Raw genomic sequence first — 142782 nt, 5'->3', positions numbered from 1 at the left:
AGGCCCTGGCCACAACCGGGCGAGGAGCGGGAGGGAAGGAAGGCGCCGGCAGCGTGGGGCTGAATCCCGCAGCCCGCAGCAGAGGACGGGATGCGAGGGCCGCGGAGCCCAGCGCGACGCCGGCTGCTAAACCCCGCTCCTCCTCATTAGGCGCAGAGTTTGCACTGAACCTGTGCACGCGGGCGCGCCTTGCACGCCCGCGTATATACATATATACATATATATTACCTACATACACGTGTATATACATACGTACATGCACGCCACGCCCATCCCTGTCGCCACGGGCTCCAGCCCGGCCGAGCGGCTGGCAAGGCGCCCGGTGAGACACCAGTTATTCCAATAAACCTTTCGGTGTTGAAAACTCAATGTCACTTCGGGAGCTGCCAGAACCTCGCAGAAAACCTCAGAGCACAGAAATGCTTATAGTCCTTCAAAGGGCGGCTGGGGGCAGGGAGGGGGAAATAACTTTTTAAAATCCATTCTTGTTTTTAGCTAATGGTTTTGTTCCTGTTAAAGCCTCCGTGCTGGTGGCTCATGGCAGGAGTCAGAGACCTCTGAATTATGAGTTGGGAGCAGGAGCCAAGGCTCGCCCGGAGCAAGGCAGCTCCCACGCAGGGACCTTCTGCACCCACCAGGCAAAATGGGGAGGGAATGGGGCATTTAGAGGCAAACCAGCATGCCACAGCACACGACCAGCCCAGCACCATCACCGTCCCTGCAGCAGGACCCCCCCAGGGCACAGCAACCTACTGTTTATTTTTGAAAGGTCCAAAATCAAAGAGATTTTTTGGAGGAAAGGGGCAACTCACTCCCAGCCCTGCAAAACCTGTCTGGGGCTGGGCCCAACTCAGTCCCCTGGCCTCCTGCTTCCAGCCCCTTGTTTGGGCTCTCACACGTATTTTCTGGTCCTCCCTTCCATTTGAACCCTTCCTCCTGCCTCCTCCTTATTTAAGCGGCCCAGGAGTCACTGGTTACTTTATCATTCTCCTCTAAGGCATCAGCTGCCACAAATCACCGCAGAGAGAGACTGGAAACCAGCACAGCTGAGAGAGGAGCCGCCGCCACATTTCACATCTTACAATCTCAGTGCTCCTAAAATGAGGAAACTGGCATAGCAGAGTCTTTCTTCGGAAAGACACCCCCTCCACACACAAGCATGCGGAAAAGAAACAGAAAAGCAAGTGGAAAAGCCCTCCTCTACTCCTACGTGGCCACCCACATCCTCGGGGTGCACAGCTGGGAGGACTGGGAGGACGCGCACATCTGGGCACTGCCCCAGCTGGGAGGGGGGAGCCGTTCACGGCTGATGGCACTACAAGGGCTACGCACAGGCTGGGGAAGGCACGAGACGATGCCCAACCTGGCAGGCTTTGGGAGGGGACAACGCGGGAGATGCTCAAGCTACTGCTGGAGTTAATTTTCCTAAAAACTTGCTCTGCGGCCAAATCAACAACTGAGAAAAGATGCTTTCATTCCTCCCCTCCACGCTTTCTCGCCTCTTCCCATCCAGCTTTGCACGGGGAATCTCTCCAAAGCCCCAGAGAGCTGCAAGACGCGTGCCCGTGCAGCAGTGCCTGCTGGGGGGAGCAGCTGTGCCCCACCACCCGCCATCTGCCTCCGGCCGCCCTCGGCGCGGCCACGCGCTCAGCACCGCTGCCCGGCACGGGGCCAGGAGCTGCAACACACCGCACGGACATGGCCTCACCTACCCTGGCAGCATCAGCCCTCTGGGTTTCACCGGGGTTTTACCCACGGCCACTGCTCTGGTAATAGACAGCTGATGGTATCTGCGATTTTTTTTTCTTTTTTTTTGGAGATGGGCTTTCCCAAAAAAAATGCAGCCCACGTTCAGCTCTGTCCCACCACGCCCTAGCCTACAAGGGAGGCACAAGATCAGCCATCCTCCAGCAAGACAAGGCTTTTTTTCTTCCAAGCTTCAACTAAGCAGGTGCTCCCAGAGAGCTGAGGAGATTGGAAAGGCTCAATCATGATTTATCACCAGAAAAAGGTGGGCTCCAAGCCCAAAAGCCAAGTCTCCTTGAGCTCACATCCCCTCTCCAGGCAGAGAGCAATACAGCAAGCACGTGGAAGCAGCAGGCGTACGATGAATTGAGACTTTGGTCGATTCTGATTACCAGTTTAATTGCCTTCACATTTTTTTTTGTGTGTGGTCATCTCACACTTTTAATTACTGCAAGAGAAAGCGCTGCCCTGCCTCCTCTCGCCCTCCTGCTTCCAGCCTTCCTCGCTTCCGAAACTGTAACGGATTTAAGAGCTGGGATTACAATTTAACACCAGCTGAGCGAACAGAGGTTAAGCTTGAGTGAATAAAAAAATTGTATTATAGAACTTCAGACTATTAAATGGGAAAAAACCGGAATGAAGAAAATTAGGGAAGACGCTAAGAAAAGCAGCATTTAAAAGATTAAGCTGGGAGGGGTTTTTTTAATGCAAGCTCAAAAGATTAAGTCCACATTTTTCCAAAAGATGGTGATTTTGTGTGGCCTTGATACATGCTGTGCCCAACTCATTAAATCATGAAGAGGCTTGGTTTCTGCCACTCCCGAACAGCTAGGGCCCTTCGTGTAGTCCCAACAGGACCAAAAAAACCAGGCCCATCAAAACCCATGAGTTGAAACTCTCTCTTGGGAGCGGATCAGAGAAAGCGGCCCTTGGAGCCAGGTTGGCATCAGCCTTCTTCAAATGTGTGGTCTGCCCTTTACAGCATCCTCATCCTCCACAGCCAGGAGGGACCCAAGAAATGGGCAGACGCACGCACACATACTCTCACTCTACACCATCTGCCTTTCAGCATCACCATCCAATAAATTCAGGAGGACCATCTTCTCCAACCTAAAAGATCCAAAACGATGCAGCCCAGAAGGCCAACCGCATCCTGGGCTGCATCAGGAGGAGCGTGGCCAGCAGGTCAAGGGAGGGGATTCTGCCCCTCTACTCTGCCCTGGTGAGACCCCACCTGGAGTACTGTGTCCAGCTCTGGAGCCCCCAACATCAGAAGGACATGGACCAGTTGGAGAGGGTCCAGAGGAGGCCACAAAGATGATGAGAAGGCTGGAGCAGCTCTGCTGTGAGGCCAGGCTGAGAGAGCTGGGGCTGTTCAGCCTGGAGAAGAGGAGGCTCCGGGGAGACCTTAGAGTAGCCTTCCAGTGCCTAAAGGGGGCTGCAGGAAAGATGGGGAGAGGCTGTTTAGCAGGGCCTGGTGTGATAGGACGAGGGGTAATGGTTTTAAAATAGAGGGAGGTAGATTTAGATTAGATATTAGGAAAAATTTTTTACACTGAGGGTGGTGGAATGCTGACCCAGGCTGCCCAGAGAGGTGGTGGATGCCCCATCCCTGGAAACATTCCAGGCCAGGTTGGACGGGGCTCTGACCTGGTTGGGGATGTCCCTGCTCCTTGCAGGGGGGTTGGACTAGATGACCTTTGAAGGTCCCTTCCAACTCTAACCATTCTATGATTCTATGATTCTATGATTCAATTTGGAGGCTGACATCTCTACAATGGGTATTTGGAGCTGCCCTGTGCACAGGGGCTCTGCTCCCTGTCCTGAAGGAAAACCAGGTCAGCGTTTTGGGTCACCATCCCTGCGCTGCACACCCCAAGGGAGCGTAGCCCAAACCTCACACCTCCACAGGTGCTAAGTCCCATCCCACCGTCAAATGCAGTGCAATGAACATTTACAGGGATTTCATTTCATATATCTATAACTGTGTATGTATGTAAGTGTATAGATATATTTAAAAATACGCATTTGGCCTCTCAAATTCCTAACACAAAGCAGCTCTGCTGTCTTGTAGCCCCCATCAGGGTCATAAAGCCCTAAATCCACCAACACCCTGAGAGGACAAAGTGTCACTGTGTCTGCACAGGTTAATTCATGATGCAACAGAGCCAAAACAACTGGGTTTGGGTTTTTTTTCCATTTTCTCATTTAAATTGCTCTAAGAACAAAGCCAAGGTCTCCATGGGACACCATCGAGATCGCAACCATCACGAAAACAAAGCTCCTTGACTGCATCGCAAACGGCGCTCCAGCTAATTAAAAGCAAAGACATTGAAATATCTAATTGACTTTTCTGCGCAGAGAGCTTGCTCCAAAAAACTCAAGCCTTTCTAGAAGGCACAGTTGGGCTCTGGATCAGGCCCTGCTGCTCCGAACCTTGGGCAGCCTCAGAGGGGAACCACTGCGCTTGGGTGAGGACGGCTCCCGGCATCTTTTGCTCTCAGGCTCCTCGGTGCCCTGTGGGTTAGACTGGAATTTAAGCAACAACAAAAGAAACATGAACAATCAATCCTGGGTCTTGCAAAAGAGATGTAGCAGCCAACCTGCCCTGGGGCTGACCGACGGAGAGCCACGGCTCTGCCTCACCTTCCTCACCTGCTGGGTGCCAGTGGCCTGGCAGGGACCCCTGCCCGACCGCGCAAGGGGATATCAAACTGCCTCTGCTCTGCAGTTCTTTTGTTAGGCTGCGTCTCACACCTCGTTGAGCTTTGTGAGATGTTATCCCAGCTGGAGGAACTGGGGAGAGGATTTAGCTTCTCCATTTCCAACTCCTCTCCCTGCCAACTCCCCACCACGCAATGTCCCGCTCCATTTTAAAATCAGTGCCGGCGGTCGTGCTGCGCAAGCTGAGTTTTATTGGTCACAGTGAAAACCCAGCAAAAGCAAGGTCCCAACTCCAGCAAACCCCTCAGCGGCCGGCGACAAGCGGTTTCGGTAGATTTAAGGTCTCTGGCTGTTTACAGCAATGCGGTGAAGCGAGGTCGTGGCAGGAGGGGAGCAGCATGAGATACCCCAAAAAAACCAAACCTGCTCCACAAACTCTCCAAAGAGTTGATTGAAAGAGATCATTTCCAGCGTACTGGCCATGTTTATATCTACTTTTTTTTTCTCCACTCTAAGAGCAAACCCCAGGGCATCAGGTATTCCAGCCCCTTGTGCTTTTTTCAAGGTTCGAAGCGTATTTGAGAGTCGCGTTCTCTCTTCAAACAGAAGCAGGGAGCAAGGTAATTCCTGCAAAGCAACCAACCCCATTCAAAAAGAAAATAAAAAATAACAAGGAGAGGGAAAGAAACTTCCCTCCTTTCCAAAGGGAAAAAAAAAAAAAAGGAAGATAAATCCAAACCAACCCCCCTGCGCCCAGGGCTGGTAGAAGGTGTCCGGATCCCAGAGTCTGTTGTGTTGGTGGGAAAAGCCCAGTGACCTCCAGCTGCCATCAGCTGCCTGACCACTCCATCCCGCGCTCGCCAGGACGTTCCCTGGGCATGGGATCCTCAGCATTGGCTCCTTGTCCCGTTCCTGTTGCAGAAAGGCCAGCGGTACTCGGTCTGAACTTGGCGATGCTCTGGCCGCTTGATTTTTCATCATGCCGAAGATATGTTTTCTCCTTTAGCTGCTGCGGAATTTGCTTTTTAAATTCACAGTCTGATCCAAAAAAGAGGGGGGGGGGAGAAAGAGAGAAACTGGATGAAGTAGAGGAGGAGGGAGAGTTTGGAGTGGGGAGGGAGAGAGCGCGAGGCACACCAGGCTCTCCTTCTAAGCGTAAAACTCCTCCTGCTTGTCGGGCTTCTGGTACGTGACATTGGCTTGCTTGGGCTCCTCCAGCGTGTAACTGCCCTCGTCCTTCTTCTTCATGCGGTAGATGAGCAGCATGACGAGGAAGGCAGCAAAGAGGGCTCCCACGACACCACCCACGATCACCGCTGCAACACAGAGAAGTGGCACGGCCGTCAGCACTGCACCACAGCCCCAGCCTGGCTTTTGGCACAAATAACTGGGGGGGGAGCATTCTGGATTTCAGCTTGGTTTCGTGCTTTGCAAGTTTGCGAGCAACTTCTCCCCTGAAATCTCTGGTTGGGAAAACTGGAAATGAGGGTGAGGGGCTAACGCAATCCCAGGATTCAAGGAGCTTCAACAAGTTCCCGAGGGACACTGGCACCTCTGCGCCATCTCTGATGTCCCCTGGCTGGGACAAGCAGCCCTCCCAGGGCATCTCCTCTCCTCCCCTGCAGTCAGAGGTGGCCTGGTGGCATTCAGCCAGCACATCTTTCTACTAACATCCTATTTTTGTCCTGGAATCCCATCTTAGCAAAAGCCAATTGTGCACAGCCCTGCATTCCCCTGGCAAAGACACAAAGACCCCTGGGAACACTCCACAGGCCCTGGAGCTATTTTGGCAGGTGAGTGTGGGTTATCCCAGGCTGGACACTTCCCCAATGCCCTGCCAAAGACCAGCTCCTCTCCTGGGGCACAGACAGCTCAGTCTGTCCCCACTCCAAACATACCAGCTCTTCCCCAACAAGCCCACGGCCTCTGGTCTCACCTATCAACACTTCTTTCCTCTCCAGGATGTTTTTCTGGGGGAGCTGAGCAGCTGAGTTGCCAGAGTCTATCGTGTTGTCGATCAGCCCTGGCTCCACGTTCTTGCCCAGCCCAGGTCCCGACGGCGGAGTCACCACAGCCATCACCTCGTTACCGAGCTCAGGACGAGTCGTCTCTTCCTCCTCTCGGATCTCAAAGTCCCCACTGGGGCCGCTGCTGATCGGGACCTCCAGCTGGTTGTCAAGGACTGTCGTCACCTCCCCTGGCTCCATCTGGGAGAAAGGACAAGATGGAGCAGGGGACAAGGACCAAAGGCTGGGCCCTGCCTCCAGCAGCTCCGAGTGTGCAGAGGAAGGACATCACAGCAGCCACAGGGTGGCCTTCTCAGCAGGGAACATGGTGGAATAACACTGGGGTTTCCCTCCCCTGTGTCACTGAAGTGGGTGGTTATACTGCAGCCAGCATTACAACCTCACATCCTGATGGTCACCACTGTGGCTGAGCTGGACCATCCTTGTTTGTCACCATCCCAGGTGCCCACGAGATGCGCAAACTCTCACCTGTTCCCTGCAGCTTCCCCTAAAGAGAGCCCCACATCCCAGACCCTCATTTGAGTGGCCAGCCTAGACCAACGGCTGGCTGCAGCATATCACAGATGCCTCCTTGCTAGACATGAAGTGATGCAACCATTTGTGCTACAGCAACAGAGTAATTGTAAGGATCGGCTGCCACTGGATGAGCCCCGGGAGGTCCTTTCCCTCTACATTTTTTCCCTTCAATCTGCTCTGATGGTTACGGCCTTGCAGCACAGGGCAGGAAAGGGAAGATGGGTTCTTCCCACCACATGAGTCCAGTCCAGCTCCCTGCTGTGGTCCCTGACCAAGTACCCTTGGCAAGGAGGCAAACCCAGCCTGGACAGCAAACATGGGCAATTCTATGCCACTCCAGGCCAACTCATTGCCTCCTGTCCATCCCCACACCTGCAGCTCCCTCAGGGCCAACGCCCCCCTGACCTTCCCTGCTACACGTCCATGTGCTGAGCTGGTCCACACCAAGCATCCCTGAGCAAAACCTCCCGGGATCCCTCCTTTGCAGGACAAACGGCTCCCCTGGGACATTACAAATCGGGATGAGGAAAGAGCTCGACGGGCCGAAGCCAGGGTGGATGAGGAGGAGCCCTTTCCATGACACACTGCCCCCGGCGCGAGCGCATTGCTCGCTGTTTCCCACAAGCAGGCATTTTAGTGACAGAGATTAATTGAAGGTCAGGGAGAGCCCAGAGCGCCACACATACACGGCAAAGAGGGACTAGTTGAGACAAATCACTCCACCTTTCAGTCAAAGCGGTTTGCAAAGGGCCCCTGAGGGGCTTTGAGCAAGAGATGGATCAGTGGATTAAACTCCCTGCTCAGGACACCCAATGGACTGGAAATGCACCATCAAGCTGTAATTGCGGAGCATTTGGGCCTCCCACTGACGGGCTGCGAGCTGGGAAACAGTACAATGAGCCCAGGCCCCAAACCCAGAGGAGAGCCGCTCTTTCCCCGTGGGGCAGTGGTACCTCAGCCCTGCTCCCCTCCTGCCTGGGGAAGCTCCTCTGGAGCAGCTGGGCATGGCCGAGTCTGGGGCACTGGAGACGCGAGGCATACCCCTGTGTGTCCCCCATCGGCTCTCGCGCCAGCCCCATGACCACGCTCTGCCCATGCTAAACCCCCTACCCTTTAATCTCCCCTCTCCAGCTCCCCAGATGTTCCACTCTCTGCAGAGCTGGGAAGAGCCCAGTCTGGCTTGACCTCCCTCTGAGCAACCAGGTCAGGGCAGATCCACCCCAAAGGCTTCCCGTCACCATTGCATGACTTCAAACATGGCCCGTGAGCCCTTTAGCAGGTGAGAAGGGCTCTTGCCTCCTACCTGGGGGGCTTCTGTGGGAGGCAGCGTGGTAGGACTGGGTGGCAAGGCAGTGCTTTTTTCTGTGAGGTCTGCAGTCCTGGAGGTGCTTGGTTTTGGCAGGGACCTGGGCTTGGCTGTGCTGGTGGGGACAAGTCGTGATGTGGCCACCTCTGTCGGAGTGCTGCTTTCGAGGATGGAGGTGGTGGGTGTCTCCAGGGTGGTGGCCCGAGTGGTGGCTGCCTTGGTGACAAAGTGGGGCAGGAACCTCCGGACGGTGGTGGGCTTGGCAGTGGCCATGGTGGTGCTGGTGGTGGTTGTGGCTGCAGTGGTGGTGGTGGTGGTGGTCTGCGTCGTGGTAGGGGAGTCGCTGGTAGTGGTACTGGTGGTGGTGGCTTTCCAACTGGGGATCGCTGGTGTCTCTGTCATCCTGGGGATATATAAGACGCTGGTCGTCTGCTCGGGGGTGGTGTCCTCAGCAGGGAATGGTTCAAAGGGGGTTGCCACAGGCTGCACCGAGGTGATGGGCAGCACAGCCGCCGTGGTGGGGAGTGTGACGGACATGTCTGTGGTGAGGCTCACCACTGTCTCAAGCCCCGACTCCTGCTCAAAATCTGAAAGAGGGGTAGAAGAGCAAAGGGTGAAGCTGCTGCTGCCCCAGTGTTTCCCAGGGCTGACATGCCTCTGGCCTCACCCCCCCAAAAAAATGAGAGCATGGACTGGTTCCAGGCTCAGCATAAACCAAGGGCTGCAAGCTCCCATGTGGTGGCCAAAACCCCTCTCTGGGGTCAATGAAATCTCTATAACATGGCACGTGCTATTATACTGGGGAAGGGATAATCCTGCCCAGGAGGGCCAGAGACTGAAATGGGACATGGAGTCACCTGAGGCCAACCTTTGGGACAGGTGCCTTTGCTTTTGTCTAGGAGAAGTCAAGAGGGCAGCTCCAGACATGGAAAAGGGGTGATCCCCTCCCTCACATCCCATGGCAGATCATTCTCCAGTTCCACCAATACCCACAGCCAGGCTCCCCAGGGACCCCTCCCCAGGAGCCCCACAGTTACTTACACCCTGAGCCAGAGCCTGAGTAGACATCGTCCAGTTCATCATCCCCAAAGGGGTCATCGTCCCCGGAGCCCTCCAAGTCCACGGGTCTCTCGTAGTTCTCATTGCGCCAGCGCTGAGCCTGCAGCCGAGCAGGGAGAGACGCGTGAGCAGACCCAGCCTGACTGAACCGAGCCTGGTCCCTGCCCCGACGCCGCTGGGCAGCCCTCACAGGGCAACGCACAGGCTACATGGGCCAGGAGAAACAAGAGCAAGGGAGAGGAGCACAGGCAGCGCTCTCCAGCTGAACCACTCAGAACCGTATTTTTATTTTTTTTTTCTTCAAAACATTTTGCTGTTGCAAATCTTTCAGACAGGCTGACATTTTGTGGAGAGCTCAGATTGCCTCCAATAACATTTCCCATGGAAATGAGTCCTCTGGAAAAAAAGGAGCTGGGGGGGGAACCAACAACTGCTTTTGGAAACTGTTAGAAAAAAATATCAGTTTGGTCCTCCAGCTCGCTGTTGTTTCATTTTGGATGATTTCATGCAATTCCTGGCACAGGTGTGACAGTAACACAGCCTATCAGCTGCCATCACTTGCAAAGTGATATCAAACAGCATCAGGCTTCAAATATTCCACCGCTCTGCAGCGCTGCTAAAACTTGAAGAGCCCTTGCTAGTAGGGCTCTGAAACATCTCATTTGGCAGATCAAAGCATTGCCTGTTTGTGTTGCAAGGAAACGGTTTGACACTTCATTACAACCCAAACACGGAGGCTTTGATCTGCAAGATAGCATCAGATGTTCCAAGATGTAACAAGCCAGGTTAGCACTTAAATTTAAAATAAAGGGGGAGAAGGGTCCCCTCCACCTTGTAGAGCATTTTACCACTTGAGGACGGCCTCAAGTTTCTTTGTTTTCATCCTAGATTGGAACAAGGAGTTTTGAAAAGTCAGGAGGTCCCATGACATAGAAATGTGGGCCTTAACTTGCATTCTGTCCCTGCATCTCTTCTCCTGGCGCCCGTGGGCTGGCAGGGCAGAAAACTTGGCAGTGTCCAGCCGCAGCGAGATGCTCAGGGCCCGGAGGTGGGAGGGCTGCGCAAGGATCGCTGCTGCGGGGCCCAAGCCGAGGAGATATCTGCTGAGCAAACCCTGCCTGTGCAGTCACTTGGGCCCCACAGATGTGCCTCTTGTGTCACACGCTCAGGGTGACAGCGTGAGCACGTTCCTGGGGACATAAATCTCTCAGGAAGGTCAAGGGGAGTTGGGCTTTTAAGTGTCTGCCTCTCCTGAAAGTGCTGCTGAGCCTTTCCAAGCTGGATCGATTCCTTTATCTCCAGCGGCAGCAGCGCTCTCCCCTCTCACTGCAGCTGCTGGTTGTGTGCCCTGCCAGTCTCCAACCCACCGTGCGCTTTCCAAAGCACCAGGAATCATAGAATCATAGAATCACAGACTGGTTTGGGTGGGAAGGGACCTTTAAAGTCCACCCAGTCCAACCCCCCTGCAAGGAGCAGGGACATCTCCAACCAGATCAGGTTGCTCAGAGCCCCATCCAACCTGGCCTGGAATGTTTCCAGGGATGGGGCATCCACCACCTCTCTGGGCAACCTGGGCCAGTGTCCCACCACCCTCAGCGTAAAGAATTTCTTCCTAATATCCAATCTGAATCTCCTTCCCTCTATTTTTAAAACCATTACCCCTCGGCCTGTCACACCAGGCCCTGCTGAAGAGTTTCCCCCCATGTTTCCTGCAGGCCCCATTTAGGCACTGGAAGGCCCAAAGGGGGCCGACAGGAAAGATGGGCTACAGGAAAGATGGAAGATTCAGTCTTTGCCCCAGAGTTAATGTACCATCCTGGAGCTTCAAATTTGCTGTCGCCGGCAGCTCACTGATGAAGTTGGTCATTCCCCAGAATTAATCCGGAGGGAACCGGGAATGGCATGGCCCCTTGCCGAGGCACAGAGGCCAAACCCCACCGCAGCACGAGGCTGAGGATGGAGGGATGTGCTCTGAACGTAGGAGTGGGCACTGATTAACCCTGCAGAGATGCTGGCAAGCCCAGCAATGGCCACGGTGCTGGGAAGACAGCCTGGAGAGAGGAGGGAGCAGGAGAGATGGGATGAGAGAGGAGCCCAGGCTGGAGCAGGTTTGCCGGCAGGACTTGTGACCCCACAGGGGACCCGCGCTGGAGCAGCCTGTTCCTGTGGGACTGCACGCCATGGGAAGGACTCACGCCGGAGAAGTGTGTGGAGGACTGTCTCCTGTGGGAGGGACGCCTGGCCGGAGCAGGGGAAGAGTGTGAGGAGGAAGGAGCGGTAGGGACAGTGTGGGATGAACCCACCACAACCCCCATCACCCATCCCCGTGAGCCGCTGGAGGGGAGGAGGGATAGAAATTGGGAGTAAAATAGAGCCTGGGAATAAGGGAGAGATGAGGGGAAGGTGTTTTAAGATTTAGTTTTTTATTTTCTTGTTACCCTACTCTGATTTTGATTGGTAATAAATTAAACTGATTTGCTCATGAGGGTAATTGCTGAGCAATTTCCCTGTCCCTATCTCAGCCCCTCTCATTTTATTTCCTCTCCCCTGTCCAGCTGAGGAGGGGAGCGACAGAGCAGCTTTGGTGGGCACCAGTGGGTGACAAGTAAGATGAGCTCTGTGTCGTCAAATGATTTTAAATAATCCTTTGCTCTGATCTAGGGAGGAACACGCATCACCTTCTGGAGACGAGGTGGTAAAAAGTAGGGAAAAACTGAAACACCAAGGACCAGTGCAAGAGATTTTTGCTAAATAAGTGACATCTCGCCTATAAACTGCTGTGCAACAACAAAATAAATAAAATGCAGTAACAAAAGATAGTCCAGGGGGAAGGCAGTGGAGAGACATAAAAGACCCGAAGAATCACCTTTGGATTCACCGTGCAGGTTTTCCATGACTCCCCAGTACCAACTCCAAAACCTCTGGGGCAAAGTCCCTCCTGGGTCAGCAGGACAAAGCTGTGGAGCTACGGGGCTCACTCACTTTGAGATGGGCTCTCCAGGATTTTTCTGTCCCTGTGACCAGTGCAGGGAAGCCAAGTACCAGGAGATCCCGGGGGACAGGCAGGGGCTGGTTCAGTGCCTTTTGAAGGCTGATGGGATGCACTACTCTTGGGAGCCCTTAAATTACGAAACAGGCCACCAAAAGTGACGGGAGGGCAGGGAAAAACAGTAAGGTTTGAGGGGTGGGAAGAAGAAACATCTGGAGTTGCTTTTCTTTTCCTTTGGATTTTTTTACACCAACAATATTAAGGGTCACCAAGAAATGAGGAGACCACAGGGCTGGCACTCCCCAGACCACCCCCACCCCTGCCAGCTAACCCCTGCGAGATCCCTGCAGACCAGATTCCCTCTGCGTGACCCGCAAAGCCTCCCCGTAATGGGAGCCACATGGCCTAACTCCGTCAAGCCCGTTTCTCCCTTAAATTGGAACCAGATGAGACAGCTCCAGCCACCGACTCCCCAGCTCCCCATCCTCAGACCAGGAAACGAAAACGGAAGTGTGTGGCCCCAGCATGCCCCACCAGCCCCCATCCATCCATCTCACGGAGCCAGCGCAAGGCCTGGATCCGCTTTGCCCAGGAGAAGGGCCTGGAGCGATGCAGTGAGGGCAAATGGGTAGACGCCGGTGAGAATTGCCCGGTCCCAAATCCAAAAGCAGACCTTCCCATGAGAATAACACCCTCATGTTTTGCTCAGACGGCAACCGAGCCCAGGACCCCCCTGCTCAGCACATGGCCAGGGAGGAGACCCCAGGCACCACCACCCAGCTCCAACATCTTTCCAGGGTCACCAGCCGGTGCTGTGCTCCAACCCACAGCATACAGCTCCCCGACACGATGTTGGAGCGTGAGTCTTTCCTCTGGTTCTGCCTCCTCCCCAAATCCGCACCCGCTGCGCTGTCCCTACACCATCGCTCCCTCCAGGTTGAGGGAGCAGGATCCGTGCCACGGCCCCACGGGGACCCGTCTCCCAGAGCCACTGACTGCAGCAGGAACAACTTCACAGCAATAAAACACCTCGCAGGGCCAAAACGCGCTCTTCAGAGACAGCTCCGCTGACGTGAGAGACGTCTCTCCCACGCTGGCCCCTCACATGCCAGCCTGCAGCAGAGCAGAGATGTTCTCAGCCTGGTTTTGCCCTCAGTGGGTTCCAGAGGATCGGCAACCACCAGTTGAGTTTATACCGAGGAGGAACTGCAGCAGCACAGCCCCAGCTGCCGCCTGGCCAGCTCGGTGCATGTAATACCAGCTCCTGCAGAGCCCGGCACCATGCTGCACTGCAATATTCACCAAGCAGCAACGTTCTTGCTGCACAGGGGAGGTGAAACCGGGACCTAAAGCGGGATGGCAGAGTTGCCCTTGTCTTCCTTGTCCGCAAGTCTCCAGAGGCTGCTCCTGAGCCGCTCCCGCATGCAAGGGGAGCTGGCGATACAAAACTACGGCAAGCAGTGTTGGATGCTGGACGATCCTTTGCTCCTCTCCAGCGTCCTTCATGCTAGGATTGCATTCGCCCGATGTAAAACCCTAAGTAACCCCACAGCCAGGACCAGCATGGGGGGGACCCCTGACTGCCATAAGCACAGCCCTGGCCCGCCAAGCTTCACAAAGATTTATTTAAAAGACTTGTCAAACCTCTTCAGGTGTTCCCGGTGCGGGGGGCGGGGGGTGTTTGGGACACGGCTGTTCCCAAAAATAAAAGTCCCTGTGCTGCTCTGCTCCTGAGGCATTGACGTAAGCCTCCCCCCAGGCAGGCTGCCCCATCTGCAGCCCCGATGGTATTAGGCCAGGCTCATGCAATAAATCTGGGGAACAGTCGGTGTTTATTTGGATTTACTGCTGCTTAGCTCGTTAATGCTCCACATGCACCAAACCCCGCCGTCGTGCACAACCCCGAGCCTCCCCCCAGCATCCAGGGGGCTGCTCCCCCCTTGCACGGCTGGGATGAAGCAGAGAGGAACGGTGATTTTTGCCAGCCTGGAAAATCCCAAATCACACAGGACGGCAGCTCCCACCTCCCCACCTGCCGCTGCCTCCCCCTTCCTCACAGCCTGCATCACAGCAAAGGCACAACTGGCTGGATTTGTCCCAAAATAGAAACCTCACTCGCGGTGGCACGGGCTGTCCCCACCTCGCTGAGGAGGGACAGGGCTGTCACCCCGGCGCTGGGCTGCGAAGCCCGAGCAGCCACCGAGGATGGCCAGCCCCGAGAGAGGGTTTCCCACGGGGAATTTTGTGCCTTCCTGGGGCTGGGAGTCACGCAAGCTGCATCCTCACCCTGGATGAACCTCCTCCCATGGTCGGGGTGCGGCGACCAGCCCATGGGGCTCCCAGGTCCTCTGTGCGGCTGTCTCCAGATGTCCAACGCAAAGCTGGGCCAGGTGAGCAGGGAGGAAACCCCCGCATGATGCTCGGCCTGGCGCCGCTGCCCCCGTGTCCCCCGCCAGCCCCTGCTCCACCAAGGGCAGGATGCTGCGGACCACCGATTAGCCCGCTCCAGCCAAGGGACAGCAACTCCCATCCCTGCAATTACAACTCCCCAGCTAATGGCTCTTGGCAGGGGGTTTCATTAGCCAGCTCAGCCCTGCTTCCCCCCCGCCGGGCTTCATTAGGGAAATTAAATCAGGGGTCAAGGTAAAGCTGCTGGAGGCACCGGGGCCCAGATGCCGGCTGGGCCTGGGGAGCTGCATCCCCTTTGGTGATGTCCAAGTCCATGGGAGATGAAAAGGAGCAGGAACGTTTAAATGCACCCCGCGAGGTGCTGGCTCTCCGCCAGGCCATGCTTGGGACCGTCCTGCAGAAAGGGGACCAATCCTGCCACGTCCCTGTGGCTCTGCCCATGAGCTGGTCACTGTCACACCAGCCATGGGGGCAGCCCTGGCCAGGATCCCGCTCTGGATGATCCAGACCCCAACCACCTGCCCTATTTCTAGTCCTGCAATGTCCAAAAAAGTCACGGATCTGCTGCTGTAAAAGCAAGCCCCAGTGTGAAGCAGTCTCCATAGGGCAGGGCCAGAAAGTCAAATTTCAATAAACATTCCTCCAGTGCTCTAAATGACCCCAAATCAGTGCCAGACCCAAAGGATTTGGATGTCAGCAGCTCTGGAGGTGACACAGCCACTACATCAAGCTCAGAGAAGAAAAACATCCCCCGGCTTGATCCCAGAGGGCTCTTTTGCTGCCGCAGGGATGTCACCCGCCCGGCCGCTCGCTGGCCCCTCTGATGCCTCCATTCCATGGCTTGGCTGGACCAGCTGGGAACGGCAGCCAAGGGACTGCAGCAGCGCAAATCACACCCAAATCCTGTGCTAAGAGCCTCGGAAAGCCGGCGAGAGCTCAGGCCCTTTGGCCCAGCACCCTCAGAGCTGAGCAGGGAGATTAGAGTGGCTTCATTCCCTCTCCATCGTCTACACGCATCTAACACACCCAGCACTGCGAACACCCATCTCTCCTTCTCCTCTCCCTTTATCAAGGCGGGTGACACCATTTTACAGGTGGAAAAGTGTAAAATTCGGATAAAGGGTCCTACAGACACACTCAGCCCACCCACAAGCAGCTCTCCACGTACACCAGAGGACTTGGGGACTTAAAAGATGGGGAAACCAAGATACAGAGGAGACCTGCTCGCCACCTCCATGTACGGTACAAACACAATTCGACAGACCCCTCTCCATCTTTGGATGCGTCCTGGGGAACAGGGATCGGCCGCTTTGGGTCTTCCCAAATTCCCTGCACGCCTTTGCTTGCACATCCCTCCTTCACTAGGCAGGGAGAATTAGGGTGCTGTATTTTTTAGGGTGTTCTCACTCCACGGCAGGGCTTTCACAGAGATTCTTAAAATTCCCGCAACCTCCCCGAACATTAAACCCAAAACGTGCTGCTGTTGCAAAAATGATATTCACTGCTGGGTGTCTGCCTTCCCCACCGGGAGGAAGGGAACCTTAAAAACCAATCCATCCTTAACCACAGGGAGAGGCTGGTGAACCTCCCCGGGAAGCTCGCAGGCCCTTTGCCGGTAGCCATCGGCATGGCAACGGTCTCCATGGCAACCACCTCCTCCATGGCGACGCATCCATTGATGGTGTGGGCCGATGGGTGGTGTCCTCCATCACCAGAACTGGGGCTGGTGTCCGCTTCCCTGGGGGTGTGGCGGGGAAGGAGGAATTAAATGGCCTCAGGGGGTGGGCTGAGGTGGGAGAGGGGGAGAACCGCTGCCTCTGGAAGCACCGAGGAGCTCCCAGGGGAGTGATTCGGGTTGGGGGGAGGAATCCCAACTCAAGTCCCGGTATATGCTGTCTGTGGGACTTTGCAGAGGGTCAGAGAGCATCTCCCCACGCCCCAGCAGCCTTGACTGGGATTTATCTGCCCCAGTCTGGGTGGTGGAAGTGATTGAAGGCTGCGGATTTTTCCAGCCCTCCTGGCTGTGGACAGAAGCTTAAGAGTTTTCCCTGAAGGAATCAGAAAGGAAATCAAAAAGGAATAAATCAGGTGGTTTGTAAGGCAGCCGGGATGCAGGCTTGGTCTGTGCCCAGAGCTTGGGCTGGTGGTGATCAGGGCAGAGCTAGGTGGTAAAATCCTTTCCCTGGTACACATCTACAGCTCGTTGGCAGCGTGCATGGAGAGCAGAGCCGAGCAACTCCAGGGCGAAGCAAACCCCCAAAAACCATCGCAGCCTGCAAAGCCCATGTGCCTCCACAACCGAGTCTGGCCACAGCCCCCAGCACCAGGCATGAGGTTTGGGACAGGAAGGCTCCTGCTGCAGGGAGAACTGGCATGGCAAGCTGGGGATGGAGGCAATTTTATGCCATGCTATGGATGTCTGCGGCCACCCAGCAGCCTCTGGCACAACTCCAGGGCACAAGAAGGGGCCAAGGCAGGGGAAGGGATGCATGTGGAGAGCATCAGCAGGGACACAGGGGACCAGCCTGCTCCACATTCCAATGGGTGGGCAGTTCAAGAGGAAAAGGAAGATTGAATCAGTGTAAAATGAGCCTGGAGAATGGGACGGTAGTGCAGGCAAGCACGAGGACTGGGTCGCTCTCCTTGATGTCAAGCAAAGGACCTTGCCCAGGTCTGTGCATCCCATTCCCTGCCACCCTGCTTGCAAAATGAACCGCAAAACCAGAAAACCAAAGCCCTGGTGCTCTTGCTGAAGGTCTGTTTGCATTTCAGCTCAGTGAGACAGCTTTGGGAAGCCCAAACCCCCTGCTCCCAGCAGCAGACCCACAGCCCCGCACGCTGCAAGGCCAAGGGGGGTGGATGAGGTGGGCGGGACAGCACCCTTGGCAGGACAGAGCGACGCGAATGGCGATGGCGGCGTGCAAGAGCCACTGCGGCCCGGAGTGCATCCTCCAAGGGAGATGCCAAACCTGGTCACGTTGGAAAGGTCAGAAACGCGCAGCCAGGGTCAGCAATCCGTCAGGGGCTGCGAGGCATTTTGTCCAGGAAAACGCATTTAAACAGAGAACATATCGCAGGAAAAGCAACGATTATTTCTATGATATTTCCTATGGGATATTTGCAGTTAATTCCCCCTTGAAAGCACCTTTTCGGTGTTTTACACAGAAAACCTTAATAACTCATCCCAACATGTGACTTAGTGATACTATAAACAGTTGAAATAATATTAACTCGCGCATGAAGCTGGAATGAAAACATTATTTCTGAACCCTACAGACTCCACAAGTCTTTTCCCACTACAAAAAAAATCACTGAATTTCCACTCTTCTATCCAAGGCTGCGAGTTAAAAATAAATCTGTTGGAAAGCTGCTCCAGACAGCACCTCAGTGTCGCCGGGACCTGCTGCTTCAGGAAGAGACCCAGCGCGGTCAGCCCTGGCCAAGTTTTTGCCTGGGGACTGGTGCTAGAGGCCACCGAAGTTGCTTGAGTTGGAGATGCCCATGGCAAAGCTGAGGAGGCTGGGCCACTGGAGTTTAGGGGTACAGGATGCTGGTGGAAACTGGGGGCTGATGCTCACAACCAGTGGAGATCCCACTTGCAAGGCACAATGTGAGCTTGGGCAAGCAGCAGCCGGTTATTTTATGTGACTTCATTCTTTCCCAGATTAATTAAGCTGCCGAGTAACAGCTGCCTAAATCCCAGTGCATTTTGATTTAATAGGGCAGTTATTTTATGCAAGTAAAATAATCATTAACATTTACCAAGGAGCAGCAATTATTCTGGCTTCGTATCGATTCTCCGCTGCCAATGCAGGCAACGCCGCGAGGAGCCGGGCTGGATGCAGGCTCTCCCCAAAATTTGCATTTGGCTGCGTACACTCATGAGTGTTTAATCATCACTCGGGGAATATAACGAACCACTGGGTCCAGGTGCCCCGGTCCAGGCTCAGCTCTTCAAACAGCATCTCACCCTCCTCCTTGGGATCCTCTGTCTCCACCATCATTTTTTATCCCAGTTCCTCAATGGATTAGTGCCAGATCCTGCCCCACTACACAATAAATATCCCCAAGCCAGGGCTGGCATGAAAAATAGCAAACCTCCGGATGTAAATTGGCGCTAACACCTCACCTCCCCACAAGCTCTGCTTTTTACCGCCGGGGAGATGGAGGAGAAAAAAAAAACAACAACAAAACCTAAATGCACAAACAGAAGTCCCCACCTCCTGCCACACACGAAATGCCAGACGAAGAGGCACAAAAAAGCCCAGTGAGGCTCTGCCGCGGCGCCTGCACCCCCAGCTCTGCCACCTGCCCTCCTCCTCCCTGCTCTACCTGCCCTTCTCTGCCCTGAAAGCTTCACAGTGCGCTCCAGGCTCATTAATTCCCCTGGGATTGCACATTGCCATGGTGATGCAGGCAGTCCCGGGAGAATCCTGCTCTCCCAGGCACGCTGGGCCACCAGCCATGGATGCCCACAGTGGGTCCCAGCCTTCTGGCTCCATCCACCGTTTCCTTCCCGGGATCGAGAGCTGCCGCCGCCAGCGGGAACTCCCCCCAGTCATTACAGAATTGATTTAATTTGCTCTGCTCCATAATCCTATTGCAGCTTAATGTGCAAAACTGTCTCAAGCTTTTTTCACCTTCCGCAAAGGCGCGTTTCAGAGCTCGCTCCTCTCCCTTAGACTCAGCTCTCCAAAGAGCTGCAAAAGAGGAATTTGTTTATATTTATTTTTTTCCTTGCCCTTCCTCGAGCGCTGGGCCCAGCGGCTGTCGCTGTGGCTGTTCACACCTCCCCGGTGGCCTCTCAGCAGCAGGACGTTGTTAATGGGCGCTTTGGGATTCACACACTCCCTGAGCTGCCTCCTGCTCCTCCGGAGAGACCTAGCAGCACAGACGGGCCCCCGGGAGCGCCCACCCTACCCAGCCTGGGGGAAGATGCTCCCGTGCTCCGTATTCAGGCCGTGGAGCCAGGGTTTGGCCCAAGCAAGCGTCTCAAACATCACCGAGGGGCCGGGAGCTGCGGGCACAGCGCGCTGGCGGCACGCACGGAGGACAAGTCATTGCGTGCCTCAGTTTACCTGCCTGCGAAATAGGTGCAAACAATGCAGGGCAGGGGAAGGGAACAGGCAGGGGCTCCTCCCCCACCCCAGGGGCTCCGGAGGTGACAGCGCATCTCTGCAGAGGGACATCCATGCCCTGCTGTCCCAGCAGCTCGTGTTTCTCTGCTCCCTCAACCCCTGGCTGCCACTCTGGGCTGAAAGTCAGAGTTTCCCCATGTAAAAGGGCAAGCGGCTTCCCGGGGGAGACGGAGAGGCTGCCGGGAGAAATAAGCTCTGTGATGGGGATTATACGACGTTTGTGAGTGCCAGCGAGCTGCAGGAAAGGTTTCCGCCTTCCCCGAGGACCACGGGGGAAGGGCATGATGTCCTCTCCAACCAGAACTTGACCTCCTGTGGTGGGATGATGGCAGGGATGAGCGGGAAGGCAGAGCCGGAGGGGAACGGGTCGGCTCAGGGCTTGGTGCTTTGTTCTGAGGCTTGCTTTAACCTTGCCAGCACCCCAGCGACGATACAGCCTTGCTGTTTCAGCAGATAGTACAAAAATCAAACTGGGACTTGAATGGTGCAGGGGGCCACCGTCACGTTAAAGAGAGGTTAAAACCCCTGTTAGAGGGGTCTGGAGTTTTTCAGCTGTGCAAACATGGTGGTGGCCTCAATTCCATGCTCCAGGACCCAGAGCGTTGACCAAACCTCTTTGCTCTCCCCAGCGGAGATGGAGAGAAAAAGCTCATTTCCAGCCCCCTTTACTGGAAAGGGAAAACCAGAATTTTGCACTTTAAGGCCTCAAAACTAGAAGCACAAAATAACCAAACCCAACTACGCAAGAGCTGTTAAGTCAGACCTGAGACATGAGAGGAGCTCGACGGAAAGTTTCGCACACCCAACATTTTGTCCCATAGAGAAACAAACCCAATGATGAGGAGGCACACGGGTCAGGGAGAACTGGGGAGCTGCACCTCGCTGGAAAGCAGCCTCCTCTCTCCTAATTACTTGCCTAATTACACCCAAGAGGCTTGTGGTGGGGATCTGAACTAATTATTCCCACAACATGACACCTTCAGCATCCTCAAGCTGTTGCCCATCAAGGGTAGAGGTACATCAACAGCTCCCTGGTTCCTTTGGCCTCCTGAGGGGTTTTCTCCAGACCCAAGACCTGGCTGGTTCCTCTCAGAACCTCTCCTCACCAGAGGTTCAGCTCTCGCAAAGCCACCAGCGCCGAGTGCAAGCCCTGTTGAGAGCTGGGTGGTTTTTGGCAACAGGTTGAGCTCCTCCGCGCACCCAAATCTCTCCAGCCAGATGGCTGGGCTGATTACATGCTGCCCAGGTCACCCGAGGGCAATGCTAGCATTTCCACAGGCCCACCGGCTCCCAGGCGAAGAGAAAATATTTACTCTCCCAGCCTCAGATAGGGAAGGAGGGTTTTTTTTTTTCCCCTTTCCACCCTTTTTGAGTCAACAGGAACCCATTCACTTCCCTTCATCATGGCCAGGGAGGGACGGACATGGCGGCTGGAGAAAAGCCACTTCTGTGGACCCAACGCCCGCAAACCCCGTGGAGCAATCACGTCTTTTCAGGTTCAGTTTTTCTTCACAACCCCGGCAGCAGAAAGAAGGGGGGAAAAAAAATAGGTGCTGGGATGGTTTGATGCCCGGCACCTCGGACATTGGCGTCCTTGTTCTCCGCCAGCCACGCTGCACAGCCAGAGCAGGGGAAACCTAATCCCACTCCCTCCCTGCTCGGATTTCCCAGCTCTTCATGTTAAAGCAGTGACGAGGCAGGCAGCAGCGCTAACGAAATATGACGGTGGCGCCAGCCCTGGAGACGCAACGATTGAATGCCTGGCGCATGAAGAGCAAGGCAGGGATGGAGCAGGGTTCTGCACGCACTGTGCTCCCGTCTCCTCCGTTTAGTGCAACCCCTAAGCCAGGGCAGAATCTGGCACGGTTGGGGGAGGGTTAACACTTGTCGAGACCATCCTGAGGACAAGGCCCCAACCCAAAACCCAGGAGGGAGGAGCGCAGAGAATGACTGGGGTGTGGGGATAACGCTGGGGCCATCAGGCTCCCAGTGAGGTGCAGTGATTTCCTGGGACTGATGTGCCACAATCGTTGGGGGAAGGCGCCTGATGTTGGGGTTGTCGAGGCTCAGCACTCGAAAGACATGCAAATGCCAACAGTTGCTTGCTTGATGCTTAAATACCCAAATTTTTTGCACCTTAAAAATACATCACCAGGTGCTAGTGCAGCGAAGGGGGTGTGAAAAGCCCAGCTTGGGCTCCTTGCCAATGGCGAGCGGCTCTCAGCGCACGCGGAAATGCTCTCACCGCCCAGAGTAACCCAATTTCTGCTGTCTCGCTTCATCACTCAGCTCTCCAACAAGAATTAGAGCAGGGTGGGCAGTTCACACCGCACTCCCTGCCCTGCCCGCTGTGCCCGGGGAGGTGACACCACGAAGCAGAGAAAGGCCAGCGGCCCGGGGCCGCATCCTGGCTCTACCCAGCCCCTCTGAGTATGACAGAGGACATCCAGGCCATAAAATTCATTCCATCTGCATTTTTTCCAGTGGCAAAATCGACCTCCAAAAGCGCTCAGGAGCAGGACGGCATTTCGCACCCCCAGCAGATCACCGCTGGATCTCTTCAATTTAGGGGGCAGGGGGGGAAGTATTTCCTCTTTCTAGTCCACACACAAAGAGCCCTCAACCTATATTTATCTGCCCTGAACTTTATCTGCTGCGGTTATTCATCTGGAAATGTAATCAATCTCCCTTCCGACGGCACCGGCCCCTTCAGCTCAGCAGCTGCTCAGCCGCCCTCCCCTCTGCATCCAGAGGCGTTGCGAATCAAACCCGGCATGCGATAAAGAAAAATAAAAATGTCATTTAAAAAACCCAAAAAAAATGCAATTAAAAAAAAAAAAGAAAACATTTTCCTTGTATGGGGCAGCTCATGCATTTGTTAAACCTCTGCCTTTTTGGATGTTGTCCTGTTTTGTACAAAGAGGGAGAAATGGTCCCAAGGGACTCGTTGGCTGCGGAAGCACTGGGATGGCCCCCAGCAACGGGGGTCACCCCAAACATGGCTACTGGGACCTGGTTCCCGACGTGTCCTGTCTGGAAGCGCTTATGCTCCGCACCACGCCAATAAAGCTAAGGTTTCCAGATGAAAGAAAACGTCTCGAATTTGCCAAAGATCTGAGCCTTGACCTGAGCATCGCCCATCTCTGGTTACTGGTCCCTGCCCAGGAAACGTCGCCAGCCCTGCAAGGCTCAGCTTACCGAGAAAATAAAAGAGCTGGAGGCTTCAAGCTGTATAAATTGAGCAAAGCTTCTGTCAACGGACAAACCCCTCCATGCTCTCACCGCCCCCGTGCTGGGAATGGGGGATTTGAAGGCTTTTTGCGTGCAGTGGGAAGAGTTTCAAGGTATCCCGTCCGTGTGTGAGGGGGGTGTGTGTGAAAGGGGGTTACGTTGCTGGAAGGAGCTGTTCAAATATTTATACAGCCCAAGCCTCCTTGTTTCCTGCCCCCAGACGAAGTCCTCTTAATGAAATGTAACTAAATGAGCCGTTTCCATTCTGCCTTTTCAACAATAATTATGGTGGATGGCAGCGTTTCAACACCCCGTCAGAGGGATGAAAACCAGCGTCCTTAAGGCAACATCTACCAGGCAGCGTCAGCCCCAAAGCTTTAAAAGAAGAGGGTTTGCATTTCGGTGGTGTGACCTCACCGGAGATGCCACCACCCATCTGCCCAGCTGGGCTGTGCAGGAGGCCGAGGTGGCATCACCGGTCCTGGAAAAAGAGCCCCTCTGTGCCGCTGGCCCGGCAGAGCTGCAGGTCAGCCCCGGCCCCTGAGTGCTCTTCACCTTCTTCTTTGTGTGGGATACCACCATCATCACAGCAAGGATTTGATTTTGTCGGGGAATAAGCAGCTGAAGCGAAGCAGCAGGACCACGCGCAGGGGTGGAGGCTGCCCACGCTGGAGCTGGTCTGGAGGGAAATGTCCCTTACAGAGCCTCTCCTGGGTACCTCCATCCCATCCCAAGGCACTTGGTGATAGAAGGGGAAAAAAATATCCTCTTGTGCTTGACAGGGAGAGGGAAAAGGAGGCAGAGCAAGGGAAAGGACATCAGTGGCAGAGTCCAGCATCTTCTTCATAAATAAGGCAGCCTTTCCCTCCTCCACCTTCTGAAGCTGGCAGTGGTTGGATGGACACAGCAAGATAACCCAGTGTGTAGGGCTAACAGCAGAAAGCAGGTTCCGCTCCTTGCTCCACCATGTTTCCATCACCCCCTTGGTCAAATCCCTTTGCCTTTCTCTAGCACCATGCATTTTGAAGATGAGTCACTTGGGCAACAAGAAGGATTTCCACCCCTTCAACACTTGCCCAGGGCAGCACTGTGCCACCAGCAGAGATGATGGGTTGGGGGCTGGGTGCCATGCCTCATGGGTGCACCAGCAAGAAGGACAGACACCCAGCATCAATTCCCTTCTCCTTGGGAGAGGAAACATTGTGTTTCCCAAGGAGCGAAGGCCTCCAGTGACAGGAGGCAGCAGTTAGGGGTGCGGATGTCCACCATGGATGGATGAATCCTGGGAATGGCTGAAAGCAAATCCCTGGTGCCCACAGAGCTGAGCATCTCCAGCCTGGGCACCCTGAAGCATCCTGCCAGCAGGATCGGGATGGGGCTGCAAAGACCCAGGGGACAGCCACGCTCATGTACACTTTCAACAGCCCGGAATGGAGCGGGGAGAGACCCACAGCCCAGCTGGAGGGCCCTGCCTCACCCCTGAGGAGGCTTAGCAGAAAAGAAGGAGCTGTGCGATGGGACCTGAGCTCCACGCACCTCGGAAGGGCAGCTGTATGCTGTAGGGCCAGCCTGGCTCGCAGGGAGCATCCTCTCTGCCGTTCAGGTGGGGAAACTGAGTCACAGAGCAACGGGGCAGCATCTTCTCAAAAGCCTGCAATAGCCTGGGAGAGGATCCAGGAGTTCTGGGTCTCACACACCCTCTCCTCAGGGGATGTGGAAATGCAGAAATCAGCATGTCTGGGGGTGCTGGGGCCAGGACCTGATCCAGCACCTCTCCCAACGCGCTTGCAGCACTATCCAGCCTCACTGCAGTGATGGTGCTCGCCAGAAAACAAAAAAAAAAAGGGGGGTGGAAACCACAAGGAGAAAAAAAAAAGGATTTTCAGCTCAGCAGTCTTTTTTTTTTTTTCAGATCTAAAATTGATTAAAATAAACCCAGTGATCTGACTTAGCTGTTTCTATTTAGAACCTGAATAAGGACTTCTGAGCCCAAAAGCTTATCTGCTTTGGGGCTTTTTTTCCCCAGCCACATCGGTCGCTCTAATAAAAGACCTAGCCTCTGCCTGCCAGCCTCCTCGCACTCGCATCTTTCGACTGCCGCGCTGCCACCCGTACCACTGCCATTGATTTCTCCGCTGGCCGGAGCGAGCGGCCAGGTCCCCGACTGCTATAGCTCAGTGGAGGAGTGACAAGGTTATGCCTCGCCCAGCTGCTGCTTAGTCCACAAAAAGAAAAAAAAATTCAAAAAAGCAAGAATTTCTGTTCAAAAATCTGACTTCTCCTCCCTCTTTATTTTTACGGCTGGTGGTGATCTTCCCACCACGATCGCATCCCTGCGTAGGGCTCAGTACAAATCCCAGACACGCCTACCCAGTGCCAGAGTGATGCTGGAAAAGCTCTGGGAGATGGTTTGCGTTCAAAGGAAGCAGCAAGCAAGCTGGGAAAGTGAGGCCAGAGCCCAGCCTCGGCTGAAGGAAACTGCCCGGCCGTGTCTGGGTCCCCTCGGCTGCCTTGCTGTGGATGGGGAGAGCAGGGGAGCTGGGGACGCAGGTCCATGCTGGGGTGCTCAGACTGGAGACGGGCTGGAAACGCTGGGATGCGGCGTGGGTGAGTGACAGGGGTCCGCGGGCCCACAGACCAGCTCTCCCTGGATACTCAGTGCCCAAATCCCAGATGGAGCCTGCAACGCTCCTGAAAATCAGACTCCCAGGTCCCCCAAACCTGGGACATCTCCCTCCCACTTCAGCGAGGGCCGGGGTGAGGATTAGGGATGCGATCACAGAGGGGATTACCCGCAGCCCTCGCTGGGTGTCCGGATCCCAGCGGATTGCCTGTGCTGTGGAGGGAGGGCAGCATAAAACCTCGTCCCCTTGTGTTTGATGGATTTTTTTCTTTTTAATGGTGCAATAAAATGGAGGATTTACCTAAACGCTGAAATCACAGCAAGGAGGTGCGCAGAAGCGAGTGACATCCACTGCAACGGGTGAGCAATCCTCGGCTGACTGAAGAGATACTTTTTCCCCAGGAATTTATAACCCTCTGCCAGCCTCCGAGCAGCTCAGCAAGGCACCTCCACCCCCTTTTCACCCATGGGGAAACTGAGTCACGGAGCAAACCCCCAGCATGGCCGTAAGTCACCTCTCCATCGGCTTCACCAGGAACAAGCTCAGAAACGAGTGGGAATCTCTCTTGCTCTTCCCTGCAGCCACAAACAGCAGCACCCCTGAGCATCCCAAGGAGCACCCCAACCTCCACATCGCACCCAGCAGCCTGGAGCTCGTGCTCCTCCTAGCTCCGCTTCTGCCTTTCCTCCTGCCCGCTTCCCGAAATGCACAAGGACGTGTAGCAGATAAAGCGCCCTATTTTTAGCACCTCACACCCTTCACCTCTGGGACTCACTGCTACGTGTGGCATCCCCAGGGACGAGGTTTCATCAAGCCCAGGGCTGGGGAAGGCACGTTTACATCAGCCAGAAGAAAACCCAGGTTATAAATCTGCATGGTGCTGATGTGGAGAAGATGGCGTCCCCTACACTCACCCCTAACTGTTCAAAATAAAGCAGTTTACACACTCCAAGCTGCACTTAAAATGTGAGTTTGGGGTCATATCCCAATGGGGGCTGGGGAATGCTGGTGAAAGCGGTGACAGCTCTGCTCTTCCTGGCCCCTTGTTGTGGTTTAGCCCTAGTCACCACACAGTTGCTCGCTCACCCTCCCCAGTGGGATGGGGGAGAGAACTGGGCAGAAAGGAAAACTCTTGGGTCAAGATGAAGACAGTTTACTAGAATAGCAAAGGGAAATGACAATAACAACAGAATATAAGGATACTAAAATATACGAAGTGAACAACGTACGATCTCTCACCAACCGACATCCCAATGACCGATAGAGCCCGTCCTGAGCAGTGGTCATGGAAATGAAACGGAGCAGCAAGCAAAGGAGTGAGAGAGAGCCATGCCCACCCCACCAACCCCCGCTTATACACTGAGCACGATGTTTACGGCACGGAATATTCTCTCTGGCCAGTTTGGGTCAATTACTCTGTCTGTATCCCTCCCAGCTTCCTGCACCTGGAAAGCAGGACAGCGTCCTTGGTCTCATTAACAACAACTCATAACATCAGGGTGTTTAGCAATTCTTCACGTAGGGAATCCAAAACACAGCAGCTACTGAGAGGAAAATTAACTCCATCCCCTCTGAAACCAGGACACCCCAAAACCTCACCAAGACAGAGCTGAGCGCACAGCTTGGCCTGATGCTGGGGAATTAATGTGGAGTTGCCTTTTGCAGCCGCGGCAGGGATGCTCGGGAGGATGCTCCCCGTGCACGCTACATAGAAATCCTGATTTTTGCCCTTTGCGGGGGGCGAGGCTGCGCCCGCCCAGCCGGGCTCTGCCAAGCCCCACTTCCTGCCCAAAGCCGTGCCTGGGGCTCATGGCAGCGGAGCAGCACGATGCCAGGCTGCTATGGGGATGGAAGCAGAAGAAATAGCGCAGGCGATTCGCTACCAAGGGATTGTTCTGGGAAATCAGCATTGGCTGTGCCCATCAGAGCAGCAGTGCTGGGAGGGACCCCACAACCAGGCTGCGTCTCTCCAGCCCTGGGGTCAAGGTTGGCTCCGTAGCTCTGGTTCTCGATGTGCTGAGCTACCCCAGCCTTCAGCATCTCCAGCAACAGGTTTGCACAGCATCCCCACTGCCCCTTTATCCCAGCCAACGTGGGGTTTCTATTGCCTGCCCCTAATTTTTTCAGCTGTAGGACGCGTCTCTTGCTAATTCTGCACGACCGCAGCAGCACCGACCTGCCCTGTGCAGGGTGATCCGGGCACCCGCATTGCCTCCTTATCGGCTGCTCAGACTGGGTGCTTGGCATTGCTCGTCCCCACGCAGGCACAAGATTTCGGGGGTCCCCGCTGCAGAATGCCAATGCAGCGCGTTGTAAGAAGTTGCAACGGGAGGTGGGGGGATCTCTTGCCAGCAGAAGCCAGGGAGCATCCCCATGCTCTCATACCCAGTTTGGGGTCATGCTCCCTGTCCGTACGACATCCCAGTCAGCTGGGGGCAATTGCTCTAAAACTCTCCAGGAAAAGACCCTGGATGCCAGGAGAGAGGTGGAGCAGGGATCCCAAGGCCAGGCTTTACCCAGAGAGATCAAAAACACCACAAACCCTCCTCACAAGCACAGCACTGCTCCCCCCCACCCCAAAAAACAATCCTCTTCAGAGCCAGCATCCCTCACCATCTGACCCCAGCCCAGCCTTGACCCAGGCATGTCCTGAGTGGGCAAAGGCCGCCATCCAGCCCCCCGGGGTGACCCGCGCAGCGTCACCCAGGGGTGACACCACTGTCACCCAGGAGGCCCCAAGCTCTAATTCAAGACACCCAGTGACTGATTTCCACCTCCCTCCGTCCCTCCTGTCCCTGCGGCTTTATCTTCCTTAAGCCGATTGCCGGTGCTGCCGCCGGTGCCGGGGGTGAACCTCCGGTGTGGCGCTGGCTCGCCAGCCAGCAGGTGAAGCAGGCGGTGTTTTGCAGGTTGCAGCAGGAGCCTGTCTGCGAGGATTAAGTCGAATTACAGCCCCTGCTTACACACAGCACTGGCAGCAAGCTGGAGCTGAGAGAATCCTCCCCGGGGCTCCCTGTTGAGTGCGAGCAGACAGGTCCTATTCTTCTCAGGGTCCTCTTATATATGGAGAGCAGCCCTGAGGAGAAGAACTTGGGGGTGCTGCTGGATGAGAAGCTCAACATGAGCCGTCAATGTGCGCTTGCAGCCCAGAAAGCCAACCGCATCCTGGGCTGCACCCCCAGCAGCGTGGGCAGCAGGGCGAGGGAGGGGATTCTGCCCCTCTGCTCCGCTCTGCTGAGACCCCCCCTGCAGCACTGCGTCCAGCTCTGGAGCCCCCAACATCAGAAGGACGTGGAGCTGTTGGAGAGGGTCCAGAGGAGGCCACACAGATGCTGAGAGGGCTGGAGCAGCTCTGCTGTGAGGCCAGGCTGAGAGAGCTGGGGCTGTTCAGCCTGGAGAAGAGGAGGCTCCGGGGAGACCTGAGAGCAGCTCCCAATGCCTAAAGGGGGCTGCAGGAAAGGTGGGGAGAGACTCTTCAGCAGGGCCTGTTGTGATACAACAAGGGGTAATGGTTTCAAAACAGGTGGAGGTAGACTTAGATTAGATATTAGGAAAAATTTTTTACACTGAGGGTGATGGAATGCTGACCCAGGTTGCCCAGAGAGGCGGTGGATGCCCCATCCCTGGAAACATTCCAGGCCAGGTTGGCCGCAGCTCTGAGCAACCTGATCTGGTTGGAGATGTCCCTGCTCCTGGCAGGGGGGTTGGACTGGGTGGGCTTTAACCATCCCTTCCCACCCAAACCCTTCTGTGATTCTCCATCTTACTCCCAACCACAGCAGGTGGGTCTGGTCCAAATCTTCCCTAAACACAGGTGGGAGATGCCCGTGGGGTGTTTTGCCTCTTTATTTCCATGAGCATGTATGTGCCTGGCACCAAACTCAGCTCCACCCCTGCCACCCTCAGCAGTCCCAAAACAAGGCATTTCCCCCTCTGCAGAGTCCCTCTGCCGCCAAGGGGAGGACACGGGGAGGTGCCAAGGGCAATTCTCCGCTCGTGGGTGAGCCCTCACCAGGGTGTCCCTGGGACGGGTACCGCAGGAGGCTGATCGCAGCACGGGGAGCAGCTCGGGGTTTACAGGGAGCTGAGCCGGGGTCTGTTCCTGCAGGGACCAGATGGCTCGAGGGAGCCTAATCCTGCCCAGCGCGAGCAAGGAGGGGTCTGGGACCTCGGGGCAGACAGCTCGCGGAACAGGAAAGTGCAGGGGGTAGGAAGGTCCCAAACCAAGGGACAGTACCGAAACACGGGCGCTTTGGAGGGGGATGGGCCACAGGCAGGGGACTGCCGGCAGCTCTTTGATGCTCTCGGTGGGGTTAATCCCTTCCTGTGCAACGATGCAACAAGCAAGCTACGGGAACGAGTCCCAGCAAAGCCGGGTTCAACACCCCCATGTTGCTGCCCTGGGCACATTTTCAGCGCTGGTTGCATCTTACCGGTGTGCGCCTTCTCCACAGGCAGGGAGCCGAGGCCACGGCAGGCCACGCAACCAAGCGTCCTTCAGAGGAAAAGCAGTCTCCGAGCCTGACGGAGCTGTATAAAACCCTCTGACTCGACGATTGCGTGGTCCTTTCTGGGCTTAAAACCATCCAACCAAGGTGTTTCCCACCAGATCTGCGCCACAGCGGAGACAGGAGCTGCTGGAAATGGGTGGGAGGCAGATCCAGGCTTGGTCACCTCCTGCCACACTTCCTATCATGGATCAAAAAAAAAAAAAATCCCTTGGTTTTCTGTCCCTAATTGTGGCCAGGAAAGGTTTACCACACTGGGGAGCACGATCTGTGTGCTCCAGCTCCTAATTACAATGCAGAGCGCGCAAAATACAGGTCACCCGGCGCTATTATTACACACCTGGATGGTTTCCATTAATTAAAGGGGGAAAAAAAGGAAAGCTGTGGAGGGAGATGTGCAACACGAGAGCCTGAGGAGATGGATGTAAAAATACCCCGCGCAGGACGAGCCGCGGGTGACTCATGGGGACTTGGCAAAACGTGGCCGGTAGCGGGATGCCAAGCAGATGGGCTCCAAAGACGGGCTGGTGGCACATCCCCATCTGCTCCGGCTCCATGGGTGATGCTGGCACGGGCCTCCCAGCTGGCAATAACGGGGGGTCTGGGGGTGTCTTTGTCTCCTGGGGTGTGCACCCCACTCTTGCTGGCAGTGCATGGAAGCGCAAGGCTTTGCACGAGGCACAGGCTGAGCGGCGGGTGCTGCACAGAGGCGGGTGGGTGAGGTGAAGAGCAAGATGCTCCCTCTAACTCCGAATCCCCAGCAGCAGATAAATGCCCGCTGGCTGGAGCAGAGGGAGTGCCCGCTCCTGCCAGCATCACACAGAGATGCTGCTCATGGCCTTCACACCAGCACCCAGTGGGCACCCTACGAGCAGCATTTGGCTTCACAGGGCTCTCTGAAGCCTCTTGACCCATTCCTCTTCCTCACCCTTCCCACGCAAGACAGGCCAGCTTTGCCTCCCGCTTTGGGCTGCCTCTCCAGAGCCCCACAGAAGATGGGGATGTTATTTTCTTGCCCCCCAAACCTCTGACCTGCAGTCCCAGCTCAGCCGGGAGCGTCGCAACACTCCCTCCAGCCGAGCACCGGCGCTGCCAGGCTGCTGTTCCCCGCCTGCTCAGATAACAGCCCTCTGCTAAACAATGAAAAAGTGAGGAAAAGCGCAATTACGCCTAAAAAGCCAGCCAAGCACAGCCCCAACCCTCCCACTCACGCACCAGGCTGGGCCTGTCCCAGTGCAGAGATGCAGGGAGGAACCGGCAGCGCAGATTTAGTCCCTGTGACCTGGCAGGTTCTCTCTTTTACCGGGGCAAAACCCTTCTCCACGCTGGTAGCAAGGCTTTGGAATGCTTCGGGAGCCGCATCCCAGCTCCTTCAGCGCCAGGAAGGGGAAGGGGCAGCCATCAGGCCACCGGTCGCAGGGGTTTGGCTCATATCCCCTCCTCCTTTTCAGTGGAATAGGGAGGACAATGGCTCATTGTGCGGTGGGAAGAAGAAAACGATCTCACGGCTGCTCATGGAAGAGAAGGTTTCGGCTGGAGACGCCCGTGTGCCACAGGAAATCACCCACTGATGGAGGTGGGACATGGGAACTGGCCATGCCGCACCCCAAATCTCTTTTCCATGAGGTTTCCGATGGGGAGCGGCAAGGACCCAGCCCTGTCCGGAGCCGGCAGAGACGGGATGAGCTCAGCGTGGTTGTTCAGGGACATGGGGACACAGCACACCAGGCTGAAAAAAACCTCTTCTGCTTTTGAGCACGTGATGCCCTTCCCAGCCAGGGTGACTCAGGAGGCAGAAATCCCCCTGCTCCAAGGCCACCACTGTGTCACCTCCTCCCGCCAACAGAAGGCCATCATCATGCCACCTCCCTCCATGGGGAACACCTCCGTGGGGCCAGCTGTCCCGCTGTGGAGGATGTTGGCACAGGTCAAAGGCACCATAACTATTTTTTTTTCCCCCGCAAGGAACCAAGGAGAAGCCTGGACCCCCCCCAGAACAGCCTCCCGGGGAGCACGGGATGGCTTCAGTGAGCCAGGGCGCTGTCACTGTGCCAGGGGATGCTCCTCCAAAACCGCAGGAGAAGCAGCCGCGGGAGGAAAAAGCCTCTTAATGACCACAAAAAGCAATTGTGGGCTTTTAAATTTTATTTTGCATTTTAAACGCCACTTCATTTTCTGAGATCGGCTTAACTGAGGTCATTAAGGGGGCGAGAGGAGCACTGAGCCTCTGAGGGATGGGCTGGGCGAGGAGAGGATGGCTATAGGGTGAGATCTCAGCCCCTTTGCTCTTCCAGGGAAGATCCTCCAGCCCTACAAACCGTCCCCCTTCTCCCAACCACCCCCTCGGCCGCCTGCTCCTGTCCCTCCTGGCCGCTGCCTCAGTTTCCCCATCCCCTAACCGCAGATGCACGGTCACAGCCAGCCCCCCCATGCCACGGCAGAAACACTCAGTGAGACTCGAGACCTTTCCCAGTCACGAATTCCAAGGGCAACACAACCATCACCATGAAGGGGGATTTTCTCCACCATTTCCAAGCACTCCAGGACCAGCGACATGGAGCTGGGGTGCCAGAGCAGGCGGAGGGCTGCAGAGCTGGGTCGTCCCCTGTTTTAAGGGCTCTTTGACCAACACCGGCACAGGGGAAGCCACTTTGTGAAGCTGCTCCGGCCTGTGATGCTCAGGAAATCCCGGCGCAAGCTGCCTGCTCCCTTGGACACAGGGAGCCCACCCGAAGGCACAGCCTTTGAGGGATTCAGGAAGCACCCAGGTGGCACAGCGACCACAAAAATGGCAATAAATGGATTAAAAACCAGAGGGTTTGCGGGGAGACAAGGGGAGGTGCTTGGATCACGCTAGGTTTAAGTGGCACAGGAAGAAGAAAAGCTCTCGCTGTCCTGATGCCGTGATAACCGTTATCTATCCGCTCCCAAACAGTTACAGTTCGGTTACCGGAGCCGTGTTGCCCCTCCCAGTCTGTTCCCATGCAGAGCCACAGCTAATGAACCTCCTAATAACGATTAATCAGGAATACATTAGAGCCTCTTGCACGAAGCATTGCTGCCTCCCCCTCCCCAGGGGCAAATCCCCCAAACCGCTGGTGAAAAAAAACGAAGGAGCCCTTTTCCTTACTGCATTTAATTAGGAAAAATTAACAAAAGGCAGTGCTTTGCCGAATGGCTGGCCCGAGCAGTAGGACAGGACACTTGCAAGCTTGCGTGTATCCAAGGGGAAGGAGCCTCGGCCCACCTTCCCCGGAGTTGTCATGGAAATTGTCAGGGATGTTGATGCAAACGCTGCACCTGCCAGATCCCAACGCGCCGCAATCTGGGGAGGGACCCCTGACGGGGATCAGCCGGAGTAATCCCACGCTGGGCCAAAGGGGAACCGTTGGAGGGAGACCTGGCCCCTTGACGGGGATGGAGTGAGAAGGGAGACACCGCGAGCCCGCCCAGACAAGCTCCACATTTTGCCAAGGCAGCTTTAAAGGGATTTTTTTCTGCCCCATCACTAGGAGGGATTAAAAAACCCCAAACATTGGGAAGCAGAGAGCCGAGGTGCGATTCGCCAGCAACTGCTGCCAGAAACGCCCGGCGCAGGCCAGGATGGAGGCAGGGAGCTCAGCACCCACCCCGGGAGCAGGGGAAAGAGCTTTCACCTCACTTCTCCTGCCCACTTGGACCAGGAGGCGACCCCAAAGCATCGTCCCGAAACTGCAGGCCCACGAGCACCCGCTGTTCACGCCCGAGGTGGAAACAGGACCGGACCCCAGGACATGCCCTGCAGATGGGATGGAGAGCGAGGTATCGCGCAGAGCCGCCCGGGCCCGCAATCATGCGGGCGGCCAGAAATAGACCCGATTTACATATGTAGGACGGAGCCCGCCACGCCAGCACGGCCACGACCTACTTTCCTGCGGCCCCGGCGGGACGTGGGCGCGTTCGGGGGCTGCAGCGGGCTCAGCGCGGCCCCCCCAGAGCAGCCCAGTCCCGTCGTGATGAGCAGAAATAGGCTGGGAGTCCCGCTCTTGACGCAGCCCCAAAACGGCTGCGGGGATGCAAGGGCTGGTCACACCTGTGAAGCACTGCTGGTGTCAGTAACTACGGGAAGGGACTGGTGGGCTCCGAATATCCGTCGGGTTTAATCACACGCTCCCTGTGACTTGCTCTGGAGCTCTGAGCAAGCTCAGGGCCTGGTTCTCACAAGTCTCACGAGCTGTGGGGGCTCGGCTCCTGCATATCTCCATCTCCTGGTCCTCGCTGCCATTCCAGAGTCCAGGGATAAAAGGCCCTTGTGAGATGAGGCACATGGTGTGAAGATCCCCAAACCCCCTCTGCACATTATTTTTAATTTTATAAGCTTTTTTTCCCAACACTGAGCATAAAGCAATAAGCTTTCACCAGTGCCTCTGGGATGCTCCTTCCCTTACGGACCGCAGAAACCGATTGGTTTCTGTACAAACACAGCTTTTTCCATTAAGGAAAAAAAAATCAAAACACAAACCACTGCTGCTGAGCATCTTCCTGCTCGCAGGCGTTTCGGCAGCGTCCACCTGTGGGTCTGAGTTGAGGACAGCACTGGGAAAGGCCCAAGGGGAGAAATGCCGATATTTATTTCACACCCTGTTGTTTCCCCCAGCAAATATCCGGGCAGGAGGACGTTTCTGCTCCGTCTCTCTACAACAGCAAAGACTCAAAGCAGCTTCAGCCTTCTGGTGGAAACACCCCTGCCTGACGCATTTTGTGTTCTTTATTCAGAGCTATTCAAGGCTTCCAGTTCCTGCTGTTGAAGAAAAACTTATTACTGTAGAGGGAAAATAAAAACCACCTCAACCAGCTCTCAGATACGGTCCCTGGGAGCAGGTGAGGAACAAACAACAAACATGGGAGGAGGGTATTCCACCGCATCCCAGGCCTCTCTGTGCCATCCCGAGCAGTTTGCTTCCACGCCCAGCGGCTGGGAGCACGAGAGGAGGAGAGGAAAGGAAAGAGTGAAGTGTTCTGCCCAGCTCTCCTCGGTGTCAGGGCCAGGGAGGGTGGAGAGGGGAAGAAGAAAGAAGAGAAATCTCTTTTTTCTGAAGGTGGGTGGTCAACACACTGACATACCAGCATCTCTGGCGGGGAACGGGTACCTGCATCCGCACGGCAGGACTGTCAACCCTACCAGCATCCCTGCGCAGAGGGGAGCGCCAGCATCCTCAGGCAAATACCAGTCAATCACACCTAGGACCCAGCCCCACTGTCCCGAGCCCTGCAACCCTCACCCACAGCCAAAAAGACACCAGACCAGGAGGAAAAAAATCAAAGTAGGGAGAACTGAACACTGGCCCAGGTTGCCCAGAGAGGTGGTGGATGCCCCATCCCTGGAAACGTTCCAGGCCAGGTTGGCCGGGGCTCTGAGCAACCTGATCTGGTTGGAGATGTCCCTGCTCCTTGCAGGGGGGTTGGACCGGGTGGGCTTTGAAGGTCCCTTCCAACCCAAACCATCCTGTAGTTCTATGAACTGAGTCCCAGGCCAGCATGCTCCCAGGGCACCGGGACGCCCACCGCTCACTGGCAGAAGCCACAGGGTTTGTTTCACCCCATGCTCAGCTTTGCTCCCCTGGGGAGATGTTTCTGGCCTCCACAGGTAGCAGGGAAGAACCTCTCCATGCAGTAACCATCTCCCCCCACGCTTTCCTCTGAGCCCCAGCTCCACGAGCCAAGGGATTCGCCATGTGCTTGAAAAAGTATCTCCAGCTCTTGAAAACAGGACCCCAAGAAGCTCTCTCAGCCCAGCGGGGGAAGGAAATGGACCCAAAGTTTTGATTTGCACATGAGTATCTCTACTGGTGTGATCCCATCAGAACGGCACGTCACCACAAAAGCCAACATAAAAAAAAAGCCAAAGACATTTATTAACCTGAAACACAGACCGACCCTTCATTTTCAAGTCAAAACAGGCCAGTTTGTCTTTGTAACAGGTTTTCTTTTTTTTTTTTTTTACCCCAGGGAACACTTCCCTATGCTTCAGCGGGACCATCAGCTCCAGGAAAATGTGGTTTTCCAGTCCCCCTCTCTCCCACTGCGGGCAGGACCCGCTGCCACTCCTGCACCCAACGCCCTCTGCTCGTTTCACCCAGACCTGCTCTTCCCACACGGATTTCCCCTCCCGAGATTTTCCTTCCTCTTCCTCATACGAGTGAGGTTCAAGCCGTGCCGTGCCAGCCGCTGACCCCAGAGCCACCGAGCTCTGTAACGCTTCGGTAACGCAAAACGTCACGGAACTGGAACCCGCAGCCGAGACAGCCCCAACCCACACCCGGTCCCGGACCATGGGAGACCCTGAACCTCCATCCTCCTGCCCCAGAGAAGCAGCCGTGCTTCTCAGCCAGGTTAAAACTTTTGCGGAAGGAAAGGAAAAAAAAAAAAAAAAAAAAAAAATCATGCAAACCCACTAAACCACTGATTTTTAGGGAGGCCAACGCAAGGCTTGAGCAAACGAGTGTGACCTCAAGCCCTGCTGCCCGCTGGATAACTGGAGGTTATTTTTTTTTCCTGAAAGATACCAAGTCAAACAAAAGCAACATCAAAATTCCCCTTATCCGCAGGATTTAGCCTGCTTCCCTCATTTCCCGCCCCATCCTCGCCCCCGCCGCAGGACCCATCCGCACACGATAAATACGGCTGCAGCAGGCGACAGCGCTGGGGAAGTCCAGGCCTGGGCCTTCCCCAATTAACGGCGTCCAGAGACGCGCGGGAGGCACCGACCCTGCTCCGGCGGCGCCCAAACACCGAAAAGCAGAAGGAACCAATTCCCTTCTTGTTGCTCTTTCGTTTTAAGCCAAGATCGAGTTTGTAACGCACTTGGGAGAGTCACGAGGCTGGGTTTTCGGGGGGGTTTGGTGCTCCTGGTTGTGGGGAGGGGGGTTAGACCCAGCCCTGTTCTTGCCCGCAGCCGCAGCTGAGGATGGGAAGCACTCGGAAAAGAGCTGGAATAACACAAAACCGGTGTTGTTGGGATTGGGTTTGTTTGGTTTTTTCCCCCCTCTAATTGCTCCTGCTATTTTAACTGAGACAGACATTTCCTTGACGATTTTCAAGGGCTATAAATGTTTTACATCCCTTTCCTCCACGCTCAGACAGTCACTTTCGCTGACGCTCGGCGCAAGCAAGACCCGGAGCGGAGCCGCTGGGTGCTGCCAGGGTGCAAAGGGACTGGGGCACGGGGTGCAGGGAGAGGGATCCAGCCCCATATCCACGTGGAAAGTCATCATCCCCCCACATCGCGTTCTCTCCTTCGCCCCGTTCCTAGAAGGAGGCAGGAGATCCCACCGCCCAGCCTCCGTGCAAGATGTCTTTCTGCTGCAGAAAAACCTATATATAGCGCCTAAACCCTCTGGGGGCTTCGCTGCTCTCCGAGATATTTATAGCTGGAGGTAAACTCCGACCGCGCTCGCCGGGAGCGGCTGGAATTGCACCAGGAGAGGCAGAATCGGGCCCGTGCCTGCAGCAGCGAAGCGGGCGCTGGGGTGAGCATCCCGGCTGGGAGCCGGGAGCAGTCCCAAATACGCCTGTTCCGGTCCCAAATACGCCAGTCTCATCAACCGCCACGGGAAGGAAGGTGCTGGGAGCTCACCGTCCAGGGCTCAGGAGATTCTGGGGAGAGATTTGGGGTTTTTTGGCCAAATCTGGAGCAAAGGAGCTGCAGAGCTAAGAGGCTCAGGACCAGCCCCGCCACTGGTGCGTGGCTCCTATCCGAAAAAGCAGGCGCCCAACCCATTTCACCAAAAGCATTTCCCAGGGGATGGGAAATCTACCCCACACGGCCCCTCATCTGCTCTGAACATCCAAAGAGGATGGGACCAGGAGGTTCTTCCCAGGAGGGAAGAAACAGCCCCGTCTCCCAAAACCTCCGCATCCGGCTCTGCTCCTCGTATGCGCTCAGCTTGGGGAGGCCTCGTGCAGCCGAGTTGCTGGCAGCTTGTCCTGCTCACATCCATTAGGCAAAACACTGGCCAGGGAAGGAAAATAAGGGGGAGAGAGGGATAAGGAGGATGAATTCAGTCAGGCTTTTTTATCCAGGGGTTACGGCACTGGGATGCTTGGGCCTGGAGCTGGTGAGAGCAAAGGGGGAGTTTGGAGCTGGGTCAGAAGAAAAAAAAAACAAAAAAAAAACAAAAAAAAAAAACCCAAACAAAACAAACCAACCCCATGTTCGGGTTCCTGGGACCCTCTCCTGTACCAACGGGTGGTTTGCAGCTGGGATGAGCCCGGGCAGATCCCCAGCCCCACACCAGGCTGGTGGGACCAGCAGCCAAAAAAGCTCCTTGGAAGAAAACAAAACAGAAATAAACCCTTTTTACCAAATATTGTCTTGGAGTCTATGCAGAGGAGCCCATGGGGTTGATCTTTCCCAGTCTCTTTGCTGGTGCTTTTAACCCGGCATAAAATTCGGGTGCCCAAGGGCTGGAGGGAAGCATCCCAGGGAGACAGCCTCAGGTGTTCAGACCCAAAAAGTCACTGTTTAGACCCAAAAACTCGCTCCTCTGGTGGGAGGGCCGCAGGACACAGAGCTGTTGCTTCCTTCAGTCCCAGCCACCCCTCGCCTGCTGCCTTCCCTTTACAGCTTCCAATTTCCTCTCGGGCCAGGGAGCCTTTGAAGCTGGGTTGCTGCATCCAGAGCCTGGCCAGGCTTCCCCTCCCACCCACATCGATCAAAAATACCCAAAGGACGTGCCCCTCGCAGACCATTTCTGGGCCTCCTTTGGGACGCTGCAGCTACGGAGGTTGGTTTTCCACAAAGTGAGCCCAAATTTTGGCAAACAGCACGCTTGGCGCAGTCTCTGGCTGAGCGAGCGTGCGCGTACTGACGACGCTTCCACGTTCAATGGATTCCCTCTCTCTTCCTCCTCCCCAGCAGCAAGAGCCTTCCCTCCCACACTCCTCCTCCAGCCTTTGGCAGGGTGTTTGAAGAGCTCTTGCCACAGGAAACCAAAGGGATTCAGGATCCTCTGCAGCCAGGATTGGGCATCCTGGAGGGAGTGGGGCTGCAATGATCCCCCTCGGCACGGAGAGCATCTGTCCACATCTGCACGAACATCCCTGGGGATCGCCCGCGGCGGCTTTAGGGACATCTGCATAGGGACATTTGGGAACAGCGTGACCCACGCTGCAAGGTCCCATGGGTGGCTTTAAATGCCACATCCTGGAGACGGGACAGACATCTCGAGTGCGAGGCGCAGGCTGTAATTAATCCAAATTAAAGGCAAAGAGGGCAAAGAGGGAGAATCAGCTGCATCGCCCCCATTACAGCACTGAGGGGTGCGGCTGGAATGAACACCATAAAAATCCAGAGGGTCCTGCCCAGCAACGCGAGCCCCCGCAGCCCCAACACCCCCGCGCCGCAGGGGACCCCCGAGGAGCCAGGCCAGCCCGCCAGCTCTCTCCCACAGCCTAACTGCAGCGTGCCAGGCAGCTAATAAGCAAGCTGCACCCAAAACAATTATTTTCTGATAAACGGGGAGAAACAGCTCCTTTCAGCGCCAGGAGAAAACAGAACCAAGCGATGGTGGAGGCTGGATGCTGCCAGGTGCCGCGTCACCGGCGGCTCCGCTCGCCTGAGCGTCCCAGCTGGGTGCAGCTCCGACACCTCCGGCACGCGAGGGTCCCCGGGGAGCTGGCGATGCCCCACGGCCCCTGAGCCCGGCACGGGACCCTATTTCATCCCAGCTCACTGCACCTGATGCCTCGAGTCCCTGTTTGATGCCCAGGTCCTCATTTAACACCCCGGTTTCCCCATCAGTAAATACGTGTCTGTAGGAACCCTAATTAGCACCAGGCTAATTAACCCTGGGATCCCACCCAGGTTTGCAATCCTTCTCCAAAGGACACAACGGCAGCACCGCACGGGACGCGAACCACGCACGCTGGCAGGGCACCGAGTTGTAACTACTGGTGGCTAATTGGGGCTTAATTAGCATTTATCGGTGCCAGGGGAGCACCAGGAGTGGGTGCTCCAGGTCACAGCCCCCTGGCACCCAAGCAGGCTGCTCAGGCTGGGGTGCACCGAGCTCATCAGGCCTCAGGCAGAGGGAAGCGCCCTGCGCTGCTGATTTATTACATTCTGTGTTATTTGTTGTGGAGGAGGAAGGAAGAAGAGGGAATGGTGACACCGGCCGAGGACCAAGCACCCCAAAGTCACGGGGACACGGTGGCCACCTCTCCCGGCGCCTCCAAAAAAGAGAACCTCGTGCTCTGAGCAGCCTCCCGGGCACGGGTTAAAGCGTTGCTGGAGCTGCATAAAATCATCCCGTTTCATCAACAAATACCTGGCAGCTCCGGGTTTTTCCACTGGGCTGGAGCCAGGGCTTCGGAGAGGTTTAAATGCCGGTCCCTGCCTCCTCCCCATGCTCCCCGCAAGTGCCATCTCCGGTGACGCTCAGCTCCAGCTCCTAAATACCCTTGGTCCAGTGGCAGGAGATTCCCACGACACCCTCGCCTCGCGTGGAGCGAACACACGTGCGTGAGGGAGAAGGAAAATTAAAGGCTGGATGATGCTGCTTGCCAAAAAGCCTCCAAAACGGGGAAAAAAATGCATTATTCCAGCTTCCTCTGATGAATCGTTACGGGTGTGATGGGAGACGTTTCCCAGCAGCACCTCAGAACACAACAGACATCCCCAGGGCAGGCAGCACCTCGGAAAGTTGTTAGGAGCCCAGCGGACCCCAAATTGCCTTCAATGAGCTGGAAATGGCGGGCTGACACCTCCTTTGGGGTGGTAAAGCCCTTTGCGTGCTCTATGCCGGCACCACTCGCTGCCTCTCCAGGGAGAACGCTGTGGGGTAGGAGAGAAACACAGGGCTTTTTGTTCAGTTATCGCTTTCCTTGCAAAAAAAGAATAAATAAATAAAGTCTTCTTTTTTTAAATGCCCATTTTGGACCGAAACTCCCACTCTCCTTCCCCAAAACACAGCCCTCTGCTATATTTTCGACATTTGCCAACGTGAGCATCGCTTCCAAACCGAGCCCAACCCGCGCTCGGGCCTGCCCACCCCTCTGCAGTTATTCAGCCCGACCAACGCGGCTCATGAAATAGCTTCACTCCCCTCCTCCTCCTCTGGAAAACAGCATTTTTTGGCAAATGAACTGTTTTGCCAACAAGTTGTGCTCCGTGCTGCCTGAGAGATGATGCTCCTCCCTGGCTCCCGCCTCCTTTATCCCAACAGGCCCCAATTTGGGTCCCAAACTGGGGTGGGGACACGTGTCCAGGCTCCCCCACATTGATTTTTTTTGTTGTTGTTGCTTTTGTTTTTCCCTTCTTTTGCTAAAATAATCCTTGTTTCGCCATCAGCCGGGAAAGAAGCAGCAGCCCTGGGGTTGCTGCTGTTATTTTTATCTTGAAATAAATAGTTTGAGCCACGGCCAAGCTGTTCCGAGGGAGGGAGATGCTTTGCGTCGTGGCCGCAGAGATGTAAACACACGCGGCCTCCGTCTCGGCGGGGCCACATCGCGCGGCCAGGGCAGAGCAAACATCCTGATCCAGGCCACAGAGGGCTGAAATCGCCCGTTCTGGGATGCCGAGGTGGAAAAGGGGAATGCAGGGATCAGGGAGCATCTCTCCCAGGGTGGGGACCGTGGCGGTACCCATCGCTGTTCGCCCCCAGATCAACGCCGTCCCCTCCCTCCGCTCAAGGCACCGCCGCAGACGGGTTAAGTGCTGGCTTCACCAGGACCAGAATTCACTTTTTGAGTCATTTTTAACAAAAAGCCTTGAAAGGGCCAGCTCTAAAAATGCTTTCATCTTCACAACAGAAAGGAGCATCCCTGTGCCACCCACTCGGCCCCGGGTTCAAGCCCATTGCTCCCCAACCGCAGTGAGACCCCAAAAACACACGGCTTGGGGGGGCAGGTGCTGCAACCAGGCCCAGTTTGACAGCCCCGGGAGCTGCCCTCTGCCCGGATCCGGCCACATCCTTCCCTCTCCCCTCGGCTTCCAGCAGCTCTGGTCCTGCCGCGTGGGGCTGGGCACAAAGCGGGGCGAGGGGGGGCCCTTTGCCCCCCGAAGGTCGCCAAAATGCTTGGGAGCTTTGCACGAGAAACGCGGCGTAAATGTCAAATTAATTAACTGGGAAAGATGTATGCACGGCCACAAAAAGTCCTCTGTTTCGCCCCACTGCCCTTCCTCCCACCTCCGCGCTCTCCGGAGCTGGGAATTGGCTGTGCTCTGCGAAAGCCACGGCTGGGGGAGGCGAAGGACCGCCGGGGGCTCCCGAGGCTGAATTTTTTTCCCCTTCCTATAGAGCACCTCATCAAGGGAAGAGGGAAAAGCACAAAGTGAGGATGGAAAAGCTGGGAAAATCTCTCCGGCTGCCACCGCTCCTCCCTCGTGTTGCAGCACCGTCTCCAGGGACACGGCCAGGCAGGGACGAGCATCCTCTGCCCAGGCCAAGCGGACATCACCAGGGTGAAAAACAGAGGCTGGCATCCCCCATCCTGCAGGACAAATCCTTCTTCGGCAGCTCCCGGGGTCCTGAGCCACAGGAGCCTCACGCGGGCGTTAAATCGGACGCAGAGGGAAGGGAGAGGCTGAGGGATGCTGGGGACCGCAGCTGCGGTGGGGGTACCTGCCTGCTGCTCCCAGGGGATGCCAAACCAAGCGGCTAAGGAGTTTTTTTTTCCCACAAATTACGGCTCCCCATCCCCTGGGCATCGAGGCGGAGATCCTGAGCAGTGGGTTCACGCCTCGAGGAGCAGAATAAAGTCACAAAACACAGCCAGAGCCATGCAGGGTGCAAGGACGCGACGGGACCCGGCCTCCCTGCCCAGGGAGCGCAGGGAAAGCGGGGTGGGAAGGGGTCCTGTGTACAGAATTGTCCCGGCTTAAGACGATTTTAAAGCCCCTAAAGGTTCGGGAAGGGCAAGGCTCCCCCCTGCCCAGGCCCGGCCCCGGTTTCAGTGCCCTCCAGCCCGGCAGGGTTTGGTACCCGGCTCACATCGCAGCGGGACGGGCATTCCCCCAGCCCGGCTGCTGTCTCCAGGGCTGCCGCGTGTCCCCAGCCGCTCTTCCAAGGGGAAAAGGAGCCTTAGGGACACTTGGGGAGTTCACTGCAGCTTAGCTTGGGCCACGCATGGGCAGGGGCAGGAGGTGCCGGTGGACCCTGCCCCCCTCGAGAAACTCTGGGACCCTTTTTTTTTTTTCCATTATTATTATCATCACTTTTGCTCAATTTCTTCGTGAACTTGCTTCACCTCTTGCTTGTAAGAGGAAGAAGCCAGGTGTTGAGCACAACTGGATGGGGAGAGCTGGGATGTCCCTTCAAACAGTGCTGGGTCATACCACCAGTTTACCCCAGTTCACACCAGGGAGCTCAAAACTACTTCCCTGGCAGCCAGGCTGGGTCCTAGCAAACTCATTACATGCCACACGATTTCACAGCAGCCCCCAGAGCACCCACAGACCTCAGAAGGTAAAGACATCCCACAGTCCCCGTGCCAGGCTGCCCACCGAGGAGGTGCCGACCCCGGAGAATCAGCAAACATCGTGGGAACAAACCCCCAAGCCCCCATGGTGATAACAGTGGGACCCAGAGCCGGGGGGGTGCTGAAACCCCCAAATCCTCTGCAGGCAGAGGCAGATGCTCCACCCCAAAACTCCGTAGGGCCACGGGGCATCTCCCCCCAGATTGTGCCGAGGGTGGATTTTAAGGGATTGCGAGGAGCACGGGATGCCACTGTTCACTCTCGCCAGGACGGGCCCACAGAACCTCGCTCCAGCGCTAAATCCAAATCCCCCCCGGGACCCCGCAACGGGGAGCGGGATAGGGCCGCCCCAAAGCCGTCCCAGGCAAAGCTCCCCCCGCGAGGACACGGACACGAGCGGCCGGGATCCGCGGAAAGGTTACGGCTAATCGACGCTCTCAGTAATTAAGGTGACGAGTTGATCCCTAAGCTCGCGGCTTGGCCGGGGCTGGGGCAGAGCGCCCTTCCCAGCACACCCGGGGACTCGGGGTCCCCGCAGCAGGGGTGTCACGCAGGGTTGGCTGGAAGCTCCCCATTCCCCCAGCATCCCGCCCAGTGCACAGGCCACCCTTGCTGACGAAAGCTCGTCAGCTCCCGCTTCGCCTGCGTCTAATTACCACCAGCAGCACTGCCTGGTGCTCCCCACCGATGTCCTGCACAGAGGAGGAGGAGGAAGAGGAGGAGGAAGGAGCCTGCATGTGGTCTGTTGGGTGAGGAGCAGCCGGCTCTCCCAGCCGTGCAGAAAACAGCCTGCTCTTGGATTCTCAGGTGTCTAATAAGGCGTTGAGCTCACCCCCACCACGGGTACGGCTGAAACAGGGACTCCTCTCTGCCGAGCTGCCTGTATCTCCCAAACAGGTCCAGACCTTGTCCTCTCTCAAACTGGTGTGTAGCTGGCTCCAAAGGGATGAGGCAGGGGATGGGGGTCGGCAGGGATGGACAGGGTAAGCTCGAGAGCTTTACAGCCCTGGGCAATCCCAGCCAAAACCAAACCTGCGCGCCTGTGACACTGCCAGGAAAACCGGCTGCCAGGGTCAGGTCTCGCCAGGAGATGCGGCCCCCACCCCGCAGCGCTCCCACGGAGGCACGCAAAGTGTTAAAGGGACCAATCCCAGCAGGACTGGGTCCCAGCTTCCCCAAACCCAGGGCCAAGAGGGATCACAGCTGCCAGGAGATCAAAGGGAAGCGCCGAGTCCTGGGAGAATCCTTATGGTTCCCAAACACTCCAGCATCACTGTGTCCCTGCGCCGAGGCCAGTGGCCCCCATCCCTTGGGGACAACCTCGTCCTCGGCCGGCCGGGGACAGGGAGCCCATGGGCTCGGCGCCAACGGCAGCTGGAGTTATTTTGTCCATTCTCCGCTGTGCAAATACAAATTAATTCATCCTCCGGGTGCTGCTCCATGGAAGGGATCAGGACCTGGCACAGGGTTTGCCGACAGCATTACCCAGTCACCTCCCATCCTGGCATTTAACGAGACCATAACCTTTCCTGCCCAATTATCCTCAGCAAACCAACCAGCCAGCAGCTAAAATTCCCTGAATGGGGAAGCGGAAAAAACTTATTTGGGGGGTGGGGAGCGAGCACCCATGCAATCGACCCCGCACCCACCGTGGGTCACGAAGACACCGGCACGGCCGCTGCGGGCACCCAGCAATGGAGGGGAGCTGCCGGCAGAGCTCGGGCTTCCCCGGATCAATGGCGAAGCACGATATCCCGCTCAATAAACCGCCCTTTGATAGCCCGCGCAGGCGGCCGCGCGGCATCGCCGGGAGCCCTGGTATTTATCGCTGCTGGGACAAATAAATCACGCACCTGACGGGTTTCTCAATAAGGGCTCAGCAGCCTCCTCGGAAACACCGGAGTCACATCTGGCTCTTCGGGAGAGGGAATCACCGCCGGGAAAACGGGGCAAGCGCGCCGTACGCACCCGCTGCCCCGTGGAAATTGGGGTGCCAGCCCGTGGTGCCCGCAAATCAGAAACCCAGGAGGACGGGGAAGAGCTCCGGGTTATTTAATGCAGCCGGTGAGCAGCCAGGCCCTGGGACTTCTTCCCTTCTCAAAGAGAGGAGGAGGAGGCAGCCTTCCTCCCATTCCTCCCGATGCCCTGGAGTACAACCAGTTGCAGGAGGATTCTTCCTGGAGAGCATCACCCAACAGCCAGCACCCCGCCAAGCCACCCTGCATCCCCCGGATGCTCGTGGAAGAGTGGACGCAGGGCATGGGGGCTCCGGGGGTTTCCCAACCGGAGCGTGGCAGCCATGGGGAGAAGCGGATTTGGAAGCGACAGGAGAAACCAGGGACACAACCCCTTCCTCCTGCCAACGCCAAAATCTCCTCAGGGCTGCGAAAATCTCCAGGGAAGAGCCGGGACAGAGTGGGGCAATGTCTGTGAGGGCAGGAGAGGTTCTGGGAGGCAAGTGTGGGGGGAAAGACAGACAAGGGGGGGCTCGGTGCCTGCAGGGACCAGGCAAAACCCCTCCAAGTTTCTTCTGCCACCAGATTTTAGGGCGTGTTTCCCTACGACCTTCAAACGGCATCTGCCTGCAGCCCCCTCCCCAGGCCCCAGCACCCTGCCCGCCCCCCCCCCCCCCACCGGGCTGAGCCCTCGCCCCAGCAATGCCCTGGGCGGGGGGGGACACACACAGCCTGGGGGTCTGCGGCTTTGCGGGGGTGGGGGGGGGACACCATTGGAGAGCAGAGTCCTTGGGGAGCTGGGTGCCGCCCCCCCGCCTCCAAGCGGGGTGTGAGCCCTAGGGGGGGCAGCAGGGTCCCAGAGCCCCCCAGCTCCCAGCGAGGTGCCGGTCCCCGCACGATACCCATAGCGGTCCCAGCCCCCGCGCCTGGGACCGGCCCCACGTCCGCCTCCTCCTCCCCGCCCAGTACCGGTCCCTCTGCCCGGGGCCGGTCCGTGCACGGTGCCGGTGCCCCCCACCCCTTGCCGGTGTCCGCACGATGCCGATACCGGCCCGGTGCCGGAGCCCCCCACTCGCTACCGGTCCGCGCACGATGCCGATCCCAAGGCCCCCGGTGCGGCCCCAGCGCCCCGCCCACCCCCTCCAATGCCGGTCCGCGCACGATGCCGATCCCAAGCCCCCCGGTCCGATCCCTGCGGCCCCCCCCTCCTCTCCCCAATGCCTGTCCACGTACTACACCGATACCGGTCCCACGCCCCCAGCCCGGCGCTGGAGCCCCCCCACCCGATACCGGTTCCCGCACGATACCGATCCCAAGGCCCCCGGTCCGGTCCCAGTGCCCCCCCCCACACAATGCCGATCCGCGTACGACACCGGTACCGGTCCCACACCCCCCGGCCCCGCGCCCCCCCCCCCCCCAGCCCCCACTCACCAACGCTGCGCGGGTCCCCAGCAGCAGCAGCAGCACCGCGAGGCTCCGCAGCCCCCGGGGCGCCGGCGGCGGCACCTCCCCGGGCATCTTCGTGCCGCAAGGACCGGCTGGCGGCGGCGGCGGGGGCGGGGCGGCGCCTTTGTTGCCACCGCCCGCGGGAGGCGGGGTGGGGTGGGCTGGGGGCGGGGGTGGGTGCGGGCCGCCCTCCCCGCCGAGCCACCCCCGCCCCGCGGCAGGAAGAGCCGGGCATGGCCACCCCCGCACCCCCCTGCCCCGCCACGGGGAGGAGCCCACGGACACGGTGCGGGGGCAGTGGGATGGGGGGGCATCCTGAGGCAAATGGGGGGACCTGGGGTAAAGGGGGGGGACCTGGGGCAGATTAGAGGGGGACTGAGGTAGGTAAAGGAGGGAACTGGGGCAAACTAGGGGGATCTGGGGGAGACTGAGGGCGCCCTGAGGTCGATGAGGTGACCCTGGGGTAAATGGGGGGACCTGGGGCAGATTAGAGGGGGACTGAGATAGGTAAAGGACAGGACTGGGCCAAACTGGGAGGGGAACCCGGGACAGATGAGGGAGGAGCCTGGTGCGGATAAGGGAGACCCTGAGGTAGATGAGGGGGACTGAGGTAGGTAAAGGAGGGGACTGGGCCAAACTGGGGGGGGCGGGGGGGCGGATCTGGAGCCCCTGGGGTAAATGGAGGGACCTGGGGTAGATGGGGGGGACAAACAGATGGGGGTCAGGGGCAGATGGGAGGATCCGGGGGCAGATGGAGTCACCACAGGGTGGGTAGGGGACAGCAACAGAGGCAGATGGGGGCCCTGGGATCTCCAGGTGAGAGTCCAAGCCCCTCAACCCTGCTCCCTGTGCTTTCCCTCCGTGGGACCCTCGGTCACCCCTGGGTGGGTGCTGGATCCAACCCGGGAGGGGAAAATCCTCTGGGCTGAGCCAGGATTCGCTCCCAGCCCTGGGCCAGTAGCTCAGCCAGCCCCGCAGCACCGTGCCTCAGTTTCCCCTTTCAAAAAAAAAAAAAAAAAAGGGGATAACAGGCGAAGCAGAGGACAGGGCAATCCCCTGTCACGACAGTGACTTCCGTGCAGCTGATGGGTGACCCTCGGGTGGCTTTGCCCCGAATTTGGGTGTTCAGTCACCCTGATGGGCCCGGGAGGTGGTAGCTGTGCGTGAGCTGGGAACAGATGGGATGGGAGAGAAATGAGTTGTTTCTCACACACGTGTAATTCCTCCTAATGGCTTTCGCACACTTCCTGTGAAAAGCCCCAAAATACACTCAGATTCTCGCAAAAAAAAAAAAAAAAAAACACACCTCATCTGAATGCAAAATACAGGCCAGGAGGGGGCCAAAGGGGGAGCAGAGGGGATCACCTGGAGTGAGGGACATTGCCCTCCCAGCACCACCAGTTCAGGAGGAGAAATCTGACAAATGCAGCTGAAAATGTGGGTGCAGCCCCGGGGTGGGGAGAGCAGAGGTGCGTCCCACAGCAGAGCATCCTCCCCGGTCCCCAGGTGATGGGAAACTCAGAGCAACCCTCCTCTCTGGGGGTCCCCACCTGAGCCGCTTCTCTCTGTTTTAATTGCGCTGTAATTAGCAGGATCCAATAATAATTTAAAAATAATAATAAAAAGGTGTATTAATATCATCAGCAAGAAGCCGGGGGGGGGGCAGGGGTAAAACCTTGGGAAAGGCTTTGGGTGATACAGAAACGCAGCAGGGATGGGTCGGGGGCCCCGGGGCAGGGGGGGATGTCTGGGACAGGGGAGAGGTCCTTGGGGCAGTGGGGGTCCCCGGGGCAGGGCGGGGGTCCTTGGGGCATGGGAGGCGTCCCTGGGGAATGGGGGTCCCTGGGGCACTGAGGGGTCCCGGGGACGGTGAGGGGTCCCCAGGGCAGGGAGGTCCCTGGGGTAGGAGAAGCCCCCGGAGAATGGGGGTCCCTGGGGCAGTGGGGGGGGTGTCCGGAGCGGGGCCCACGGACCCGCGGGGCCGGGCGCGTTCCCGGGGCTGCACCGCCCCGCCGTGGCCGCGGCCACCCCTGCAGCTCCGCCGCTCTGGGCCCCCCAGGTCCCCGCGGGTCCCCACCGCGCTGCCACCGAGCAGCGGCCCCCGGGGCGCGGAGGGGCGGGAGGGGTGGCTGCGCGCGAGAGTGGGGGTCTGGGAGCGGTTGGGTCCGGGTGCGGGGTCCCAGACCGTGTGACGGGCCGGATTCAGACCGGACATCAGGCAGAAATTTATTTTTAGGCTGAGGGTGGTGGGACACTGGCCCAGGTTGCCCAGAGAGGCGGTGGGTGCCCCATCCCTGGAAACATTCCAGGCCAGGTTGGCCGGGGCTTTGAGCAACCTGATCTGGTTGGAGATGTCCCTGCTCCTTGCAGGGGGGTTGGACTGGGTGGGCTTTAATGGTCCCTTCCCACCCAAACCAGTCTGTGATTCTGTGATGTGACAGACCCAGACAATGTGATCGATCCTGGATTATGTGATGGATCCCAGGCATCATGATGGACCCCAGCCGATCCGAGGGACGCTGGGTGTCGTGATGGACCTTGGCTGATGTGATGGATCCATTCACATTCCTTCTCCAGCAGCGACTTGTAGCTGTGCTCGGGAAGCCGTGCTCCAAAGCTGGGCCTGCATGGAGCAAGCTGGCTCTACCCCTCCCAGCAGGCCCCCACCAAGCCCCCTCCCCAGGCCTGGCTGGCCAACATCGCTGACCATGGGGCGGCTGCCCAGGCTGGGCCCCAGACGTGCTGGTGCTCAGGCGTTGCTGGTGGGATGCTTTCCCCTGGGTCAGGCATGGAGCAGGAGTTTCCAGGCCTGGGCAAGAGCGAAACCCGTTCCTGGTGGGAAGGGTGCTCAGGGTTCACCCTGGACCCACATGTCTCCAGAAGAAGAAAGACAGAGCCTGGGCAAACTCTCACTCCACTCTGAGACACCTGCTCAGTGCTAAATTAAATCAAAAACACAGAAGTGTGTACCCCTTGCTTTCACCATATGCTACTCCCAATCTGCAGCCATGCTGCTGCTTAAACTCTGGGTTAACTGGGGAGTTACACAGCTGCAAGAGGAAAGCCCAAGTCAGTGCTCTCCACTAAATTTAACACTGGGTGTGAAAATAGATTAGAAGCGCACAGGGGTATTGGGCTTTGTTGAGGGGTGAGAAGAAAGTGGCAGCGTGGGAAGGATCAGTGACACATATTCCCAAATCAAACGTTTTCATGCCCTGAGCCAAAAAACTCATTTCCTGTAAAACAGGGAAGTTGCTTCCTCTCCATCAATTTATCACACACCACCCCATTTGCAGAAGTGCTCAAACGTATCAGGATTTCCCAAATAATTCTGATTGTACGCTTCAGAAAAGCTCTTTAAAACCAGCAGCCACTGAGCTGCACCACAGGAAGGTCCTTTATGCTGGGAAACGAAGAAAAATTGGTGGCAAGAAGCCGATTTTCTCCCTGAGCAAGGGTGACACTGGGCAGCAGATGCAGAGCTGGAGCTTCCCCGAGACGGGAATCAGGGGAATAAAGGGCAGAGGCAGAGCGGGAAGCTGCAGAAGAACACTGTCGGAGCAGCAGATGATGAACCTGGAGTAGGGGCGGGACGCAACGCAGGCAACTTTGCTCACCCAGTGCCAGGCTCCAAGCTGAGCACCACTTCTTGGGAAGGAGAGCTTGGGATGGGGAAAGCCTCGGTGGAAACACGAGCTCGGTGCACGCTCTAGCTTTTCTAGCAGTTCCCAATGAACCAGAAACCGTCACAGCACTCGACCCTGCTGGGCATCCATCCCTACCTCAACTGCCAGGAGCAGCTCCCCCATCCTCTCCCAGCACCCCTCCTCCCATCTCAAAAAGCGAGGAGGATGAGGGTACAACCAGCAGCTCTGTGGCCCACCCACCCCAGCCTGCAAAGAGGGCAGGAGGAAAGCAGCAGAGGAAACCACGAGCAGAAGGGGAGAGGGATGAGGGAAAGCCGCTCCCTGCCCCTCTCTGCAAGAGCTGCGGGGCTCAACACAACCAAAAGCCGGTGGGGGTTGTTCACCTCCAACCTAGGGCCTGTTTGTACGGGCTCTGGAGAAGTTTAGATGTGCTCAAAGAGGGGGAAAAAGCCAAAATCCCGGACCCCAGCAGGAGGAGTGAGGGGTGGCAATAGCAGGAGGCAGAGATGCACACAGGGTTGCTCTGCTCTTCGTCTTCCACGTGCATCTGCTGCTCAGAGCAGGCACGCCGCCCTTGGCCGACACGGGAAAAGCTGCTCTTAAACTAAGAAAAAAGAAAAAAAAAAAAAAAAAAAAAAAAAAAGGCAAAAAGTTGAGGGGTGGCACTCCACTGCAACTGTTCAAACCAAAGACAAAGCCAGATTCCAAAGTTCTGTATTTTTCAAAATAAAGATCACACGTTGTTTAGAGACAATCTACACAAGAGTTACAAAAAATAGTTGCCCAGGCATAAGCATACACAGGTTTGTTAATTATACACATATGGTTACAAGTGTGCTTGCAAAAAAGTTCATTGGAAATATACACAAGGCTCTGTAAATGTACACCGTGTAGTGTTACAATTCTATATTCAAACAAGGAAAATTGACAGTATGTTACATTCACTTACAAGTAGACAAAATGCAAAATACAGTTCATCTTCTGTACAAAAAGGGGAGGTGATTCACACTTTACAAGGTGAGGGGGGCTCTGATTGTAAGGAAAACTAGGGGGTTCTGTACTTTTGCACTTTTTGTTTCTTACTGTCACAAAATAAGCAAAACATTACTTTTTAAGATTCAAAAAAAACCACTATTTTGAACTGAATCATTTTTGTAGAACATTTAGAAAGGATCGCTACTGTTCAACTAGGTGACAAATAAAACCAAGCATTTATTTTTTTTCTTTTTTAAACATTAACTAGGCTGTATAAAGAGAACATTTCCTTCAAAAGAAAAAATTTACTTCTGGTTGAAATTACAATTTACAATATACAACACTATATGCTACGACCATAAAAGGTGTGAATATACACTGAAATGCACAGGTTTTGCTAATTCTTTTTTCTTACCAAAAAACGGGTTTATGTCGATTCAAACTTCTCCACATTTACATTACAGAGGTTTACAAATGTACAATTGTACAGTCAGAAGTATGTTCCACTACTAGGGTACATTATAGATACAGCTCAGACATCAAAACAAGAAAATACTACAAATTTTTATATATGTAAAGTCTACACCAAGTATACACTATATATTTATAGAAGCAAGACCAAAGCCAAGTTGGATTTTTTTTTTTTTTTCCTCATGCTAAATAATCAAACGGTGTCGCTCAATGTTAACAGAACAAACCGAGTAGGCAGTAAACAAGTACACCCGCCCCCCACCCCCTCGCTTTAAAAACTTTCTGGGTGTGTTTTTCTTCCCCAAAATGACAGCTAAGCTCCCTCCTTTAGCATGTTCTACTCAAACAAAAAAAAAAAAAAAAAAACAAAACAAAACAAACAAAAAAAAGCAATTAAAAAGTTTCAAAAACTTAATTCTTTTTTTAAACCGAAGCTTTAGCAAGTTGAATTTTTTTTTATTTATAAACAGCATTAAATGCGTCGTTTGTGCCATTTAACTAAAATTCAAACTTCTTGCTGACTCTGGACTAAAAGGAGAAAAAACAGGTATTTGCAAAAAAGTTGCCTGCATGGCAGATGAATTAAAAACGGTTTTTGTTTGTTTTCGTCAAACCAACCACCCTGAAAGTCTCCACATTTGGAATATAGATACAACAGAGAACAAAAATGTGGCCTTCCATGTACATTTGATACCTATGTACAAGAATTCTATACACCAGTAAAACAGCAGGGCAATTAGTTAATTAAAAAAAATAATTAGTACATGTTATGCATAATAAAATTAAAGAAATTTACAAAGGCTTTTCTTTTTTCTTTTTTTTTTTTTTTTTTTAGCAGTTTAGCAACCAGAAAACGTTTTCTAACTGTATACTGGAATATTGTTGGTTGCTGGTTGTAGGCGCCGGCCGGCCGCTGAGCTCCTCCCGCTTCGCTGCCTCAAATGATCCCGTTGGGTGGTCCGCAGATGGGCCCCAGGTCCACCCCATTCTTCATGTAGTACTTCTCCAGCTTGGCCAAGATGTGTTTGCCGTAGGTGTATTTGCGCAGGGTGGCGATGTGAGGCCGGATCTAGGGGACAGAAGAAGAGCAAGTGAAGCGTAGGAACCCGAATTACGGCCGCGTCAGTCCTGAGGGAGCACCAAGTGCTGGCCACCAGCAGAAGACCGGAAGACCACAAAATGCCCGAAATATTGAAGTGCCATTTACCGTAATCGCCTCAACTACTGTGATTCAAGTTAATGCTCCATAACTCCCCGGTGTTATTTTAGGAGGAACTTCTGGTGGAGCAGGTGGCTCCGTCTTGAGTTGTATTACCAGAACCCAACCAGATCCGAGCGGGTGGAAGGACACACAGTTTTGTCCCAAGAGAGGAGGCCGGGAAGACGGGACCCTGGGTGCTCGAGCTTCCCAGGGGTGCCCTGACACTGCCTCCAGCCTGGGGACAAGCACACCATGGCTGACGAGGCAGCAGCAGTGGGGCTGAGCAGCTTTTGCCCAACATGAGCTGGATCTTCTGCCTCCTCCCAGGCCACAAGCTGAACCTCACAACAACTGCTGAAAGCCCGACAGAGTTGCTGCAAATATCAGCAGGATATTTGGACGAGCTACTGGGAGAGGCACGCAGTGCTCCTGGGTTGAGCAACAGTTTAATTTCTGAACCTGACAATTAAAATATTTTAAGTGGAGGTCTGTGGAAGCAAGCTTCACGCGCTCACGCTGTTTCAGAGTAAAAGTTGCTTTCAACACCACTGTAACGACGGGAGCCAGAGTGAAACCACCCCTCCTGCCAGCGCACCCAAACAGGGCAAGCTGTATCCGTCAGAGCAACATCGCTATGCTGCTGAAGCTCTCCTGGAGAGTGTCAGAGGAACGAGATGTAAGAGCAATTCATTTTCCCTAGGAGATGAGAAGTATCCCACACCACCAGCACGTTCCTTCACCACCACAATTACAACAGGCTTTACTCTACGGTGGAAGCTGAGGAAATAGCCAGAACACGATGCACAGCACTCCCCGCTCCGCGGGTGGACACATGGCCATGACTTGCCTCAGCCAGGACCAACCATAAAACCCCCATGGGAAATCCCTCCCAGCCTCACCCCACACCACCAGCTCAGCCTCTGGCCATCTGATGTCCCATTTCGGCTCAAGGACTCATCCCGTCATGATCACAGACAGATGCCCTGGCCCTCCCCGCATCCCACGTCCAAGAAGGTCCAGCTGCTGCTCTGAGGTTAGGAGGAAAAGCTTCCCAGGTCCAACAGTGTGGTCTTCATTTGTCTTCATTTCTAAGACTTTCTTTCTGTTTTACTGATAGAACTGACTGTTAAAATTACTTTTCAATACTTTTTTTTTTTTAAATAAACATGCTGCCCAACAATAACAAACCGCTTGTTTGTACTAACAGCGGTTTTCACAATCCAACGGTGGCAGTCGATACTCTCAATTTGCCCCGGCTTTCGTTCAGCTCGATAACGCAGCTGCAGTCTTCCTCATTCAGCTGGCCCTGTTTAGCTGTCATCCCAGCTTTTTGTCTGACAGCCACGCTGATAACCTAATTAGCATTTTATTCAAAAGACTTTGCTTGACGGGACAACGAACACGTCAGTAAAGACCATTCATACATTTTTTTAAATACATACATATCTCTATACAGATTAGCAAAGCTAGAGGCCGTTCTGCTACAGTTAAACCGCGTACATCCCTTGCCACACGTTTTTATTTAATTAACTTTACAATTTCTTTTGGACTCAGACAGCTTTCGGTTTAAAAGAATTACTCTGAATGATTCCTAAACCCAAGAACTCACCTCCCTGAATACCAGTTCAGCTGCACAGATGTTGTTTACACACTGATCACCTGCCTCGCGTAGGTAAAAACCAGCTCCTTTGCACAGGTAACACCCACTTCTTACAGAAAAACCACTCGGTACATTTTACTCAAAGATTCTTAAATACGCTTGATTCCATTGGGATCTGAACGCCTGACATTCTTCACAGTTCCTCTTAAATACAAAATACATGCGGAGCTTGCCAAGCCAGCGTTAGTATGTTATCACTAGTAAGAGGTCCAGCTCTAGCTGCTGTTTTTCACAAAGGAACGGACCCTAAAACCATGTGACTGAAGAAAATCATCTCAGTTTCACTACACACCTAAAAGCCTGGTTTTTCCATTCATTACAGTTATGCAGACCCACAAAATCACCTGATTTTGAGAGCCTGCTGGCCCAAGGGAGGCGCATAGCCTTGGGAGGTAGGACTGGCAGCAATGCATATTTAATTCAAAAGTGTCTTCATTTTTGACAAATATTCAGTCCTGAAAGTGTTACGCGTTCAAACACTGCAGCATAATGCTAACCCGTGGAACCCTCTCAGCAAAACCGCATCCAAACCCGAGAAGCAGAGAATTGGATGAATGGCTCCAGGCTCAGCCGCTGCAGCAACACGCCCCGCGGGCGCGGTGTTACCGGCCACCCTCGCCGTCCCATCGGGGCTGCGCAGCAGGGACATGAAGTGACAGGGCAGCCCAGAAACGCAACCAGTGGGTCTGTGCTCGGGCTTTGGGCGCGTCGAGGTCTGGCTCGGCTCCACTGAGCGCGTAGAGCTGCTCGCATCAGCAAACACTGTTTTCAGTGAGGGCAAGCGTGTCGTCATCGCCAGGCCTTCGGAGGGCCCTTGCAAGGCACCAGCGCGATGGCACTGCTGCAGTAAGGGTCTTGGGGTTTTCTATCAGCATTCACTACACCACGAGTGCAGAACTAGGTTACGAGGTCAGAAAAGATTGCTAGAAGCAACCACCTAATTTTAAGTGCAAATGGCATCGCGTTATTTCACATTTTCCTACTTCAGCTACTACTGAAATACTCCACTTTGAAATACTTCCATCATTAGGAAATTCTAACAGCAAAAGCTATCATCTCAGCCTTATTTTCTCTCCGCCACCAGTGTGGTGGTGACAAGCCTTACATCCTCATCAATCGACGGCGGCCGCTTACCTTGTGCATGACAATCTTGCGCTGAGCCGGCTCCGCCACATCGATCATCTTCTGCACCACGTAGTTGGCGTACTGATCTTTCATCATGGTGTATAAGGCACTGTGAGGGCCGTCGTTCATAGTGCACACCTCGTCGATCAACATGGCACGCTCCGTGCGGGAGGCGTGGGTCACACATTTCTCCACCACGTTGCTGCAACAGTAAGAGAAGGACACCCTGTGAATAACATCACCTCTACCAGGCTTTGCATTCTACCCCAAGGAGATGCTTCTAGCAAGGGCAGACCATTTGGGAGAGACCTATGTGCTGGCACAGCAGTTCAGCAATGTGAAATAGAAGAGCAGTCCACAGAACTTGGGATCTGAATGGGAATTTGGGTGAAGGATCAGTTTGGGTTTTATTTCACCCAAATTTGTGCAACTCTGCAATGATGCTGTACTTGAGAACAGCATCCGCTCTCACAGTGTGCCCGTTAGAGAAGCAAATGAGTTGTTCTTTGGTTTTCTCAGTACTGGAGCTCAACAGGAACGGAGGTCCAAGGTTAGAACAACAGGGAAATGCTTATTCAGGAACAAAATATCTTAACAAAGGCAGAGAACTTCCAAAATTCCTGAATATATCAGATGACTAGTCTCTGCTCTCTGGAGAGGCAAATTAAGTAGGACATATGAAAAGGGATGGAGAGTTTTGCTAGTCTTATCTCCTGCATCCCCGACTGAATCATCAAATCACCAAGTGGTTTGCCACAACCAGCGCTCTGCTCAGGGGACATCCAACACTAATTAACGCTCCATCTGAAAAGGAGTTTAGAAAAAAAAAAAAAGAGCAAGGCAAGTCAGGGAGAAAGAATCTGAAACAACAACATTAAGACCACGCTCTTCTAACTCTTTTTAATGTTACGCTTCCCTTGTGCCCGTAGGTATTAAAGCACTATTTTACTAATCATAAAAAGGGGGGAATACTGAGCCTTTGAAGAGCTCCACCTTCATGTTCAATTGGCTGGAAACACAGACACAAGGAATTTACAAATATGGGAAGCGTTACTTTGTCTTGACATTCGCTAAGGTACCTGGATTTTGCTTCTACCCACGTGTAGCTCTGTAGCATCTGGACTAACAACCCGGTATTGCTGCAGCTTCCCTAAGAGGATATCACTATGCCTGTGTCTCAAAAAGGACCACAAGGCTTAACATATAAAAAGTCCAGATTCTTCTGAGAAAAGTGGGATGAAAAACAATTGTTGCTACATGGATTTCCCAAACTCCCTTCTGGCTTGACACAGCATCCCAGGGGCAGTGAAATGCTCTCACTGCATGTTATTATCCAAGAGAGAGAGACCACTTAAAAACCACCAAAACAAAACAAAACAAACCTCAACACACACAAACGCTCTTGGTCAAGTTCAGGAACTTGGATTAGAGTGACTCTTCCACATCTTCATTCTTCTGCATTACAAATAAAACTTACCTTGCCAGTTGCTCACCCCAGTTTATCAGCAGTTATAAATAGCATTCTGCTGTTAAGCAACAGGTTATTTTCACCTCCTTTCACCTCCCTACGCCCCACCCCTAACTCTTTTGCAACTCTAGCATGTGTCCAGGCTCCCACAGGGTGTGGAGACTTCAAGGAACAAATTCATACCTAGCAAATTTATGTTGACTCAACACGAGCACGTTGCCTCTAATTTCTGCTACAATCTTGCTCTTATCCTCAGGCCGACCGTGTTCTAGTACGTGCTGGATAACGTAGTTCCCATACTGGTCCTGTTTGGGAGACAGCAGAAGCGTGACACAAAACGTGGGCAGGAACCATCAACACCAAATGAGTTCCCAACGCGCATTAAGACTTACAAACTTGAACTAAACACTAATTCAAATACCGACTGTGCAAACTATGTAAACACTTTCCACTGCTACAAAAACGTGCGTTCTGGAGCTTTAGCAGGAGGTAAAATGCTACATCTTTGTACTCATGATAAAACTCAAAACAATATCCTCGAACAAGAAGTGTCAATACTCTCCTTATTTCACATTTCTTTACTTTCTCCAGCTTCAAACGCACCAAATCGCAGGTCCTGGCGGGTTGCGCCACGGTTCTAGCTATGGGAGACTGTCCTTATGCATGTTCATACTCTGAACGTGTGTATATTCTCAGCATAAGATACGTATCTTCCCAGTTCACAATACCAGAGGCGTGACCTGATGCCTCACCCCCATGCAGTAGATACGTGAGCATACAGGACAGTGCTCATCTGCTGTTATATCTGTGGCACCCCAATACCAGAATCTATGTAAAAAAAGTTCTCGGAAGGACTGCAAGGAAGAGCAAAGGCAGCCAGGAAGTGGGTGTGTGTAAAACTAACACATTTTAAGAACCCCAATTACTTGGCACTTGCTTTTCCTAGCAGCAATCAGAGCTCTTCGCATCTACTCCTTTTAGATCTCACTTGCACTGTAACTTCTGAAGGGAACCATTGGGGCACGCACTCACTGAACACTCATGATCCTTTTCAAAAAGGAAAGTAACTACAGCTTTGATACCTGCTGGGTATTTTCACACAGCCAGAACAATCACTGGTGGTGCATTTCTTGTCTGCCTTGCTCCTTCCCATTCGCCCTCAGGACCGGAGTCCCTCTGCTCAGACACCCCAGCAGCACTCCAGTTGCAGTCCCAAATAGGCTGACAGGAGCTTTCTGAATACGAAGCAGTACCCAAGAAACCCCTCGCAGCACCTGCGCTCCCCTTGCCCACACTGACCTGAACGAGCTGCTCGGTGTGTTGGTGGAGTTCCTCCAGGATGGGAAGGGTCTGCTCAGGAAGACAGTGCTCGAGGATCCTCTGGATCACACGACAGCCGTATGGATGCGTAGACAACGCAAAAACCTGCATTCGACAAAGACAGGCAAGCACAGGCAGCAACACCTCTGTTAGTCTTTGAGAATGCTAGAAACCTTTCGGAATTAATGAACACATGGTGTTTTTTCCTGGGCATGGCAGCTCCAGATAGCATGAACTGAAACTGGAAACATCTGTTCTCCACTGCCACAAGACCAACCAGGTGATCGCAGGCACAGCACACCTCCACCTACGCTTCACCTTCCCTGTTCAGGAAACAGGAAAACAAATGGCAAAGCCTCCTGGTTACTAAAAAGAGCACTGGAACAACCAAGCAATATTAGAAGCTGTTTTAAAACATTGTTTCAGAGGAATAAACCCAGCATTCTGTTTTCCAGCTACGTGTTTAAAGCTAGGTAAGAAATGGCATGAATCAGAAAGGTAAAAAATGCTCAGCAAAGGATTTTCCTCAACTATTTGGATTTGTTTAAAAGCCTTAACTGTGCTTAGGAGAAGTGACAACAAAGAACCTTCTTTCTCATTTCTAACGGATTACCAAATCTGTTGGGAAGAACAGGACGCATTTTGTTACCGCTGTGCAGTTTTCTGTCCAATGCACAGTCCTGTTTGGTTGCTTCAAATTAACAGAAGTTGCAAATCCAAGCACTGAAGTTAAATTGACAGTTTACAAATTTTTAATAACTATTGAGTAAACCGTGCAGGGAAACAGGACTTGAAGTGCAAATAACTGCAGAGAAGCAGCCTTGAGGTGATAAGTTTAACCTTCCATAGGAAAGTCCAGATGAAACCGGGAGAGCTGGTCAAAGAAATGTCAGTGCCAGCAACCCAGCTCCCAGAGGTATTTCTGCCTCACCTAACTCCCCAGTGGAAGGTCCAAAGCTCAACTCTAACCAGCAAATCTGCTGAGCAAGTTCCCAGCTAGAATTCCGCTTGTTTCGGCATAGCCAAGCAAGTCCCTGCTTCCACAGCTGTTCCAGGAGCAGCCAAACCAATAAAGGTTCCTGGTATACAACCTGGTTCCTGGTGTAACAACCCCAGGCTATCCTCACATCTCCACAGCAAAACCCTCACTACTTCAAAGTCCCCCTCCAAAGCCAATTAAGCTGAAGTTGGAAACGCCCAAACCAGTGCTTTTGTAATGGAACACAAGCTAGCTACAGGCAGAATAAAGCCAGCTACACAATTAATATCCAGGACAGGGGAAGATACCAAGGGAAAACAAGGAGAATGAAGCACTAGTAACTGCCCTTTTCTAGGCAAAACTCCTGCTTTTCCCCTGGTCTGAGACCCCTGGCAAACATCAGTCCTCTGAGCCATCCTGACAGACAGAGATCACAATGCAAGTTTACGACACACATCACAAAGCTCTCCTCGCCACCTTTACTATGAAGACGGATTAGCGAGAAACTCATTTTCCCCTCCATCAGTCAAAAAGTAACTGATGTTCCAGGAAAACAGATATTTGCAAGCATGCTTTACTGTGATATACCTGCACAAAAACAGTAACAGAGACATGACCAAAGAGTTTCTGGGCTCCCTCATGCTCCATCTTTCAACTGCTGCTTGCTAAAATTTAAAATTCAAAATAGCTGAACAAGTTACAGCCACTCTCATGCTATTCAAAGCAACAAATAAGAATACAGAGAATGCGAGTCAGTATCTCGGTCAAGGACTTACCTGTCCCTTAAATGCATCAATGATAAACTGCAGAGACTGAGGCTGCACACACTCAATACACTTCTGCACCACATGATTACCGTTCTGGTCTTTCACACACTTCAGGACGTGGCCATCCAACTCCCGTACCATCTCATTCTATTAGGAGGAGAGAAAGACAAACAGAAAGCACCACCAGGATTCACGGCCGATAAATGCAAAGTCTTCACTGCTAAACACGGTCAAGAAAATGAAAGGTATGAAGGCTGTACTGCTGTATTTCAACCTGGAAGTTTTCCAGCTGCCAAGTGCTAAGATGAAGCTTGCTGTGCTACAGAAACCGTCAAGAAAAATAATATTATGAAATGAAGATGAAGCACTCCTTTCATTAAACATGACTGTCCTCTTACAAGTTAAGTATGCAAATTTAAGGAATTTTACTGATCCACAACTTTACTGTGCATCCCTCATTTCCTCCTCTGCTCCACGCGAAGAGAAAGAAACCTAAAATGCCCAAACTTCACAAACTTTTGGTTATCAGCTTCATGCATCACTAAAACGAGGTCAGCACTGGGATAAGAACTTGGTAGTATCTTACATTGGCAAGGTAAAGGTAATACTGCATGATAATGAAAAGAATCCGAGCAGAAAAAGTTTAGGTATGACTGATGTCACACGTGCAGGCTAAAAGCTTCCCACTCAGAAACCAGAGAATGGCAGTTTTGGGGAATCGAATGATACTACAAACAGGATGAGTTTGGTTTTGCAACCGATATGAAACAAGGCATTTCAGGAGCACAGAGCACTCAAAAATACCGTTCTGGAGGAAGAGAACCAGTAAATCCCCAGAGCAGCAGTGCTGCAGCCGGGGCACCACCCTGCTTGACACACTAAGGCAAGAGCTCAGCTCAGGCTCAGCCTAAAGGGAAGGAGCATTCCTAAAGCCTCTTCCAATTTTTTTTTTATTTAATAACCTACATTGAGATTCTTGTATTACGATTCCTAACATCTTTATAAGCTAGCTTGCCTGGCATATCTTTCATCTTAATTCAATGTTCATAAAACCCTAGAGAACTGCTTTATTAATGAGCTCTGAGTGGGACTTTGGCTATCATCCACATCTCTCCAGTGCCAGGCCTGGCTCAACCGGAACTAGGAGCTCCTCGTACACCTCACTGCAGGCGAGCAGAATATTGACCCACATATCAAAGCAGGGATAGCTCAGTGAATATTAAAGACAAAACTCTGGCACTGCTTCCTTCGAGGGATTTAAAAATATCTTCTAATTCACCATCATTCTCAGTTTCTCCTACATACATAGTCTGATTTCAGGCAATTAACAGAGAACCAACACCAGTTAAGTGGCACAAAGAGATGACGATGAGACCCAAGAGTGGTGTCACATACTCATCATGCACATGAAACATAACAAACATGCCACGAACCAAACCAAAAGAACACCAGCCAAACAGAAGGTCGCAGTTCAGGTCACCAAACGGCAAGGAACATTAAACATCAAGAAGAAAGTTAAAATTGAAACTTACAATTACCTGCTGGTCTGGGGGAATGAACTCGAGGGCCTTCTGGATCACCCTGCAGCCGTACATCTGCAGCGCCAGGGACAGAACGTGCCCACGGATACGTTCTGCCAAGGCTAACTTCTGTTCCAGGCTACCAAACTGGGAAGATGAAAACCAATCAGTACAAACACCAAACCCTCACATGGCCAAGCGGCACAGCAGCCACAGCGTGACATGCTGTCACGCTGAAGTGTTAAACAAGAAACACTGTGCCTACTGAAAAGAAAAAAAAAAATACCAACCACACCCCAATGGATGCAAGCAGGCACGAGCCAGCCGTCTGTTCTGTGTCTGTCAGATGTGCCTGACGCATGTGAAACGAACTCCAGAGTCGGAGGCGCTGGAGCCACCCGGGTGACGCGTGCCAGCTCACCAACCCTTGATAGGGCTGCTAGGAAATTACTGGACACAAGAACCACCAAGGCTTGGTGGAAAAGGAACAGAGCAGTTTCCAGAGTGGCATCTGCCCAACCTCCTGGCGTAAAAATGCAACACCTTCTTCCAGCGGATGCTGTTCACCGGAAAAGTTTCTCTTTTGTTCCTAAATACTGAGTGCTGACAGCTCAGCACAGCATCCTTGCAAAGCCTTGTCGGACCTACAGCTCCTGGACATGTTGCTGTCTATTCCTACACCTTCTGCATCTCAAAGTGGTACTTTTCAGACAAATCCCTACAAGTACAACGCCTCAGCCGCCCCAACAGGAGCGATGCAGCAGCCTGTGGGGAGGAGATGCCATCAGTGTTGACAGACACCCACAGTTTTGGCCAAACAGCAGGGTTTCTACGAGCTCATCCACCAGCTCACGACAGCAGGCATCTGAGTAAGACTCACAAAAAGGGAAACGTAGACTTACTTCAAAGAACTTCTGGATGACGTAATTTCCAAATACATCGACCATCAGCTGATAAGCTGCCTGGAGAATCTCGTTGAACACAAGCTGACGTTCTGCTGGGGTGGCACGCTCCAGTTTCAGCTGAATAAACCTGAAAAACAGGGTTGGTGTGATACCACTGGCACATACGCCTCCAACGCATTTGTTAATACAAATCCTTTCAGAAGCCTCACACACTGAGCTCTCCAGCTATGTGAAACCTCAAGTGGCTGCAGCTATGAGGTCCATGACAACATGCCATTGTCTGTACCCCAAAAATCTCCTCATGTCAAGCAAAGCAGATCCAAATAGAGTAATACAGCAAGGTCTCACATTCAGGTGGCTCTTTAAAATGAGTTCCACTACGCCAGTAGGACAAGTAAGCAAATTACAAAGCAAGGAAGCTCCTCTTTGGAGGAGGAACTCCTGCTATCAGCATTTGTACCCGAACAATCTTTAAGAAGAAGGGTCAGTGTTACACTACTTGGCTTAACGTCTTCTCAGACCTCCTTTTCCCTGTTCTGCCTCTGTGCTTCAGGATGCAATGCAAATGGCAAATAACATTAACTCAAAGAGCAGTTGTTCCAAAAACTTCCCACACCGCAAGGTTTTTAATCCCACCTGGATCCATGCTGATCTTGGGAGAACTCCATGATGTGCCCAGCAATCTCCCTCAGCTGTAAATTAGGGTACCGGTTATTGCGGAAGTCTTCAAGCAGCCTGCTTCGGCCAGAGGGCATAACATCAGACATCCCATAGCGCAAGCGGGACGAAGGGAAGAGCGTACTGCTGGGGCTGAAGAGGCTGGAGGCACTGCTTGCACTGCGGTACTTGGCTTCAGCTCCAGGAGCAGCGGAGATGTAACGGCCACTCCCGTTTGTGAGCCCTCCTGCAAGTCAGAAAAACAAGGGTGTTGCACAAGACAGAACGAAGTGGCCAAGGGATTAATTTACAACCTATGCATGTCGCCCTACTCCTAACGACTCCTTTTCCACCGAGATGGGGTTCTGACATGGTCCAAGTAGGACCTGTTCTCGACTAAGCTAAATGACCTGCCCTCAGAATAGTTTCGGAGGAGACACGTTCAAGCGATGCTCCGTAGCACAGCACTGTTGTATTAAGTTAGAAACAGCTACAGATTTCAGCAAAGAACAGGCTGTAACAACTTCTGTTCCTCACTCTGTCTCAAAACCATCTCAACCAGACAAATTGTCAATCCCACCACTTGCTAACTTGCTGTTTCTAATCACCTTTTCCTCCAGCCTTAGTTCTTTTTCACCTATCCCACTGCCTTTTACTGATGTAAAAGAAATGTACTGGGGGTGGCGGAGAGAAGTAAGACAAAATTAGATAAGAAAAAAGGCAGCAAGAAGCAAGCATAAAAGTTTTTTATATATATAAAAAAAATCACTATTAAACACAGGTAAATAACAATAAATTAAAAACTACAAATACATACTTTAAAAAATGCTGTGCTTTCACAAATGCCCTAAAGATTTTCACCCACAGTAAGACAGCCACTGAGTCACCAGTAACACGTATGGGGAACAAGCAATGCTTCACCGCACAGTTAACAAACTGCAAGCGCTGATGGGGACCAACTGAAACTTTTGAAGGCTGTTTCCCTGCCTGGAAATCCTCGCAATCCGCCACAGCAGAGCACTCCTCCCTCTCCTGCGGGGCTCGGGATCCCTCTGCTGGCCAAAGACCACAAGATGCCTTGAGCAGGTACGGTTTTTCCCGGGTAGGACAAAGTCCTCCCAAGAAAAATGTTCTTATTGCATGGGAACACGTGGCCTGAAAGGCCAATGTGAGGCAGTGAGCGAAAGCACCTGAGAAAAAAAAACAGTTACAAGAAGTCTTTGCAAAGGAGGGAAGACCTTCAAGGAGAACATCAGCAGGGCTTCTGCAAGGAGAACAGATCTGCTCCTGGCAGTTGTGCACATGGCACTGTCTGAAATAAAATATTAAAATGTAAAAAGCTGATTGAACTACACACTGCCATCAGTGCCTGAAGGAAGCTCCCATGCAGGAAGCACTGTACAAGAGTTCAGTACCCACGAACGGCCTAATTAAGCTTCCCTGTCTCTGGGCTGGGCAAACATGTTCTGACTTCTCCACAGAGCAGGTGCCAAGCCTTGAGGAGGAGACAACTTGAGAGCTGCTAATTCACGTCTGCTGTGCCCATCGTCTTTTCTCCATCTCCCTGACTTCTGAACTGAGTAAGAACTCTGACAAGTGCCCAAGTGGTGCTCCCTGCTGCTGGGAGCACTAGGATATTCAACGGAACAGTAAATCACCTCTCAGGTAAAGAGAGGCAACCCAACAGCAACAAACTGAGCAATGGCGTACCCACGTTTTCCCTGGCACTCAAAGAGCTCAGGATTACCATTCGTTTTGTGGAAGCCTGGAGCAAGTAAGAGTCATAGCACAAAACCAGTTCCTGACCATCTGCACACAGCTGCTAAAGGAAAGGGTTTATTCAGCGCTCACACTGTTATCTGTGCCTTATCTCTTAGTTAAGAGGGAAAGCAGTTTGTACAGACAAAGTCTTCTCTGTCAGAGGTATTCTGAGAAAAACCTGATCTTTTTGGAGATTCCAAATAAACCACCAGTTACTCCAGTTTTCTATCCATCTCTTTCTTCTGATGGAGATGCTGACTGCAGGTCTCACCATTATGTTCAACATCATACTGGGAATTAAGAAACCATGCGGGGGGACAGGTCTCTTGCATCAAGCAAGCGTTTCTAAAACCCACGCATCAATCGCCAAAGGCCCAAAATCTCAAGCACCTCACGCTCCTTCATGCCAACGTGTGGCTGGGAACAGAATAACTTGGTCAGACCCCAGACTTCAGCGGGATCTTACCAAAGACAACGGAACAGCTCCTGGGCAAGAGCAGCAACGGGGGCTGGAAGCTCCTGGGGACACTGTAGTAGAATAAGAAGGGCAAATACCCCAAAGAAGGGACAGGACTCTTGCAAACATTGGCACCGATCCTTTCTCCTGTGTCCTTGCCGAGAATAAACTTCAAAAGGGGTTTGCAAACTGCGTGGAGAGTTCCTATCACGGTAACACCATGCTGCCCACACAAAGCACTCCGCATCGACACAGGACAGCAAACTGGTGCTGGATACAGAGCACGGGGATTGTACAGAAGAGACAGCTGGGGTGTAATTTTGTCTCTGAACACATCCACTGTATATTCTTACAAGTGTCAGGAAAAATCTGTATCTGGGGAGGACAAAGTGCGCAGACTCTATCCTAGGAACTCCAAGGTGGACTCAGACATGCTATGGCCGCAACAACTGAGAGTTTCCTATTTTGAAATGGGAAGTCATCTTCTCCGTGCTTGCTGGGACACTTGAGACAGACATTAACCTGAAAGAACTACTGATTTCGGGGGGGGGGGAGACAATGAAAGGATGAGTTAAAAAAAAAAAAAAAAACAGACCACAGGGGAAGAAACACAAAGGCTGCTGACTGAAAACAAAGCACTTCTTACACAAGCTTCCAGGGGACTTCTATAGAGCCCTCGAATTGCTCTGCAACGCAGGAGTTCCTGGTGAAATACCAGAACAATGAGGAAAAAAAGGAAGATGGAAAGACGGCTCTGTCAGAAAGCAGGCGGAGATGGCGTCCCCACTGCTCTCTCCTACGAAGGGTTCAGTGCAGAGGTGCCAGGCAGCGCTTGCCCAGCTGAAGAGACCCCAAGCTGCCTCTCTGGGGCGGGGAAGGGCAGGAGCCAGCAGCCCCTTGAACACCACCCCCCCCCCCCCCCCGCCCAGTGTCACTGTCCCACCCTGTGAACCCCTGCAGCCCAGTGCTGGGGTGTGCCACCAGCCACCCAGCAAGACGCAGCCCTGCAGCCCTCCCAGTGAGTCACAGCTACCCGATTATCAACTCCTCGGCCAGTTTTGGCAAAAAACCCTCTAATAAATTAAAATTCCCACATGCACGTATCGGCTTCCTCACACCGATCCTGCCTTTTAAATCACAGGCTGACTACAGTATGGGGCAGCTCTCTCCCAGGCAGCTCCTGCAAGAAAATAATAAAATTTAAATAATCATTTATCCGCTGCAAATCCTGATCCCCATTCCAAACTGGGAAAACCCAGAGTTGGACACATTCAGCCCCAGGCTGCAGCGCACTAAGTGTTTCTATGTGGGCCACGCCAGCCACACACGCAAGGGCTGACAAATCCTGCTCGTGGGTCTACGTGAACTGGTGTGAAGTGTAACCTGGTCAAAATTAAATTTTATAATTTAAATAAATCTGTATTTAGTAATTTATCCTAGCCACGCACAGTCGCATGTGTTGCGCACACCTGTGAGTTTAGAGGACATATTTAGCTCAGCGCTCCTCCTCCAGCAGCTCTTTCTGTAAGAACTGGCTGCACGGTTATTTCAGGGACTTGTGATTGCCCAGACATTTCACAAGGTCACCTTACAACACCAGAAAAACCCCTAGCTTGATAAACACATACCGTTTTTCACAGCTACGAGTTTTCAGACAGCCAGAAGAGCCAGAGCTGAATCTTTACACACAAAACCAACCCAACAAACGGCTGACCTGCGTATCCACAAGACACAAAGCCAAACCCACAACTTGCCCCGCATACAACCATCCATTTGCTGATTGCAAGTCAGATTTAATGCCAACTTCTTACGTCACTGTGTAACCCCGAAAGCACAGTTATGTGAAGCGACCCCCCCCCCGGCCTGTCTCCCCCCACGTAACAGTGGCAGGATATGGCTCTAATTTCCCTTTTTGCAAACACCACGTTTGAGTGTTCCCATCTGTCCATTCAGTTTTAGACATTTAGAAATACTCCTTGTCCTCTTTATCACAAACTGCTGCTGATATCGCTCCCAAAGAGAAAAGGAGTCCATCTCAAGCTTCTTAAAAGGAAAACCAATGTCTGGGCTGTTTTTACAGCACTAAAACTTGTTTTACAGCCTAAGGGAACTACAGCCACAGTTAACACTGTCTTCCACTACAGGTAAAAGAGCAACTTGAAAACATAAAATGACCTTTTACAGATTTCAGGGTGAAAGCCACACAAACACAGAGCTATTCTAGATGAGATTTTCCTTGCAGCATTACCAAGCACGAAGCCAGCCACAGAGGAAACCTGGCCACCAGGAGAGGAACGCTCTGTCAAGGAAGGACTCACGCTAACTGCTCAGGGCTACAACCCATTTCTGTAAACGGTAACTCCGCCTTCTCCCTAGAGTTTGTTCTCAAACAGATTAACCTTTCTCTGATCCAGTTTTTAAGATTCATTCTTTTGTCTGCCTGCAGAGGCAACAGACTATTTCTAGTGCCAGATTTGTAATCTGGTTAGTCTTCAGCATTAATTTACTGTAGCTATTTAACTGTCAGCTTAAGAACCGTACAGCTGCATAAATAAAGCTACAAACCCTTCCAATTCTATTAAAGCTCTGAACAAGAAAAGATGGTAGCTCTAAACTTCATCTCGAAAAATCTTATTTACTACTCCGTGCCAACCTTTAGCCAATATCAAGTTTATCACACACACATTTAATAAACATGAGAAACATCGTATCTGGTGAGTGTGTATGTGTGTATGGAAAACTGTTCTGATAACGAAAAGTTTTGTTCAATCCAGACAGATGGGCGACAGAACCAAAACAAAGGGATTTTTTTGAGCAAGTACATCACCTGGTGCAGATGCAACAAGTAACCTATCGCGTTTGTCTATGAGGCCTGGAAATGAACACTTCAGGAAGTTCAGACGAGCATTGCTTTATTATTTCATATCTGCTTTATTTATTTTAAAGCTTTACTTTACTGTATGTAAGAGCTCTGGGCCAACTAGAATTTCTTCCAGAAGATGTAGCGTGCATAAAGTAATGTATCGCACCAAAATTCAGAAAGCCTCTCCCACGCACTGAGGTGCTTTTGCTAACGGCACATTGACAGGAAATTTTCAAAAGCAAATGCACAAAATTCTCAGCTAAAAATTAAGTACTGCTCCAGACAGCATTGCATGTTTTGGTTAAAAGAAGAGACTGTATTCTAAGCTCATTAATTTATTATTAAAAACTCAACGGGTATTTTAAAACATTTGACTAGTTTAAGAATCACCCTTACAGAACTATTTTATTCAAGGATAACAACGAATTGGTGCTGTTACCAAGATCTGTGCAAGAAAAACAGTTAGTTTTTCAAACACTTGGCAATGTTATCTGTAATCTGGAGATGAGGAAACAAGGAGGCAATACAGAAACCTCCCTGTTTAACAGCTGAACTACAGCGAGAGATACACATGTAACGTCGGTGCTGCAGCTCCTGTGTTTCACCTGCTGCTTCTGCAAAAGTGGGACCCTGCCAGAAGAACGAGAGCAGCAGCAATGCACCTCACCCAGCCAGCAGCAAGGTGCTCACCCCTCTGCACCAAGGGAGAGCAGAGCAGTACGCTGCAGTGCTGGGCCAGCGGCACTGCGGCTCTTACCCAGGTTTAAACTGGAAGACGATCCGTGTGAAGATAAGGAAGGTGGTGGAGTCTGAGAGTGGCCAGGTCCTTGGCTGGGCAGAGGCATTCCCACAGGTCCAGGAGAGGAGGAAAACCCAAGGCCATTATAAAAACTGTGTCCTATAGGTGTCAAACTGTTGGATGTCCTCTTGTACAGGTCACTGCTTCCTGTGAGGGAGTCTCGGCGGGAGCCACTGCCCGTATTAGAGTTAGCAACTGAAACAAAGAAAAGAGTAAAATTGTGTGATGTCAACAGGCTGCCCAAGACAGCTGGAGAGACAAAACAATAGCACCTGTTAACAATTCCACTGCACCAGGCTGTTGCTTTCCTAAGGGTGTTGCATGCACTCAAATGAAATGCATTAATTAAAACCATTTTGTCAACGATCAAGCAGAAATCCTTAACATAAACAATTAGCTTGAATCCTGTCTTTGCATTCATAGTTTTGTAGTTTTTATAATGATAGAGCACATAAAAAAAATACAGCTCCAAAAATCTACAAGCAGAAAGATCAAGAAGATAAAAATTCACCTAAAGAAGTGACAGAACGAAACAATAGCGAACACTTTGGCTTTTGGACACAAACAGTTGTGCTTTGCTCCTGAACCTTCAGAAGAAGGTTTGTGTACTTCAAAAGTTCTTTTCCCCTAAGCACATCACTTAGTTCAACAGAAGATATTAAATCGCCCTACAAGCATTGCCTCATATTTATTCCTTGGCCATTAGAGCTAAAACAAACCCAACACGAGATTTGATCTATTCACGTTTACTTAAGAGCAGCACAGCTTTGTGTACATTCACTTGAAATCCTTCTGCTCACCTTTCATTACATTAGAAAACGGCTCCTGTTTGCACCAAGCTTTATTGAGATGGAAATTAGAATCCAATTTAACACATAAACCTAATGTTTTTGGAAGAGTTGTCTTGATAGTCAAACACAAACTCTTTAAATGTACTGTCAAAAAAATCAATTCTTCTTTAAAATCTTGTTTAATAAATAGTGAAATTGTTAACTGTAATGAACTAGTCATTTTTCATGCCTGCACACAAGTTCCAGAAGCAACAGCCTCATATTTTTATTCATTGATTGAGGGAAAACAAGTTTGTGCATCTTGGCATTGAGCACACTAGTAATTGAATTCAGTTAGTTAAATAAACTGAAGTGACAGAAGTGAATGCTGTGTTTATCTGAATCCAAGATGGTTCAAATTCTCAGGCTGGGTTTAAGAGAAATATTTAGGATAACTTTTTTAAAAAATGTGATTTGATGCAGTGACAGCACAGCCCTCAGTCTTTCATGATGAAGTAGGTTCAAACGGCGCGTTTTAACCTGCCCTCCACACCGATGAAAGCAGGGAAGTTCACGCCATAATTACTGCCTCTGAGACTAAGATGTAATTAAAACAACTGTTGTACTTCAAAAAAACAAACCTAAGGAAAAAAATGCCAATGCACAAACATCTTTCTGGTTGGTTTTATTCTGAAAAAAAAAAAAAAAAAAAAATCTTTGTCTCCAACTGCCGAACAAACTGATCGAAACCAGCCATGTATGTAACATTTCTCACACCCAGAATAAGTGACCTTTTTTGGTGTACGATGGGAACAAATTCCAGAACAAAGCATGGAATCACCTCAGATCAACTTCTTAAAAATTCCACAAAAAGTTACTTAGCCATTATTCTGAGGTAAGAGCTAGCACGCGGATGGATGCCACTCTGGAGCCAATGCCTGTTTGTTTAGAATCTCCACCAAGCACATGCAGGTAAAGACAAGGAAATTCAAAGCTGCTTAAAAACCAGTCTGTAACAACAAGGGGACAACTGATAATGTGTATAACAAAGCAAAATCATTACTTTGGTACTTCTAATATATCATCGACTAGAAGAAGTTTTACCAGAAAGCGCTGCAGGTTTGGAACACCAAAGCAGTCCCTACAGGAAGAATCTCCATTTAATTTCAGCCAGATGAGGAGGAGGGCTCAGCAGCTCAGTGCACCAGCTCCAGCAGCTCACGAGCCCACTAGTTGCACCTGGAGCTATCTGCTTTTCTCCTTTTTCCCCATGAAGAAGCTGCTGTTCTTACCTGCTGTCCCAAAACCTCCCAGCGCAGACCCCAGCGTGGCGCCCAGAGAGCTGCTGCTTCCAAATCCCAGGGAAGTGTTAGCAGGCTGGGCAGAGCCCTGAGAGAAGAGCGAGCTGCTCTGGGAATTGCTGCTGAGAGAGTTGTTGCCGTAAAACGAGCTGGACGCCAGGTTGTTGGTGGGCTGCTGCTGAGGCTGGGGTTGGGGCTGCTGAGTTCCTAGAGGGCGAAACGGTCCGTTCGTCGTTCCCGCCAGGCCACCCGCCGCACCGTTGGCTGAGGCTGCGGCCGCTGCAACTGCTGGAGAGAAAGTCATTGGAAGCACAGACTGAAAAATCCATTTTCATAGCAGTTTTGGAAGTTAAAACTTAGCAAGTTCCTTTTATTTACTATAGATTTTTTTCTTTCCTCTCAAGATGAAAATCTTCCTTTTGCATCAAATTCTGGATAAAGTCTCTTTACTTTACGCCTGAGCTCCACGAGTCTCGCGCAGACCAATGACGACCAGCAATGCCTAGCTATTACTATTGCTGCTTGTATTATCAGAGCTGCAGAGATCAAACACACAGAAACGTTCCCTTTCTCCTAAGATCGAAGATTCAAATCAATACAGCCGCACACTTTGCAATATCCAATTAAAAACCACAAGTTTTGAAACAAGAGAAATTGTGCTTTAGCACATGAAACACAATCCTGCGGTGCTACGAACATCAAAACCAAGCACTTTTGGTTTCAGGCTGTTCCAAAGTAAAAGAAAAGCAAAATAAACAAGAGCTACAAGGAAACAAATCAAAAACCCATTTCATAATCTGTTACAAACACTGGCAAAGACTGCTTACACCACAGATTCTGGCTGAAAAAAATCCTTTTAAAGCCTTGAACTCCCAAAGAACCCTAATAAAACCCCAAACAACTCATGGCAAAGGCCAGGCATGTAACATTTCAGCAAGGGGGTCATTTGGGAGCTCTGCGCATGCTTTTATTACATGGGAAACTAGATGCCAGCAGACAAATTTAAGTAACTGTCACAGAACTCGGCAAAACAAGCGAGTTGATGCAATGCTGCCTCTCGGAGGCTGTTCTGGAGGCTCAGCCCACGGTGCGCACAGAGGATGTTCTCAGCAACAATCCCCGCGACGGATCTCAGTGAGGGCAAGTGTGTCATCATCGCCAGCAGAGCCCAGAGGATCTTGTGTCCACCCTCCACTGGGAACGGAGCAGATTTTCACTGGACAGGACCGGGACTCACCTGCTTGCGCCGCGGAGGAGCTGATGATGACGGGAGCGGGGGCTACCAGACGGACGGGGGCCCCCAGGCCGTTCCTGGCCCCTGCATTCACCACGAGAGCACCTGTTTGGTCATAGTACGCAGCAGGAGCCAGCACCGGGTAACCTGAGGAGGCAAACCACCGGTGCACGGGTAAGGTAACAAGCAACACAAATAATCTTCAGACAACTACAGTGCAAGAAAATTTTCCAAGAAAAATCTGAATGGAAAAAGAAACAATAGCTCTGCTTCTCCCGAAGTAAAAAAAATAAAAGAAAATCCGTATTAACAGTCTGACTTTACACTAATAAGAATTCCAGGTAGAGAAGACACTTCCTCCAGTGCCGAACCTACTATACTGGCATTGCCTTCAGTGTAAATTCAGTTATACAGATTTTTAAAAGTCTTAAAATACAAAAGCACTATTTCTTTTCCGTTTTAAGTAAAACGTGGGCTGGGGCTTTTCATATGAGTGAACACACTGCACTTCCCACTCTCCCACTGGATGCTGGAGTTCTTCATTGCGCACACACATGCAAACAAGACAAGGAACTTAGAGTTACATATTTTGGAAGGTATGTATCGTGAAGTATTCTTTAATACATATATTAATAAAAACTGTTAAATATGCTGGTGATACACAAAGCAACAGATTGTCAATGACATACAGTTGTTTAGGTTCCTCGCTGTACAATTCTCCAGTTAAACAAAACCTTCAGGAAAAAGTGAAGTGATTCTGCAAGGTGGAGTCACAAAGAGAACATTCTCTGTGAGTATTTGCTTTGCAAATATAACCCCCAAAACCCCAATAACGCAGACGTAAGGAAATCTGCAGATTGCTTGGAAACATGCCTGTTACAGCTCACTTTTTAACTTAATACGGCAATATTCCTCTTAAACCATAAAAAGCCCACTGTAACAACCATGTGACGCTTCCAGCAAGGAAACCTGAGGAGGTTGAAATAATCCTGTTCTCTTACATTTGATCAGGGGGACATACTTGCACATTATTAAAAAAAAAAAAAAAAAAAAAAAACAAAAAAAAAAACAAAAAAAAAAACAAAAAAAAAACCCCAAACAAACAAACAAAAAAAAAACCAAACAAAAAAAAAAAATAAAAAAACACAAAAAAAACCAACTTATGTTTGCCCTTTACCATTACGGTAGCATCCTACATCACTGAATGTCAAAAGCACCGGTACCACACAGCCCATGGATCAGATTTTGAATTCACACAGTAGCTCCTCTACTGTAGAATTCTAAATTAGAATGAACCCCTGCTTCCTTTTAGTTTTTTCCTGTTTTTAAGCCACTAGGTTTTTGCCTGGAAGAAATTATGAAGGGAAAGTCCCTATCCTGTTAAAGTCAGGCACCTGGCAGGAATGGAGAAACAAGGCTAATGAATGGGACTAAGGTATCTCTGAGGTTTTAAAATAAAGATCACATAAGCTGGCATGATCCACAGAAAAGTCTGAAAGCAGCTTTCAACAGGAGCCATCAATTATTTTGAGTACCTAAGCAACCTAACGCACCCATCCAGCAACACAGTTGATAAAATTTGTTTTCACCTGTGACACAAGGACCTAAACCCTGGTTTAACTTAAATGCTGCACAGGTATTTAGGTTCACATCTAACAGCCTTTCAAAAAATGCCAGATTAAAACTGAAAAACAATAAAAACAAGATAGCGCTGAACGCGAGGCAAACGTGACACCCTGTGGAGACACAAGATAGAATGCTGTTACATCTCCCTGTACACGGGAGAAGTTGCAGCTCGCTCAGAGGCCCTACCTGGCATCCCTGCTGCCAGCCCTTGTCCAAAGGCAAGGGCAGAATTGACGGCCGCGGCAGCCACCAGCGGATCAGTCTGCTGTCCCTGCTGGTTCTGATTTGGGGTCAAAGGACGCTGACTGGCTCCTCCGCGGAGAACCTGCAGAAGACAGAAGAACACCGATCTGTTTATTTTGGAACCCAGGAGCAAGCCACAATCACCAGACGCTTCCAGGAGCACCAGCAGCAATCTAGTTGAAGTTCTTGCACAACTAGTGCGTGACATCCCTCCCCTTTACTGAGGGCAGAGCTGCCTCGGCCAGCACGAGCCTTCACACTACCTCCAGGCATAAATGCAGAAGATACAATTTAAATAACACACCCCCTCCCAGGCTTACCGACCATCATCTGACCTCTGCCATTTCTTGATATACCTTCAATACTCATCCTTTGGTAGAAGTGTTTGCAAGCCACCTGCACCACTCCAGAGAATACTCAGTCTCTGTCACAAAAGCATCGCTGAAAGCCCGCTTGAGTAGAAACCTTAAAAAGCCCAAATTAGGGGCTGGGGGCTGATGACACGAGGTGACACGGGTTTTTCCAAGTTGCCAGCCCCCCTCCACCCCAACAGAAAACAGAGACCCGGTGACACGACACTTACTCACCAGAAATAATGACCAAAGATCACACACCATCTTTTACAGGTAGCTCTGGTGGTTTAAGCACCTGCTGCTCTCAAAATGGAAGATGGCAAACTGACCTTTCCTGTAATTACCTGTGACAGACTTGGCTTGCAAAAGCCTTTTACTCAAAGCGGTGATGCAAGAGTCTGCACCCGCGAGCGAGGTCAGCTTTTTTAAAAGCCATCCTTTGGTACTCGGCATGCCTTGCTGCAAAAAGTAACGCTGTGTGTATCACTGGAAAAAGGTATTAAAAGGAAAAAATGACACTGGGAGAGGATCCTGAAGTTAACCAGGATGCACATCCCAGAGTTTGCTATCGCTGTCAAAGCCTGGATGGGAACTCTTCAGCCCAGGGAGTCTCACGCAGCTGCTTGGTAAGCACAGGCTGCACGAGGGCATCGTACAGAATACACGTGATGGATGGCAGCCCGCAGGCAGTGAAATGCTAGTGTTTTTTATAAATACACTATTAAGGTGTCATAAGGATCACAAATCAACTGTCCATAATCATCACTCTAGATTTCCAAAACGTTTGCCTCAGCACTTTTTAGAAAGATTTAATCCAAAAAAATATACGCTGTATCCTCTCACGGCTGGAAGGTTTGCATTAAAAACAATGCCCACCGTCCCCACTCATGCCCGTTTCACGGCTATAGGAGTAATGACAAATACTATAAAGCCTACTGATGATTTTTTATTTTAATAGCCCAAACCTTTGCAGAAGCTCTCTTAGTACACACTTTCTTACGGGGAAAGGCTCCTCGTTTGAATGCATTAACACATTCTTACTGCCGTTTCACCTGTGTGCACGGGTACGTGCGGGAGGTCTGCTCCACACGCTCCTGTCTGTGACCTGCCAAGTGGGAAGGTTTGATGATTAACTTTGTCAGGAGCAAAGTGTTCTCCTCCTGACCACTGGTCCAGAATCACTGGTGTGAAACATCACCGCTTTTATTTTCCGAAAAAGCCTTATAATGCTATCAAACACGAGTCTTTGCTTTAGTTTTCAGAGCAGAAGGTGATAAACTCAGCTGCCAATTGCCATTTTCTATAACTGCTATCAAACGCACGAGGACCAGAAAGGAAGGCTTTAAGTTATTACAAGAAAGGAGCCACCTCGCTGTTTGGTAAGATAACGAACCCATTTTGTTTCCAAGTAGGAAGTACCGTGGGACAGAGGCCGATAAAACCGCACAAAGCCAACGCCAGGCGAGGACCAGCGCGTAAGCAAACGCCAGATAAACCAGCTGGGGTTGTGCCAGAGAGCCGGCCAGGTGACAGGAACCCAAGGCCAGATCTTGCCACCTGTCCTACGGGCCCTTCCGGGGCCTGAAAGGAGAAAAGCAGAGTACATCCAACCGCGTGCCTAAGGGGAGTAAGAACCCAAACCAGGATGGTGAGACGCTTCTCTTCCTTCTAGCATTTAACTTAATTACTCAGGTTAAGCAACCATCAATTTAGTCTGAAAGTTTGGATTTTTTTTTTTAATGCCGATTTAAATAGCAAGCTAACAATTTGCACTCCCACACAATTTCATAAAACATTTAGGATGGCTTTTCCTTACAGTAAAGGAAGAAAATTCTTGTTTCCTATTAATTCTCACACTAGACTCTCGGTTTCCACCTTCTGCTCCAGTAGTTGCTAGATTCCCATTTGTGTCATCTGCATCAGAGGAACAACTGTGACTAAACACCAGACCTTTACTAGACTTATCTTACCTAACTGAAGTCGGGAAAATTAACCTAGTTAAATTCCAAGTTGGGGGGTGGGGACGACACAACAACCCAACAAAAACTGAACAAGAAATGACACAGTGGTTCATCACAAAGATGCATACAAATTTCCACCAGAAGAAAAAGCACAGGCTGTATAATCCAATATGCTGTCACTGCCCAAGGATGAAGAGCAGAGGTGGATAGTGCAAAGTCCACCAAGCACATATCGTTTACAAAATATATAAAGAAAACATTCCCCTTATCAGCCCTCAGTGTGACCTCTTCGTTTTTTTTTTTTTTTAAAAAAGCAAATACCATTTAAACAACAGATACCTGCCTCAATATTAATCTCTAACACACTTAAAGGGGTAACAGCAGATCATACGAAAAATCTTCACTAACTTCATTAATTCTGTTCTTCTAGGTGTCAAATTCTCCAAACCTTTGTGCAGCCTAAAGCCAAACAGCTGCACAGTTCACCTTACAAAAAAAGCCAACCCAGTGTTTTCTTTTTGCGCTCATCTTTTGTCTTCAAGTCAAATAGTTCATTCTGCTATTATTTTGACCCTTTTAAGGCTGGTCTTCATAAAAAAAAATTTCTGTACTGGACATCACCCTGCAGATAAGAGCACACTTACTGACATTCAGTGTTTGACACACATCACCATCACCTCCATGGCCTTCAAGTTGCAGTAATGGGCACAAAACCAGATTGCAAGATAATGATTTCCACTCACACGCCAACAGCACGTGTCACTCAGTAACGTTCACAAGCTGCTGAAATTATTTGTTTCCAAAGCATTAACACACACTAATTCACTACCACAAATGTACATGCGCTATCCTTCACGTGCATGATGCATAAACGATGTAACAGAATGTACGGGTGTTTCTTCTCCTTTTTTTTAAGAGAGGTCAAAGGCTCTTCTCAGTCAGAGCCGAGTGTCAGGAGAGGTCATTTAAAAAAAAAAAAAAAAAAAAATTGCAGTTCTTCAAAGCTGCAAAGCAGCCTGCCCCTTACCTGCTGCTGGCCCTGCTGGGTTTGCTGCGTGGTCTGCTGATTTGCCGAATTGGTTGCAGCAGCAGCCGCGGCAGCTTGCTGCTGGAAGAGGCTGGCAGGATAAACTCCCCAGGGCGTAACTCCATAGTACTGGTGAGGAACAACGGCCGGACCTACAATGTGAAGGGAATCAGTGAGCTTCTGTAGAGCGACAGTCACACTGCAAACTAAAAATACTCCCTCTTCATATTCGGTTTAACAAATCCTATTTCCAGATGATCTGCTTCAAACCCTTTGCAAATACTGAGCGATTCTGGCATCTGTATTATTCATTTCTTAAAAGCTTAGAAGTCAGACCTGAAATTTCATCTTTACTTGCTTTTACCTTACTGGAGGAGGTCAAATTCTGCTAGCAGCGATCCTGTTGAAATTCCGTGTTTTTATTGTTGTGCCCTAATTTTATAGCGAAGGACCAAAAGTTCTCTAACCAAAAGAGAAGGAAATTTGTTTAAATGAAGATACACAAGTCTCTTCTACTCTCAGCTGACATTCACAGCTCAGTAACATCTATCATTTAGCTGCCCAATAAATTAAAAAAACCCTTCTTTGCACGTAGATAGCATCAGTTCTCAAGTGTTAAAATATTATTTTTTCTAGCCACTCAGTTCTGCTTTTACTTGCAAACCACCACAAAGGAGGCTGTAAGATCCTGTACCTTTTAAAATTCCCTCCTCCAAATCAAAAGGCTAACAAAAAAATAAATCTTGGAGAGCATCAGAAAAAGCCTAACTTTCGAAGAGTCATTGTGTTTTATCAAGTTTCAGGACACCGCACACTTAATTTGGCGATGGCAAAACAGCAGCCTATATCCTTAAATAATTCTAGCTGGCGTAACGCTGAGGAAGCGGCGAGTACACTGCGCTGAATGGCAGAGTCCCTCCCGTCAAATAACACATCTGTGAAATCAGCAATATTTTTTAATATGCCTGTTCTGTTTCTTTTGGAAAGGTCAGCAGAAAGGTATAAGTATTTCCTTTGCTTTTCAAATACATCCCTTATCCCAGGGGTTCCTGCCCCAGAGAGGAGTAAATTATGGCACGCGAGCTTTTTTAAGGGAGAGCGCCACGGTCGTATTTGACACTGTAGAATAAACAAGTCTGCAGTGAATTTGAACCACACACTTGTTCTTATATGGAGTACAAATAGCTTCTATTTTAAGAGAGAACTGTTACAGTAAGACCCTGCTAGGAGAACAAACGTAACGCACTTAAAGACTGTGAGCGCTTGTCCCAAGAGACTTTAGAACTATTCCCCCCCAAAACGAAGGATAACAGGAAAAAGGGAGATGCAAAAAGACACTGCTCAGTGTAAGTTTCGGTATGACAAAGGGAAAAATCCAGAAGTACTTCATTCCTTTTGGTTTTGTTTTTTCATACAGCAACACACATTTGTCTCAAATGAACTACTGCGTAACGTAAAGGCCATCCACCGTGCAGCAGCCTGGCTCTCCGCCGGGACGAACAGCTCCCACAGCCAATACTGCAGGCTGGCGAGCCGCAGCTACGCTTCAAATATTAATTTCATACGTAATGTCAACTATTAAATTCGTATTTCAAAAGTGTAATAGTTACTGTCTTTTATTATTTTGGGTTTAACCACTATATTTTCCCTAAATCTAGGATTTTGTAGCAGCATTAACACCCACGCCCAGTTCTGTGTGCAGCAGGGAGGTGCCACAAGCAATTTAACGCCAGGCACTTTAGCAATACATGCTGAACAGTTGGATTTGTATCTCTCACTAAAGCTCTGCCTTGCTGGATTTACTGTGTACCGTCAGGGAAGGTGACTTGTGCGTCTTACTCAGATTCGTCTTGGAGCAGCAACCACTTGTTTCTTACCTTTCAACCTGGAAATTCACGTGCAGCGGTAGCTAAAATTAACAAAACCTGCAGAAAAACAAATCAATGCCTGTCTTGACCTAAAAAGCTACAAACACATAGCTAATCTGGGGATTATAATCTGTCCACATTCAGTCAGCGCAGATCAGACAGCAACTGCTAGGGTGCTTCTGCGCTCAACAGGAAAATAGTTGCAACTGCTCCATTTTATGCAAGTAATTTGTCTGTGTTTGCCCTTAGGCTACTGGGAAGCTGCTGCAATGCCCTTTATATCAGCAAAATGCGGGCATCTCTCTGGGTTATTTTAATTTCAGTTCTAATTATCAAACAAGTATAGTCTAGATGGGTTTTTTTTTCCTAGTTAGAGGTTGCTCATCAGATCTGCAAAAGCCTTAGGTGTTTAAAAGAAGAAGAGACACAGAGTCTTTGAAGTTTGCAGGCAGCTGGGCTTAAAAGAGTTGCAAGTCTGGCTCAGCTCATTTGAGCGCATGGTGAGGCTCATTATTGAACAGCGTTCTCAGTGAGGGCAAGTGTGTCATCATTGCCAGACTTACAAAAACACGCAGAGTGTTTCTTTACTTCAGGAGATCTTGCACCTGCTTTTACACTTATTAAAGACAGGCAGACATGAGAAAATAAAAGCCATTCTGGTGCCTGTGAAATCAAATATTCTCACTACTACGTCTCACACACTGGCCACAGACACCCACAAATACTCCTTCCAAGAAACATTAGCAAAACCACCTGTGTGTTCATGGCAAAGTTTTCGCTTTTAATCTCAGCCTTCACACTCAAATCTCGGTAAGCAGAAGCCATACCTGCTCTCTGCAGGAACAGCCAGTCCCCCTTGCAGAGCATGAGGACTTGATGACCACCAGGTTAAACAGCCTCAAGAACCTCACGTCTGAAAACGCAAGGCTGCAAATCACAGCTTTATCAACTACTAGTGACTGATGAGCTGGTCACTTCACAATTACCAGTACGGCAACCAGAGACATCCATGAAGTGGTGTCTTTTTAGGGATGGAGATGAGGAACAGCAGAACTCAAACGGCTCCGGTGCAGCCCAACGCAAACCCTGCCGTATCGGCCTGGGGCCAGCACGGATCCAGAAGAGGAGAGGCACCCTTAGAATCATAGAATGGTTAGGGTTGGAAGGGACCTTCAAAGGTCATCTAGTCCAACCCCCCTGCAAGGAGCAGGGACATCCCCGACTAGATCAGGTTGCTCAGAGCCTCATCCAGCTTGGCCTTGAACGTTTCCAGGGATGGGGCATCCACCACCTCTTGCAAGACACCGTGCCCGAGGCAGCTGGGGAAGAGCCAGCTCCGCATGCTCCCCCAAAACCCACGTAACCATACCTGTCTCCAGCTCTGAGCTGGCTCTGCAGGGAACAGAGGTCAGCACGAAGTGAATGAGGCATCTAAGACACCCAAGCCTGAGAAGCACAGTGCAGACACAGCCCAACCGACCCCACCTGCAGTTTAGGGGCACTGTGTTTTTCCCTAATGCAGATTATTCCAGCATCCACTTCTCCACAAAGAACAGAAACACTTTTCTACCTGTAGCACACCACCTCAGAGGGAATCAACATTTCCCACCTTGTCTTACAAAAGGCAAGATTTCTTTTTTCGAGTGACATCTTTCTCAAACGAGAGAAGGCAATTTCACAACACCTTTTAAAGACAGCAGCATCTCCCCCACAGTTTAAACTCACAAGTGATTTTTTTTTCTTGAGTCTAGAAAGCTCTTCTCTCTGCATTCAAATTTGTTCTTTAAAATGCTACTATTGTTAGGAAGAAAAGATATTACCACAGGGCTGACAGTCTTACAATCAGGACAAAGCTGCTACAACAGCAGAATCTTAATTGACAGAACTCTCTCTGCCATAAAACACACAGAAGTTTCCCCTCCGCTGTAAGAGTAACTGTGAGCAATAAACTACCAACACCTCTAAACTCACTTCTTCCATCTCATAAACTTCTCCAAGTCCTCTCAGTTTAACACCCCTTATGCATCAGCAAGGCCTTCTGACTTCACACATAACTCTAAAACACCTAAACCACCCCACGCCCCTTCAGTGCTGCACTCAATCATTACAGAGAAAAGGCTTTCAAGACTGCTCAAGTCTAGACAGAGAAGATGCTTTTCCTAAAACAAACATCAACAAGGAGTGCAGTTTGTTATATTGCCATTTCTGGCTGCTAGGGTCCAAAGCCGGAGGAGATAGATGAAGTAACTCGTATTTTTCCGTGGTGTAACACTAAGTATATTGCAGCACATTACACATTCTTTTGTTTTGTTTTCAAGAGCCACAAAAATTACTGAAGTAGAAATCCTGATGCCAAGTTTCGGGATGCTTTAGGTATCCTAGGGTATGTTATTTCCCAGTTCAAATTTATAAGGCCTTGATCAGACATTCAGGCAGCTGCAGCTTCAATACTGCTGAGAAAAAGGGAAAAAAAAAAAGTTGTGGCAAACACACTTGTTGTTTCCTAGAAATCTGGCAGCAGCTATGTGTGGTCTTTCTATGAAATCAAGACGCTGACCTCCTGCTCCACTGAACTTCACTGCAGAATGAGCACTAGCTTTAGAAGCACTGAGGTGATGCAAAAAGACCAACCCGGATCCTCTTTTTATGGTGTTCATTTACAAAGCACCTCTTCTGACCGTAACTGGAAGTGCCAAGTGTTCTAGCACCTCTTTCACCCTAAGTCCTGACAGAAGCATCCTGGTTATATTTGTCACCAGGAGTTCAGGTCATTCATTCACTGCCACACATTCATCATCACATGATAGTTTATCGACTTCGGGACTATTAGAAATATCCTTGTACTCTAGCTCTTGGCTTTCTTCCATTTAATCACGGCATCATTTCTTTGCCAACAACGTGTTGTTACCTAAACTTAATCTCGCACTGTTATTATGATTATGCAATCAGCATACAAAATTCACAACAGACAAAGTTCAGAACCCATCTTCAAATTATAATCTCTACTCTTTACGTACTTCCATATGATCCACTAAAAACACCATGCAACTGGGTAACAGTTGCTGAAATCCCATTTCAGAGCTTGACCTGATACTGGCCTCAAAGCTTAAAGGCTAAGCAGCGTTATGTAAGAGCTGTTAAATGCAACGAGAAGTCACATATCAAACCACAGCGCTGTTTGGCAGCACTGTATTCACACACAACCGCTGCTTTCTGGGTTTATTTGGTACGAGCTATCCCACAGTGGGAGAGATCTGCAGGGAGTACGCAAGTTGGAAGCGAAGCATGGCAAAGCACGCAGGCCCCACTGAAAATCACCACTGCTCTGCAGCAAGCAATTTTTCTTTAAAATGTAGAAGGTTTCCTCTCCCTGTGGCTGATGGAAAGCAAATAAAAGTGTTTTTCTGAACTACATTCTTCCTTTGTCCTCAATGCTTAGGCAGGAACTTTACAACATACGCAGCAGAAGTTCAATGTACCATGTGTCCTTCACACTGCCTGATAAGCTGTTTTACTGAGCTGTCATCCCAAGGTACACCAATTTCGGCAATGACAGTTGGAAAGAATTTGGAAACTGATGCATGAACGTTTGGGAGAAAGATCTTGTATGAAGATAAGAGCCACCATCTCTGCTTGCCATCTGGAAAGCTGCATATTCATAGCGTAAACCTCCCAGCAGATACGCGATGTTTTTACCTAGAGAACCTAAAAAGCATAAATTCTTAACAGCAAAAGGGAAAGGTGTCATTTGCAGGATGCACTACTGTAAATCATGCTACACAGCAATGAGATACAATTTTCCTGGCGGAAAACACATCCACCCTCTTTTTAGCATTTAGTAAGTGTATTTTCAAAGGTATCTCTAACTGCTGTCAGTTACCAAAAACCCCAAACATATAGCAATGTTTATGTCTGCAAGTGTTTCACTTCAGATTTGCTCTAGTTGTTCATCCTCCACAGAAAGAGAGCCCACAGCAAGTGTTACACAAGAATTATCACATTTAATCTACAAAAAACAGGGTTTCCAAGACAAATTCTGTTTCAACTCAGTGACACGCAAGTACCTCTCCACAGAAATTACAGTGTACTAATATTTTATTTCCACAAGCAGAGGCTCAAGAGTAGTTTTGGTACAGAAAACGGTCACAAATACACAGACAACTGGAAATACTTCACCTAATGTCGCAGCTGCTGCAAGTCCGGCTGCGTAGGGATCTGTTCCCGGTGGAGCAGCGCTGATGATGTACGGATTGGGGACAAAGGCAGCGGGAGCTAAACCTGCTGAAAACATACCTGTCAGTAAAAACAACCTTAACTAGAGCTGAAGCCCTGCCACAATTCCTCCGGCTGTCTGGCTGGTGAACACCAAAGCTCAGGGGTAGTATTTTCAAGCTTTTTACAGGTTGTCTTCTATAGGGAGTGAGCAACCACTGCGTTACCAGAGCCTTAACACAACAGCCTACGGAGGGTATAATTTACATGGAAGAAACCTCACTCCAAGGATGCAGTGCCCCATAAGAGAAGCTGAAGTGGTAAAATAATCCGTGTACAGTACCCGTACTTGCTCAGGTATCTCTCTCACCCTCAAAGTTTGGGTGACTATTAACACCAGCTAGATGTCAATGTTATCTAACCGCTTGTACTGTATAATTCTGTATTGTCTATAACAAGTTAATCAAGAACCAACTCACCCTACTTTCCGAATCCCATGCCCACTACACAATACCAGTACTTCAATTCATTAATTTGGAAGGAGCTCAGGAGGGTACAAGCCAGCATTGCAGGGCACTGCCACTGCCACGTAGGCATTCCCTCCCTCTGCAAGGGAGCAGTTTAATCATTAGAGACATTACCGGTGGGCGGGAGGGGGGCGTGGAGGGGAGGGGAAGTGAAGGGAAGGAAGTTAAAAAGCTAAATAATTTTAATTCAGGTCTATTGCTGAACTCCAGTAAGCATGTAAGAGCTGGGAGAGTCCCAACACATTTGCGTTCGGCTTTTGGGTAGGAAGAACGACCACTTAAATTGCTTTTTGTGCTAAAAACATTTAACGCTAGGATAGTTTAACTCCAATCACCCACAAGTAGCCCTTCTACTCCTCCTAGCTCTCCTGTTTTTCTCCGCAAGGGATTAAGTGCTTTCTTCACAGTTAATCTATACTGTTTTAATAATATGAATCATGTACCTGCATAAATTACATCTTTAACTTGAACCCAGCCCCCAGGCAGCTGAACCACAGAAAGCACTCAGGTGTATACTGAATTGTGCATTTTTCCCCTCACTTCCCTGTGCCGCTTACCCCAACTCACGCCTCACTCAGAATAAGCAAGTACTTCAAAACGCTCTCGTTACTGACCAGCACTCTCAGCAAGTGTAAGAGCATCATTCCTGCCAGACATGAACGTTCTAAAGCTTTGAAAGTGTGCAGATACCCCCAGAATTTTTGAAGTAAATCTTCAAACAACGTACTTCTGCCTGCACGTCGACTACCAGTTGCAAAAACATATTTTGGGTTCTCTATAACCTACTAATCCTTTTTTGCTGGTATTTTCCCAGTACATTCTGAGAATTAACAGAAGGCCAGTAAAATGTCATGTATTAAACACAGGACTTACCTATGTGAGGCTGATGGGCAGCTGCCAAGGCATACTGCTGCTGCTGCGCTGCCGTTAGTTGTTGAACAGCAAGTGCGTTCGGTCTTTGGAACAACTAAAGGGACAAAAGCAAAAACACGGTCCTTTACTCATGCACAAAAAGCATTCTCTTACTTCCTTTTAAAGCAATCCCTTTACACTAGATTTATTTTCACAACTACAGACACTCCTCTTTAAAGGGAAACATTTCAAAAGGAATTGGAAAAAACCAAACCCCTTTGAAATCAATTGCCCGTGATAATCCATCTGAAAAACCCCATCTATTTCTGAAGTACAGCTAAACCACAGCCAGGGTTTTCTCTGCCATTCTCTGCACAATGCCCGAAAGCCATTTTTTCCCCGGCTCCTCAAACACACAGCCCCTAACCGCAGTCTGCGGATCACCAGAGCACTTCCAGATCTTGAACAACCCGAGTACAGGGAAACTGCAGTGACACCAGTGGGCAACCCTTGCGACTCTGCCAGATGGTCTGAAGTGGCAAGGGGATGGCAAGTGGACTGCAAAGTGAGGCGTGGGAGAGATGACGCTCTGGAGATGGCATCAGAGGCACCCAAAGAGCCATCAGATGGGATGCCAGCCTCGGGAGCTCATGAACTCCTGGACAAAACGCTCCCTTTACCTGCCAGCCTTCCATCTCCAGCATCTCCTACACAAATCCAGGCAAGAAGTGTAAATTCTTCTTTGACAACAGACAGAAACCAGTCCCGGAGACGTTTTGGTTAAGTCGTCCAAAGCGTATACAAGTTTGCCAGCTTACTACAATCTTAGGGAGTAACAGGCAACGTTACTGAGAACAGTCATTCTCAATAAGAGAGAATGACATTAGGCTTTAAAGAAAAAGTATTTTTGCTTAGTGGTTTTTTTTTTTTTGTTTGGTTTGGGTTTTTTTTGTTTTGGTTTGGTTTTGTTTTTTTTTAATCCAGATCCTTACTGAGCTTACTTCCCCAGCTTTCTATGCCAGAGTAGATGCCTCTACCTAAGTGAAAAACTCCCTGAAACAATCCATTACCAGACCACTGCTCAGCTATAATTAAAACATTTCAGAATACACAAGCCCTGTAGCCACTCAGACTATCCAGAAGCAATGTTCATCCTCATTCACTTCCAAAAGTGATCATTTCTGAGGTGCGAATGACTTCACAAACCGCTGTGATAAATGTTTTCTCTCTCCACTCACTTGGAAAAAAGTAGGCCTTTACGCTGGACAATTTTCACACCTATTATCTCTGCCCTCCTTCCAGACAAGACAAGTGAGCTACTTCAGCTGCCAGAAGCAGCAATAATAATTCTGCCCAAATTTTTGGCAGAAACTCGCAACCATCAAGAAGCAGCACGGAATCATTTAGAAAATTAGGAGGTTTTTTTTAAACAGGTAAAAATTTGAGTTGGTTCTCCTGAGAGCAGGATGAGCTGCTGCACTGTTTAGGCAGAAAATAAATAAAATAATAATAATAATAAAAAGATATGCGATAGTCTACTGGTTTTTTTTTCTCTTTTTCAAGTTCAAAAGGGGGAGGGGGGGGGGGAAGCATGGAAGGGATCAGTATCAGATTTGAGATGTGGAATTCAGAACTGAGGGGATCCAGAATCGGTCCTCTGCGTGCCAAAACCCTAGTCACAACTGCTCTCCCCACAGACTGCGCCCTCAGGACACCCAGGCCCCTCCGTGTATCCAAGGAGCATCTCAATGCTGCTTAAGGAGCAACACATCAAATCCAGAGTTAGCTTCTTATCTCCTGGGCATAACAGCAGGAGGGCCATAAAACATTCCTAATAGTCCTTATGCAAAACACATCTTTTTTTAAAAAAATTTTTCTTTTTTTTTTTCCTTTTTCTTTTCCCCCTAAACATGTCATGCTTACACAGAGCTGAGTGCTCATAAGTGGTGTAATCTCAATTAATATACCATCTGTCATTAGTAGCGGGATCAAGTGCTCTACTGATGTCGTTTAGTTTAAAAAAGCAAGGACACGATGGACAACGTGACCTACAGAAAATGGAACGAGGGACACTGGCTCTGTAGGAGTCTCTAGCAGCATCTCGTTCACTGATCAGCATCAGCAGATACAGGAAAAAAATACATCCCCTAAACCGCTTCCCTGCTCAGGAGAGATACATCTAGAACAGACATCCTTCGTTTTGTGATCTACTTTTGTATTGAGCTAAACAATCCAATATTTTAGCTTTCTTCAGCTTCAAACACTTTTTCAACAAAACCATTATTTTTCATATTGTTTTGCATCCCTGGGATCCATTTTTCCAGTCTGCTAATGTATTCCGTCAAGGTGAACAGCAGAGGAAAAGGCTATATTATTAGTTGCCTGTCTTAAGGGCAAAAAAGCACTTCTCTTCTCTGTAAATACTTTTTCTTCTGCTCAGTTTACATGCCTGATGACTTCTACACCTCCCAGATGCATCTCAACGATCTGTTTTTAAATTGGAAGTACCAGCAAAACAAGAATACACAGCCACACAAAGCATGAATGTTTCACCTGCTGCTGTTGTATGTTTTTGTTCTCTCCTTTTCCCCTCTTGCAGCACAGCTGATGACTGCTCAATTTGACTTTCAGACATACAAGCACCCACCAGAGCTTTGTGTATTTTTCTTTTGCTGAAACCAAGCCACAGAGCCCAAAACACTCTGCAGAGGGCTGTTGTCAGCAGCTGTTAGGATTTACCTAAAGACTCAAAGACGGAGACTGAAAAGACGCTCCTTTACCTGGAATTACTGGTATAATAGAATGGGAAGAATAAGGAGAGTGGCTGGGCAGAGTCCTTTCCTCTGCTTAAGAAAATCAGTGTGAGTATGTCTGCATCCTCAAGTCACAGAAACCTAAAGACTTCACTCCCACTTAGCGACGCTTGCTTCCTCAGATAATATTACTGAGCTGTTGAAAACCACATGCAAACGTTCTGCATTCCCGCTGTGCTGCAAGCATGAGGAAGGGCTGGATTCCTCCTGCCTGCAGCAGACTTCTCAAATCTTTATAGAGTTTCCTTTCCAGAGAAAGGTCAGATAAACGTTATTATCTAAGCCACGAACTCAGTCAGTGACCTCTCCCTCTGCCTGCTTTACATCGCAGTTTCTGCAAGCCTGCAAACTCAGACTCTAGACTTATGGCACCCAGAAGAAACCCAGCCTGAAGAGTCAGAACTTTTTGCGGCTGCGGATTTCATACTGCCTGTAGCACATTCAAGGAAGCGGAGCCAACAAAAACGACCGCAATTTCAGGCTTTACTTAGCCAGATAAGCCCCTATGCCACATGAGCTCTGGGAACCATCAAGTCTACGTATTTAGGAAGAGTTACTAAAGCCTCAATGCACTGACTCCATCTGCTGACAGCAAAGACCTACGTTCCAAAAAACAAAGAGCAATGTCCTGGTTCTGGCCAGGATAGAGTTAAAGTAAAAACCCCCATAATAGCTTTGTGTCATCTTATTTGGAACCCTACTAGATAAGAAAATAAGGTTAAACTGTGTATCAGTAGTAAATTGTGGTCTCCAGTATGTGGAAAAAGGAAAAGAAATCTCTTTAACAGGAATATTAACTGGAATTCACAAAGTAAGGCTGAAGGTCTTCAGTCTATCGGGAATCCCATTCAGAGTGAGAACCTACAAACGGCTGACACAATTTCAGAGGAGTTCAGTAGGATTACCCAACATTTCAAAAAGCGAGGCTATTTTCCTCTCACACACGTACACAAATGAAGCATCATTTACAACGCGTGGGAGAGCTCACTGAGGGAATTCCAAGAAAGCGGAACATCACAGTCCGCGTTACACAGTTATGGGAACACCGCAAGATTAGATTTCTGTAAGCCAGTTTCTTCTGCAATATAAACATCTGACATCTCTAATCAGATTACACGTGGTTAAGACCTTCCCTTCCTTAATATTGCTTTTAGCTGTACTTACTTGTAATCCCTTCAAAGTATATGACGCTCCCCACGGACCCAGAAAGACACTTTTACAGATGAGATCCTTTTGTTTAGGATGTATTTCCTTCTGACAACTAAATGGAAAAGTCTCTACTGCCAAAAGAGAGATTTCTTTCATATAGGCTGTAACTGGCAGACAGCAAGTCCCAAGGAACGCTGGCTGCTGGATATCATGTTAAGAAAATGGGTACAACTGTGAGCCAAGACACACTGCATTTACACAGACGTGCTCTGAGAGCTCACACCTGGCAGAAGAGTGAATCCCTGTGTTCAGTACAGCACTCAGAAGCCTGGCGTTTGCATTTGGTGTAAGCAGCTATTGCAACAAAGCTGAAACTTTCACATAACTGTCCTTATTAAACAGCCTGGCCCGCTTATTCTCAGCATGGCTTGGGCAGGAGCTAAGCACGCCGGAGCGACTGGGCAGGCACACAGCACCAGCACCTCCTGCTCCCCACCAAAATCCGCAGCTCGAAGAGATGACAGAGAGCTGCAGCTTCACAGGCAACCCAGCAGAAAGTTTTAAGCATCATTACATGGAGATGACATCAGCTCTACCTGGATATTACCCATCCACTTTATACAATGAAGAAAAAAACCCAAAACAAACCCCAGCCCATCCAGGCCTGTGCACAGGGCCATCCAGAGCCCGGGCCAGAACGCTGTACTGCAGTCACTCCCGAAACCAGCACGCTTCCCAGCTCGGCCGTACCTCCACAGTTTGTATTTCACTAGCTAGGTGCAAGACACGCCAAATTTTAAATCCTATTTTTTGAAGGCTGGAAAAGACTACTTGAACTTGTAAATGGGCCTTAACGTAAATAGAAAACACTAACAAAACGCAAGTTACAGGCTTCACATTCCTGCAGGTTTTTTCCCCACAGCTACCGTGATTTTTTTTAAAAGCAGTTCACTTTGTTAGCTCTAATATACTGTTTAAAAGAAAAAAAAAAAAAAACCCGAAGTTTCATTGTTTGACAGTCATTCTTGCATTCAAGATCCTCCACCAGAGTAACACAAAGACTTGAAACTAGCTTTTTTTTTTAACTATGCAGCAGCTATTTAGTTTAATCATTAAAAATTTTGCCATCATTAACCTCCCAAACATGCTATATAATAAAACAATTGATTAAGCTATAATCAGAGATTGCCATTGCTTTTAAGACTTTAACAACTCCGTGAAGGTGGGCCTTTAGCACAGATTTGGCAACGGCCTCTCCTCAGTACTGAGTGCCAAAGGCTATTTTGCTAAAAAAGATCAGATATTTCAGGAAACCCAGGGCTAGTTAAACACTCTTGCAAACAGCTACAACAAAGGATTTTATTCTTCTTTGAGGTATATCACAGTTACAAAAGGAAGGCAATAAAAGTTTACAGTCGTTATCCAAACCAGCAGGAACAGGAGTGGATCGAGCCGATCGCTGGATCTAGGCCCGGCATTCAAGAGAAGCCAACAGCCAAGCAAGGACTTTCATCGCTTGTCTGGGATGAGAAACCTAGGCCACTCACATGGGAGAAAAGGTCAAACCCGTGGGGCTGAGATAAAGTTTTGTAGTATTGGACTCTGACCTCAGGTTTAAACCACGCTCAAGTATGAGCGAGCCAGGTTAAACGCATTATTCCCTCGGTCTGCCCCGGTTTGGTACTGCACAGATCCCACAGCAGGGCTGCAACACCGAGGCCAAACAGTTCTCTGACCTTTAAGTCACTTTAAGGGACTGAGAGTGGGTTGGTTTTTTTCCCCTCACTTGTTTAGCAGTTTTTAGTCATTTAAAGCTCTTCTCCAATGCAAACTTACTCAAGTTAAAAATAATTAATACACAGAAACATGCTGTTGATAACTGCTGTTTATTACAGGTCCTCGAGACTGCTGCTCAGACGGCCACGTTAAGTAGATCTCCTGCATGGAGCTCCCTAGGAGGATACACGCACACTCTACAGATGGCATAGAGGTGATGAAACCATTCCAGGTCTTCCTCCGTCCCTCTCCCTAAGACATGCTCATGCTAACTCCATGACGACTCTCCTGGAGGAACTGGAGCGGTAGGGTAGCGCCAATGGCCAACACTTTACCTGCTGTTGGGAATTGTAATCAAAGAGCCCCACGGTGGCTGCGGCAGAGTCCACAGGTACTTGAGTGCCAGAATAATCAAACTGAAGAGGTTCCATGCCAACATGCTCCATGGGATCCAGAGGGACACTCTGGGACTCGATGTTGGAGAAATCCTCCACTGGCTTGGCACCATTAGTACTGGCCAGCTGGGCTAAGCCCTCTGATCCGTTCTGGTTTGGACCCAGAAGATCTACTTCACTAGCAGAGTTCTGGCAATTACCAGGCGTACGGCTAGGCAGAAAGAAAAAATACTGTCACGAAGCACATCCATTTAATGCCATGTCACACAGCATCAATTAACAGCAACAGACACTAGTACTCACCAGAACTGCTTGTAGATGTTGTGATAAAGGGGAAAAAAATAAAAGGAATGTCTGAAGTGATTCCCTAAATGAATTCTACAGAACAATGTATGGTTAAAAAAAAAAAAAAAAAAAAGAAACCAAAAGAAAACCAAACCAAACAAAAAACCACCCACAAAACTCACAGTGCCCACACCTCAAAGACCTGTTACAGTACAAGTGTAAAAAAATAGTTTCATTTTTCTCCTCGATTGAGGAGTCAACCATAGCAAGACAGGATTTCATAGAATCACAGAATCACAGAAAGGTTAGAGTTGGAAGGGACCTTCAAAGGTCATCCAGTCCAACCCCCCCTGCACACAGCAGGGACATCCCCAACCAGATCAGGTCGCTCACAGCCTCATCCAGCCTGGCCTTGAACGTTTCCAGGGATGGGGCATCCACCACCTCTCTGGGCAGCCATTTCAGAAATGCTGAAGTTATTTTTTCATAAAGCTATTCAGTAATTATTAACCAGGTAAGGCTCTGGCATTGTATCTCACTTGAAACCTTTCTAAAGTAGCTGCTACGTTTTCCTTTCAACCTAACATAAGCACTGGACCCAAGTGGGAAATGGTTCATCCCAATGCGGGAGCCAGCAGTTTGCACCTCACGGCACGTTTGTTTTGCTGTGACAGCTTCCCTACCTGTCAACACGAGGCACAGCAAGCAGGTAAGCCAGCAAGGAACACAGGCTATTTATGTATCGATTACATAAACAGCCACAATTTCAGAGGGCTTTAATCTCCAGAGCCTCAGGAACAAGGCCAAAACCCCAACTATAATTTAGACTAGCATATAAGCGGAGTCAACATCTTCAGTAAGTATTTCCATAGGAATTCCACAAATTAAAAACAGGTGTGAAAATAAAATATATACAATATACAAAATTACATCTGCACAAACTAATGCAATGAGATGTTAACCTCCACGTTCTCACAGCGCTTCCCTGTGCACATTATAACATCTTTATGACAGTGTTTCAATGAGTCAAAGGCTTTTTCATTACAGCATAGAAAATCTTCAAAAAAAAGTGTCACGCTGATTAATTATTAACTAATGGTGCACGTACCTGAAGTCTTTGACATCTGCGTCGATCCCATTCTGCACAGGCAAACCATTTGTTTTATCCATCACATCCCCCTCCTCCTTCAGATCTCCTAATTTATCACCATCAAATGTGCCCTTATTTTTCTTATCCCCTTTGTCATTCTCATCATTCTCTGCATCCCTTGGCCCCTAGGCAAAAGAGACATTGTTTTAATAAGCTTAGTTTTTAGATCAATTTTGCTTTTATTCCAAGATGGTAACAAATCAAAGAAACATGTCACAATAAAGTAAGTCACTTGCAAACATTTGATCTTGCAAATAAAAATATAAAAAGGCGAAATGGTCAATCATAATCGAAGAAACAAGGGAATTAGTTCTCACTCTTCCAGGAGAGGCTTTACCTATCTATTCAGTTTCTCCCATTTAGTAATTCAGAGTCTGACTCTAAAGGCTCTAAAAATCCCATCCCAAAATAATTTTAAGGAATACTTATCCAAATTCTCTTTCTAGACAGGACTTAGGCACTTCAAAATTAACTCAGGAGCTTTTACATACGACAGCATGTACTGAAGGGGTATGAACCGAAATAGTTCATACTCTCTCCAGAGTCACTGTCTCAGCGACAGAGGCGCAGTGACTGACTGGACACGTGCATGTATCGGAGCAGAAGAGGAACAGCCCGGTTTTGGGGGGCATTACTGTGATTTGCATAGGGAACTCCAAGGTACAGCTCATGTAGGAGCACGCAAGTCATTCACTGGCTTGATCATTGGTTCATATAATCCTAAAGCGCTTTTTTTTTGAGGGGGAAAAAAAGGAAAGGGAAAAAAAGGAAAGAAAAAAGGATTTCTGTTCTGTTGAGCATTTTTTGAGTGGTGTTACATCTACAGCAATCCTGCCCTTAATGTCTGTATTTTATTTCACTTGGGAGAAGAATAAAGGGTGATTATGCCAGAGGCAGGGTTTTGAACCACAAAAGGAAGAAGAAAAACAACATAATTTATGATAAAAAACAACAAGGGGCATATAAACATGTTTGTCATAGACAGCTTTGGTGCTGTCAAAAGACAGACATTCAAACTGTCTTCCACTTCATTTGAGGGAGAAGCACTCCATATATAACAGGGCATTTGAACCCTGGATCAACTAAATTTTTCCATTATCTCCATCTGGAGGGGAGGATTTTTCCCCTTCCTCATATTTAGAAAAAAAATGTTGTTTTAAAAGTAATCATCATCTGATGCTTCTTCATAACTAAAATAAAATCATGCTTCCTCAATATTAGAGAGCAGACTTGGAAATGCCAATTCCAAACCCAAATTTGGAGCCCCACTCTTACCCACACAACGTGATATTCACTAGTGAGCCCCTTTGTTTCAGACCTTGCAGCCTGACTGTCAGTGCTGGAGAGCAGACACCTCTCCAATCCCCAATTTGGATGATAAATTGGCTCCTTTCACTTCATTTCTCAAAAAATCAGCTTTCTTAGGCTCAGGGTTCAATAAGGTTATCAGGTGCCCACTAATGAGGGACAAAATAAGAGGATGGATGAAGGAAACCACAGATCAGCTCCCTGAAGAGATGAGCACAGCAGTCTAACAGTAACAAACCTACTCTGCTTTGATGTTTTTCAGCAATTCCTGATCTAGCACTTGGCTGATGAGGTAGAGCTGAGATGCAGCCCCTTTTTCCCCCATTACAGGGACAGGGCTTGATTATGCCTCTCTCACCACATCCTCAGACTTGAGGCAGCAACAACTGTGCTCCCATCCCCACCCCAGGACGCACAGTGACTAAAGCCATTTCTCCGTAGGAAACGATATGCCCTTGAAAGCATTCCCCAGCTGGAGTGGCTTTTGTAGCTACATTACATTTCTAGCATCATCACATGGAGCTTTTTGTTCTTAGCCAGCAACAAAGCAGCCACACGCTCATTCAAAACCCACAGGAATATCTGTGTACTTTTCCAACGGCAAGCTTAGATGGGGCGTTACTGCCTGTGTGCTTATCCGAAGAACCAGGGAATGTCAGCAACCTTCACACCCTTCACACTCCTCTCCCACACTGCATCCCCTACGTCAGGAACAACTGTTAAACTGCTAGCCTACCCTTGTTTTAAAAAAAGATAGCTAAACTAAGAGCAAATAAAAGAAAGAAGAAACATCTGCCTTTAGGAATGGATTAACAAACAAACAAACCAAGCGGCAAATGGAGAAAATAACATAATGGGAACGCAAATGTCAGAATCAGGCACACTTACAAATCCTCCTTTCCTTAGGCAGGAATCTCCAGGAGATGAGCTCAACACATACTCCACCATGCTAACTCCAAGTCCTCCACTCTCTGACCGTGGTGAAAGCACTGAGTTGACTTCACTATTCACATGAAACCCCTGACCAGGTCTTCTCTGAACCATAATTGGTTGGGAAACAGAGTGATCTGGAACAAAAACATGTGTGATTCTTATAAGTAGATCCAACTATTCAAAGGAGGCAAGTCATTAAATACTTACTCTCTAGGGTCTTAATTGTACTAAGAAGTGACAACTTTTTGACTCTGATGATGTCCATTAGAAAAAGTAGGATGGCTTTCTCATTTTTTAAATACTGAGAACCTGTAAACCTAGAAGCGATAACTACATTGAAGTCTAAAATTATAAAATTTCAGAAATTTAAGTCTCTAAGTAAAAGTTACAATTAAAAAATCCAAAGTTTTAGTTCTTAGTTTTAGTAAAACACTTGCATTAGTACAGTGAAAAACAATCAGTCTTGGTTGGTCATTTAAAACATCATCCTACCGTTACACCAGCCTACATTTGTTTTCTTGGTCATATGAATTGCCAAATTCATGTCATGGTCATTAGCTGCTACTTCCTCAAGAAAAAGTTTACGAGAATTTAATTTCCTCGTCCCCATCCCTTTATCATCCCTGCAGTGGGCAGGCTTGAGATCCAACCACAATAGACTAAGGATGGATGTCTTCAAATCCTTACGAGCTCTGCAAAAATCGCTGGCTGGGCAGAAGAAAGGGACCCTGCATCCCCAGCGCAGGAAGGGAAGAAGTTCTCTGCTCTGGCTGCTCAGACTGGCAGTAGCCAGTGAGTCAAAAATAGCAGGCAGCAGATACAGTAATTGCCAGGGGATGGTGGAAAGGACATGCTATGATATTGATACTGTACCTTCCTTATAGAGCAGGCATAAGCTGTCAAGAGAAGTAATTCTATTCTCTCGTTGCTCCTGGCTACACTTCCCTGCCTCCTCCCCTCAAGACAACATAAGCATCTGAGTAGCCACAAAGTGAAGTGGACTGGGGAGACCTTTCCAGGATGAAGTTAACAAAGAAAAGCTAAAAGCTAGGTTTAACCGAGATCAATTCACCAGTAGGTTTCACTGCACTGCTGCATAACCCCTTGTACCACCAGGAGGGGAAGAAAGGAGTGGCCTGCATCAGACAGGACTGCGTCTTTTAGTAGTACTGGGTGTAAATGCTTTAAATATACAGCTTCAAGGTGAAGCAGTGAAGAACTAAAGCTGTATGAGAGGACTGCAGTGCATACTGTGGACAGAAAGGAAAATGGATGGAGCACAGGGTTACAGGGTTTTTCTGGTTCTTAGAGAAAATCAAGCCTCATTAGTTCCACTGCTCACGGAACAAACTAGTCTTCTGGCCAAGGACGCTTCCACACCCCACCTCCAAGTTGTGCTCCTTGCTCTGGGGCAGTGACCATGAGCTCAGCCCATGGCTGTTCTCTTTATTTTAGATGAGCAAAAGGGGAAACTATGACTTCCCTGACTCACAGACGCTATTTCAGGCCATGGCTCAGGAATAAAGGCTCTAAGGTGCACAGGATTAATAGAGAATAAAGAAAGGCAGAGATGAGACAAAGGGCTTTGACTCATGGAGATTTGTGACCAGACAAGGTAGGAGGTTACCTCCCCCAGCTGTCTACCCTGCCTGTCTGGTGGATGTAACCAGCCCAACACCACAGGCAGCAAAGGAGAAAGTCTCCTTCTCAGCTGTTGCTGTTCAGAGTCTGGCTCAGCCCTTTAATCCACCCCCAACTTCAGTTTGTATTAATACAACCAGGCACAAACTGCTGCTGAGGACAGGATGCGGGCACTGCTACGGAGATCCACTGCAGACAGGCAAGTAAGACAGCTGGAGGCAGCAGCTCCCCAAAATCTCCCCAGTACCCAGCCAGACTGCAAGATTCAACTGATCAGATTTTGAGAAGCTTTGTCCCTTTTTCACAGCCACTTTGAATTTAAATACTAAAAAATGCCCTTATCACTGTCCCAATACTTTCACCCTAATAATGGATATTTTTGGCAGGAAAAAAACCCACACAACAGTGAAGGTGCTCTAAATCACATCTTCCCTGGAGCTGTAAGTGCTGCGCAGTTGTTTGGAAACCGCATGAGATACTCAGCAGTGTTTAAGGAACATATTCAGTACATATAGAAAGCACAGGAAATAAAAAGTAAAAGGTTAGCATTTCAAATTCAGCACATGCATGTGATTATTTTGCCATTTAACTAAAAACAACCTGAACGCTCTCCCTTTGAGTTCAAAATAAGGGACAATCTCTGATCCAAGAACAAAATTCTTGGCAGATCAACTTCAATGCTACTAATTCAAACATTTTTTTTTTTTTTTTAAACTGAATGTTGTTGGGTTTTGGTTGGTTGGCTTAGTATTTAAAAAATTGTGGGGTTGTTTCATTTTTTTGTTGTTGTTGTTGGTTGTTTTTTTTTTTTTTAACTAATCTTGTCTCTAACATCTTTGTTCAAACTTGAAGTAATCCATCCCAAGGCAGAAAATACATCAGAAAGTTTAAATTGAAATTTTAATGGCAATCTAAAACTTTCAAGCAGATAAAACATAAGGGTGCACATGTTCACATCAGACAATCTTTTTATAGCTATGGATATCTTAACTCTATCACAAAGCAACGTGGGTTTTTCTATTAGTTTTCTACCATGTAAAACAGATGTCTTTTAAAAGCTGTGTCACTCAGACTGGCCAGCAATTTTGAATAGATGAGTTGCACATTTCTGTATTCAACCTCAACTAAATTAAGTAAATAATCGAGCTACCTGATGTTCCCCAAGCACTGTCTCTCCACTGATCTCCCAGAAATATCCCTTTTGGTCCATCTTTGCTGGAATCATCAGATTCCCAAAACTTTTTACCCGGCAACAGCTGCTGCAATTAAAAAAAAAACAAAACAAAACAAAACAAAGCATGATTAAAATAAGTATAAAATGCAAACATAAACCATAAGCGTCTCCCTTCTAAACATGAATCAATCATTAAACACAAACTGATACATGCTTTATAATCAAAATATTTATATACTCCTAGGGTGAAAGCCATACAGCAACTGAGATAATGATTCCAGCTCAGCAATCCTCTTACATTCTTAAACGCTTTCTGAACCCCACACACGTAAGCACACACATACAATTTACATTCTCCAGCCTCTCAGCGCGAGAGCTACTTGCAAGAAAAATATTAGCAGAAAAAAGTGTTCTGATCAGAGCATTATGGTGACTTCCACCTGAGCTGTGAGGATACCTCTGGAACTACCCAGCATTTCCAGCACAAATTCTTGCCTTCAATACTGAGGTTACGAGGCTGGCAGGGACAGACTAGCTCAAGAGGTGCCAAGAGCTCTCACTTCTCGCTTATTTATGACTGCTGAGGACTCTCCATGCTTTGAGGGTTATCTGTAAACACTAATAAAAGCGAACAGTTTCAGGCCATCGCACCTGCCACGCATGTATTGTTCCTACCAGATGAAAAGGAAAAAAAAAAAAAAGGTTATACACTTAATGAGAATGAGACAAAGTCATCCTTGGCTTGAATGAATCCAATGAAGATTGTTCTGAAGTTCAGAAGATGGCGGAAAGAACAACGTGCCCAATTTAGCAGATGTATTTTGAAAATACCAGCTTCACCAAGGAAACATCTGCCACGTGGCATCTACATATGGCATGGGGAATTTCGAGCCCTGCTTAAGTGTCTTAGATGTCAAGTATACAATCTTCAAATTAAATCTTCCAGCTGAACGAGCTGTGTGCAATTCAGACAGGAAATAACAGAACATTCAGAGCAAATTAACAAAATAAATGAGCCTTGCCTGCCGAAGTTGGAATAAAACTAAAGGAACTGGAAGATGAACAAGTACTTGCATCTGTTTGAAATTATCACAGAAGAAACACAACCCGTCAGCTTAGTCAGTGTCTCCTACGTATCAGAAGTGTTGATAACTCCATACTCCATCAGCAGACGTGCAAATTTAGGGCTGCAGCATAAAAGAGTAAAGAGGCCGCTGGATGAAGACGAAGCAAGCAAAAATGATGTAAGAGCTCCCCACTTGCAGTGTACTCTGGTTTAAGACAGACAATCAGAAAATTTGTGCTCACCATTTACTTTTTAACTTCAGGAAGGTGTGTTAACTCACGTATCGTGAAGCAGGTCTGTACACATGAGGTTAAACTCGAGGTTCAGATTTGGGTAACTGGACAAATTACACAGAAGGCGGGTATTATAGTGAAAGCAACATCAATTTTACCCCATGCCTGAAAAGGAGAATTCCCTCTAAAATTCTAAAAAAAACAACTCAAACAAAACAAAACCACCAAAAAAATCCCACACCACCAAAAGATAAGAGAGCAATCACATTCAGCTATTTAAGCAACACTCGAAGTTACTGTTGACTAAAAATAATCCTGCTTTTGCACCGAGATCAGCAGAGAATAAGATCAAGCAGTCACCTACAAGGGAAAATAAATAAATACAATCTCTTTGGAAAAAAAAAGTCTACAGGCACAAGATGGAGGGCAGGCACGCTGCCTGAGCAGAGCTCAGAGCAGCAGCACTGCTGCTTCGGGGGCTCTCACTCAAACCTCAAGCTGTACTCAGACGTGGAAGCTGAACAGCAGCAGAACCACGCTCCCAGCGCCTCAGCTCGCTGCTGACTGGAAGCCCCGGGCAAAAGCTGGCAAGGGGGCATTTTCCAGCTGAACTAAAACATTTATGCATACACCTGCATATTGTCTATACAAGCACAGAGGAATGTGCTTGTATAGAACACAGAAATCCTCACCTACAGAGACTGAATCAACATCTCAAACTAACACCTAACAGGTCCAATTTTAGGGTGATGTGTGCAGGTACTACTCCTCTTGTACCAGGTCCATCAGGAGCTCCAGCACAGAGGTCGGCACTTCCGAGCCGGCTGAGATCCTCCTACAAGGCTGAAGACATCGTGCATGTGTACACATGGGCTGTTTGCTGCCACAGCACTAAACAAAACTTTGTCTGGATAGATGTTGCTCAATTAAATTGCAGTTTTTCTTTTACTGAAAGTATGCATTTCTATAACTTACTTCCCCACCCTAACCTCCTCTTCCAACTCGCAACAGCCTTCCTTCTACTAATTCAAAAGAAAAAAGCCTCGGACCAGTTTTCAAACTAAGGATGAGATGAGCTCATTCACCTGTTATGCACGATGCAGTGTACTCCAAAGTCCTTCGAAGGTAGGTGCACTTCAACCCTACCTGGCCGTATGGAGCCCAGCACCTGGGCTGTCCCCAGGGCAGGTGAGACAGCTGTACAAAAAGCATTAGGGACACACAGGACTCCTACCCACCCTGCTTCACAGCTTTCATTACAGATGCAGAGTCCAGAATCACAGAATGGTTTGAGTTGGAAGGGACCTTCAAAGATCATCTAATTCACCTCCTCTGCAATGAGCACGGACACCTTTTCAGCATCTTTCAGGTTGCTCAAAGCCCTGTCCAACCTGACTTTGAACACTTCCAATGATGACAAAAGGCTGAAGCACCTCTCCTGTGAGGACAGGCTGAGAGAGCTGGGGCTGTTCAGCCTGGAGAAGGCTCCAGGGAAATCTTACTGCAGCCTTTCAATACTTCAAGTGGGCCGATAAGAAAGATGAGGACAAACCTTTTAGCGGGGCCTGTAGCAATCACACAAGGAGTAATGCTTGTGCATCTATTCTAAGAGAATAGATTTAGACTAGATAGAAGGAAGAATTTTTTTACACTGAGGGTGGTGGAACACTGACCCAGGTTGCCCAGAGAGGTGGTGGATGCCCCATCCCTGGAAACATTCCAGGCCAGGTTGGCCGGGGCTCTGAGCAACCTGATCTGGTTGGAGATGTCCCTGCTCTTTGCAGGGGGGTTGCACTGGGTGGCCTTGAAAGTTCCCTTCCAGCCCAGACTTCTGTGATCCACAATTTCTCTGGGCAACCTGTTCCAGTGTCGCACTCAGCACCCTGGCTGTAAAGAATTTCTTCCTTGTGTCCCTCCTCCCCTATTTTACAGTCAAATATGCATTCAAAACACCAGCTTTGAGTATCAGAACTTTTCTGTACAGAAACACCAAGCTTTTATTTTCCCTAATTCTTCAATATTTGACACACCATCCACACCCAAAACCCTCCATCTTGGCACACGGTCTGCTCAAGCCAAGACCATTTAATTGCCTGTTTTCTCTGCAAGGTATCCCACTCAAGTTCCAATCTTTTTCAGCAGCAAGTCATTTCCAACCAAACCTCTCAAACAGGTTAAAATTTGAAGAAAGTATTTTAATCCAAGTGCTAAGCTACCTCTGGGTTTTTATTGTCTTCTTCCTACTGCGAGAACAAGACTCAACTTGTTCTTTTAATTCTCAAACCACTGAGCCAAAAACAGTGTTTTCCCCAGCTGGTCCTTCTCCTTAACCAGCAGAAGAAATATCATGAGATATCTGCAGTCACTCACTTTTTAGAAAGGTGTCAGTGACCTTAGGATTTCTCATTGCATCATAAACACATCACAGGACTGCTCATGATTCTCTCAACTAAATAATAAAAGCAGGGAAACTTGTACTGTGCTCCCTTTTTATGTAATCCAAAAATAACTGAACACAACTGTAAGGACAAGCAACTCCCATCAGCAAAATTCAGTTCAAAACGCACAGACTGACCTGTTCCTCCATCGGTACCCTGGGCTGATGTCCAGGAGGTGAAAGCCAAGCCAGTGCTCTCTAGTATTGTTGCGGTTCAGCCCCAATCGGGACCAGCCTACGCAGTCTCTCTCTCACTCCCCCACCCCCCAAGAGAACAGGGAGAGATAGAATCATAGAATGGTTAGGGTTGGAAGGGACCTTCAAAGGTCATCTAGTCCAACCCCCCTGCAAGGAGCAGGGACATCCCTGACTAGGTCAGGTTGCTCAGAGCCTCATCCAGCCTGGCCTTGAACGATTCCAGGGATGGGGCCTCCACCACCTTTCTGGGCAACCTGTTCCAGTGTTCTATAACCCGCATCGTAAAAAATTTTTTTCCTAATTTCTAATCTAGATCTACCCCCCTCTATTTTAAAACCATTACCTCTCGTCCTATCGCAACAGGCCCTACTAAACAGCCTATCCCCACCTTTCCTGCAGCCCCCTTTGGGCACTGGGAGCCGCTCTCAGCTCTCCCCGGAGCCTCCTCTTCTCCAGGCTGAACAGCCCCAGCTCTCTCAGCCTGGCCTCACAGCAGAGCTGCTCCAGCCCTCTCAGCATCTTCGTGGCCTCCTCTGGACCTTCTCCAACTGGTCCATGTCCTTCTTGTGTTGGGGGCTCCAGAGCTGGACACAGTGCTGCAGGGGGGGTCTCACCAGGGCAGAGTAGAGGGGGAGAATCACCTCCCTCGACCTGCTGGCCACACTGCTGGGGGTGCAGCCCAGGATGCCGTTGGCCTTCTGGGCCCCAAGGGCGCATTGGCGGCTCATGTTGAGCTTCTGATCCACCAGCACTCCCAAGTCCTTCTCCTCAGGGCTGCTCTCCATCCATTCTCCGCCCAGCCTGTATTTGTGCCTGGGATTGCCATGACCCAGGTGCAGGACCTTGCACTTGGCCTGGTTGAACTTCATGAGGTTGGCACGGGCCCAGCTCTCCAGCCTGTCAAGGTCCCTCTGGATGGATCCCTACCCTCCAGCCTGTCGACGGCACCACACAGCTCGGTGTCATGGGCGAACTGCTGAGGGTGCACTCTATCTCCCTGTCCATGTCACTGACAAAGAAAATAATATAAGAAAAACAGGTCGAGGTTTGAGATAAGGACAGAGAGAAATCCTTAAAGTTACCATCACGGGCAAAACAGACTCGACTCGGGGAAAACTATTCATTTATTGCTAAAACCAGCAGGAGAATGAGACAGAGAACAAAATAACCTCCCCGCACCCCTCCCTCTTCCCGGGCTTAACATTATCTCTGCCACCTTCCCCCCCTGAGCAGCACAGGGGGAAGAGGGAATGGGGGTCGCAGTCAGTTCATCACGCGTTGTTTCATGCCACTGCTTCGTCGTCGGGGGAAGAACTCCTCACATTCCTCCCCTGCTCCAGCGTGGGGTCCCTCCTGGCAGGAGGCCAGAGGGTGAGGCCCGCAAGGCTCGCGCCTCCCCCCTCTGCCCCCACTCATCTTCTCCTTCTTCCTTTTTTTTTTTTTTTTTCCTTTTTCTGTTTTCCCCTTCTTAAATACGTTATCACAGAGGCGTTAGCAGGGAACATTCTGCTACCAATTGGCTTGGCCCTGGCCAGCAGTGGGTCCACCCTAGGCCCGACCAAGTCCATCAGACAAAGGGCAGCAACTTCTAGCAGCTTCTTAAAAAAGCTGCCGTTGTAGCTCCACCCCCCCCCCCAAAAATAAAACCAGGACTAGTATTTGTAAACATAAACACACATCAGGTGTGTTACTTTTTTTACTTTTTTTTTTTTAAGCTTCTGTCATTCCTGTATTTCACAAAATGCAGCTTTTTCACTCCTGATGCTGCCACCTCAGCAAAAATAACTACTCTCCTCCTCATTCCCTTTCAAGGAATTTTAAAGAAGAAAGCAATATGGACTGATTAAACTAAATTTTAGCTGCAACTAAACACTTCTCATGTCCTTTGACAATACCTTACAGTGTAGAAGGACACAATCCGTTCTGCAGTCACACCTCAAAACAAAGGATGAGAAGGGGCATGAGCTTGCAGAAAGGCGACAGGAAAGAAGCAAGCAGAACAGAGTATTTTCAAGGAAAGAGCAATCTCTAGTTTACAAGAAACTTAAACTCCTTTCATAAGCTCCTGAGCTTCTAAAATGTTAATAAGCATGATATACACAAGAAAGCAATAGTGAGTTCTAAACTTCTGAAATTTATTTCTACTTTAAGGTAAAAGGCAACATGGAACTTAAGCAAAAAAAATCAAGTATAACGCAAACCGAAGAGGAAATCTGCATCTGTAAGGGGAGCAGGGAGCCCAGCAACTGCCTGGTAAGCACAGTCCCAGCAATAGGTAATCTCAGCATTTTAAAATCAATCCTAAAATCTGAAGCAAACACGTGTAAAGGTTCATTAGTTACTTCTCCTGAGCAAGTCTGCTGCAGGCAACAAAGTTCAAACTCCCTTCTTGCTATTATACTTTGACGTACCTGCTTTCTCATGCAATACAAACAGTGGCAACAAAATGAGATTCTTCACTGCCACCGTTTAAAAATTTACAAAGCATTTCAAACCAGCAGCTCCAGCAGGATTCATCAGAGTAAGGCCACGCTTTGACAATACTGTGTCTTCAGCAGCAACGCCAGTCAAAGCTATTTCCCCTGCGCACCCCAGGTGGCAGAGCACACGTCCCCCTCAAAGCCCCCCTTCAGACAGGGCAGTCTTTTGCAGGTTCATGCTGTGAATCGCTGCTGAGAGGGCTGGAGGAGCTAAGGGGAGAAGTCTCCAACACACCCGTAAGCACCTCCTGGATGCTGTAAGAACAAGAACACCTTAAACCAGCGTTGCCAACAAAAGCGTGCTGCATCTCACAGAACACTTGCAAATTTTAATTATAAAAAAATTATACACTGAAGACGTGCAAAGGGACATCCACAGACTTGAGGCACCAGGTTCAGCCACATTTTGCATATAGCTGCATAAACCAGGCCTACACTCCTCCCTGAATGATAAGAAAAGAACACTTCATATGAATATGTGTTATGAACCACAGCAACAGGCTGTGTTATGAAGTGGAATATACAGAGCAAACTTTATTTGTATTCTAATTGCTCATTTGAATAAATACTTCAGCTTTCCTGACCATACAAACTGGGTCACTACCGCAAAAGGTACTAAGACCATTTCTCCTGGCTGAAGGGCAACTTGAGACTAATTCAGCCCTTTATTATTTCACCTGCCCTCTACCCCTTTCTTAGGGGTGAAGACACATCCACTTACCAACAAGATCCTGAAGAACTGCACCCAAACACCTTGTTACGGTTTTGCAGTGAATCACAGACAAGGACCGGTGAGTACTAGAATTTTTTTCCTCTCTTGCACGCACACCCCCTTCCTGCACAAACAACAACTCTGTCCTCTACAGTTCAATCTTTCTCCCCAGAAGCATAAAGTTTCCAGCTGGAAGCTCTGTACCATGAGCAGAAAGAAACAGAACAGAAATGTTTATTTTACATACAGACTCCTGATGTATCTACAGATATTGGGGAGGAGAAAAACCAAAATCCAATATTAACAGATGGCAAATGGGGGTCCTTGTTCTGTCAAGTACTGCTTCAACCAGAACCAGAGGTTTAGCAAGCAGTAAGCATCTGTACTGAATTATGCAACAAGCCGCCAAGACAACAAATTTTTCCTCAGGGGAAGTTGTCAGTTGCAGCGGGGTGGGAGGGAAATGAATATCATCCAGTTCTTCACGTTGGAAATTTAAAAAGAACATGCAGCGGTTTAGAACTACACTAGTACATTTGTTCCTCAGTTTTGATTAAAATTGACCCTATCTAGTACGAAAATAATCCTTCTAAGCCCTCTTATAGAGGACTTACAGAGGTAGGCCAATATTCAATTTAGCAGAGCGGGGAGGAGGGGAGGGGACTTACACATCCACAAAAAGCAATCCCACAACCAACAAGTACAGAGCCTGCGCGTACAGATCCCACTGAGATGGGATTACGAATTAGACAAATGAAGTAAACTGATCCCCTTCAGATAAGGCAAATATTAAGATAAAAGAAGCCATCTGTGCAGTTGGAGAACTCTTTATATCTGCAGCAACAGGTACGAGAAGACAGAGCGTGTATTTACAAATCACATTTGGGCAGCACTGCAGGTTTACAAACACTACGATGTTATCTACCCTAAAAAAATGTTGTCACCTAAAAGACAAACAAGATAGGGATGCTGAGCACACAACAAGCAATCCAGCTTGCTGCAAGGATGGCTCCTGTCCCAAAGAATGGCCAGCTTTCTGCCAGCTCAGGGAGTTCAACTGGCTCGCGGGAGAGTCCGACAGCTCCAGAAAAAAGGGGCAAGCTCATATGATGAGGAATATAGTGGGGGAGGTTAAAAACATTAAAAAAATAAATCTCCATTTTGCCAAGATGGCAAGCTGTTAAGCAGCCTAACTGTGTTTTACTGACCCCACAGCCGTAAGCTGCCAGCAACTGCAGAACCATCTCCTGGTACGTTCTTGCTCAGCTCCTGCCCTGGTTCTGGCACTCTCAGACTCTGTGCTGAGCCATCCTGGCGTGCCAGCATAGCTGCTGTGGCACCATCACAACTCAGAAGCACAGCTTCACTTCTCCTATTTCTACTGCTGCTAGCACTAGATAAATCGAAGAGGAAAAAAGTAAAAACTCAACAGAAACATTATTCAAAACTGTCAATACTCCCCAGTCCAGCTGCCAATGAATCATAAATTTACGAGAACACAAACCAGTTATGTGGGTTGGTTGTTTTTTTTTTTTTTGGCTTGGTTTTTGTCGGTTTTAGTTTTTTATTAGAGCAGATGCAAGAATGCCTAGGCCCAGTATAACAACCACTCTGCTAAAAAAAAAAAGCATAAGTCACTGGAGAGGCAGGGGCTTACCTAGGACCTAACCAGTTGTATCAAGGGGACGTACACACGGACACGAGGAACCACTGTCACCTTTGATGTTTAAAAGCCCTGCTACAGTGAACCATGGGGGTTGCAGCAATTTCACTGTTTGGCCAGAGTCAGATCTACCCTAAACTGCAGCACTAAAACCTGCAGCGCACAGCAGCAGAGGGCAATAATAAAATGCTTGTCAGATGAAGTGGAAAATATTTCTTACCAGCATTTCAAGCATAAGATGAGATTTACTATTATCGCCAACACTCAAACTTCAAAATTTTTGGTCCAATTCCTTCCATTTTTGAAGTTAAGTACCTCCCAGTTGCCTAATATCTTTCTGTTCCCATCCTCCTCCCACCCTTCTGGATCAAGTTACAGCTAACTACTCACCCAGCTGCTCTTTTATTCTAGACTCAGGCTTATCTCTTATCTCAGCATAACCTACTACCAAATCCAGAATGTTGGCGTAGTTCAAAACGCATGTAATGCACTGACTACAAACACCACCTCGCAGTCTCTCTGCACTATCCACTAGCCCGAAAAGACACTGCACAAATATTCAATATTGCAAAGCGACAGAAGAGATTTAAGCAAAGAAAATCAGATATCCAGCTCCCCTGTCTCGAAGGCCAGAAAAGAAAGAGAACTTGCATAGCTCATGTTAAGCCTCCGATAAATATCACCGCTGTGTGATCCAAGACCTCAGAAGACAGCACAAGCAGCATGGACACACGTTCTGGTCTGTGTGCTCGAGCAGCAAAACCAATTGGCCCCTGCATGCAACTTCGGAAGCACCATTCTCTTTCTTCACCAGTTTTTATTACTTTCCAGCTCAACATCTGCTGAGAAGGGGAGTTTGACACAAAACTAGTGAAGATCTAATTATGCTTATGTGGCTTGTAGCAAGCCTCCAAGATTACTTCCTTCATTACAGCTAACGACCTGGACAAAGTGCTAGAAAAAGAGAGAGGACAGATACCCCTTTTAGAAGGCTACTTTCAAGACTATTGACCATGCCCACTATCAACAGCCCAAATCTTTTCCATTTTAGAGGGGAGCAAAAGGGTTTCTGTGACTCCTCTTCTCAATCTCACACTTGAGAAAGCACTGCACTTCCACTCACACAGAGATTTAGGGGGGTACAAGGCTGGTTGCAGTGGGGGAGGGTGGGATTTTGAAGATGAAAACGGTCACAAGGTAGATGAAAGTTGTGGGGTTTTTTTAAAATTATTCTTATTTTTCCCTGATTAGGATATTTTTTTATTGCCAAATACTATCTACCCTGCTGTCAAAATGCAAAGAAGAGATTTAATTGTCTGATTGTTTAATTGTTTGACAGAACCCTTTAAAAAAAAGCTCTGATGTCTTCAGAGGCACAAACTTAAATCACTAGAACTATGATGATGCTGCTTACTAAGAAGCAAGAAAAGAAGAAGATAAAAAGATACACTAAATACGTAAACACTTTCCTCCAGATTTGTCAAAGTATGAGACTATTGACACTTCCTACAGGTAAGGCTTGGAAGAGGTAAGATCAAGAAGTACAAATCAAATTTGCTCTTCTGATTTATTTCAGACTTCATTTTTTTCTTAAGACACTGACTTTGTCCATGAGGTTCCTTCACATTCCAGGAGCAGGAGAGGAAACCATCAGTGCTTTGCTAAGGCATCTAAACACCGGACAGGGCATGCTGCACAAAATCAAAGTTTGTAGTTGAAGAATACACTCCTGAAAGCCAATACGAATATCCCACGGGGATCTCTGTTTACATAGTCCCTTAGATCAGCCAGCTGGATCTCGTTGGGGAAACAGAGAAAATTCAATGGATAAAGAAAGGATACTAAAGAAACCCCAAGCGAAATAAGAAATAGTGCCTTAGCCTAAAGAGAAGGCTGGAATGTCACCTTTTCCTGGTAAAACTTTCTGCATCACAACTACAAGAAGGCAGTGGCAGGTGGTGGGGGTCGAAGGTGAGTCATCACTGGAAGGCAAACCTCACAACCTTAAAAAAACAAACCCAAATTCAATTCTCTCAACAAATGGCTAAATAAACTAAGACTTGGTAAAAATCAGCATACTGAGGGATGCCTTCAGGCATTTAAGCTAACATGACCTAATGCCATGTTAAGTACAAAACAAGTGCTGTACTTTTAACGGGCTTTCAGAGAGCCTGTACCCTTGACTGTCTTGCGCAAGTGAGGCATAAAAAAAAAATAATAATAATAATATTCACAGAACATTCACACCCCTGTCATTCCACTGGCATGCTTCATATGGAGGCACATCAGCTGTTTTTCAGCAGCTTTAGACTGATTTTTCATGTCATGTTTTCTCCTCTGTAAATCATTTTAATCTACTCTTAGTCAATTGTCTCAATGTAGGTTAATATAACCTAGAGAAACAGAGATTTTCCTATCAAGTACTGGCAAATTAAAGTGCAACTCAGTATTACGATCTTCCAGAGAAGGAAGACAGAAAGGAGAGGAGAGAAGCTAAGCTGCAAGCACCATGAATTCCCTGAGGTCTTTCACCGGTGAAAGGGCATCTTCTTATGAATCCCACCACGCAATAGTCCTCGTTTGCTGTTTTCTCCAAAACAATAGTTTTTGTGTTCTAGGGATTTTTTTTTTTTAACCTTGCTCATAAACTAGGTAGCAGAGATAGGATGGAGTAAATATGGAGAAAATAAATTATCCTAACAGATAGGAATGCAAAAAGGAAGGCTCTCCAAAACAACAGACCTATATCAAGCTGACCTGCCACACACTAACATCCTCCTCCAAGACATGATTTCCTCATCTCCACTCTTCCACAAGCCTCTAAAGGCACTGACTGAAGAAAAAGGGAACAAGGCAAGAAAAAGAAGCATTTATATCCAGCTTTCAGGAACCTAACACAGTAAACTACAGTACCTTGCTATTCTTTCAAGTCACCCTAAGAATAGGCAAATTATCTCTTCTCAAAGAAAACTAATGGCTATCTCCCCCAAATCTGCCACCTCCTCACTGTACTGTGAGATTAAAATAACTCTCTCTGGGTTTCCATAACGTTAGAACTGAAGGGCCCATTATCTGACAATTCCTGCACAGTCCTTTGACCTGTCCGAAGCATTTATCACCTCTGCAGCCCTTGATTATGTTGCCCAGCTACTTTAAACGTTAAACACAGTGCTGCACTTTATGTCAAGAGCCAAAAGGTGGCCAGGAGTGGAAACAGGGCAGCAGACAATGACAGACAACTAAACCCACAATATTATGGGGTCTGAGATCACCGGATCCCAAAATAAACATGCTACAAGTATTGTAACGCTTGTCACAAGACATATTTCTAACTGTTCTTTTACAGCCACCGTTTTACTGTTTGATGATACAACAGGTGGAGGGCTTAGCTGTTCCTCCTACTAAGATGTATTCCAGCCTGACAGGTTTTTGTTTTGTTAAAGCACACTCACACACACACAAGCTTCACGGTCACAATGAAGAACTCTCAAATTCAGAATCATTACAGCAGCCACAAAAACTGTTATTTATTTTCCTCCTCCCCCAAAATACCCAGATTTTTTCCTTTAGGCTTTTCACTTACCTCCCCCATAGCCCGTCCTTCCAGAGCAAGCGCTTGAAAATCATGATTCAGTTCATCCATGGAACGCACCTATTTATACACGGGTAAGAAAAATACATGAGGAAATGCTTGTCTTTGTTTGGGGTTTTTTTAATGACAATCATAGTTTATAGCAATTTTTCTGATACAGACTGAGAGCTACATTCCGTATTACAGCACGTAACAAGGTTATTGAGCTCCAAAAGATGACTTACCTTTAAGACTCCCAGAAGCTGCAATGTTTATAGTGTTAGATTTATACACACATAAAAAAGGCAGAACCAGCAACAACTTTTAAGACACACAAAATCTAATGCAATTGCCTTTGTTAAGTGTATTGCAGAGACTAATGTTTCACAGTGAGTTACGTGATTTCAAGTGAGGGAGTCATAGCATCAGCAAGTCAGCATCATTTCCTTTCAGGTGAAAATCAAGTAAAGACTCTCATATAAAATAGGCAGATTTATATTTAAGTTACAATGATATGAAAGAGAAAAAAATCCAATGGTGGAAACAAAAAGTAAAGTCAATGAAATAACATCATGTGAAACGGGGGCAGGGGATGAAGAAAGAGCAGGCAATGCCTTAAGATCAGTTGCCCATTTTGGTTACTATACCCACAACAATGTCTCAAATTGGAAATCCAGAAGCACAAACTAGGGTGGCAAAACACCTTCAGAAAACCCCTGACGGGCTACGGCCTTTTCCTCGTTCTGGAGAGGGTGCCAGCGTGTGGCACAGCTGGCAACCCACACAGCTCCAAGGCTATGCGGGGTCCCCGAGGCTTGCCAGCTAAGGCAAGGCACACAAGGGAAGGGCAGTAGCTAAGCAGTCCTTCCAGAGTCACGCAGGGCAGAGCTCAGGCCCTGCGGAAGCAAGGGGGCCCCGGGAGGTAAAACTGGCCTTGCTCACCTGCAAGACCTATAGCTATACATTTACTTGGGCAGTTGTGCCATATTCTGCTCCTACTTTGGATTGTGCTTTCCTTACAATTGATTCAATTAGAACGGCAAAAAAAGGAGCAACTCAAAACTGTTAGCTAAATGTCCGATATGTTGAAAACGCGAGAAAACACTTGCTGATTTTCATTCCGAAACCTCACACAGGCAAGTCCCTACATAGGAAGCCATTGAGCACATGTGCAGAAGCAAAGAAAAAACCCAACTCCACTTGAGGACAAAGCACAGAAGTTCAACCACACGCCAGCATTCAGACTAAATTATCGCCCTTCTCAGATAACACACCTGCATGAAAGCAGCACTTATTGCAGCAGCCACAAACACTTACAGCGGCACCCGGGCAATGCTATACCCCTCCTACTCAATGTTTACAAAATCCCTTCAACCCAATGCACCTGATGCGCCTTTCTGCTCAAGCAGGGGTAATAGTTTATTAAGCATTTATTTATGAGTAATCCACAAGCTCTACTCACTGCAACCCTTTATAGGCTCTTTGCAGGATGCTGAAGACTGTAACGCACAGCGTTTAGTGGTGTCACCACTGAAGACACAGCATGTGATTTGGATGCCGCCTCCTCCAGGCCAAGGGAGGGAGCCCAGTGGGTGATTTACAGGACAAAAACCCAAAAGCTAGTTTAGATGCTAACACACCACCTTGCCTGTGACCACTGCTGTGAGCAGTTACACCACATTCTCTCACCTTAACCCTGACTTCTGATACTCCTGCCACTACTTCCAGCAGAATCAAGTCAAGACTTTCTTGTCATTACGCTTTATTTCTATTTTAAGACAAGATTCAACAGACGTCATCCAAGAATATCAGATGTAAGGAAAGCACCATAACCTCCAGAAGGCCCTCCAGTCTGAATTCTTCCACTATTCTGTGACAATACTACTTTGCAAAAGATCAGTAACAAATTGTTAAATTATCTAATACATATTTGTGTAATTCACAAATCCTCAGTAGCCAGTCACTCGGAATGACAGTTTAAAAATAATCTATCCTCTTATTACTATATCACAGTTCAAAGTTATTTTCGTTGTGCCTCACAGTCTTGCCACGTCCTGCGGTGACGCTTATCATATCAGCCACGAACACAGAGTGAGTGAAAACAGGACCCCACCTTCCCGAAACTACAGCACCGGGCAACAGCAAAGACTTTCGTTTACCATCAACTCCATCACCGATCTGCCAGCTAAGATATCTCGGTTGCCTCATGTGAGACAGAAGTCAATAAGACCAAATTCTTCCATGAAGCATTTCAAGCTGAACTCATGGAAAGTGCTGCAACCCTCAGATGTGCTAAGCCACAAAAGCTGAACAGCAGCAAATTACGATTTCAGTGGGACATCTGAGGTGTACAGAAGCTACAAAGATATTCAGTAGGTAATGTTCACGCTCTCTCTGCTAAAGCAATGGCCCAGCAAACCACAGACGGAGCCGCAACGGCACTGATCCAGGACTTGCACTGCTGCGGAAAGTGCTAGTGGAGAAACAGGCTGCTTAGTGTGTGTCCCCCAACTTGCCAAAACAAATAAAACTCCCAAAGGTGTTGATGTGCTATGGGAACCTCAAAACAAAGCTGCTAGGAAGACATAACCATTATGCTCCTAGCATAAATCAAAAGGATATTAAGAGACCTTTGTATTTTGTTTTGGTCACATCCCAGCCCTAGCAACTCCCTGCCGCCAAGCTGAGCTCCCCTTGCAACTTCAGTTGCACTAACATCCCTGGTGAAAGCCCTGTGCAGAACACGCAGGCATTTCTAAACAAGAACGAACTCTACTTCTCAGCCCCTCTCTCGCCCGCCTTTACAGTACTTTGGCACGTTACATGGCCATCCTTACTCCACCAAACATTTTTTTTTTAAATGCTAGAATCACATATTTTATTTGTTCACATTAGATGCAAAAACATTGTCACAGATGTCTTGTTCAAGTGTTTGCCTTGAGTAGAAAAATGTTATCATCCTTTAATCCAATTACAGGAGCACAAATGTGTGATTTACATCCACGTGTGAAGCTGTGCTCCCATGCTGGCCTGCATTCTCAGAGAATCTAGAGCTGGCATAACTGTTAACAAGAACATCATCTCCGACACAGTCAAAGCCTTCAATGCAAGTTAATGATCGTCCACCAGAAACCACAATAATTTAGCAATTCCTCTAAGAGCTACAGTCCAATAAGCATATGGAGTTGTCCCCAGTGTTGACCATTTGTCCATTTCCAACATGGAGAGGTATGTTTGTCTTCAGACAATGCCAGGACAGTTGATTAGTACAGAGGTGACACAGGGGACAAGATAAGAAGAGTGGTAAAGGGCAAAAATCAGGATAAACAAGAAAGCAAAGTGCGCTCCAGCTGTTTCATGCCTGGTTGGTTGAACTGCACACCTAATGAAGCGCTATTATTTCCCTCCTCTCTTAAGGGTCAGAAGGAAGCTGTCTGTCAAATATATCTTAAATTGCAAATTGCCATCCTCACCTCCCTGTAAAATGATACACAATAGAAACGGGCTGTCTCCATCTCCTTCCCAAGTATACTTCACCCTAGTCATCATCAAAACGGGGAGGTGGGAAATTGGCTTCTCTATCTGCTATCAGAGGTCAGGTAACAAAAGAAATTATTCATTACAGATATTTAAGTCACACTCCTAATCATCTCTTTCATCAATCCTAACAATCACAGATAAAAACATTTTCTAAATCAAGTCTTTGTGCCTGACGTTTGGGCACTGTATGCTCACCAATTTTGAGGCCCTTTTCTCTCAGCCACATAGTAGCTTTATCTCCGCTGATCAATGTATCTGTTTGTTTGTAATACAGGCTATTTTATTATTCATTTTTCAAAGACCATACCCAAAAGGTCCTCATCTTAGTTCCCCACTCCTGCAATATTAAAAGCAACATCTCTCTTCACCTCATTTTCTTACACAGCATGCACAAATACCACAGGGCTCATTCATTTCCTTTTGAAACAAGAACAAATATCTTCTGAAACAGCAGAACATAAAGTCAGAGTCATGACTTCCTACACGTCAGTATTCCAAAAGACAGTGCAAGACTCTGAAATGGTAAATTAAACGATATAGGTGATCTACTGCCTCACTGGGATCTATCACTGTTCACTACCACTGACCCATAACCAATACAGACATGCAGAGCAGAGTCACGATAGTATAAACACTGGAAACAAGGAGGTCCACAGAGAAAGAACTTCTTCACAGATGAGCGCTAACGTCAATGAGATTTGATTACCATAAAATCTGGTTCACCACTGAACCGGTTTTGAAAGAAATCCAGAAGACAACGCCAAGACAAATTGGCTACACAAGGAAGTGATGCCCTGACATCTGGATATGACATGACAACCAGGTTGCTTGGAGGAAGAGGTAAGCTCGAGAAACATCAGGAATCCCACAAAGAGAGGTCAGCTGTAGTCCCAATTGCTTCCTAAGTGATCCAACAAAACCTGACTCCTGCTCTCAGCCAGCAGCACCCTTCAGTTGCACCCCCATGTCAGCCTCCTCCAGGCACGCTGCCTCTGCAAAGCAAAACGCAAAGTGCACATCCTCCACCAAGAACAGACCTCCCTACCTTCCTGTCAGGAGTACTCGTTCGTTCTGATAATGCAGAAAACCAGCAAGCTTGCTTCTGAAGCCTGCTTAACAAAATTAAGGCTCTGTACATCAGCAACACTGCTACTGAATGAGTTACAAAACAATTTCATTGCACATGAACCTTCCTCCCCTTCACATTAAAAGCTGTGTATGCACTCAGGAATTATGTAAATCTCACCAAAATTAATGAGAATCTCACTCAAAAAGAGTAGTTTCCACGCATGCTAATATATGATTGCATGTCACTATAACACTCCAGCTTACAGCCGCTTCACTGACTCAAATAATTCCCTGCCTTTGCAGCGGAGGCACGTACCCCAGAGCGGAGTGGCCCAGCGCACTAACTACGAGCCACACCAAGAGACTGGAGTAACCCCACCGGATTGCTTCGCTTTGCCAAGGCTGAAGTCAATTCAGTCTCTCAAAAGCCCTCTTAACCAATTTTCACCTTTGCTCTGAAAAACATGCGATAAAAGCAAGAGACAGATGTATTACTCATTACACAGTCACTCTAGGTCAGACCTCCAAATCTTATTTTCAGTCTCCTGAATAAAAACCCTTGGCCTCAGACACGCTGAGGCTACAGAGGCCTTTCCAAGTTTCAACAGCAGATGTCCACTGCTTATTTTAGAGAGGACAAGACAAAACACGGAATGCTTTCTGCTCTCGCCTACTACAGATTGCAACAAGGCAAGACAATTTCCTCAGTGGCCACTTTCAAAGCAACCACCCATGCAGCAGATCTTGGCAACTCTGCACTGAACCTATTAGCTCTGGATTTGCCAAGCCCTCAAGCAGCATACAGCTGATTTATGCCACGTAGCCATCTTACACAGGACTATCACACTTTTCTTTTAAATAAGATTAGAGGGCCTCACCAGTGCAAAACTCAGTAACAGCAACTCAGAAGTAAACGCAACCCTGGTCTCAAAGCTACACAGATACTAGTCCTTGTCTGTGTCTGGAACACTTTTGAATTTATATAACTATACTAGAAACAGAGAAAGCAATATTCTAGCAGCTAAAGATGTTCGACGCTCTGCCACTTGGTACTGGACCTCCTGCCCACCTACCAGACCACAAACCCAGGCAAGACACTCTTCCCTGCCTCTGAGCGCCCCCCCGCCTCAAAACATACTCTGTCACAGAGATAGCCAGTTTTAGAAGTTTTGGAAGGTGTTTTTTATAGAAGAGTAAAACAGATTCAGGCAATCATCCACGCATCACCAAAGACCCAAGTGTTTGAAACACCCACAAGAAAGGGAACAACTTACAGAGACCAGGACCAAACCTCTCCTGTTATGCCTCTAACAAGCCATCCCAAAACAGGGTCTGATATCCCCAGGGCTAAAGGACAGGCAGGGAATCTGCAAAAGCACAAGCGTGCCCACAGAAAGAAGCAACAAACCCAAGCACCTGACAGGACACACTGCACTGCTGGTACTGCAAACTCCAGTTAATTTTAACCTAGCAAACAAGGCCCACAGGGCTAAATGGCACTTGTCAAAAGGAATTCTGCCATCAGTTAAATTAACAGGAACTGGCACCCGGAACTGTCTTTACAAGTACTAAACAGGGATTTGAAGGACCTAACAAATTATCATGAGAGTAACAGTATATTTACCTTTCGGATTTCCAGTACCATATTTTTTATTCTACAATAATCCAAGGGTTTTTTTCCCAAGCTGATAGCTACCAGCAAAGTAGCTAAATTGTAATTTTAAGTAAATATTAATGTCAATGACCTTAACAGGCTCTGAGCAACCCAATCTGGTTGGAGATGTCCCTGCTCCTTGCAGGGGGGTTGGACTGGATGGGCTTTAACCAAACCATTCCATGATTCTATGAAATGGGGCCACGTGGGGAGAGGGGAAATAGAGAAACTGAAGAGCTGAGGCTTACAGAAGCAGCCTTCTAGTTTGCTTTGGTTACCCTATTTAGCATAATTGGCTTAATAGAAATAGATAGTTTAAACCCTCTTCAATTACTGTAACCGCTAATAAACGCATATAATTGATCTGTTTAACATTGTCCAACATGAAAAAAAAAAATCATAAAACCTCCGGCCTCATGTTGTACTTTGGACAATTTTTTTAGATCATCAGCTAGAATATTTCTCAGCTGGTAATTTTTCAGCTGCTTTTTTTCCCCAAATGACTTTCTGATTTATTTATTTACTAGTTTTTTCCCCTGTATGATTGACTTTTTTGTTTTGAATTGTACCCGTCTTTCCTCTTATTGGGAAACATCACTTGCATGAGGAGGAAGAAAAAGTCCTTTGTGATTAAGGGTGAAATTTAGCCTTTGATAGTTTTGCTGTGAATATAAGTTCTACATAAACAAGTAAAACTTAATATATAAGGCTGGTGTTACAATCCCCCGAGATGCCTGCAGACCGTGAAATGTGATATGGTATTACACTTTGAATTTACATGTAAAGGTCATATTAGCAACCATATTTGCTTACATAATGTGCAGTATTAACACTGATTATTGAATCACAGACTGGTTTGGGTGGGAAGGAACCTTTAAAGCCCATCCAGACCAACCCCCCTGCCAGGAGCAGGGACATCTCCAACCAGATCAGGTTGCTCACAGCCCCGGCCAACCTGGCCTGGAATGTTTCCAGGGATGGGGCATCCACCGCCTCTCTGGGGAACCTGGGACAGTGTGACACCACCCTCAGTGTAAAAAATTTTTTTCCTAATATATAATCTGAATTTACCTCCCTGTATTTTAAAACCATTACCCCTCATCCTGTCACACCAGGCCCTGCTGAAGAGTCTCTCCCCACCTTTCCTGCAGCCCCCTTTGGGCACTGGGAGCCGCTCTCAGGTCTCCCCGGAGCCTCCTCTTCTCCAGGCTGAACAGCCCCAGCTCTCTCAGCCTGGCCTCACAGCAGAGCTGCTCCAGCCCTCTGATCATTTCAAAAGCTACCTTTCTCCTTCCCCAGCACTCTTATACCAGATCTATGTAGCCCCCAGTTGTCCCTCCCTTAGATTACAGAGCTTATTCTCCCACTACCCCTCTCCCCCAGTTTTACTTCTGACCGAGACCCAAAACCCTCAGGACAGCATCTGCTAAAATCAAGGTAGGATGGGCACCGCAAAGACAGGATTTTGTGAAGCTGGGACATGTAAACAGCTGCTTTCAACATTTCTTTGATGTCCAGTAAATTACAGGGCCAACTGCAGCCTTCAGTCCTGCCAACCAAGCACACAAACTCCGGAGGATCCCACAGATACCACCATAAGGAATTCCAGGCAAAGCACCTGCTTTGTCTGCCATCCTGGCAAACAAATGCATGGGCAAGGACCGGGCCCAGAAATCCAGGGGAAGGACGCATTCCTCAGCCTTTGTTGACAGTGGTCACGCTCCTGGAGAGCCTGGAGCGAGCCCTCCGACAATTTAAGCTCTGGACAAGCTTGATGGGACCAAGCTCCCCGCCTTGCTATGAGACCACTTGTTTTGTCTTTTTACTCCTGCAGAGTAATGCAGGAAATCACGTTACTATTATAGTTGTCAGGGCAGATAAAAATGTTATGGTTTCCCAGTTCCTAAGATGAACAGCATTTGTTTGTTTCTGTGAGAAAACAAGAGATGAGATTCCAGGTCCTCCCCTGTTCGCACTGACACACTTACCTAGAGTGCCTCAAAACTGTGCTTATTACTTGGATATCTATTTATTTTTAAATCATGTACACTCTGCAAGTGTCATGTAAAGCATCCATCCATCAGGCCTCCATATTTTAAGTCTTGCTCAATTTCTAACAGGAAAAAAAAAATCTAAAAAGGAAAAAAAAAAAAAAAAAATCTATTTTCTAGTGAAAAATTCCTCAAAAAAGTAAACATTACTACAGGAACACTACGACTGAGGCAGTAAGAACAAGAAACATCAGAAAGATTCAGACTGCTACCTGAATAAAACATCCTTAGAATGGAGAGAAGGGGGAAAAAAATATCTGTTTGAACAGCATAAATACTTTTTAGAGGTTGATTTATATACTCACAAGTGTCAAAGCATTTTAAATTAACCAAAGGTTTACAAATTTCAGATGGAAACAAATGCCTCCTACTCAGCTGTGGGAGACTGCCTGTGCTTGTCTTGCCTGAACAGCTCACGTAGCGTGTTATTTAAAAAAATCCACCCCTGTGTGCATACACAGACACATATAGCGTCTAGGAGAGAAAGAAAAGTATTTACCAGCTGACGGTACGAAAAGCAGCGCACACTGTCAACAGGAGGCTTGCCACTAACAAGTAGATCCAGGGTTAAAATGTTGTTCCATCAACTGATTACAGCACTATTTTTAGTCCTCTCCTATAACAATAGTTGGTAAAGAAAGAATGTGAAGTCACAAGTATTAGACAGGATTAGGTTTAACTACTATTTTTGTAGTAAAGGATTCATCATTAGAACTGCTACTACCATTAGCAGTCGAAGCAAAAAGCTGTTGAAATTGCAGATTGGCTAATGCTTTATGTGGCATTTAGCCAAGATGATTAATGATTCAGGGTACTGAAATAAATGCAAGAAAGGCGGCCTTTCAGAATGGCTTGGCTTAGTTAGCTAATTATGTTTTTCCTCAGATTTTATTCACCAAGGGAAGCGCTTCATTTACATGGAATTTAGGTTACCCTGCAACGTCTTGGGCACATATTGTTGGGGTGAAAAATTCCAAAATGTTGGATTACAGAAGAAGAAACCTTAATTTCACCCCACTGGAGCTGGCAATGCCTTGGGAGAACCATCTTCTGCTTCCCAGGTATGTGTCTGGATCAACGTTTTTGTGCAAGCACTCAGGGGTACACTAATATCTGGCTCATTTGACCCCTGAGAGGGCTTTTCCCTTCACTCCCACCCCTACTCTCACCATCGAAGGTTTAAATTCAGAGGGAAAAAGGTGTAAAGAAGGGATGCAGCAATGTCTCATTCCAGCGCCAAGCTCAGTACTTCTGTCAGAAACAGATGCATGTGGCCCCACGCCACACTGACCGTTGGCAGCAGGGAGAAGGGCTAATCTCAGGGTTTAATAACAGTCAAGTTTCACCTCAGCACAGAATGAAGGTCTGAAGCACAGCTCCTCTATGGGGTAAGTAATGTGGCCAGGTGCTCCCAATAAAAACAAATGCCATAGAACAAAAGTCACCCTTAACAAAGGCAGAGGAGTAACACAATATCTGCGAGCAGATTGCTGGATGGGATGGAGTGCAGCATCACACGGTATCTGCACACAAAGGCAAACTTGTTCATCGCAGACCCGCAGGATCATCATTCAGAGAATAAAATTGTCTTTCCACACACTTAAAAGCAAGTTTTGAGACAAAGGCAATGCTAGATTCAATGCTCTGGAATAGCTCTTTGTTAATAAGATTTCTGATCAGCAGTCAAAATTAACTGTGCCAGTCTGCAAGGAAGAGGCTACTGTGGATGGATTACACGGCTTGGATCTTCCATAACGTTTCACCCCTTTACAAAAATGCTACAAGTATCACAACCTGTTCTGCAGAAGCACAGATAGGTCACACCAACTCAGCAAACCACAAAAGAGCTGGTAAGGGGAAAGCGAAGTTAGAGAGAGGGGAGGATGAAAACAAGCAGAAGCTATGCTCTAATAAAGCTCTACTCAAAACACACTTGGGCACAATATATTAACTGAAATACTTGAAGTCTTCTTGAAGCACTGAAATTTGCAAATTCAATAGTGTGAAAATATCTTTGCTCTTCCTGACCAAGCACCACAGTAAGGAAGCAGACTACAAAGGCGATACACCACAGAGAAATAAATCCCAAAGCCAGCACGAGGTTGCTTGCGCAATCCCAACTAGAGCCAGGTATCTTGCAATTGCCTGTCAGGGACAGTAAAACATACAGATTCAGCGCAAACAAATTCTTAAACTAACTTTCTGAAGATTTCAGGGCTTTCTTTCTCCCCATACAAGAGAAGGATTTTCCAATACTCAACCTTAAATATCCAGCTTAGCCAATCTACTCATGCTCCTTCTGCCTCAGGAGACATTTTTAAGGGGAAATGTAAAGCAGAAAACAAAATTAAATGTTCCAATTCCCCTTCCCCAAGATAACTCTTTACTAGAGAGAAATCTCTACAAAACAAATCAGCCAAACTAGACATTTCATTTCAGCAAGATATTATGTTCTAAATTATCTGGGTATCAAGTTAGCACAGTCATTTCAGTATCAACCTAAGAAAAGCCCTGATCAGTTTACAAGGAAGAACCCATGAAAATTCAACAGATTTAATGAAACATACATCAGAAAACATTCTTCAAGAACAGAGTCACGCATTCTATTACATGGTGTCCATAATTAAGAACTCGCTCCATGCCTTCAACTCTAGCCCAGACAACGAGCCAGCTTATTTGGACCACAGCAGCACTCATACTCTAGCTGCTTTCCGCAGGCACATCAGGAAATCTCTGTCCTGAAGAGTTAACTCTCACTTAAACAGGATTTCGCTTTGTAAGACTGAATGCTAGGGCTTCTGCTTCCTTAGCTTCCAGGATCTTTTCTGAGGACCTTGTCACGACTTCAAGGCAAACTCTGGTCATGGTGCCTGCCAAGAGGCACCAAACATTGTCAAACATAAAATCCAGACACACTTGCACAGCAGCAAGCAGCATAGTTTGAGTAGCTCTGCTCTAGAAGGGCAGCTGCCAGGAGAATTACCTTCTGTCTCCACTTGAATTCAAGTTCCCAGTTAAGAATTTGCATGGTCACATTGCCAAAAGACAAAAACCAATCATAAAACCCAGTTCCAGCTCTGTTGCTCTCGCTATTCTTCACCAACTATATGTGAAAAATTCCCCACATTCAACAAGACAATCCCTGCAGAATTCTGTTGTCTCAAATTATTAATTAAACATGCTCTCAAAGAAAGTAAATCCCTAAAATCATTTGCTTCTACTAAGCAACTCCCACGTTACCCTAACTGCAATTCAGACAGTCTAAGTATATCCATTCGCTGTAACTCAGAAGGGACCACCACCAGAGAAACTCTCTCTTCACTCCAGTTCAAGAACATACATGCATGCAACAAGCCTCAAGAGACCCCATCCAAGAAAATGCAGCCAATTTTCCTAACAACCTGCTCAGTGTTGATAACTTCTCCCAGCTGAATATCTCAACTGTCTTCTCATTCCCCTCAGGAGTAGTAGATGGCTGTCTGGATTTGTAATGAGATTTGCAACCTTTCATAACCAAGACAAACCCAACCTAAGCCATTACTCACTGGGAGTCCTCTCGTACCTCTTCTCTCACCTATGTGAAGAGAGGTTCTGATCACTACCCCCTTATTTCAGGATGAAGAGCACAAAAACACTCTAGTGTAGCTATCATTAGCTGCTTGCCCAAACAGCTTGAAGAGTAATCGGGCATCGGAGGTGAAAGGCAGCCTAAACTTCTTCAGTTTGAATCTTAAAATTACTGGTGGACACTGACACTCGACCTCATCTTGTTGCTTTTTGTGGATAAAAAGAGAAGACTACGGTTTGCAGTCAAGACCTGGCTGACTGAAGTGTCTTCCCTGTAAAGTTTGGTGATTAAGTATTTGCAGCTGCAGACAGCTGGATGTTTACTTAGGAGTTCAAAGATTCCAATCTAAAAATATAAAAGTCCAATTTCTCCAGTACTTCAGCGTCTGCAAGAACAAAGAGGAATTTAAAATATATGCTATCTGTGGAGGGCATATCTGTGATACCTAAATACGCAAAATGACAGTAGCGTCTTCAATTGCTTAATTTTATACAAAAACTTGCCCCTCCTCCCACCTTCTGGAGGAGAAGGGAAAAATGCAAAGGGAAAAGAAAGTTTCTAGGTAAAACACAAAAAGAACCAGCATTTACCTGCTGTTCACAAAAAGAGCACATTATCTACTTCCTTGGGAGCAGGGAAGCTTTTTCGTAAGTCACTCAAAGCTGCTAGTCAAAGTACGAAAAAGTGACAAGGAGGAACAGCCAGCACAATAAAAAACAAGAAGCAAGAATCCCGTAAATAAGTTCTGATTCACAACACTCACAGCTATTTAATAACACATAACGAAACGCTACCACTTGGTAAAAATCACTGGAGTATTATCAGAGATAGATGTCTGTCTGCAACAAAGAAGGAAGAAACTGGAATCCAGCAACTAAAAAAAAAAAAATAAAAAAAAATTTAAAAAAATCCCTGTACCTTAATTACGACCTCCCAAGCTCTAGGCAGGCATTAACCTATATTACCCTATAATTATTTTTCTGAATTTCCATTATCTTTTAGCTACTGAGTTTCCTAACTCTTCAAGGCAACAAGGCAAGGGCCCTCACTGCATTATCTTTGCAAGTCTAAAATCAAAAGCACAGCAATGTAACTGTATCTACAACAAACTGACTTAGCAGTCGTCCGTAATGATTCTCCTCCTCTCTGCATATCCCAGCACTTCCTTCCACTTCTATTCTTGCAAGACAAATTCAGTTCTACCCTAGCTAAGCCCAAACCGAATTAAATCATTTTGCATGCATAAGACTAGTCCTTGCTCCAAGGAATTTATCATTTAAGAAGCAGATGCAGAGGTGGCCAAGAAATCAAAAAGAACGGCAGTATTAGGATTACATATAGCCTACATTCAGCTTCCCAGGAGTAAAACCCGGGGGCAAACAAAGAACCACGGAAAAAAGGCACTCAAGAAAGGCTGAAGCAATAAACACAGAGATAAAACAGCCCAGCCATCACTGGAGTATAGGGTATCAAATAAGACACATAAGAAAAGGGTTACTGCCCCATCTCAGAGTTGACTTTGAAGAAATTAAACACAAAGATTCATTTAAAGATGCATAGTGAATGCAAAGCATCAGGACTATGTGACAAATACATTACAGCCAATGTAAAAACCGCCAGGAAGCAGAACAGATATGGTTCCAAGGGTAATTATATTATAGTGGTTATTTCTCCAGCTTGGGATCACAGAACGCATGGGGGAAAACAGAAAGCACCACGGAATCTTGTGAGCTTAATGCTGCAGGTATATTGCATCCATACAATCTCAGAAGTGTTCTGCCTCCAAAGAATGCATGCATTATTTTTTAAAAGTTCATTTAAACAAGTATAAGCCAACTAGATTTCTTTTTCCAGTAAGTGGTACAATTACTAATATCGTTTTGTTCAGGAACTCACTGAAGAAAATAAAGTTGAGGAAAAGCAACACATCTACTGACATCAGGGCAAGTGTCTGTAACAGGCAGGATTCTTCTCTCCAAATTAAAGCTTAAATCTTCTGGTTATTAAAGAATGCAGTGAAAAAAGTTCAAATACCAGCACAATTTTTCACGATGCAGGGTTTGGGTGCCCCCTCCACCCTATCTCCAGCGAGTTTTTTTGTCTTTGCTTTTAGGGATTTTTCAAATTATTTTAATTCATGAAGTAGTCTTTCCACAAAATGTCCAAACAATAGCAGTCCCTGCCTAAACATCTCCACATCGGACCACAGGACAGTTTTTATTTGAAAAACCTAAAAGTTGCAGCCTTTCAATAAGAACTCTTTGCTTACTGTTTCTTACACAACTTCTCCATCAATGTCTCTTGAAACAAGTTTTACATTTAGTGACTGAAAACTCAGTAATTAACAGAAAAATCACGTCTCATTTCAATGCAGTTATTTCCTTTAAAGTGGTAACTTAACTAAATGCTATGTTTCCACATAAGGGGATAACCACAATATTCTTCTAGCCGCTTAGTTCAGATTACAGTATTTTATGGGATTTTGCTTCCAGAGAAAGCTAACAGGGCACTTGGGTTTACTTCTTTGTCGACGTACACCCCGACTTCATTAAGGTTGCAAAATTCACCACAGTGTTTGTTTTTAAATGGTCTGGATGGCAACATGTCCCCCGGAGAGGCACAGCGGAGGAACAAGGGCTTGTTTGCCTTTATTTGAAAAACTAGAGGCAGGAGATATTCATAAAGGTCGCAAAAGCTTTGTGTCTGCTGCTCTGACAATATTAGTGGGAATCATTCGTTTTACACTTAGGTTCTGCTCCCTTAGCAGAGGAAGCACATCTCCTTTAACGAGTTAGTTACAGGTCACAGACAGAAAGCTAGAGTGAGTCACGCACTCTAACTCGCAGCACATCTGACAATACAACTACTGAAAAGACTTCCAGTAAACACTACTACTGCCACACGTGTTGGCCCACTACCCTTTTTAAAATGTTAAGTCACTGTAAGAAGTTAGCTATGTTTCTAAAGGCACTGTTTCATGACATTCTTAAGGCTGTTCTCTTCTCAGTTCAACTAGGCACATTAATAGCTCCTTCCCCTCCCAATTATGATAAAAAAAATCCCAAATCCAAAAAACCAAAACAGACAAGCAAAGAAACCCAGGAAAACACATTATCAGCAACTTCCAGAACTGTGTTTTTGAATATTGGGAATGGTAAAAGCCCAACCTACATGCATTGGCAGTTTTGTAATACCATTACATAAGAATTATTTAACTACAGCAACAGATCTGAAAAGCAGCGGTAGTCATTGCTATGCTGGTTCACACAGCCCTTCAAAAAAAAAAAAAAAATCAATAAAGGGAATGATAAATTTTGCAAACATGCATTAGACTGTCACAGAGAGCAGACTGGGATTTCAACACCCTCAGAGCAGAAACATTTCACTTTATAGCTACAAAGGCACTGCAATCCTGAAGACAAAACAGAAAGTACGACTGTTGCCATTCCAACCTCACAATAACCCGTTTAAGCTTTACAAAGTGTCATTAAAAGCATCTATCATAAGCCCAATGCATTCACGTGTTGAGTTTGGAAAGATGGAACTTGTTTTTTACCTGATGTTCTGCATGAATGTTATCCCCAGTAGGCCAGCGATGTTTGCTGTTATTATAGCCGCCTCCACCACTTCCTCCTCCCCCAAGCTGCTCACCATGCTGCCTCTGGAAGAAGTAATCCACCATAGCGTCGTCCTGGGAGCGGCCTGCAACTCCTATGGATCCAGGAACAGGACTGGAGTGTGTCCCTGCTGCAAGCGCCTGATTTGCAGCCGGCTGTTGCTGAGCCTGGGACCCTGTTCCAGATGTCAATACAACAGGCATGTTGGGATTAGCTGTTTCTTGAGCGTGCTGTTTCAGGTGGGGGCTGAATGAGTCCTGCCAGAGTACTGCTTTTCTCTTCAAAACACACGCAACGCTCATTCCACCAACACCTACGGTGGGAGAGGGGAGGAGGAGAGATGGCGAGAAAGAGAGAAGGGAAAGAAAACATGAAATCCTTATAGCTTCAGCTTTACTTACTAAATAACACACCCATCTTCTGACTGGCAGGGAAACATCACGACGCCAAATCTTATTCCTTTTAACACAGTTATTTGCTCCACAAACCTAGCAACTAAAATATCATATTAATATGCACGCTAGCCAAAAATCCCACGTTTTGTGCTGCAAAATGTTATCAGTACACACAACATTCATGTAAGGTGCCCATTACACTGAAATCAGAATGCCAATTTACGCGATGGACAGAACACCAACTGGAGTGCTGCCACAGAAAACTGCTAGGAAAAAAGCCCCCCAAAAACCCGGTGGAAAGCAAATTACACCATCGTTGCCTGCCATGCTTGTTTATACCTGACAAATCAGGAGGCAGATTCTCAATCAATACAGGAGTACCACTGTATCACAATGCGTTCACTCAGGCATGCAAAAGAGCAAGGCAACAGGTTTTTTTCCAAACACAAACTTAAAATACTGGATTTCTGTTTACATAGTTAATTAAGTCCCAAACACAATGTGCACTCCTCCTGCAAACTCAGAAGCTGGCTTCAATCATTAGACAGTAAAACACACTGGCAAGTTTTGTATGACATTCCCTGGAGAAAGAGCAGCTAAGCTCTTGGTGCCCAGGATCTCGGCAGAACCTTCCAGAGCTGGAGCAGCCGCTAGTGCCAGTCCCACTGTCAACGGCACCAGGGACGAGTTGGACAAGTTACAGCAAACATCCGACACTGAAAATACCCCAAATGCCTTGCACACACCCAAAACCATTGTGTGAAGGGGGGCAACTGGCAGACTAGGCTGACAGCAACTCACTAATTTACCATCCCCTCAAGTATTTTGATAACATCCCAGCAGCACAAAACCACACAAGGTTGTTCTTTTGTTTAAGACAACATTATCAGCTGATCCCGAGGGCAATAAAGACATTATATGTGTGAACAGAAAAGTGTTTTCCCCTGTTATGTAATGCTCAGCCAACGCCGGGCAAAATCGAACTGGTTTTTAAAGGCAGGGTATAGTCAGAATTATTGCTATTTTTAAAAGGATTGCTAGTTTATGACTTCATTTACCTAAATGCAACCTCACAAATACCACAGAGTTATAAGGATGAAACTTGAGGGGGGGGAAATTCTTCAGCCCTTACGGACTCCCACCACAGCTGCATACCAGCACGAGAATGCTTTTACTCTTGTACCTTGCTGGCTGTAAACCTTGGCCCTGATCCTGACAGCGGCTCCGAGGCCTGAAAGGCGGCTCTGTTTCCTCTCTGCTCATCATAGTAGTTTTGAACAAGTCAACTACTACAAGCAACTTTCAAGAACACTTTTCTAACAGTGGACAAAGTTGACACACACAAAAAAAATCCAAATCCTATCTTTGATCAAACTTACTCATGTTTGTCCCACTAACTGAGAACAATGTTAATATTCAGAAGAAAATTACTACAAGAACTGCAGAGATAAGATGTTTTAATTGCACCTACAGCATGCCTTTGTTGACACACACAGCCTCCATGGTCACATAAACCACTCTGCAAGGCTTTTTACACCTTCAAAGACCTTCACAACTTATACACCAGTAACATTCAACAGAACTAACTTCTCTATCTTTCAAAAAGTCTGGAAATCACTGCCTTCCCCAAATACTTAAGGAAACACTGTAACAACACCTAGTACGACTAAATCGCCACTGATTTTTAAGTACACAATACTACGATTTACTGGTATTTTTCCCTCTAATAAAGCGTCATTATCAAAATCCTTCAGTAACATGGAGTGAAGCAACAGAGCTCCTCTACGTAAGAAATTCACACATCACCAAGCTGGGGCGTGTGTTCATTGCAGATGACGAAATCTGAGCAGCCCCTATGAAAAGAGACTACACGTTATCTCAGAGCAGACTTTAAAAACGTACACAATGATACTATGAATCCACAAAAAGTTTCAAGTATCTGTATATTGTGGCAAGCCCTGTTTCCAGGGGAAAGAGTGGAAGTCAGCACAGCTACAACGTTACCGTCCTCTCTCAACCAGCAGCGCTCTGCGAGGTCCCTCTGCTCACCAACATAAATCTGTTTCTGGTTTAATTTGCACGTAGATCGTTAATAATTGCATTACTATAAAAACCGGGGGGTTTTTGAGACTCTAGAAAATCTCAGTTAAGGTACCACGAAGATTCGCACAAGTGCCTCCTGTTCCCAGATGCTTCCTCTTTCGTCTAATGCAAACGCGGCAGCTCCAAACACGAGAGAAAAACTTGGCAAAGGCGACATTTTGAAAGGGAGCAAAGGGGAAAAGAGCATTCTGGGTAGTTCAAGTTTAGTTCCAAGACGTGTTTTTATAGAAATGCTGTGTTAAATGTAGCGGACAGCTGAATCCTGTCATTCAAAGCACACAGACTATCAGAAATATGTGAAGTCACCTACACAGCGCACATTCATTAGCGAACTGGCAGCTGCAAGACTCGCCGCTGCTAACGGCTGCTGGGACTCCTTTCATTCCCAAACTCTTAGGAAAAACACATAATAAACTTTTAGCTAGGGAAACCGCTTGCTGGGAAGAGCTACGTATTTACAAACAAAGGCTTCTACACTGCTACAAAGCACTCAAAGCAGACAATTTTCCCTTGATAAAAACATAACGTGTTAATAAACTGCTGTATGTTATCATTACAAGTAAAATTCTTTAGATTATGGGATGTTCCACAAGCAACAAAAGCTTTTCAGACATCCACAAGCAAGTTTTAAGCACAAGTGACGACGATGCAGCTTTAATCTGCACAGAGCACAGCCCCGTGTTCAGAGCTTCCCTGCTCTTATTCAATATTCCTCTAAAAATAAAAGAAAATAGTTAAAAGTTAAGTCAGCACAAGATGTGCATTCCAAAATGTTCAGTCGTGAACTGGAAGAGAGTTTGGGTTGGGTGGTTGGGTTTTTTTTTTCTGAAGTTAGACTGGAAATGAAAGCACAGCCATTGTTCCAGAGCTGTGTGGCCTACAAGAACTTTTAATGTTAAACCTTCTGTTTTCCTGAAAACCTGCGGAGAGGCAGCAGGAAGCGAGTAAAATTGATCACCGACCAGAGTGCTTAAACCAGCATTCAAACATCGTAAGATAAATGTTACCCCCTACCCCACCTCCCTCGCTCTTAATAAAGGAAATTCCTTCCTCATGATCCGTCGAATAAAATCTCTGCTCAGAACAAAGTTATTAAACACTGACCAAAAAAATTAAAAAAAAAAATAAAATCAAAAGTATTTGTCAGGTTGGGGCAAGAGATAGACTCTTAAAATTACACGTGTGCAATTAAAAAGGGCCAAACGCTATTACACGAAAATGAGATAAAAACAAGGGGGGGGAGGGGGAAACACCACACAAACACAAAAACCCCTGGGTCACCCAGCACATCAAAAAGTATTGTCTGCGTTTTCCTTCCCTCCCGTTCGCAAGGCACCGAGCCCCTCCTGCCAGGGACACCGAGCCCCCCCAGCTCCGCCGCGGACCCCCCAAGGCCGGGGCTGGGGGGCCGGACCCCAATCACCCCCACACACCAACGCGGGGCAACAAAGCGGGGCCTCGGCCCTCCCCGGAGGGCCGGGATGGGGTCCCCCCGGGAAAACGGGGAGCCCCAGGGGCTGGGGGGGCCGACGGGCGGGTCGGGATCGAGGGAATAAGACGAGGGGCGCCGCCCGGCCGGGATGGGCCCAAAGCCCCCCCCCAACAATAACATCCCCCCACCCCTTCCCTGCCCGCCGAGGCGCGGCGGCGAGGGGCCGCGGAGCCGCTGACGGGAGGCGGGGGTCTGCCGCACTCCCCCCCCACGTCCCCGGTAACAATGGGGGCCAGGCCCCAGCCCCCGAGCGCCGACAAGAAGCCGGGCGCAGCGCCCCGCCGCCGCTCGCCTTCGGGGCGGCCTGGCGCCGCTCCGCCCGCCCCCCCCACCAATATGGCCCCACCAGCGGCTCCGCTGAGGTGCCCGTCGCGCCGGGAGCCCGGTCCGGTACCGATACTCACGGGCGGAGCGGTAGGATGAAGACGGATGTCGGCCCCCCCCAGGCCGCTCGCCGCCTGCCTCTCCCCCTGCCTCTCACTCCGACAACATGGCGGCCCGGCGAGGACGGGCGCCGCGCTGCACGCCGGGAAGGCGAGGCCGCTCCAGGCGCCGCCTGGCCGCCGCTCCCCCGGCCGGGCCGGGCCGGGCCCTGCCCGCGGCTCCGCGCCCCTTTACCCCCCCCCACCCCGCCCCCAAACCCGCGCCGCTCTGGCCCACAGCACCGCAGGACGAGGGTGGGCAGGCCGTGCCCGGGCCCCGCATGCGACTCCCCAGCCAGGCCCAGGCCAGCGTGGGGCCAGGCCAGGCCCGGGCTGGGGGCCCCAGGCTTCAACCGCGGCCCCTTCCCCAGCTGGGGTGGGGGGGGCCACAGGCCGTACTCAGCCCCGCGCTGCCGCCATCAAGGCTCCCTCGGCTTAACGGGGCTGTGCTTGAGCCCTGCCACCGCCATCACCGCTCTCGGGCTTGGGCACGCCGAGCCCCCCGGCCTGCAGTGAGGTGGCCCCCAGGCAGCTGCCAGCCCCCCTGCCCAAAACACCCGCCATCCACCCGGGGCCTGCTTGCACAAAGGCGAGGAAGAGCCGCACCAGAGGCACGGAGCGCAGCCAGGCAGGGAGAACGCCTTTTCCTCGCCACACGCCTTGACAAGCCCAGCGCCAGCAGCCAGGCACGATTTTGGGGTGTTTTCCCTTCATGTCCACCCCCAGCCGCCTTTAACTCCCCTTCCCCACAAAGCCAGGGCTGCGGGGAAACTACACACCCCGGCGTGCGCTGCTGCGGCGCCGGCCGGGCTCGCAGCGGGGCCGACCCCGCTGCACGCCGGGAGCTGTAGTTCCCGCCGGGACCTCCTCCATGTTAAAGGGGCAGCCCGGCTGGGAGCGGCCGCGGCTGGTGTTGGGCGCGCTCCTGCGCTGGGTGCTGCGCTCCCACGTTTGGCAAGGGGGGGATTTACCACCTGCGCTTGATGCTTAGATCTAAGGTTTTCCCTCCTCCTGGCCAGGCAAACGAAGCACACACGGGAAACGCGAGGAAAGTGCCAGCACAGGGAAGCGGCTGAGGGCATGCCCTCACACGCACACAGAGAGCAAACGAGCCGGAGCCCAGCGCATGGCGGCCTTCGTCGGCCCAGGGGTCCCGCAGCCTGCACAGGGCTTGGCGAGGGATTTCCCCGAAGTCTGAGCAGGCGGGTTGTGGTTTCAGGTACAAGAACTTAATTCAAGGCAGGTTTATCACAGTCGTTAAAGCACGAGCAGGGCCGGATCCAGCTGAGCTCTGGCTGCGTGGCTCGCATCCATTTTCTTCCCGAAGGGCTGCTGGGGTGATGGGTGGCTCTGCTGCCACGCTGCCTTTTCCGGGTGCCCGTGCCACGGCGGAGCGTGCAGCCTAACCAGCCAGGGCTTGCGAGGAAGCGGGGCCTCACCCTGGCCACCCTCCAAAACCCTGGGGAAATACAGCTCGTGGCTGCAGCCTGAGAGGTGCTGAGTACCCCGGGCCGGGCGTGACAGAGGACCTTCAGGATAAACAGTTAGCAAAGGCTTTCGCTGTCAATGCTGGTTTTTAAGCCAAGCCTTGCGTAGCCACCCAAAGCTTTCTTCGGCCAGCACCAGCGTGGCTTATTTAACCTGGCAAAACTCTGCTGTGATAAACTCAGCTCTGCTGGGTTCAGCTGCCGGCACCACAGCAGCATGTTGCCCAAACACGTGGGTGGCACTTGAGAGGGACACCCTCGCCCCGCTGCCACGCAGCACTGCCGGGCCCTGAGCACCCCATGAACGGCTGCGGCGTGGATCCTGTACAACGAGTAGCTCCTGTTAGTGAGGCCTCACTGCCTCCAGGCTCTTCACTGGCATGGGAACATCAGCAGGTTCTTCTGGCGGGCATCCCTAACGAAGATGCAGCTCATTCTGCTGAGCTGCACTGCCCTGTTACAAGGAAATGGCCTCGGTGACACAGTCAGCCCGTCAGAACCACGCTTGTGCGGTGAGGCCAGATCAGTTCTCCACCTTCCAGCTGGTAGAGCCCTAAACCCAGCTCTGCCATGCCATGGTGGACCATGCAACATCCCCAAAATGCCACTGCTGTGGGCAAGGCCAACCTCTTGGCATAGCTGAGATAAGAATAGTGAAATTATGTCATCTTGGCACTGAAGTAAATAAATCTGTCCAGACACCGTTCTCCTTTGGTTGCATTCTGCAACATCTCCTGAACATCTCGGGCTGATAAAAGGTGTTAGCGTTGACTCTTGGGCGATGCATTTGTACTGCGAAGCGTAGAGAGGTTGGGAGCTCTTTCCCATATCATGTCTTCACTGCGGAGCCCAAGGGAAGGAGGGCTGGCAGGTCCCTATCTCCTTCTGCTGGCCAGCTTTTGGGGTGCCGTGCTTGCAAACTGGCAACCTCAGCACCCCACCTTGCTGGTGGGGCTGCCTGGCCCCGAGCTATCGTGCTGTTGGTGGCACAGAGGTCCCTGAGCAGCACTGACCCTCTGCTGCGAGCCAAAGATAACAGCTACGCTGTGGCAGGTTGCAGCACACACCCAGGCTGCTTGCTGACACTAGAAACATGGTTTCTGTTAATTATACCTGGGCTAATTACATTTATACCAGTATAATGAGAGGGGGAGGGAGAGAGTCCTCCTGTGGATGAAGTATTAGTGGTTAAAACCTGCTTATGCCGGTTAGTTTATTCGGTTTAGGAAGAAAGGCACAGAGAAATGGCATGTGAGGACATGCAGCCCTGTGGCCATGGGACTGAGCTGGAGTTTGGGTCTCACCTCCAGCACCTCCATCCCTCCCACAGCCTCTTCTGCCTCCCACCGCTGCCGTCCTCTCTCCTACCCCTCAGACTCTGGCCAAGCTCCCAGCTTGTTGCAATCCATGGAAGGGCTCCCACTGGGAGAACATGCTGCTCTGGAGCCTTCGGAGCCATGGAGGGCAGGCAGAACAGGAGGAAGAGGCAGCGCAGGCAGTGAAATAACTTCAACCTCCGTGGGAAAAATCTTCTGGAGCTGGAATTGTCCTTCTGATCTTTGTCACACCACTGGCCATCAAGGGCAGCCCCAGCTCCCTGGCCCTGGCTCACCCCATACCAGACTTGGCATAAGTTATTCTGGGCTTCATCTTCGATCCACAGAGAGAAAAGATGCCTCCAGAAAGTGGTTAATGTCCTCCTAACCACCAAATTACTCACTAGAAGTACCTTTCTCCTTCTGTTGACTACAGAACAGGTTCAGTCAACTGCACCCTTCATTAAACATCAAAGTTACATATCCAAAGCCAAATGCCCAAATCCAGACCCTCCATCCACGCTCTGCCTAGACTCCGTTCCTGGTGGCACGATGCCCACCACGACAGTATCTTCTCTTTGAAGGAGCCTTCTAGTCAAAGAGCAAATAAACTCAGTGCTGCCGTGATCCATACTCCTTGGAGCAGAGCTTCCCACAGCTTGATGGAGAAGACACATGCATGGGACAGGGGATTCAACTGGAAAAAAAAGTCGACTGAGTGTCTCCATAAATCACAGATAAGTGTCCTCAGTACTGCCCCTAGTCAGACCTGGCTGACCCCAGCCTCGGGGAAGTGTAGGGAGGTCTAGCACTTCTTTTATTTTGATGACAACTTGGTCTCTGAAATGAAAAGCCACATGGGAGGAAAGACTGTCTCCCTCCACAATGCCAGGTTCTTCAGTGGGGCAGCAAAATTTTGTTGGTCACTAGGGAAAAGAAAAAAAACCACATTAAATTACTTGATTTTTTCTAAACCAAGCCAAAGCCAGCTGAGATTTTCATGCAGGATACTTTCAAAATGTGCCAGCTTGACCAAAAATCTTTAAGAGCCAACTACATCATTCAGCTTCATCATTGTTTCATCAAGCCATGTTGCCTTGAGACAAAAAGCAATGACCAGCCCTGCAGCTTGTTCATGAACATGGGCCACATGCTGAGCCATCCATCGCTCCAGCAGCTGCTTCACAAAGATGGCCAGAGACCTCAAATCGTGGACCTTCTCCATGAGAGCCCAGTCCCACACACACGCAGATGCAGGGTGTGCATGTAAATGCTTTCTGGGCAGGACTTGTCATCATCGGCGAACCTGGACGGGAAACGTCCCTTCGTTTCTGCAGCAGCTTTCCGCAATCAGATAAAACCGTGGTTTTCATCAACACTTTTCGCCTACGGGTTTCCACGTTCTTGTTGAGAAACCCAATGCAGACATTTTCAGGAGTCAGCAGCCAAGTGTCTAAAAGCGGCTGGTGAAATGTTGCGGTTACAGCAAGCTGAAGGAAATTCTGGCTGCAGACCCACCTGACAACAGTAAAGTCTGAAAGTTTCATTTTGGCTGGAAAATTGCCTTTCCTTGCAAAAATACACCCCCTTAAAATTAGAATTTTTAAGCAACTCCCACCAGTCGGCTGTGCCTAGGCTTGTACTGCGCCTGACACAGAGTCCCTGATCCTGGGTACAATGACAACAACCAAGCAGCTCTGGGTGATGTCTCGAGGGTCGCTATCAACAAACCCCACTGTTTCCTCTCTGTGTGCAGGAAGGCAGCTGGCAAAGCCGTGCCACACATCCCACCATCAGAAAACAGCCGTGCCAGTGCCTTCCTCTGCATCCCAGTGGTATCCGCCGCCATCCTCCCTCCAGTTTGCTGTGGATCCCAGAGCCACCGCAGAAGAAGACAGCCAGAGGTAGGCAGTGAAAAAATGCCCTGGGGAAGTGGAGGTAAATCCAGGATGGATTTAAGGGATCCAGAGTGGGTTAAATCCAGGATCAGGAGAGACAAACAGGACTTCTCACTCTTACGGGGTCAAGAAGATATTTTACCCAGGGACCGGGCAGCAAGAAATGTTTTTGGCAGGGTCACTGGCACACGAGGGTGAGTGCTGGTGGGAAGGATCCTTGGGTGCCCCTCAGCCACCACGCTGATACAGTCTGTTAACAAGAAGGTAATTGAGAAACCTACCAAAAAAAGCAGCCACACAAACAACTGACAGCAGCTATAAACCAGGAAAAAGGAAATTCTTGTTTGTTTTTTAAACCACGTGGTTTTTCCTCCTGGGCCTTGCTGCTGAGACGTGGCACGGCAGCAAGGAGCGGGGCTGAGCCCTGCTCCACGTCTCTACCTTTTCATCAGCCTTTTTAACCCGCCGCCAAACTCTGTGGGGACCTGGACACCAGAGCTGCAGAGAAAAGAGGAGCTCTGATAGATGCTGAGGGATAAAATAAATGAGCCCTTGCAGGTATGGACAACCGTACCCTCCTGAGAGCCTTGCGAGCAGGTAGGGCTGCACTACGAGGGGGCAGCAGTTGGGTTGAATGCAGCCCTGCGAGCCGATAGGATCCGAAAAATCCTACAGCTTAGCAAAGCAGCTGCAGGCAGGAGAGTTCAGGTGGTGGCACCTTCCTCCTGAGAGGAAAGCCGTGGTGGTATCCCTACCGAGCGCAGGACACCTATCCATCTCCCTGCTTCGTGGACCCCAGGAGGGTGTAGACACCCACCAGGAGCGAGGGAATGGGTTACAGGGGTCCCTCCGCCACTGCTGCCCCATCAGTGAGGCAGGTAAATGCTGGCTGGAGACAATCGACATCCACTGGTGGCACGTTGTCCCCATATGCTGTCACTGGTAGGAGCAACACCAGCTCCTCGGTGGGTGCTTGTGAGGCTCCCCTTGTTGGGGATCATCCCCCACACTGTGTCTCATCCTGATTTCTAATCATTAGAGCTCCAAAGCAGGAGGCTCATTAAGCTTTCCAGCTTGTTTGTTATCATTAAATAGATCAACTCTGGATTTTCTCAACAGGCAATTACATGACTAAGCCCTTTGGAAGCTTACTACCTTCTCGGCTCGCATGACTTCTTGCAGTCTCGTAGCCTGGTTGCGTTTTGCGGGGAGCGATTTCCTTCTCCCAGCTCCACGTTTCCCATTCGCCTTGCATCAGCTCTTCCTCCGCGCTGGAAGACGAGCGGGGAGGGAGGCTCTGACTTCTTTCTGCCTCTCTAACCGGCTGGAGCCCGGCATCAAGACTGGCACATCCTTTACCTGCAGACAGAGCTGTTAGAAAATATATATGTGTTGGAAAATATATATTATTGCTGGAAACGTAGACTGTGTAGAGAAGCAGAGCTGCAATGCTCCAATGGGAGCAAGGGGATGAGGGGTGATTTGCAGGGGGTCGGTCAGCCAGAAGGTTTTCCCAGTCCCCAATGCAACTTCTTTGTTACTTCCAGCTTTCCCAGACCTTATTTTGTGGGTTTAAGTTGCCCAGTTTCCTCTTGTCCCTCACCCAGAGAGGGTGATGATGCAGTGCCACTGCCAGCCTGCCGCGGTGGCCCCCCAGGCCCTCCCCAGGGCACGGCTATCTGCATGCTGCACCTTCAAGATGCGTTTCCTGTTATGTTCCCAGTTCAGAAAAAACAACAGCCCAACAAATGGTCACGTTGAGAAGAGCAGCATCCCATTTAGGAAATACCAGTGTTACATTTGCCTGCGTCACCTTAATTCAGCCCCTTAGGCACATGCTTTGCAATCCAGTCTTTAATTACAGGTTCACAGATGAGGTTTTTCCCCTGGCACCCGTGGCCCAGTTAGGGCTGGCTCTGCCCTGGGGCAGAGCGCTGGGGAAGATGCGGCTGTGGGACCCCCGTGTCCCCTCCTTCTCAAGCTGGAAGGAGCATGCGGTGCGAAGGACAGAGGTCTGACGCTTGAAATGCTTTTGCGTTTCTTCTCTCTCGTAACTCAGGTCATTTTGCTACGACCCAGGGTGCTGCAGGAGGCTTTGCTGACCAAGAAACGGTGAAGGGTGAAGGTGGAGCCTCTCTGCTCCCAGCACCCACTGCCACCAGCATCCTCCCCAGACCCCCTTGCCACCACCTCCCCGGGCTCCCCCGGGCTCCCTGGCTGCCGCCTCCGTCCCCTCCTCTCGCACAGAGACCTTCTGCCCAGCCGAGCCCCACGCCATCCCTCCACCCGCGCACGCCTTTGATGTGGACACCGCGATGTGCCTGGGCGCTGGGTGGGGGCTGCTTTGATTCTGACTCCCCCCTTGCATGAGGCAGCCTGGCAGCTCCTGAGGCTCTGCCTGACACAGGGAGCCGCTGCTCCTGCCCGCCGGCTGCCGCGCAGCCCAGCCTGGGCCGGCACCCCGGGGACCTGGACACCTTCTGCCTCTGCTTGCACGTCCCCATGTGCCACCTTCTCCACGAACCACTCGGCTCGAAGGCAATGGTGCTTTGAACGGAGGGCAGCTGGCTGGGGTGCTCTTTGTGACCTCCCAGCACGGCTCGTTTTGCGCGGAGGGAGGCCTGGGGTTTGCTGGGGCCCAGAAAGGATGTTTCCCAAGCTCTCAATAAACCCACACTGCCTTGCCTGAGCAGCACTCGGCTCCCATGTCCTCTGCGCACCAGAGCTTGCAGGGCCGGCACCCAGCTCCTCACCAGCACTCCTGGTTTGATCTTCATTGCACAGGCAGAGGCTTGGATACACCAGGAGACAATCTGGCTTTGACACCTGATTCCCCTGGCCGTAATTCAGAGGCAGCGAGCCCACGCTTAGAAGGGCCAATTCACCCTCTGGGCCTATCCCTGCTCCTCCTGTGAGGCCGGAGGGAGCTGGGGGCAGTGGAGCAGCACCCAACGGAGGTACCTAACATGGGTGACCCCAGGCTGCAGGGCAGTGGTGGCCCCTTCCTCGGGGTGCCTGCTTGCAGGCCAGGAGTTGCCTGAGCAAAGCTGCAACGGGTGTTGGCAGAAGCCGAGCTTTGCACACGTGGAGTGACGCTGCATTGTAGAGACCTCGGAAATGTCTGGTTTGGAGGGTCTTGAGCACTGGCTGTACGTTCACCGAACCCTAGGTGGTAATTTGCCCATTAGCAAAGCACAAATCCAGGCTGGGTGGAGAATGGATGGAGAGAAGCCCTGAGGAGAAGAACTTGGGGGTGCTGCTGGATGAGAAGCTCAACATGAGCAGGCAATGTGCGCTTGCAGCCCAGAAAGCCAACCACATCCTGGGCTGCACCCCCAGCAGCGTGGCAGCAGTCGAGGGAGGGGATTCTGCCCCTCTGCTCCGCTCTGGTGAGACCCCCCCTGCAGCACTGCGTCCAGCTCTGGAGCCCCCAGCATCAGAAGGACGTGGAGCTGCTGGAGAGGGTCCAGAGGAGGCCACGCAGATGCTGAGAGGGCTGGAGCAGCTCTGCTGTGAGGCCAGGCTGAGAGAGCTGGGGCTGTTCAGCCTGGAGAAGAGGAGGCTCCGGGGAGACCTGAGAGCGGCTCCCAGTGCCCAAAGGGGGCTGCAGGAAAGGTGGGGAGAGACTCTTCAGCAGGGCCTGGTGTGACAGGACGAGGGGTGATGGTTTCAAAACAGAGGGAGGGAGATGCAGATTAGATACAAGGAAGAAATTTCTTAGGCTGAGGGTGGTGTCACACTGTCCCAGGTTGCCCAGAGAGGTGGTGGATGCCCCATCCCTGGAAACGTTCAAGGCCAGGTTGGTCAGGGCTCTGAGCAACCTGATCTGGTTGGAGATGTCCCTGCTCTGTGCAGGGCAGTTGGACTGGGTGGCCTTGAAAGTTCCCTTCCCACCCAAACCAGTCTGTGATTCTATGATTCTGTTCCCTATTCTTGCACCCATCTTGACTGTAAGCGCGTGGATTTACTCCAGCTCACACCCAGACATTGTGCTCATGGTGACAAAGGGACGTGCATCCTTCTGCCAGCCCTGGAGCCGTTGGCCCTGAGACCTTTCCCATGCACATTCCTTGCGTGGGAGGTAACGCATGGTGGTCACAGCTGGTTGCATGTCCATTGCTTTCATGTGCAAAAACCCGCCTTGCTGGCTGCGCAGCTCTGGTTGGGGTGAACGGGGTCTGCAGGGAGAATTTGGGAAAGTGGCTCCAACGCATGCATGGAGAAGGCCCCAGAGACACAGCCAAACCACCCAGAGCAAGAGGCACCGATGCCGGGAACAACATGGGGCAGGCAGAGAAGTTTGGAGAATGGTGTGACACAACCGGCACTCACTCAACTTGCAGGAACACAACAGAGCTTTCCCTGCCCAGCCAGCTGCCCATGCTGGCTCCCACCTTCTCCCAGCACCTGGATGTGTCCCCTGTCCTGCCCGCTGTGGCACTGGGACCAGCGTGCTGCTGCAGGAGTCCTGCCCCCAAATCCCTTGCAAACTCCACCCTCGTTGCCCTGACTGTGGCTTGCCTTTCTCCTCCGTGTTTTCAGGTCCCAGGCACACTTCAGCCCATCTCCAACCCCTTCTTGATGCTCTGGAGCTAAAAGCCAGCTGATTTGGAGCTTGGATCTGTTGCAGGACTGGAGCATGATGTTGCAAAGGCATCTTAGCTGCTCTCCTGAGGAGCGATGGGGCCGGTGGTCCATATAGAGATATATATGCTGTATATGTACGTGCAGCATCTTTCAGGAGAAGCCAGCTCCTGGCAGGCTGCAGGGAACTCGTCATGCTCTTTAGTCTCTGCCTAGGATGAGCCATGTGTTGTGCATCTTCAGCCAAAAATTGTGCGTGTGCCCGCGGGTGCACTATGGCCGGCAGAGAAAGCCCAAGAACTCCCACCGAGGTGGCCACGTCCATCCAGAGTTCACCTGGGTGCACACTCAGCCATGTATCACCTTCCAGCTGGGAGCGGAGGTGATGGGAGCCCCAAAACGCATATTTTAGGGATGTGGGGCTGGGGATTTTGAGGGTCTCACACCCATCCCGTGGCACAGGTCTGCTGGGCAGCGTGGTGCCAGGAGTGTCCCTTGGGAATGGCACTCCATCTTCCACCTGCTGGGGACCACTGGAGGAACATCCATCCCTGCTGAGGAATCAAAGGGGGAAAAGTAAGGCCCAAGATACGTTTCTTAATCAATTTACCAGCAAAAGCAAGCAGTGAGCATCCCCCCAAGCACGAAAACGTTGTTCCCATTCACCCGCCGCCTTCTACCGGCCTCGCTGCCGCTCCCGTTTCCCTGGAACCAGCCGTGTTTTAACTCGGCACACCTAGGGCCGTGGCAGCCGGATCTACAGCTCTCCTCGAATCCCTGAAAAGCATCTCTATGCCTTTGTTTGAGGCTGTGAAAGCGGCTTTTTTACTCCTTAACATCTGTGACTCGCTGGGGTCCCGCGGCTGCGGGAGGGAGCTGGCGGTTCTGCGCGGGGTAAATTAGTCCTTTGTTGCTCCTCAGCTATTTCTTTGCTGGGGTTGGGATGGAAGAAAATCAACTCGTTTTTCTTCCTGCCCTTCCTGTTTATGGTGGCACAGGGTTTCTTCACATGATAGTGGCAAGAGATGCTTGGACTCTGTAATTACAGCTCAGCCACGGCCAGGCAGGGGACGGCGGCTGTGAGGAGGGACTGGCTTGGCCCAGGGTGTAAGGGGTTCAACACAAGCCCCCCCAAACCCTCTCCTGGCTGAGGGTAGTGCTGCAATACCCACATTCACATGCTTTTTAAATTTGGGGTGCCCTGGTAGTTTTAGGGGCAGTGAGAGCATCGCTGCTGGGGATGTTGCACCCGTGTCCCAGCTTCAGACTGGGGTGGGAGCAGGGGAGGGGACATCTCATGTTGGGTCAGCCAGTGCCATTCATATTGTTTTTATTTTGAAAAATTTCCCCTGCAGCTCTGAAAATCAGATTACGGCTGTAAAACCGTAAGAAGCTGATGGGAGCGATGAACCCTTCGTCTGCGGGGACCCGGGGGGCGAGGCACCCACTCCTGTGCTGAGCGTCCTCCCCGCTGGGCAGACGGCTGCAAACTGGGAGGAGAAAGGAGTTCAGGCTTTCCTGGGGAAGGCAGAAAGGCAGGAGACGTTTTGATATCCATTTCCCAAGAGAAACAGGTGATCTGAGAACGTAACGCGCGCAGCTAATGAAGGAGACGTGGTGATGCTCCCAGCCAAGGCGCTGCCGCTTGCTCTCCCTGTGAGCCGCGCTGGGACGGGAATGAAATGTTGGGCCGTCGGCCGCCTTCACCTCTTCCACCAGGCCCGTGCCAGTGCCCAGCCCTGCCCGAGGGCCCCGGGGGGGGGTGCATGGCACCCAGGTTCAGCTGGCGACCGGCAACGATAGCCTAGCAGCAGGCTGGGTTTCCCGGGAGCCAGCCGGCGATGCCAGTACTGCTGGTGGGATGTGGCTGTGGCGCGGGAGATGCTGCTCAGGGTGCAGGGAAAAGGAGCTGCGATGCTACCCCCAAAAATTTGGCAGCTGGTTGCGTGCTGGCTTTGCCGTTTCAAAATGATCCCACTTGGGTAATGTGGCTCTAAATGTGCAAAGAGAAACTGGGAGGGGAAGCCCGGGGAAAAAGGGGCGGAAAGGCAATGGAGAGCAGGGAAAAGCCAGGAAGCGGATGGTTGGTTCTCCTCCATATCCCGAATTTTTCCCATTTATCTCCGTATGGCGAGGGCTGGGATGCCGTTGGCTTTGCCTTGGGGGGAGACCCATGACCCACCCGCTGGATTTCCAGCCCCAAACCCAGGGGATTTATTATCCACAAAGCAAATCTCAGCCCCGCCGTCCTCCTGGGACTGCGCGCTGGCCGCAAACACCGCGCCAACGGCACGAAGCCGCCTCCAAAACGCGGTTTCCCAGCACTCCGGTTGGGAAAAACTTTCAAAATCGGTGTTTGCAGGCTGGTGATTTGGTTTCAAAAAGCCCCTCTAGTATAAGACATGAAAATCTGAGTCGTTATAACTCCTGAAACCCCCAGTACAGCTTTGTCCTTTGTCTGTGGATGCAGTTTCACACTTTCACTTTTAAGCTTATTTATTTACCTTTTAAGCTTATTTATTTACTTACTTAATTTATCTATTTAAAAGTAGGTAAGTAAATAATTTTTATATATGTGCTTATAATGAATAAATTATTTTTGTTTACTATAAATAATTAAATCAGTTAATATATTTACTTATAATAAATTTTATTTACCATAAATAAGTTAATATATTTGCTTATAATAAATAATCTGTTTTTATTTACTATAAATAAAGCAGTAAATCTATTTAGTTATAAATAAATAAATAAATGCATTTTAAAGGTAAATAAATGCTATTTAAAACTAACTAACTAGATATTTCAATTTTAAGTACACGACCCCAAGCTGGACCAGCAAAACCCATTGGGGCTTGCCCCAGAGCTAGAGGATTTCTGGGGGAGACGTTTTGGAGTGGCGCTGAGCCCCGCCGGCGGCCCCGCCACGTGCAGGGTGGCTTCGGCTGCACCCGAGAGCACCCACACCCCGCGCCCCG

At 49.5% G+C, this 142782-nt stretch overlaps 2 protein-coding genes and 2 non-coding genes across 13 annotated transcripts; all 4 read right to left on the bottom strand.

Moving 5' to 3' along the window:
* Nucleotides 1–3928: 3928 nt before the first annotated feature.
* SDC3 (syndecan 3) lies at nucleotides 3929–47189 on the bottom strand. 2 transcript variants are annotated; one of them, XM_086765265.1, is made up of 6 exons: nucleotides 47062–47189; nucleotides 9301–9418; nucleotides 8257–8846; nucleotides 6347–6617; nucleotides 5548–5726; nucleotides 3929–5448 (listed from the first exon to the last, which is right to left on the bottom strand). In XM_086765265.1, the coding sequence occupies exons 1-5, from the start codon at nucleotides 47146–47148 to the stop codon at nucleotides 5560–5562; spliced, it is 1233 nt and encodes a 410-aa protein (XP_086621391.1). In that variant the 5' UTR covers nucleotides 47149–47189; the 3' UTR covers nucleotides 3929–5448; nucleotides 5548–5559. The 2 variants fall into 2 exon arrangements, with proteins under 2 accessions (XP_086621391.1, XP_086621390.1); XM_086765264.1 differs by having other exon boundaries at nucleotides 3929–5726.
* Nucleotides 47190–51421: 4232 nt separating this feature from the next.
* On the bottom strand, nucleotides 51422–130624 carry PUM1 (pumilio RNA binding family member 1). 9 transcript variants are annotated; one of them, XM_086765280.1, is made up of 22 exons: nucleotides 130502–130624; nucleotides 126047–126420; nucleotides 110622–110690; nucleotides 98226–98334; nucleotides 95390–95568; nucleotides 93152–93318; nucleotides 91699–91969; nucleotides 85647–85740; nucleotides 84211–84327; nucleotides 78167–78318; nucleotides 74769–74907; nucleotides 72960–73103; nucleotides 71714–72010; nucleotides 69610–69846; nucleotides 63751–64018; nucleotides 63112–63241; nucleotides 62222–62356; nucleotides 60699–60836; nucleotides 58923–59048; nucleotides 57807–57928; nucleotides 56165–56357; nucleotides 51422–53238 (listed from the first exon to the last, which is right to left on the bottom strand). In XM_086765280.1, the coding sequence occupies exons 2-22, from the start codon at nucleotides 126407–126409 to the stop codon at nucleotides 53107–53109; spliced, it is 3582 nt and encodes a 1193-aa protein (XP_086621406.1). In that variant the 5' UTR covers nucleotides 126410–126420; nucleotides 130502–130624; the 3' UTR covers nucleotides 51422–53106. The 9 variants fall into 9 exon arrangements, with proteins under 9 accessions (XP_086621406.1, XP_086621409.1, XP_086621408.1 ...); XM_086765283.1 differs by having other exon boundaries at nucleotides 62228–62356; XM_086765282.1 differs by having other exon boundaries at nucleotides 71714–72007.
* Nucleotides 55745–55830, bottom strand: LOC147598114 (small nucleolar RNA SNORD103/SNORD85). Its single transcript, XR_015260941.1, has one exon. It is a non-coding gene; the product is annotated as a small nucleolar RNA SNORD103/SNORD85 (small nucleolar RNA).
* LOC147598113 (small nucleolar RNA SNORD103/SNORD85) lies at nucleotides 80509–80592 on the bottom strand. Its single transcript, XR_015260951.1, has one exon. It is a non-coding gene; the product is annotated as a small nucleolar RNA SNORD103/SNORD85 (small nucleolar RNA).
* Nucleotides 130625–142782: the final 12158 nt, after the last annotated feature.

The sequence above is a fragment of the Chlamydotis macqueenii genome, chromosome 22 (genome assembly GCF_036417535.1).
Source record: "Chlamydotis macqueenii isolate bChlMac1 chromosome 22, bChlMac1.mat, whole genome shotgun sequence".
In the NCBI taxonomy this organism is placed as follows: Eukaryota; Metazoa; Chordata; class Aves; order Otidiformes; family Otididae; genus Chlamydotis; species Chlamydotis macqueenii.
This window is presented reverse-complemented; position numbering and strand designations above follow the sequence as displayed.

Excerpts from the sequence above, each read along its gene's own strand:
- SDC3 (XM_086765264.1), bottom strand. The coding sequence starts at position 47,148 with ATGCCCGGGGAGGTGCCGCCGCCGGCGCCCCGGGGGCTGCGGAGCCTC. Across the intron at positions 9,419-47,061 it reads TGGGGACCCGCGCAGCGTTG|GCTCAGCGCTGGCGCAATGA; the intron begins GTGAGTGGGGGC and ends GCTCGGCTGCAG. Across the intron at positions 5,727-6,346 it reads GAGGAAAGAAGTGTTGATAG|CGGTGATCGTGGGTGGTGTC; the intron begins GTGAGACCAGAG and ends TCTGTGTTGCAG.
- PUM1 (XM_086765280.1), bottom strand. The coding sequence starts at position 126,409 with ATGAGCGTTGCGTGTGTTTTGAAGAGAAAAGCAGTACTCTGGCAGGAC. Across the intron at positions 95,569-98,225 it reads CAGTGCTTGGGGAACATCAG|ATCACTCTGTTTCCCAACCA; the intron begins GTAGCTCGATTA and ends TTTTTGTTCCAG. Across the intron at positions 69,847-71,713 it reads GGGAGGTTTTGGGACAGCAG|TTGCTAACTCTAATACGGGC; the intron begins GTAAGAACAGCA and ends TCTTTGTTTCAG.